Source organism: Neolamprologus brichardi, chromosome 7 (assembly GCF_056152115.1).
Source record: "Neolamprologus brichardi isolate AB-2024 chromosome 7, ASM5615211v1, whole genome shotgun sequence".
Lineage (NCBI taxonomy): Eukaryota > Metazoa > Chordata > Actinopteri > Cichliformes > Cichlidae > Neolamprologus > Neolamprologus brichardi.
The window spans coordinates 16642356-16753537 of NC_142110.1; the positions used below are offsets into that span (position 1 = coordinate 16642356).

Sequence of the window (111182 nt, forward strand, 5' to 3'; positions counted from 1 at the left end):
GGGCGGCTCTTGTCACATTTGGTTTGATCCATTACTAAACTGATGACAATAATTACAGATGTCCAATGAAACTGATTTGATTGTGTAGGAGTCATTTGTGGGTAATAGTGGGCAAATGGTAAATGGTAAATCGTGCAGATTTACCATGTGGGAAGGTGGATAGGTGGCAAAAAACATGTTTTGGCGTGTTAAAGTCTGGGCAGTCGGGCATATTTTAAAGATAGAAGTAGCCACCATGACATTAGACATTTGTGTCTGGACTCACGTTTTGAAGACTGGCCTTTAGCATAATGGAGCCAAAGGAGACATATTTGAACAAGAGGATTAAGTGCTAACCTATCAGCTAAGCGTAGCAATTAGGTAGGTATCTTAAAATTGAATTCTTTCTGGCCTGCTGGCTCACTGGTGATGAGACTTCTGGTTTTATCCCTCGTTTCTTTGTATTTTGCTTCAGATGAGCCATTTTTAAAAAGTACTCTTGAGCAAAGTTCTTTTTGGGCATTGGCTTGTTTTACAGGTATTTTCAGTGTGTACTCATAATCACTTTACTCGACCATTTTCAGAAGAATTGTTGTTTGTTTGTTAAGCCACATAATACTTCAAAAAGCATCTAATTCTACCTCGATGAACTAGTGTTGTGCCCACACAAAACAGATAACCAAGCAACGAACTGATTTAAATTTTAGTTTTAGACTCTTTGTTATTAAAAAAAAAACCCCATAATTTGTTCCCATTTCTTTACATGAATCCATGAAATATGTCAAAAGAGCACATTTTGACACGCATAAAATTGTTTTTATGTGATAGAGATGATTCCAAAAGTGCTAACTTGGCTTATCTTGGCACATTGTTCAGCATTTCCTTAAAGAAATTTGAGTAAATGGGACAAGTGGAGGACAAATGGAAGTCTCAGTCCTAAAAATCCACCTAGAGCAGATTGGCAATGTCTGAAAAACATGTCCTCAAGAAACAGAAAAAGAATCCAGCAAGTACTTCACCCAAGACCTGACCTGAGAGATGTGTCTGGCCCTTCAGCTGATCCATATACTGTTCACTGGATACTCACCTGAAATGGTCTCAGTGGAAGGTTGAGTGTAAAGAAATATTCTCAAGGAAGGTAAACAGGGAGAGAAGGCTGAAGTATGCTTAATTAAACTGGACTTTAAATCATTGGCAGGAAATCCTACGTAGTGATGAATCCAAATTTGACGTCGTTATTATGTATAGAAGAGGTCAGTACAGGGGTACAACAGTGTAAAACATGGTCGAGGCTCTGTTATGGTTTGGGGTTGCATATAAGCCAGTCATGTTGGTGGGTCAAAATTGATGTAATTATGAATGCAGAAAAATACCATCAGATCTAGATCCACTGTGCAGTACCATCTGGAAAGCATCTGATTAGCAACAACTTTCTTTTTCAGCTTGGCAGTGATCCCAAACACATTGTGAATACAATACAAGCATACCTGGATAGAAAGAAACACACAATGCAACACTATCAGTTATGGATTGGCCTCCCCAGAGCCTGGATCTCAACATTATTGTTGCAGTGTGGGATCATCTTTACAGAGAACACAAAGACAGCCAACAGAATAACTTTGAATGTCCTTCAAGAAGCCTCTAGAACTATTCCTGAAGACTGCTTAAAAAAATGACAACAAAGCTGGCTTAAAGAGCTCAGTTACCAAATATTGACTGTCAAGCTGGTTAGAGTGATACAAACTTTTTGCCTCACATACTGTTTTTCCAGATATTGTTTTCATATGTTTCATTAAATCAGTGCACCTATTTCCCATTTTCTGTGCAAAACATGGAAAAATGAGGGGTCACTCAAGACACCTTTGCTTTGTTACTCAGATCCCCCCTTTCATTTGCCACATTTGGTTTCAAAGTCAAGGTCCATTTTGAGGTTTCAGGGCTTCATATTGGGACCTTGCTATCTAAAGTCCATCTGTACATGTCATAAGTATGACATCTACCTTTGTGATTCAAAATGGCCACGTCCATTTTAATACATAACCCTACAGCCTTAATACGATGTGAATGCGTACAGATATAAAGCTACAGAAAGACTTTAACAGTGAGTTACATTTTCCCCCTGCTTAAATGTGTTTGAGAAATACTATCCATCCATCCATCCTCTGCCGCTTATCCTGGAGCCTATCCCAGCTGTCTTGGGGCGAGAGGCAGGGTACGACTCTGGATACTGTAGCTCCTGTGAAAACTAAGGTCTCAAATCAGAAGTACCTGACTCCGTGGTATAATCTCAAACACGTAGCCTAAAGCAGATGACTCGTAAGCCAGAGAGGAAATGGCGTGTCACAAATTTAGAGGATCATCATTTAGCCTGGAGAAATAGTTTGCTGCTTTATAAGAAAGCCCTCCACAAAGCCAGAACATCTTACTATTCGTCACTGATTGAAGAAAATAAGAACAACCCCAGGTTTCTCTTCAGCACTGTAGCCAGGCTGACAAAAAGTCAGAGCTCTTTTGAGCCACAGATGTAATATTGGGACTACAGCTACTCTTAGTAAAATTGATATTAAGTTTTTCTCCAATTGATCCTTCTGAGTTAACTTCAATAATTACTTCCCCCAAACCATCAACGTGTCTTTTAGACCCCATTCCTACAAAACTGCTCAAAGAAGTCCTGCCATTAATTAATTCTTTGATCTTAAATATGATCAACCTATCTCTAATAATCGGCTACGTACCACAGGCCTTCAAGCTGGCTGTAGTTAAACCTTTACTCCAAAAGCCATCTCTAGAACCAGCAGTCTTAGCTAATTATAGGCCAATCTCCAACCTTCCTTTCATATCAAAAATCCTTGAAAGAGTAGTTGTCAAACAGCTAACAGATCATCTGCAGAGGAATGGTTTATTTGAAGAGATTCAGTCAGGTTTCAGAGCTCATCACAGCACAGAAACAGCTTTAGTGAAGGTTACAAATGATCTTCTTATGGCCTCTGACAGTGGACTCATCTCTGTGCTTGTCCTGCTAGACCTTAGTGCAGCGTTCGATACTGTTGACCATAATATCCTATTAGAGCGATTAGAACATGCTGTAGGTATTACAGGTACTGCACTGCAGTGGTTTGTATCATATCTATCTAATAGACTCCAATTTGTACATGTACATGGAGAGTCCTCTTCACACACTGAGGTTAATTATGGAGTTCCACAGGGTTCAGTGCTAGGACCAATTCTGTTTACATTATACATGCTTCCCCTAGGCAGCATCATTAGAAGACATAGCATAAATTTTCACTGCTATGCAGATGACACCCAGCTCTCTAACTATGAAGCCAGATAACACACACCAATTAGTTAAACTGCAGGAATGTCTTAGAGACATAAAAACCTGGATGGCCGCTAACTTTCTGCTTCTTAATTCAGATAAAACTGAGGTTATTTTACTCGGCCCTGAAAATCTTAGACATATAGTATCTAACCAGATTCTTACTCTGGATGGCATTACCTTGGCCTCCAGTAACACTGTGAGGAACCTTGGAGTCATTTTTGACCAAGATATGTCTTTCAACGCACATATTAAACAAATATGTAAGACTGCTTTCTTCCATTTGTGCAACATCTCTAAAGTTAGAAATATCCTGTCTCAGAGTGATGCTGAAAAACTAGTTCATGCATTTATTACTTCCAGGCTGGACTACTGTAATTAATTATTATCAGGATGTCCTAAAAACTCGCTGAAAGGCCTTCAGTTAATCCAAAATGCTGCAGCAAGAGTACTGACAGGGACTAGAAAGAGAGAGCATATTTCTCCTGTTTTGGCTTCCCTTCATTGGCTTCCTGTTAAATCCAGAATTGAATTCAAAATCCTGCTCCTCACATACAAGATCTTAAATAATCAGGCCCCATCTTATCTTAATGACCTTGTAGTACCATATCACCCTATTAGAGCACTTCGCTCTCGCACTGCAGAACTACTTGTTGTTCCTAGAGTATTTAAAAGTAGAATGGGAGGCAGAGCCGTCAGTTTTCAGGCCCCTCTTCTGTGGAACCAGCTTCTGAGTTTTTACTTTCCAGTCACCTTTCTCACTCACTATGTGTTAATAGACCTCTCTGCATCGAATCATGTCTGTTATTAATCTCTGTCTCTCTTCCACAGTATGTCTTTTATCCTGTCTTCCTTCTCTCACCCCAACCAGTCGCAGCAGATGGCCCTGCCCCTCCCTGAGCCTGGTTCTGCCGGAGGTTTCTTCCTGTTAAAAGGGAGTTTTTCCTTCCCACTGTCGCCAAAGTGCTTGCTCATCGGGGGTCATATGATTGTTGGGTTTTTCTCTGTATCTATGAAGCACCTTGAGGCGACTTTTGTTGTGATTTGGCGCTATATAAATAAAATTGAATTGAATTGAATACACCCTGGACAGATTGTGCCAGTCTGTCGCAGGGCCGGAGAAATGCAAAAGATCTTTGCAGAGAAAGGATGCTCGCTGATTCCTCGGTTGCTCGTGCTAGAAGGCCCGTGCTCTACAGGCGCTCGTGCAACTGTGTGTACACACCAGGGCAAATAAAAGACTGTGTCAGGGGGTGCGTGCACGTGCATGACTGTGTATATGATGGCGGTGGCATTTGTGTCTGTGTGTGTTTGTGTGTAGCGATGGGTGCCCACAGCGCCACAGTGGAAACTTGGCCACGAGCCAGCTTTTGCCCATGAGGGCTGGTAAACACACCGTGATGGATCTCGTTCTCTGCACTCAAGTGCCAAACACAATGTAAACTTGCTTCCATCACGCCACTCAGCCACTCTTCTCCTTCTGTTCTTTAGTAGTTCAACACTACATTAGAATGCATTCGATGTGTAACGTCAAGAAACAGCTTTTTGCATCTCTTTTTAACATTTTTTGACAAAATCAAACAGACATCTGCAATTTGTGTATACTTGAAAGCTATTTACAACACAAATTGCCTGAAGTGAAACCCAAGCGTAGTATATGGCATCAGATCATGTTCATATTGGATTCATGAAGCGCAAAGAGGCTTCTGGGTCAAGTGGTTTACTGGTAAATAAGCCAGCCTTTGGATAGTCACACTTCCAGAGTACACATCTTCCTGCAGCAGTCCCACAGGCCGGCGTTGGTCTGAGAGGGGTCACTTCTAAAGACTGCACCCCCATGCAACATCAAAACCAGATGTCTGATGAATTGCTCCTCATAAAAGATTCCTCTTTTACAATGGAGCGTGGCATTGCCAAATACGGTAAGACAGTTAGGTGAGCATTCCCCAGTTGTTAAAATTCCTTTGGGTAATTCAGAATAGTAGCGTTTTGGAGAGACAGTCACAGGAACGTTTCACAATGAGCTTGCTGTAAGATTCTAGATGTAGTGCGGGATATGCTCCAGGTTTGGAGTGATTTACTTTTATCTGCTACAAACAGTCTGAAACAGGATGTGATGCTTTTCATTGAAGAATCTTCCTGACCGTTGACGGGTTTGTGCGAAACGAGGGCAGCTGTTAGCTTTAAATTTTGATAACACAGGTGGTGTCCAAAGCATCCCAACCTGGCGTGCTTTGGTTTACACAACCTATTTTTGCAACCTATCACATAATAAAATCATGTTGCATTTCATTACCACACACAGCGATTTAACGAATGCGCGTATATCCTGTATTCTGGCTGACTTCAGCTCTGCCCTCTTTTGTCTTCCTCTTATCTTCCGTGTTTGAAGAGGGAATGTTTCTGTTCCTATCACCTATGAAATAAACCATTCTGATAAGGCAACATTGTTTCAGCTCTCCCTGAGAAAACTTACGTATGGGTTCTGATAAGCTGAGAAAAAAAAGTCTCAAAAAATGTGGAGCCAGCAGCTGCCTGGTGACACGCTGCTCTGAAAGGACTGTCTGGCTCTCTGCGAGCGTGTGCTGAGAGGTGATGGACAAGACCCGGCCTCCTCCCTGCTCCTATCACTCCCTGTTAGCGCGTCTTCTCCTCCCCTGCTTCTAACTAATCACAGCTGACAAGGCATACACAGGGCCCTGTAATACGCCATTGGGTGGAAGGAGTTGTGCTGACCTGTCTTAATCAGGGGAGAAGGAGCAGGAGAAGGACGTTGGGCTATAAAAGCACGACCTCGGCTTAACAGAGACAGCCCGTCAAAAAGACAATGCTCTGTCTTCATGAGAAGACCAGATGTTAAATGTTAAACAGCTTCAGGGTTAAAAGTGTGTGCTTAAGTGTGTGTGTGAATGTGTAAGAGAGAGAGAGGGAGAGGAGGGGGGGTGGGTCAGGGTTGAGAAAGAAAAAAAAAAATACTAGTCCAACGTGAGGCAACTTCTTTGCACAGCATCAAATATGAGATTACCTGTGCTTGCTTTGGTGGATCTCTGTTTGCATATGGTGCATCCAATTCACGTGATAAGGGTGTAATCCCACGAGATTATAGCAGGCCATGTGAGGAAACACACATATGCACCTCATGAACTGTGAACACCGTGCATTTATACACCCACAGGCTCTCTTGTGCTGAAACATTGATGCAGACCTTTCACTGTGACGTAATACTGTATATCATCACTGACACTTACAGTGGGATGATGGGATAAATATTTCAGTGGCAGGGGGGTCGAGCTGGAGGACAACCACAGCACTGTTCCGGGAATTTCGCCGAACTCGCATGCGGAGCGCCCCGTTTCTCTCGTCAGCATCTGCGCACAGCCTCAATTAAAAATGAATTCATCTCGAGGCAATTTGAAGCTCTGAAGTTTGCTTGGTTCTTCTGAAAAAATAAAATAAAAACACAGTATGTTTTGACAAAAACCTACTGTAAGAAAATGATAAATTAAAATAAACTCTTTGTGATGTAACATGCTTTGAATTTTTGTTCCTAAATACCCCGTAATTACTCCAAACAGAGAGAAACTCCAGGGAAATATAGGTCATTAACATTTTTTTTCATTTTTATTTTCCATCTTAAAAAAAACGTATACAAATACTCATATGCATGTATATGTTACATGGTGATGTATTAAAAAATGTTTAAAAAAATATATGTGAGGACAACGCCTGCTGGGCTGGCTGAGGAGGATTTGGGGGTTTCACTGCCGCTGCAATATCTTGCTCCCTGTGTGAAGTAGGAACTCGGGGGTGTGAATGAGCTGAGACTCACGGCTGGTTAAAGAGCTGGTGACAAACACGCGAAACGCTGAGCGACAACCTGGCGGACACTCACTCGAGCGGCTTAAATTCCTCAGCGGCTTTTATCCTCGAAAGTAACCGGAGACTCTTACCGTTTGGGGAGAAACCGAAAAGTGTCGAAACAAATGGTTTAAGGCTGAATGTTCGCAGAACGGGACGGATGTTTTGCAAAGACTGCTACTGCTGCTGCTGGTGCTGCTGCACGGGCCGTGGATGTACAAAAGAACGAGAATGACAGCAGACAAAGTCAAAGAGACGGCGCGCCACAAAGGAGGGCAACGCGGGACATGTGTGTGCAAAGAAGCGGTGCCCTAGATCTGTAACACATCTAAGTAATTCTGGCGTCCATGCTTCTTTTATGTTGTTTTGGGGCAGCAGTTCCTCATCCCGCACCTGGAAAAACAAAAGAGAGTGCATTCCCTGGCAGTACATCTCCATGCGTAAATGGAGAGACGTGTGTGCGTATTCGCCGTGCTCTTTTCCTTTGTGCTTACAATAAATTAAGCTTGTTTTGTCACTTGTGTCCTGTCCCATGACCGCACTATCATAGATGCATTATAGACTTCCTCATACTTCATAACTGCCATGAGTGATGGCGATGCCTTCAGAAGCTTGCAGTAACGGTGCGCAGAGTAGCACTTACGAAAGAAGCTTCGGCGCACCGGATCGCAATGGTTATGTGAAAACATGTGTCATTCCACTGTGGCGAGACCGACACTATGAGTCGTGGGTGAGACTGATGTTTACAAAAATATGGAGTTCGCAAAGACTCCGGAGTGCGGTGTGTGTGGGCTCGCTTTCGTTTTTTCTCGCTCTGCTGGTCAAATGTGCAGACTGGAAAGCTGATGCCAGCAGCAGCGCTGACAGCAGACTCTCGCATTCATCGTCTCCCCTTCACTTCGTTTCAGGCTGCGCAGCAGAGCTGTTGCAAACTTGCTGGAGTGTGGTTTCGCCATTGTTCACCCTTGTATGTGCCTTCTTTTGGGTCGGTGTGTACTTAATCCGCTGCGGGGTTCTAATCCAGACCGCCATCTCCCTCCTAACCTTGTGCCACCTGGGCGAAGTAGCGGCGTGGTCTCTTCTGGATGGGACAGATGAGCAGCTGTTTTCATTCACGACAGCGGCCGTTGTTGTGCTCCTCTGCGTGGCCACCGGCGCACTCATGGTAGTACGGTTGAATCAGGGCATATCGGTGATCGTTTTCATCAGCGTAGTCAGGACTATCTCACTCTTCTCTCTGCACAAAGTGCGGGCCACTTGGAGACCATACGTAGCGTACCTGGTTGGAGTGCTGGGCATCCTGCTGGCGAGGTATGCTGACAAGCTCCTTCCCAACCAAGGGAGACACAAGGAGGGTTGCACCCCTGTGACTGAGGCCAGGGAAGAGATCCCTGTATTTAAAAGGCGCAGGAGGTCCAGTTCTGTGATAGCCTCAGACATGGCACACAGTCAGTCCAACAGCAAGTCACATCGCCGGACCTCTCTGCCATGCATCCAAAGAGACCAGGTAAGAAGTTCTTGTCCCCTTGAACTTTTCTCTTTCTGCTTTGTGTCCTATGAATTTTTTTGTTTGTTTTTGTTTTTTTGAGTGGAGTGGAGGAAAGATGGGAACAGTCTGCGCAGTGGCATCAAAACATGGACCACTGGCCCTTTATGGATCTGATCACAAATTTCAATGTTATTTTATTATTATTAGCAGGGATTTTAACAAAGCCAGACAGTGTGCAGGATCCTAATTTGAAAAGGAAAGTCAGGCATGTCACAACACAATAACATAACAACAGAAAGTCTAATAATATGATAATACAATTATTATTATAATTATTGTTAAGTAATGTGCTGTTTTTTGTATTTTTCTTTTAACCTTGCAGTGTGGAGATTACAGTTTACTTGGGTGTGCTTTGATCTTTGATCAGATCAAATCATTTTTGACAGATATCTTGTCATATTTTGTGGAGCTAATTGCAGCCACTCAGGCACAAATTCAATACTAACAAAGGATTTATAATTTCCTATTTACATCCACACTTAAACTGTTTAGACAAGTTATCATTACAAATACCTTTTTAAAAATCTAAACTGATAATACATCTTAAAAAACATATGAATTAATGCAGATTTTCCTAATTTTTCAAGAAAACGATGCACATTTCAAACCAGTGTAATGCTTTTGGAGTAGAAAAAAAACTTGGGCCTATGGTTTAATGTCAAGCTCGCTTTTGTCATTTCAAAAATAAAGTACCAAATGTGAAGTGTTTTTGCTAAATGGAATGCTAGTTTTGAGTCCGTGCCTTTGAGTACTGATGAAAAAGGGAAGCTGATCCCTGTCATCCCTAATTTTTTTTTTTTTTATCAAATGTTTTCCCCAGATAATGTCTGAGCCACTGCTTTTCTGTCTTGGACTTTAATGTCACTTGTTTCTCACCACTTTACTTGCTTGCTGTACTTAAACCTCTGGAATGTGGTTGCACTGACTTTCAAATCTTTACTGATACTGTTACACATGCATTCCTGCGAAGACAGCTTAGCTTCACTTAAATGAACTCATATCAACTCCTAAAACCTTTCAAATGCAAAATCAATGAATGGGAAACTGACTTTTAGAGCCATCAAAGCTATCGTTGTGACCTATGAGTGTGGTTAGTGTGGCAGATGAGAGGCTGCACTGTCGGCCACTTGAAAGATGCCTTCAGGGCTAGTTAGTGTTGCAGTGTGCTAGTTTGTTTTTCTTTGTGGTCACACACATGCACACATATGGTGCACAATTTGGATATGAAAAGACTCTTAGATATTTTACACTTTGCACTTTTTTTTGATTTAGGAATGATTTTGCAACTGAAGCTTATTTTTGTGTATTTATTTTTTAAATTTTTTTACTTGAAGTAGGATGTTAAAGAGTTGTCCCACAAATAAAATAAATTATTTCATATTATATTTATTTACACATGAAGAAAGCAGTTCAATTTCTACATGTAGTTTTTGATATCTTCTCAATTCTGCATGAAATATTCTCTAAATTTGCTCTTGTTTTCAGTGTACGCGACGATGCTTTTAAAACAATTCAGAAATTGAGTAAAGGTAAAAGTTCAGTAAAGTATATTTTTAATTTCTCCATGCCTCACCAAAGCAGTGAGACTACGCGGATACATTTGACGGCTAAACTGCAATAAGTCACAGCAATGCACCTTTACAAAGCTTGCAGATGTCAAAACACATAAAAAAGGGTGGACACCAGGCTTTACATTTGGATTCAGGCTCCACTGAATTCAAAACAGTTGCTTAGAGCACAGTAAAAACAGACAAGTTTTATGACAAGACAAGATTTATGATGTTTTGTGTTTTCAGTCCCCATACCTCATTCAAAAGCAGGATGGAACCGGCTGACAACGTAGGCAATATTATGAAAGAGTGCAGACATTTACAACATTTGTGACTCTCCTACATTGTCACCTCAGCCAGGCTGGAGCCCTCTGCTGAAAGACCGTCTCAATTACAGGTGTTTGTAGTGGGACATAAAGACGGCACCGCAGACACCCACAGCGCAACATGAAGAAGCTCACGACATATTAAAGCTTCTACAACAAAGGCCAAGTGATGCACCCTTCCCTTTCATCTCTGATGGTTCTGCTTAGCAGTTGACCAGTCACGGCCTGCATGTAATTGAGCCACACATGGCGTGCATATGCTGTCTTGTCTGTGTGGTCTGTAATGTGTAAACAAGCTTGCGCTGATCCACACTAGTCATCACCTTATTCCCACTGGGCTCTGGCATCCCTGTGGGTTGGTGGGGGTGAAGGGGATCAGTCACACTTTTCGGGGCCCGCGTAGCAACCGCCACATGGTGATGGGAACAGGAGAGATGCCAGACAGCAAATATATACATCTATATATTTTTTAAAAATTCCTCTGGCAGATGAAAATATATGTATTTAGTGTTTAACAGCAACGAGGCTGTAATTTTCTAGGAGTGTCTTTGTTGTAAAGAGGCTGGTTGATGTTTTAACAGTTTGCCCTTTTGCTGTTTTCAAGAGAGTTATGATGTTTTAAAGAAGCAGCATAACAAGGAGTACATCTGCGCTGTGTTGACCCGATGATGTTTACACTAGTGCTATGTGACTGAAGTGTTTGAAGAACAGTGTAATCCTGGATGGAGCATTACATGTGATACTTAACTTTATTTTTCTCAGGAAGCTTCTCTCAAAGACCTTTGAGTCTTATTAAAAAACCCCAAAAAAAGAAACAAAGCTCTTCAGATTCATAGTCACGATGTAAAAACTGTTTATTCAGAAAATAAATAAAGCAAAGAGAAATCTGTTTCTTTGCTTCATCACAAATCTCAAAGCTACTCTACCCCCCATTCTCATCACCATCCTTCCAAAGTCACGCTTTGAGGCACTGCTCAAATTCGCACAACAGTAGATTTGATAAACAGTAATTTTCCCTTTTTTTTAAACACAAATTGGCTGCCGACATCTATCAGCTCACTAAATAGATGCATTTTGCAATGCTGGGGTTGCCCCCACCTCCCACCCCCATCTTTGGCTTAATAAAAGAAAGTCATTATCAGCTGATCTGATAGCAGTTAGCGGGGGCCTCTGTGGGATAGTTCTTCGTCTTGGTTTAATACGAAATGACAAGCCGGTCTTCTGTATTTCAGTTGGGGATATTGAACTGGAGAAAAAGGTGTGGACTCGTGTGGATCACTTTTCACAGCATGTGAGGAAATTTGAGTCCAAGGCTGTCCTGCTGCAGACATAAGCGCCACCATAGAACTTTCTGTGCGCAGGAGCAGAGGAAAGCAGTCTGCCCTGTTTTGACCTCTCCTACCTGAGCTGCAAAGTTTGAGCAGAGCTGATCAGGCCGGTAATGGGGAGTAAAGTACTACACCCTTTGCAAGATCTTTGAAGCCACTCCCTTTTCTCTCACTAACCCCGCCCCTTTCCATAGCTATTTCTCCACTCTCTGTACTCTCTCTGATACCAGCACAAATATTATCCCAGCCAAAGGAGGAAATTCTTTCTTAACTCGGATGATGAAGATATTCTTGAAATCTATGATAATGACTTCCTGCGGAATGGGTTCCAAACACAATTACTGTTGCTCTTGTAAAGGTTTCCTCTTACTCTATTTTTACCGCACTGTCCGTAATTGAATTGTGTTTGGGATGGAGGAGGTTGTTGATAGCCTGTAGGGCAGTGATTTACCACTGCACACTCTCATCCTGAGCAGCTTGTTTGTATTCTAAACTCGTAGCCTCATGGGACATGATGCGTTTTAACTTTTTTTTTTTTTTTCGTAAATATTTTTCAAAAACTTGAATGGCCTCTGGGTTAGGAATGGTCTCATTGAAAGCCTCCTTTTGCACTTGGAAAGGAAGCTGATATCAGCATGGGGTTCCGTGTCTTGTGATTGGGCGTTCCACTTCACACTTTCAATCCTCATTCAGTCCCCGTGTATTAGCTGCGCTGTGCATGTGTGAAGAGGAGGAGGCGAGGGGTGGAGGAATCGGGGTAGGAATGAAAGTAGGTCATTTGAGGTTTTGTTTAGTAGCCAGGCAAAACACCAGGCTTACTCTTACCCCCCCTGAATGGTGGAAGAGTCTTGCGTTTTACTGATGCAGAGTAGCAACTTTTAACATGCTTATGCTCCAGATTTGTATGTGTTACCTCTGCCATGTTGGCTAACCAGCATGAAGCCACATCACTCCGGGTTTTGGTCTTGAAGTTGCCCGTCCAAGCCTCCAAAGGTTCTCTTGGAATTATGAGAACTGGGTGCTGTTTCCGTAGTTTTGTCAATCACTTAGTAGTATCAGATAAATGGCTTTGACACTATGTGACCAAACCAAACAGGTTATCTATACCAGTGGCTTTTGTTTTTTTACAAAATTTATTTTAAATAATGTATCCAGCTGATCAAAAAATAGTTTTAAACAATGCCTTTACCAAAAGCTAAGACTTTGTCCAGTGTTTTTTTCCAAGATTTTTTGTCATTTTCTGTCAAGTTTTCAAACTGTTCCAACGTCTTCTTCTGTACATCTGTATGTCTCTCAGCTTCCATACTGGAATAGCATTCAAATGGCGGTAAAAAAACCCACTACAATTGTACACTTGTGTCTTCAACCAAACTACAGTTGCCATGGCGCAACGTGCCAGGTTACAAAATCAAGAGCTGCACGACTGACTGAAGTGCTACAGAGATTGTTGTGCGTGCCACAGGCTTACAGGATGTGATGTCAAATTTGCCGCGTGACACAGTGCTATATTTTGACAATGAGCTAATTTTCTTGTTCATAATCACTTGTTAGTGATATCACCTTGATCCTAGAGCTTAGCATTTAACTGAGTGAGAACAAAGTTATCAGTATTGATCGCAAAACAACACAAATAACGCCCAGGCTTTGATTAACCAGAATTATTCTTTAAACTCCACTCTCCTGAATCACACATCTGTGTCCACTTCTTTCATTTCAATCATTTACAGCAATAAGATCTAGCTCATTCCCTGTATCTCTGATCATTTAAGCCAACCAAACTAGAGGTCCGGGACTGAATTGAATATCCTTCCCTCTCTTCCCTAACCCTGGCACAACCACGCTCTGGTTCTCTACTGATTACCATGGAAATTGCAGACGTCTGTGTGAGCATGTGTGCGCATGTGTGTGTGTGTGTGTGTGTGTGTGTGGTGCCAGCAGCTTGATGGCTGCCAGCTGCTGTAGGCTGAGAGGTTGAATCCGCTCTGAGAAACATGGAGGGCCTCTAACCACAGATGCAACCCAACGCAGCTGGAATGGCTAGACAGATGCAGGCCTCCAGCTCTAACACACATCACACATATTAACACCTCAGGTTCCCAGTAACTGGCTCACACTGGACTACAGCAGAATCTGAAGTGAAGTACAGATTTTTTAAACTTTGTTTTGCGTGAATTGAATAGTAGATTATGAACTGTACTCATTTCTCCTGTGTTCTTGACTAAGGCAACTATGTCACTCAAGTTTTCTGTGTTACCATAAGAGATGGACTATTTCTGTAATGGAGGTGAACAGAATGTTCCTGGCACAAAAGTGTTTATGAGTAGAGTATGTGGGCGTCCGTGCTTGTGCATGAGTGTGTGTCTGTGTATGTGAGACAAAGATAGAGAGAAAGTGTGCGCACGTGGTGGTGAAGAAGTGGATATCCGTGCATACCAATAGGGCTGGATAGTGTTTGTAATACTACGTAGCCAATACTCGCGTCAGCATGTCATTACCATAACAATGTTCTTGTTGATTTTTTATTCCGAGAATTATAGACATGTTTTTATTTTTCTAGAGAAAGGTTTTTTTTACTTGTTATAGCTCATTAGTGTCATTTTATCTTACTGCTAGAACAACTGAATTTGTAATGATTGTATAAATATATATTTTTTTGGTCTATTTAAGACTGCACTTTTAAGAACTGGCCGGGAACAACTTTAAAAAATGAGCCTATATGGGGAAATCTGGCTTATCCGTAAGCACTATCCCTGCTAGATAGATCTAAATGCTTGAAGAAATATTAGATAGCCCACTTTGTAAATGTGGTAAACTGCCCTTAAAGAAAAAAATAATAAGAAAGAAACTGCAGAAGTAAAGAATATTCAGCTTTATTTGTCATTACCATAACATCGTTTATAAAAACATGCAGCCTAAAGTGATTTTAGAGCACAGACGGTGGTAAAAACATAAATAGAGATTTTATAAGATCTTAAAGTCCTCAGATCAACTAGGAGATCAGTATCTTCTTATTGATCTATTTGATACATGTATTGATTCTTTTAAAAAGCCACAACATCGCTCTGACCCTTGAAATATGAACATAGGTCCTTTTTGGGGTGTCCTGTGATGCCTGTGGTACCAGGAGGGTTGCAGCGGTGCCCTGAGGGATCAAACTTAGTGTGGCACATCCTGCAGATGCTCAGACTGCAAACAATGTTTTGGTGGGTAGGCTTGTCAAAGTTACCCAGACATAAATGACAGAACCCGAGAATTTTATTCAGTTCACCTAGTCAGAGGTTTTAGTGTTGTGGCTGATCACTGTAGGTCAAATGCATGCCTGAGAGATGGTGCCAGACTACAGGGGCAATACAGGAAATATCTAGTAAAGGATTGTTCCAGGAAAAAGTCCTGCTGGTTCCAGATTCCAATAACGGTTGTGGAATTTTTATGGTGGATCTTTTTTCATAATTAGGCATTGTGGTGCTTAGGCCATGGCTGCTTTCTGGTTAACATTTCTAGCATCACTGTCAGGCCTTTACAATGCATATGAAACAAGGGTATATGTTGAAAATTTACTTACAAACTTATATTAGCAAGCAAACATCTAACATCTAAAAGAGTCATAAGGTAGCTTTTCCTAAATTCTGAAGTCTGAAACCGAAAAAAAATTGAATAACTTCAGTATTTTCTTGAATCCAAACATTTGTGTCTGTAACCCTGAAGCCAAGCCATTTTGCTCTCTAAGGGACGGGCAGTACATTCGTTTGGCAATGCCTCAGGCTTTCATGTCTATTTATCATCCTAGGGGCCTTTCAATCACAAGAGGAGCCCACCTTTAAGACAGTAATCCCTTACATGAGGAGACATTCCAGCCGTTGCCCCGCTGCTATATGAATTGGAATGTGCAGGTTGAAGGGCCTGAAGGACAGGCCCACGGGCCCATTTACTCAGCCCTTTCTCTTTCTCTCCCTGCACACCGTGACCTGAGCCAACACCACCATCCTGGACTGTCACCAGGTGTACAGCTGGCCTCTGCCGAATGAATAGATACTCTCACATTTCCCCAGGAGGTGTGTACTCAAGTGAGCATGTGTGCGTATTCAGGAGAGGGAGGTGGAAATGTAGTTCTAGACTGAAATAGCGACAGCCAGTAGAATGTGTGAAACACAGAATAAATAACTGTTCGTTTCCACTCTCTCTTTTCTTCCTTTTATATTTTGGAAAATACCTCCCCAGAAAAAAAAAAGTATCTCAGGACTCTTTCATCTGAGCTCAGATTGAGTAGGGGAAGTTCAGCTAATCCCCCTGTTCCAGTATCATTGTGTCTGCATTAGAAACAGAGCAGGCCACAGTTGCTGCTGTCGCTGCTGCTGCTGCTGCTGCCATGACTCATTTAGCAAGGGGGAACATTTTGAGCCCCTATGACTGAGCCTGCCCAATAAATCCAAACATAGTCAGCTATTAATTGATTATACATTTCAAGAGCATGACAAGAGAAGTGGTTTTCAGTGATGAATGACTGCATTTAGTAATCCACTGCCTGGTTTGTTTCTCAGGGTTTCAACTGTTCAGACTGTTGAGACTTTTTTGTTAAATTTAAATTCAAATCAATCAAAATCAATCAAAATTTATTTATATAGCACATTTAAAAACAACAGTTTTGATCAAAGTGCTTCACAAATTTAAAGACGAGACAAACATAGAAACCAACCAAATGATAATCAAACTATCTTACATCAAAGCCAGAGTAAAAAGATGGGTCTTTAAACGAGATTTAAAAGACTGAACAGTTTCAGAAGAGCGAATGGCAATAGGGAGGTTGTTCCACAATCTAGGAGCTGCAATAGCAAAGGCACGGTCACCTCTGGTTTTCAACCTAGACTTAGGTTGCATTAAGAGCATCTGGTTAGAAGATCTTAGTGCTTTTACAGGGTTATACAAATGAAGAAGATCTGTTAAATAGCTAGGGGCAGTGTTATTTAAGAAATTGAACATGTAGTGTGAGTTGTCCCTTAAACATTGTACTGTTTCCAAAATGCCAGTGTTTATAGAGGTATTCAGATCCTTATGTTAACTTGATAACAGCTTGCATGAACACAGGAGTGGTGGAGATTCAAACTATTCAAATTCTGTCTTATAAATCCAAATAACTTGTTCTTTGAGTGTTTTGATTTCATGCCCCTTTAAGCTTCTATTGTGCATAAATTCAAACATATTTTGTGACACATTTACTTTGAGTATTGAGATTAGACAAAAAGATGACAACTTTCTAAATTGTAATTAAAAAAGTAAAAGTTCTTCTTATAGTTTTATGTTTTATTAATGAGAATCAAGTAAGTGCAACACTTAGCATTAAAGGAAGAGTGTATTTTCACACACACACACACACACACACACACACACACACACACACACACACACACACACACACACACACACACATATGTGAGAGCTCACACCAGTATAAGATAAATAGAATTATTTATCATAATCAATAATCATCACAATCATAATAATAATAATCATCAATTGAGGTCAAACTTAGAAGATGTACATATATATTACATATATTATAAAATCCTTAATGTAATTAATGTAATGTCATTTGCCTAGTGGTACACTAATTTTAACATACAGTTGAAAAAGACCACTTGTTCAGAATTATCAATGCTTTTTCTTTACAAACTGTACATCCTCACAGTAATAAAATTGACCTTCAGTTTAAATAGACTGCTCAGTCCACGATTTATGTTTGTGCTTAAATATATGTACTATAAATATATGTAGATGTAGGTACTTTGATGTCACTGCCTCAACAATGCTCTATATAGGAGTTAAATATGCATTATATCATGGAATTACTATTACTTGTTCCTCAATATATAAAAATTACTTTAGGGATATATCTTGCTGAGTTTAGGGTCAATCTTTTACGTAGGTTAACTTTTTTCATCTGCACATTTTTATGCAAACGGTTGATCACAAATTATAGCTGTAAACCTAATAGAATGAAATGTAGAATTTATGTGTCTGGTATACAGTGTAGAGTGTAAGTATAAAGTACTGGAAAATTGAGATTTCAAGTAGATTAAAAGTTTGAGTGCAGCACAGTAAGTGGAGTAGACTGACTCAGCTACATTGTGCTAAAACAGTTTCAGCATCATATCGTTAATAACAGAGTTCCCTGGTTAATAAAGTACATATCGTATCTCACTTTATTTCATTTGGTCAAGCTCTGACTGTGGAATATAATCTTTTAGACCCGAATGTAAAGCCGATTTAGTCAGCAGGCTTTATGTCTCTCCCGCTCAGTGGCGTGGTGCAAGGAACTGTGTTATTGTAACCTCTGCCTGGGGAGCCCTCCCTTTCAGTCCGGCCCACTGCCTCACTGGCTCACCATGAGCCCGTCTGTCCCTGCAGCCAACAAGGCTTCTGCTGTTCCCTGCTCAATGCTATGTTTTACTCTCTAAATATGTTAGAGAAAAAAAAAATCTGTCTGTACATCTGTCTGTCAGTCAGGCTATTTCACCACTTGCAGTGGCAAGAGTCTTCGGGTTTGGGTTAGGGGTTGTTTTTTCACAGTCACTTTCAATTAACCAGATATTAAAAGTGCAATGTATAACTGTAGGTACATGCTGAACTGGCATGAAGATTAATGGTGTTGATATGATTTGTTTGTTTTTTTTTAAAAAATAACATTTTTGGGAGCATTTTATGCCTCTTTTTAATAATACTATTAGAGATAGACAGGTAATGCAAGGAAACAGAGTAGGGGAATAACAAGCAAACTGGTGATTCATTACCCATGTGGCATGCGCTCTAACCTCTCATCTATTGGGTCACCCCATAATTTAGATTTTTATGGACGTGCTGTGGATGAGGTAATACCAAAGTAGGTTACATTTAATTTAACAGTGCAGAGCCTCTTTTGAACAACTTTGGTTACATTTTTAATCCACTATGCAAAAACAAATAGCTAATTTTTCAGAAATGAGTTAGTTTTACACCCATCCATCCGTCTTCTTCTGATTATCCAATTCATTGCCAGTCTATCCAAAGACATGCATGGTGACTGCTGATTCTGAAATAATAATAATATAAATTCTGAAATTTAATAAATAAATTTTGACTGTATTTCTCTGTTAATTTCATGGAGAGTTTATATGTTATGTTTTAATGATGGGAACACTAAAGTTTAGAGGAACTGTTTTCTTTTTGTTCAGTGTGTGTAAGATAAATATTTAAATCTTTATTTTAAGTGAGTATTGTGCACTTGACATTTACTTGTTTCAAGGTGCAAAGAAAGCAACCAAATGGCCCACAGACAGACTCACACTTGCACGACTTAACTGCTCACTCAGTGCTCACGTATTAAGTTCGAAGTGTGGGTCTGTGTCCAGTTGTTAGACAACAGTGAGACGAAGGCAGCGCCACTGTCCTACGTCTATCATCAAATGCTTGTGCTTTTTAAGTATAATGAAGAGCATGATGAAGTACCACTGTGTATATTTTCTGGACAATGTAACTGCCTTCCAATATACAAACGCACAAACAGATTGCAAGGTCTCATTGATTTGTTATGGCACTGCTTGGAGACACTAAGCAATGCAAAGGGCAACTTGCTTTTATGTAGATGACATCCATTTATATGCTGCCTGAGTTTATTGCGATGAACAGCAGGCTCTTCCATGTATGCATGTTTTGCCACACAATCCTGTGTAAATATTGGACTGTTGATTCCAGGAACCCCTTCCTTCCCAAGTTAGCCAATACCAACTGTTAGCTGCTTGAAGTAGCACAAGCCAAACCTATAAATGATAATGTACAATCATATGTTTAGTGCGTGTCTATAGTCTGTGTGTTGTGAAGAGAAACGCTGAAAGCTCATACAATAGCAATGGGACTCAGATTAGAACAGGAGTACCAGGCTTTTTGAATGGTTATTTGCCAAGGGCCACCTTAGACTTCTCTCTCCACATTCCCTCTCTCTCTCCATAATATTTTCCATTAGCTGCTGTTCCATTCATACTCTCTCTGGTTCCTGCATCGTCTCCTCCGGGGCCTGACAGCTTGAATGAAATCTCCATATCTATGATTATCCTTCTCTTTTCTTCTCTTCTGTTCAGATTGGAAAAAGGTTTGCCAACATAATGTGTCTGTGATGTTGCACCCCCACCCCCCCCCACCCCCACCCTCCCATGTGGTCAATCACACTTCAGTATTGCCATTCTAAAATTCTGATAGGTTTGGCTGATGATTCTTTAGGGTTAGCGTTTCCATTGTAAGGATGAAGAAAGGCATGTGGTGGTTTTGGCAAAACTCCACAAACTGGAGAGGCAGAAGGACCTTTGACGTCATCAGGAAACGTGACCCACTTCTCAAGAGGCAAGGAGCCTTGGGCTGGTTGAGCAGATGTTGCACAGATGAGCCTGCATGCGCACGTGCATATACACACACACACTAACACCTAGTTTTTATGCGCACATTGTACTCTGTCTTTATTTTCCGTTAAAATGCCCACAGAAAGCGAATAAATGACACAAGACATTTAGGTGGGTCTCATTTGCGTTTATGGCTGTGCGCAGGCGTGAACCAATGCGGTCGTCTGCTTGTGAGATATTAGTCTAAGAGTTAAAGCATCACAGAAGTGAGTTAGTGAGTCACTGAGGTCATATCTGGTGGTTTTTCTCTAACAGGTGTCCGAGGGACAGGAAAAAAGGAGCCTGAAGCTGATTCTACAGTACGTCTTTTAGTTACGCCACTTTGGTTATGTAAGGTGGATGTTCAGCTCTCCAGCAGCTCCATCAATCGTCTCCTTTTCCCATCTGCCGTGATTTCAGATGTTACATAAAGCCTTTCTTTCTGGTCTGTCAGTTAGATATGTAGGCTCTCTTTATCTCGCAGCTATTTGCACCTTTTCCTGAAAATGCAACTGTGCCTGTCACGTTTTTTTGTTCCAGCAAAGTGACTGCACAGTTCAAGCTGACATGCATTCCCACTGGAGAACCAAACCTGTACAGCTTTGTTACAGGTGTGACATCTGCAATCAATATTATTAGGCTGAAGCTGGGTCACATGACTTGTTGTAGCTGCACTCATAGCTTAGTCACCATTATTGCCAGAATCTGCCGTTCCAGCTCCTTTGAGCGCTTCACTATGTTTTAAATCAATTGTTTTGGTTTTCTAAAGAACGTTCTGTTTCATGCAGAAATCCCAGTAGGAGAAGGGTTGATTGATTCTGACATCTATTGGTTCTATAACCTGAAATCACTGAACAAGGGCACACTATTGACCAGGTGTTTGGGGGTCTTTCTTTTTTTTAAAAAAAAAAATCTCTTGTTCTTGTTTTTTTATGGCAAGTGACCCAAACCAGGGAAGGTTAAATCAGATTTTAATGAAAAACAATTCTTAAAACATTTCTGAGAGTAAAAGAAAAAAATAAACATAGAAGCCCTGCTGGAGGTTTTCCTAAACTACATTACAGACCGCTGTTGTGGTCTCACATGTATCTGATCAGTCTGTAATTAGAAGGTATTGAGTATATCTGTATATTCAATCATTTCATTGCCGTTTTAATGTCAGAATTCAACCCAGAAACACAATTATTATGGGTTTGTTTTTATTTATTACTTTCAATTTTTGTTTCTCTTTTAGCCTTTTCATGTGACATCATTTGAATCTGGACTCATTCTCCCGTGGGAGTTTCGTCTAATCAGATTTCACCCCCTAAACCTGATACGCAAATCTGCGGCGTAGCTGATCTTCTACATAGTTTGTGCTAATTTAAACAAATTTGATTACATCAAATAATGGAAACAGCATGTTTATTCATACAAGAGTTAGATGTGTAGTCTCTCTCATTCTTCCTTTGTTCATTCTTCGGCAAAGAAAAGGTGCAAGCAATTCTTTGCTGGCAGAACAGTCGGTGATTTTTATATGAACAAGTCCGTCTTATTGTCTTTGCAAACACCTCATTTCCAGGGATTTATCCCAGAATCTTTGCAAATATTTGGATTTTTAGACAAATATTTTGGATATCTATGTTGCATATACGTCACAATAATATGTTCAGCCTTTCTCCCTTGCTTCACTTTCTGGCATGCCACAGCTGGCAGTCAGTTTCCAATTTCTGAGAAAAAATTTGCTTATCCTAGATCTTAAGAAAGGCAAACATCAGTGGCTGTTGATCTCAATTAGTAGCTTGGCTGCGCATTCGTGATAATGTTAGGTTTTTAATCCAGATTACTTTTTAGCAGCTGTGTCCTCTTTGTTAGTTATGGGTGAAGCATCAGAGGCCTCATATTATTCCGGGCAGATGTTTGATCAGGCCTCTTCACGAACAAAATGGTTGGACCTTTAGAGGCTCCTCATATTGTTTCTGACGAGCTGATTATTTCGGAAATGTCAGGGATAACGAAGATTGGTCACCTTCAAGAAGTGACCCAGTTTCTCAGATTTTTGCATTCCTCACCAGCCCCTCTGGTCGCTGACGGACAGTGGGCTGAGACCTGAGCCAACGACATTACATGTTTATGAAGATAATTATCTGCTTCATTTTACACAAAGTGCACATGCACGCATAACACGCGCGCCCACCTGCAATAAAGGGGGCCAGAGTGCAGTGTTGCCACAGATGTAATAAGCACCCATTTATTTCCACATTGGCACAATGTTAACTCTGATTCAGGGACCGGTGGATGAAAAGGTCAGTGGGCTTGTTTTGAGTCTAAGATTTCCATCATCACATCGCACGCTCTAGCAGATCCAGTCCAAACTACACAAACAGTGTCTCTGCAGCACTTGACAGCCTTGATTCTGCCATTAAGTCAATAATCTACCCTCACCCACTCCCTCTCCTCCTCCCTTCACAACTGACCTGCTGTTAGCTTACGTACTTCCCTTTTTACTTACCCTCAACAACTCTTATCCAAACAGCAGTATAATTTTCCCCCTTATGTGTTTCCCTTTCTCCCACCGTGTCATTTTCCACAATTCTTCCTTTGCATTTTTTTTCTTCTCCCCACACTTCTCACCCAGCATCTTTTCATTGTTTCCAGACAGCGGTGAAACATATTGAAGAGAATGTGTGGAACGTCAGAGTCTGTTTTCACAGAGAAAGGCAGGGATACGGACACACAAACACACACACACACACACACACACACACACACACACACACACACACACACACACACACACACACACGGGGAGAGATGTTCCAGGAAAGTGGCATCTGTGCAGCCCATTAGGGAGGGATTCAGTGGACCTGTGTGGGCCTTTTACATATGGTGATCAGCTGCTGGAAAGGAACTGGAACCAAGGGTCACATCTGAGAGGAAACATTAGGGGAGATGAGACATGTTGGACAGATGCATTCCCTTCAAGGTCCTTTAGCGCTCTATATCAATGCCGTGGTAGCAGCAGACTGGCCAGGTTTTTCAGATCGGCAGGACTGTGCTGCAGGTTGCAGCAGCCAGCAATTCCATTGGCTGCAATCGAACCCTCCCACTAACTCAAACATGTGGATAAAATTCTAACACTCCTTGAATCATAATCCCTAACAAAAAGTTGCTCATTTGTTCTCAGGAAGTCTGAGGATCAAGAGTAAATGGTGCGGGAGAAACTGAACTCCGATCAGCAGTAGCACTGTTATTACCGCCGGTCCGCCCTAAAGTAACGGATGCTGAAATGGCTCTCTTGAGTGCAGGTGTACCCTCTTGCCCTTAGTAACAAGAGAAGTGAGTGAGGAAGAAAGCGTGGCAGAGGTTTTTGTTTTTTTTGGGAGGTGAAGTAAGGAGGTGGCCTTCTCTTCAGACCCCGCAGCTGCAGTTCATCAGTATATTTGTGTTGCTAAGTCTGAAATGACTGGACTAGATCCCGACTGGATCCCGTCCATGTCGGGGCAAGATACTTCCTTCTTTGCCCACCCCTGTCTTTAGTAATTCAGTTTAATGCTAACTTGTAATGAAAATATTGTTTTCAATCCCCAAAATATCAGAATTCATTTTAAATATGAAATGTAACTCCTTCTATTACAAGTTGCATTAGTTCTCGGTGCTGTGTAGCTTCATCGTATGTAAAGTGTCATGCGGTGTAGTAGGACTCAGGCGCAGAGCAGAGTTCAGGAGAAAGCAACGTTTATTTACACAACCACCAGGTGCAGATATATACAGTGAGGGGAACGGGGGTCCTAGGTCCGAAAGGGAGGTCCGGGATTGGAGTCACAAACACGCTGGCTCTTCTTCTTTACAGCAGTAGAAACAACAGGTTAGTCACGGGTCCGGGGAAAAGTGTCTAGCATAATCATCCAGCGGTGAGGCTGTCTGCATCCCGGCCTTAAGAGTCCAACCCGTAATCAGAGCCTGACGAGATGCAGGTGTGTGCCAAGGGCGGGAGCCTGCAGTGAGCTCCGCCCTGGCAGGGGAGAATGTACACAAAACACATGTGGCCTTGTGGAGCTGGCCGGGCAGACACGGGGACCATGACATAAAGGGGGTTTGGGGTTTTTTTTGTTTTTATTTTGGAGAAGAAAATACTTTTTAGCCAACAACACTAAGCAAATGTTCCTGACTCTAGCTTTACACAGTGTGTTTTAGTGTGTAATTCCATCTTCTAACAAACTGATGTATTCTCAGAATCATAGAAGCTGCCATGTTGCCTGCCCATCTCGAATACATTGGCCAAGACGAATATTGCTGCTTGGCCCAGTACTTTTTATTTATGTGGCTAGAGACCGGGCACATTTGTAGTAGTAGAAAAGAAGTCGTAGGCATTTGCGACAACGTGACCGTCATTTGGATAAAATGTCATCCTCTTATGGTCCTCATCCTCAAACCTCACCTCCTGAACTATTTGGAGCTCTAACACAAAAATGTGCATAAAAATGCTCATTTATTCCAGATCTTGTAAGAATTACTTGTTGTTGAAAAGCTGACAAAAACTGGCTAAACATCCACCTTTAGCTAGGATTAACCTCTTGAATTGAGAGGTGTTGACTGCAATATACTGACATCTAGTGGTGAGACTTTAAACTCTGTAATTTTAAAATAAGAACAATAACAAACACCAATGATGTTGAGAGTTGAATAGGAAAATGGAACAAGATTATATGCAAAATGATTACAAAGTAACTGACATTTCCCCGCTTTAGGCAATGTTTGTGACAGCCTTGCACCTTTTCAAAAGTTAGTTATAGTTAGCTAGCAAGATTTTAGATTTTAAAGTAAAACAGTTTCTTCTTAGCTGGTCACGGTGATATTGCTAGAGGAACCGTCCTCTGGGAGGCTCCTGCTCACGTTGTTTGAAGATGTGTTGTGTCAGAGCACCTGGTCATCAGAGCCTCAGGCGGTGGATGTGGCTGTGCATGCTGCATGAACGTGAGACTCATTAAGCCCACTGGCGTGCCAGGTGGACTGCAGCTTGTGCTTGTTTCAACACACACACACACACACACGTGCGCGCGCACGTCTCCATAAGCTTATTCTGTGATGCATCAACACATATATGTGTGCTTACTAATAGGAGCACAAATAAGACACATTCACACAATTTGCAGTGACACACAGAGGTAGGGAGAGCTACTGGCCTTGTAAGCCTCTAATTAGATCATCTCAGATATGGTATCATTGTAACCAAATTAGTGATGATGCAGAGTATAGTATATCAGGTTTTGGCCAGAGCTCAGTCACATTTGTGGCAGAGAAATGACATGGAGTACTTGTCCCAAATGCAATAACTGAACTTGCGTCATGGAAATTAAGGACAGTTAAAAATACAGATACTTCAGAGGAAGGTAGATTGATGCCTGATAAAGCTCACATGTAACATCATGTTCGAGCATAAAGAGGAAAAAGAGAACATTCATCTGGCTGGATGAATACTCCTCTTGAAATCACTCAGCAGTAGTTACAATCTGTCTTTTGATCGATCAGTGCTAACCTGTGTCACTTTTTCAAGAAAAAACTCCTTTGAAATGTCAATACAAAGAAACACATTTGTTGTTAAATTGTATTTTTTTTTAATCATTATAACTAAACTAAACTAAACTTGACTACTATTGCCAGCTGTCTCAAGATATTTGTTTATAATTATTGATATTTTTCTCACATGACATCATGGGGACATTTCTCAAGAGTTGTACACTATACTTGGTGTGATAAAACCACCAGTTTCTCGGGAAAAATTGTGTATTCCCTGACTGCTTGGCAGTGGTTCCTGGAACTTTCTCTGTCTCTGAGTGAAATCAGTTTTAAAGTAAGGGTTGAACCAAAAAAAAAAGCAACCCCTGGTGATTGATTTGGTTGCTAGAAGATTCCCACAGTTGTCTGTGGGTTTTCATGTTGGAAAAAAATGAAAAGAACAAGGTTCACCGTCAAAAGTAAAAGTTGGGCCTTTTTCAAAATGTACAGCTTTTACTTGGAAGGTAAACCTTTTCCATTTCCAATTTGCATCACACGTTTCATAGTTTCGCTGCAGCTCGATTGATAGCTGGACAGTGTTTGTAGACAAGTCCATCACTTCCATTCAAACCATGACTGCAGCATTATGCTAGCAACCAAAAACAATCACAAGGAAGTTTTTGCCAACCATTTAATGATTACATGTTTTTCTCCGGTGAAGGTGGTTGCCTGGAGTCACTGACTGGTCTGTAGACTTGTATGACTTCATTTTCCCAGCGACTGCCACCGACTTCAAGCAACTCTTACAACCATTTCTCCCTTCATGACTGGTGGTTGCGTGACGGTCATTTCTAAGTCTGTGTGACTGCGTCTTAATCACTTGATCCTACCTCACCTACATGATTGTTACACACTCAAAGTGGTGGGCAAGGTTGTTTTTCTAACCTGTCATGTCAAGCAGCTTTAGCAAGCAAAATCATGATCTGCATCCACTGTTTCGTCTAAAACATTTGCTTTGTAGACAAGTTAGCGTCATAGTGGTCACACATCTGAAAAAACCCTCAATATCTATTATGATTTTACATTACAATAAAACAAATGGGAATAGGTGAAATACCAGATTTACCCCTTTGATGCGAAAAATCTGCTAAATAATGCTAAAATAATAACAATGAGCTTTAACATATTGTTTAACACAAGCACCTTTTTATGAACAATCACTCTTATTTAAAAGTTACGTCTCACTAATGTAGTTTTACCACATTTATTTTTATGACAGTCTATACTGTGTGTAGCCACATTATTGGTAAGACCATTAAACAGCATCTTGCTCATATGATTAAGAGAATTATAATATTGCAACCCAGTATTACATATAATAGACACACTGGTCCACTGTGTCGATTTCACACTTTGCCTCTCCAAAGCGTGAAAAGGACATGCATCCAGAAGTTGCAGTACTAGTTGCAGTAACAGCAGAGAAAGATATTTTATTTTATTTCAAGCCAACATGAAAAAAAATCACGGGATGCAACTTCTGCATGCGTGTCCAACTTTTTCCCAATCTGGTAGCATATAAACATGCATCCTCACCGCAGTGTGCCATATTTGATATATCGCTCACTACTGTGTGAAGTGTAATTGGTACATTTTTAATAATGTTTTAATACTACTCAAACCTTATAGTGAACAGGATAGTTCAACTAGCAACTTAATTAACTATTAGCATATTATAATGGAGTCAGTTTTTTAGGACCACTTCAGGCTGGTGTATTAAGTTGTACTTTTGTGTTCTTCTCAGTCCAGAAAATAGTAGGATGTCTCCTAAATTTTTGAGCAGCCCATCTTTCATCTCATTTTTCCTGCATTCTGACATTTTAATATCTCAAGCTCCTTAAGGTTACTGTTCGATTCAATTTATTCGATTTTAGCAACATACATTCCCACTGTTTCCATAACCCATGAATCTTTGTTTCTGTGGGCTAACTAACATTACTGCAGCTATCAGAAAACATAAGCTGGCTAACATCCAGCTAGCAGCATTTTGAGCAAATATGCATTGTTGAATACACATTTAGCAGTTTCTGGAGGACAGCTTGCGGTCTGCTGTGTCTGAATCAACTCTGGTGAGTTAAGAAGTTTAATTATTTCAGTGCAATTCAAACATTAAGGTGCAAAATTCATAAGCATTGATTGGTATTTGCAACAACACGTGCCACTTCTTTTGTGTTTATGCTAGCTGGCAGTAAAAAATAAGAAAAATGACCTCATTGGCTTTCCATACTCTTGCCGTCCGTCTGCACTCACCTAATGGTCTTTGTGTCGGGAATGTGTAAGGCCTTTATAATAGAGTCTGCATTACATGTTTGTCTCAACATGCTCTCCTCTGATAGGCCCATTTTTCTTAATTACCAGAGTGACTGTTTATCCACTCTGTTTGCCTGGATCCTTATCAGCCCTAACAGTGTTTTAACTCCCAGTGGAGAATGTGTGGGAGAAGGCGAGAGGAAGTGTGCATGCAAGTGTGTGTGTTGTGACGCACAATAGTGTACATGTAACCGTCTGTGTTTGATGTGCTTTGTCAGACACGGGTCAGAGTGTGTGGAATGCCGAACATGCAGATTCTGTCAGTGATATCCGGGTTGTGGTTGTTCTGCTGAGGTAGTGTTTTGTGTTCCTCCTTGGTTGCGATGGAGAGGTGGATTCTCTGTCTGCTGTCACCGAGTGGACACTTGTGTTGACATTTTAGAGCAAAGCGATGAGTGTTCAGGTTATTGCCTCATTCCTCAGCACTGACATTATCAAGCATACAAGGAATTTGCATGTTTTCCATGCCAAATCGGGAGCATTTGTAAAAACTGGCATTATTTTAGCAAGCCTGATTGTAAAAATGTTCTTCTAGACCGTCGTCTGCAGTCTTTTTCTAATTTAAAATGGAGCCGTTTGAATAAGTTGGCCATGTGTATATGTATATGCTTTTGTTTGTGCTTTTAGTGTGCGTGTGTGTGCGAGTGCACACTGAAGTATGTGTGTAACCTGAGCTCTGGCCATCTCCCTGTGTGTGAGTAATGGTCCCTGTTTTATTGGCCCACTCCTCAACAGAGTCTATGAGTAATCACATAATGCATGCTCTGACGTCAGCACTGTTTCCATGGTAACACAGTGCTCCCCACTCTGGGGAGGTGCGTTCATTTTTTTTCTTTCCCCCACATCTCGTCCTAGAGCCTTCAAAGCTCCGGCTCAGGATGGAGACATTACTCCTAAAGCTAGAATCACCTCCCCCCCAATCTATAGTTTCACAATGTGCTTGTATGATTAGCACCAAGGACTTTGCTCTCTTTTACCTGCCGCTTCTCCTTTTTTAGTTCTTTTCATCCTCATGTCTCTGTGTTTCACTCTAAACCTTGTAGTCTTTCATTTGATTTGTCCCCATTTTAGTCCTCCTCTGTTTCCTTTTGCCTCCCAGCTCTCTTTCATGATTAACCCTCATTTTAATCTCTGCCCTCTCTCTTCCCTTCTTTCTTCTGCTCTCAAAAACTCCGTAATGGTGAACAAACCACCTCTTATATTTTCACGCCAGATGTACTCATTTTTCCCCCGTTTTCACGCACTGCTGAATTCCACTGAACGGACGACCCCTCTCATTTCTAAAGGCTTTCCTTTTTTTGTATGATATTTTGCCTTTTCCCTTTTCCTTCCTTGTTCTGTTCAGAGGACCAGCTGTGTGTATCTGTTCCTACCAAAGATTAATATAATTCCAACCACCCGAGGGTTGCGACATTTCACTAAAGCAAGTTCAGGTACAGTTCATAACTAGATTGTGAATGGAGTATGTCTTATCTACACAGGTACTCTCTTAAATTCATTTAGCGTTAGATTTCTATCAAATAGATGCATTAAAAAACAAAATACTGCATCGCATAGTTTTTCCTGCAAAACTAAAACCCTAACTCTTACCCACTGCAAAGGTTTTCTAACTCCACTATGCCAAATCTATCAAAGTTCCACAAAGTCTAACTTTTTTCCAAGCCTGAAAACCATCAAAATGTCAATAATCAAGCCAGCCTCGATCTCTAGCTAGCAGCAGACTGTCTGTCTGGCTAGCCAAACACACAGTGAAGCCATTAATGGCTCTCTGTTATGTCTGTTGTTAATGCACAGAGAGGCAGAGACTGAAAGCATTACGTTGCCCATTTTAACCATCTCCTTTTCCTACTGAAAGTGGAGTGTTGCTGTTGAGAAAAGGGGCATTGGGGTCGCCTAAACCTAGCAGTGATTTGCCACTGCCTTTCTGTCATTTAGATGCTCGACTCTGCTGCTCACTGTCAGGTGCGTAACTGGAGGCTAAGAGTGAAGACTGACTGGTTGTCTGGGTGACAAGGGAGCAGGACCGCTGTAATAGACTTTGTGTCTCTTGTTAATCAACAGGGCTCTGCTCACACAGGCGTCCATCTTCATTTTCCAATCAATTAGATCCAGTGCACACCACACACACACACACACACACACACGCACGCACGCACGCACACAGGTCCATGTGACTGAAGTTACTCTGTGGATGTGTGGAAAAGAGGCAAAAGAGTCAGATGGAGGAACCCCGAGGGGTTGTTATAAACATGTGTGATTCTGTGCAGTTTGCCAGTAAGGCAGTCATAAAAAAAAATGCTTTACTGGTCAGCCTTGAGTCATGGCTGGGTTTCTGGATGACTTCGCTTTGACTTTGAGAGGCCCAGGGACACACAGAGCCACAGCCATTCGTGTATTTGTGTATTGTTGCATGTGAGTTGAGTTTTGACCAAAGACCCTGAGAGTGCAACCGAACCATAAACCAGTAAGCCCCAGTTGAGGGCTTAACCGCCGGAGGCAAGGCCTGTTCTGCCAATGCAGGTGCCTTGGTTGCTGACAGTTTAACACAGCACTGCCAGCACTGCAAAAAGATCAAGTGCAATGAAGGACAAGGAAAAGGTGAACATTAGAGTCAGAGTATGGACTAAATATGAATGTAAAAAAATATATCTAAAAATTGGGAAATTTTATGAAATACAGGTATCTAAACTTGTAAATATGACACTACATTCAAGAGATGGTTAGCTAAATGTAGCATATGGAACAAAGGGATGCTGCTGCTCTCTTAATGTCTGTCATTTTCTTCCAAGCTCATAAACTCTGTGATTTCTAAGCCAGGTTTGTTTTTTCTAATTTTGCTTCACCTGCTCTCAGTGTGTAAAAATTCTTGGCGCTACAATGCACAACCAAGTTATATCAATTGTTGTTTTTATGTCATTTTTTTTCCAGGAATAGCTTTGCGATCTGAATAAGAGATTTTTGGCTTTTCTGAGGTTTTAGGATGAGTCTTGGCAATCAGGAAAGAAAAACTATAGTTACTCACTCTATTTCACCTGAAAAATCATTTCATTCTTTTTCTGGTAATTGTATATCTGGTTAATCAGTGCTTTAGAAGAATTGCATCGTCCATGCAGTTCCCAGTCTTTGAGCTAAGCTTAACAAAACTGTAGCTTTACTCTTGAGGGACAGATACAAGAGTGTTAAACCACATCTTCCATCATTTTATGTAGTCGATCATTGCAAATCTACTAATTGCTATTCAAATGTATAAATGATTGAAATGAATTTTGACACATGGCAAATGCAGTTCTATTAAAACAATAGCCTTTCAAACCGGCAGGCACCATTTAGCCACTGACTCCCAACTCGCAACAGCTCATTATTGTTGCTGTGATTAGTCATGTAATGTTGTAATCACCAGCAGCGACTGTTTTGGATGTGAGCGCAGGCTGGACGAGGTCTGCCCGTCTTGCTTCTTCTCTTTAGGGATTTACAATGTGACGGTGTTAGAGGTGGCCAGATCTGAATTTTGCATTCACATCCGTGCCCCTCTTTTGCAGCCTTTCGGCACCAGATCCACTTGGCTCAGGCCCGGCGCATGTGTACTACTCAGGTTATAAGCGGAGCGGTGATTTACTTGGGGTCTGTTTTCAATTAATGTAGTACGCACATGCAAATGATAAACATGCAGATTTTTTTAATATAAAAATTTCCATGGTTTTTAACTCCAGGGTGGCCATTTTGTGTTTACAAGTCCTACACAGTACAGCCTTATCCACTGTGCAGTTGTAGTTGTTAATGGCTTGGTTTTATGATACCTATCTTCTAGTCTACCTTTCCAATTAATTGAACTACTTCCCATTATAGCGGATTATCCTTCCCAATTGGGCATTTTTTGAGCCAGGATTGTTTTTACAATGTTCGTCATTTATTCAGAGTTGCAGCAGACTTTATTTCTTTCTGCTTTTACATGGTCTATGGAAAATACAATTAAAGCAATTACAGATGAAAATTAACACTAGCTTCGGGCTACAGACCTGCTTTGTTGGACTTATACGGGATGTGAACCTCTGCTGAACACGATCTTAAGGCTAAGGCTAATCTTTCTTTTCATTGTTTGATTAATTATCCTGCCAACATTACTGATTGACCAATTAAGAGAATAACAAATGAGCTTTTGGACCATGTAATGACTGAGCGAGGTTAAACACAGCCTCCATCAAAATTCTCCATAACATTTTTCCTGCTTTTTTTGCAGACAGTAGCAAGATGAGCCTGCTGTTCTGTGGTGTCTTTAGAGCACGGCGTGGGGAGCAGAATGTTAAAGGCAAAGGTCTCAACAAATTGTTTCCTCAGCTGTGCTGCAAAGGGAACTGCAAAGGATAGCCTAAGAATTCAGCCCTGTTAGAGATTTGTTGTCTTAAACTTTCTCTGTTGTGAGAGTTTTTCTTGGTTTCAGCAACAGAATGCAAAATCACGTCCTGTTGTCAAGAAGAGCGTGAGGGAGTTTTTCCCAGCTCACAGTACGTTCATGTTTGTGATAAAATTGACTCTGCATGTAATTGTTAACATTAGATTCACTGATATTAATATTCACCCTCTGTAAAAAATTAAAAAAAAATCAAACATGTCACATATATTTTTTCCACACATATTTCACATTTCAGAGCTCTTTTCCCTCTTAACAAATTAAATCGTCTAATATTGAATTGGTTTGATGATCTGAAATATGAAAGTGTGACATAAGTGCAAAAATGAAGAAACTAAGAGATCACAAAGAGAGCAAGTATTTTTCACAGCACGTGTAAATAAACAAAACCAGCCTTTTAACCAAAAAGAGATCTTGGCAGATAAATTACAGCATAAAAAAATCATTGGTATCGACACTGATTAGTGGACAAATTGGAACCTAAACACAGTGTTGGTGCAGAATTTAGTAACTGCTGAATCTGTAAATGTGACAAGGTTTCTACCCATTAATGTTTAAAGTACGAGCTTTTATTTGAGTTAGTGTTCAACTCATTGTTTTTTATTTTTAGTAAATACAGGGCATTATCTCTCTCTCTCTCTCTTGCTGCTTCCAGCTGCTTTATTCACAAGGGGTGGCCACAGCAGGTATTGCCACATGTTTGATTTGTCAGATGTTTTTACGCTGGTTGGCCTTCCTCACACAATCCCAAAGGGATTTGTGTCTCCTCCTGAGACTGGACCTGGGATTTTTGCTTGTTAGGCAAATGTGTAAATGACTACACAACGGAGCCACTCAACATATCTCATAAACAAGTGAAATAGCCTGGCAAGGAAAATGTTAGTCATAGTCTACTTATCACCGTGTTTCTCTTAAAATATATTTGCTGTTGAACAGAAGCATCATTTAGGTAAACAGCATACTTCAAGTCGTGCAGAGTTTGCACATTACCACTGTTCTAGTAGTATATGCCCATTGTATATACACTCTAGAGTTACCTAATTCTGTAGTCCAAAAGAAGCAGAATGCTTTTCCTGTTATGTAATCGTTGTAGTGTGGTAAGTGGTGAGTACAAGTTCCATTCTATTTACGCGATGACGTCCGGTACCCCAAGCTTTTGCTGGGTTGAGTGAGGAAGTCACGTTTCCAACATGATGCAGTGCTTTTTGCTTTTTTAAATCACGTTTGGCCTGAATGCTGTGAAGCTTTTCAGACCCCACTTTAACCCTGTGAAGCATGTTAATTAAATGTTTAAGCTTAGTTTAAAAAAAAAAAAGTTATGTAGAGTGCAGCTCATGTTTAGTACGCCAGGTGCTCTCTGCTAATTTGGCATTGTGCATGCTGACTGAGGCTCAACATATACTTTAAAAGAAAAACAAATGTAGCCATCATCCTCATCTCAGAAATGGTAATTGTGATACTGAACTAGTCCAACTCCACAAAAAACAACTGTTTGTTGTTCATTCTTTTTTAACATCTTTGCCTACATCTAAATTTGTAGCCGTGCTAGTTATCTATTTACATTGGTGAACAAATTGAAAAAAAGCCAATGGAATAAGGAAAAAAAACTGCAAAACCTCACAAAAACACAATAACATGACAAGCTAATATTATATGCTAATTGCAAATCTGTATCTACAGTATTATATGAATTGTGATTAAAACACACATTACTTTGAATCCTCTGTTTCTTTTCAGCAAGTCTCAGTGCTTCCTTCACGTCCTAGTTTTTGTCACTTTAACTGTCTGGTTATATTATCGACTCCCAAAAAACACTTCTGTTTTTGTTTTATTCAACTTCTGTTGTGTTTTGTGTGCTTTTGCAGTGTTTTGTTAAGTTGAAGTGCATTTGACCTCTCAGGGCCATCGTAAAACAATGACGCAATCAAGAACAACGGGACTTTCCCATATTTTTGATATCCCAATTTCACTGTCTGCAAACTCTCTGAAACCTATGTCAGAAAAATGTGATTTATTGGTCTGTTTCTGATCCCAAAAAACAAATACACAAAACACTATTTTGCCCCTGGTTCTCATCCAGCAAAGCTCTCTGGTGTGAGGGTAAACTCACAATTATCACAGCCTCGTGTGCCTGGGTGCACAGTCAGCCAATAAAATTTGTTCCCTTAGTGATGCTGCCAACTTTTCCTTATTTGACCTGCAGTGATAATGCTGTGTGGATTGTGATCAATCAGCAGTTTCTTGTAAACCTATGACAATTTTTAATCAGAAGTTTAATCATTTGCAACTGTGCTACAAAGGACTATTTATTTATTGGAATTATTAATAAACCACAATAATTTAAAGAATGGACTCAGTTTGTAATCTTAGTTAGAAATCCATAAAAATAAGCAAAGACATAAAACCTTTTTTGTCCTTTCCCAGAAGGGAGGACGTTTGTAATTGATTCCATTTGTTTGTCTGTCTGTTTGTTAGGAGTCTAGCGTCTACCGTTTTGCAGGATATCATTTTCAAATTTTGTGTGATAGTAGGTACCAATAACAGCTTGAGCTTGATCAAGGTCACGGCAAATGAGTAAGAACTTTATATTACGCACAGTTTTTTATGCATTGTCTTTATAATGCACAACAATATACTAGGCCTTGGGGGACATGATTACCTAGGTTGACTAAGAATTTGACTGTAACCTTTAATGTTAGCCTAGCGCTATGGAAAACAAATTAAGTCAAGAAACCATATTGAGTAACTTTCTACATGAAAGGGCGTGGTTTTTGTTTTTTCAATATGAAAAAAATACTTTTTGTTTTTTCAATATGATGCTCTATGACTATAGCCCTTGCCCTTCTGGGCGCTGTATAACATGAAACATAAGAAAGTCAAAGGCGCTTTTTGTAGGAAACATAAAAAAGGGGGGGAAAGGACTTTAGCCTGCTGTTTGCATGCTATGTCACATATAGCTAGCAACCTTATTTGAAAAAGCAGCAATTCCTTTTTTTCTATGGATGCCTGGATGCTATGGATGTGCTTTAGTGGATTTTTTTTACAGCATAAGTTAATTTAGTCAAGCAGTAACTTAATGCCATAACAGGAGTACCAAGAGTATTGATTGTAATGATTCAGGGATATGGACCTTTTGTACATTATCATACATACATTATTGTAGGATCCTCATTCTTCCTGTTTGATTCTTTATCACATAAGCTAGAAAAATAATAGGCTGCCCACCCAACACCCAAAAGAAAAACTAAAACTGAAGTATTCCTGTATATTTATGGGGTGAGTTATTTCTTCCGTGCATCCATCTCTTGACAGCAGTTTTGCAATTATTTATGGACTTGATGTTTTAAGTGGAATAGGATTGGGCAATCCCTGTCCGTGAGCTAATGAAAACAGATGGCAAACATGACGCAGTGCTTATTAATTTAACAGGATGATAATATATATATATATATATATATATATATATATATATATATATATATAGCAAACACAGGCACAGTGAATGACTGCTGCTTTTATAATGTATGATCTTTGCTACTTCTGTTCCACAGCATCTGAGACCGTATCAGTGAGAACTGAGGCTCATGAATGTGTGGAATGTAAGCTGACGTCAGTGGCCCTACCGTAGCTCCAGTCACATGGCTAGGTAAACACGAGTAGCCATTTGGCCTGCTGTGCGTGGGTTGCATGAGAAGCTCTAATCAAGAGGATCCAAGAACTAAATTCCAAGTTTTTGCTCTCTGTTGTTGAGTGCGAAGAAAACCCAAATCCTCAGTGTATTTTTACTGGGATTCTTTTCATGTTTAAACAGCAGACTAACAAAGTTTTTTTTTACTACTGTTTTCCTAGCATGTGGCAAGCCTTAGTACTATTCCAAGTCCTGAACAAACTTGCACACTGTTACAGATATATGCTGTATATGCAATTTCAGACACAACACAGGTATAGAGATACAATGCATGTTTATTGTAACGCACTGACAAACTAACAGACAACAGTCATGTAAACACATAAATGACCTAAGGCCAGACATGAAGGATGTTCAGATATCATCCATTTAAGCTTAATCATGTGCTTGCACCAGTTGTGCTATATAACAAATACAAGTACATTTACTTCTTTATTTCCAATAATGCTGATTCATTTAATTGTTTTTCCTCCATCAGACTTTTGGAGGGAACTATTGCACTTTCTACTGATATATCGAACAGTTAGCCGCAAAGAAGACACAGCTGTAACAAAAAGCAAGTACCTACCATTACACCAAGCTTAAAATCCTAATAAAGTCTTAGAACTAAAGTTGTTTTTACACATGCAGTGCACTCCTTAACTTCCCTGAGCTAACAAGTTTACAGCTAGTGAGAAGGCATCATGTGTCCTGGCTCCTGCACACTCTAGTCAGGCTGCACCTCGGACTAAACCACAGAATATCTCCAATATTGAGAGAGCAGATGACACAAAGTATCGTTTGTTGTCTACATGTGATAAAAGACAACTTCAGACTGTTTCCCCGACCTGATTTTCCTCAAATTTAAAGTTTGTAATATGTCCATGCCATGTCTGCTCAACCCTTTAGCAAAAACAAAGAAAAAGTAAAATCCTTCTTTCACTAATGATTTAATGCATAGCGTCTGAACACCTTTAAAGCATTTGTTCTCTCAAAAAACTCTCAAAAAACAAAACAAACACCTTTGCTCCTGTAAAGACTGGTGTTGGCTCTCTCTGTGGTAGAGTATCACTTCCTGTTTCTGTTACAACATGCAGTGGTGTTTTTGTGTATTTTATCTGCATAGTCAATTTAATTAAAAATTTAAAGATAACGTCTTATTACGAAGGGTAATCTTAACATGCTTTATCCAAAGCACACTCTCTGTTCATTCATTCCCCCGCTAATTATATTCACAGTATTCGCTCACTGTGTCTTTAGGGATTCGCTAGCTTAACTTAGCTTGTAGCCAACTAGGGTTGCCAACTTTTTAACTATCAAATCAGGGATACTTTGATGTGCCAGAACCACAATACACAGCCAGCTGAGCATAGTGTAAATATGCACTTTATGTTCATATTATTTAAAAAAACAGTTCAATTTGTTGTTATACATCATCCACCTGGGTCTTACTCAAGAGTTTTTGTTTGGATTCTCAGACTTTTTATCTGATTCAGTGCTCAGCTCAGATAAAATAATTATTATGGGTGATTTTAACATCCATGCAGATACTAAAAATTACAGCCTCAACATGGCATTCATTCTATTATTAGACTCAGTTGGCTTCATTCAAAATGTAAAAGGACCCACTCAACACTTTAATCGTACTCTAGATCATGTTCTGACATATGGCATAGAAACGGAATATTTAACAGTATTTCCTGAAACCCTCTCTTGTCCGATATTTTCCTAATAACAATTTACAGCCATGGATTACACAGCAGTAGGGAATTGATTTCATCATAGTAGACATCTTTCTGAAAGTGCTGTAACTAAGTTTATGGATATAACTCATCCACTGTTATCTTCTTCAATGCCCTATGCTAACACAGTGCAGAGCAGCTACCTGAACCGCTATCTTGTTAATATTTTTACTACTCTGGATACTGTAGCTTATCTGAAAAAGAAAGCCTCAAATCAGAAGTGCTTGACTCCCTGGTATAGAATTCAGAATAGAATAGAGTAGAATTCAACTTTATTGTCATTGCACATGTCACAAGTACAAGGCAACGAAATGCAGTTTGCATCCATCCAGAAGTGCTTTAGCCATAATATAGATATATTACAAAATATATATTAGCAATAATATAGATATATAGATATATTACAGAAATCAGTCTATTATAGATATGAGGGTACAAAATATGGGTCTGTTATGGGTATGTATAACTCTCAAACACACACCTTAAAGCAGATAAAGCTGGAGAGGAAGTGCCATCTCACTAATTTAGAAGATCATCATTTTATCTGGAAAGCCAGTTTGCTGCTCTATAGAAAAGCCCCCCAAAAAGCTGGAGCACCTTACTCTTCATTACTGATTGAAGGATATAAGAGCACTGTAACCATGCTGACAAAACGTCAGAGCTCTGTTAAGCCAAACACTGCTTTAACATTAACTATTAATTTCTTTCTAAGTCTTTCTAAGTTTCTTCTTAGTTGAAAACCCTTTGCTGGCAATGACACCCTGAAGTCTTGAACTTCACTCGTGGACATCACCAGATGCTGGGTTTCCCCTTTTTTTAATGCTCTGCCAGGTCTTTACTTCAGCGGCTTTCAGTTGCTGTTTGTTTGTGGGCCTTTCTTTCCAAAATTTAGTCTTCAACAAGTGAAATGCATGCTCATTTGGGTTAATATCAGGTGACTGACTTGGCCTTTCAAGCATATTCCACTTCTCTTGGGTTTGTTTGGCTGTATGTTTTCTGTCCATCTGTATTATGAAACACCGCCCAATCAATTTGACTGCATTTAGCTGGATTTGAGCAGACAGTATGTCTATGAAAATCTCCAAAAGTTGATTCTGTTCATCTGGACGAGAAATGTTTTCAGTGGGAGAAATGTTTTGTCACTCAGCCAAGTGACTTCTTCAGTCTCAGCTGACTCCAGGTTTCCCCAACTTTATAAACAGTACATTTGCATAATGACTGAAACCAGCACCACTGAAGGAACAATGGGCTGGGAGGTCAGTTTCTTCATCATAATTATACAAATTTTCATGGCCATTGATCAACAAAGGCCACTGATCAATGGCCATGAGTACCATTCACAGAGAGTTGGGGAATGGCTGTTTATGAAAACCTCAGAATTCATCCAGCTGCTTCTGTCCATCAAAAAACACTAGTGTTTCAGTGCCACCGGCAACCATGCACGCCCAAGCCATCACACTGCCTCTGCCGTGTTTACAGATGATCTGGTATGCTATGGATCATGAACTGTTCCATGCCTTCTCCATACTTTCGAGAATGTTTTTCCCTCTGCTGGCTTTTTTAAACTTTTTTTTTTTTTTCAAATATTTTTTCTTTTAGCAATGTCCAATCTAGCCTTTCTCTTCTTCAGGCTTATGAGTGGCTTGCCCTTTGCAGTGAACCCTCTGTCTTTACTTTCATGCAGTCATCTCTTTATGGTAGACTTGGATATCAATACGCCTACCTTCTGGAGAGTGTTGTTCACTTTGTTGGCTATTTTGAAGTGGTTTCTCATCACCATGGAAATAATTCTGGGATCGTCCACCACTGTTGTCTTCTGTGGACATCCAGATCTTTTTGTGTTGCTGAATTCACCAATGCTTTCTTTCTTTCTCAGGATTTACCTGAGACCTCAGTACAGTGTTTGATACTGTAGACCATAATATTTTATCACAGTGATTAGAGCATGCTGTAGATATTAAAGGTACAGTGCAGTGGTTTCGATCATATCTATCTAATAGACACCAATTTGTTCATGTAAATTGAGCATCTTCTTCACACTTAATTATGGAGTTCCACAGGGTTCAGTGCTAGGACCAATTCTGTTCACATTATACATGCTTCCCTTAGGCAGTATCATTAGAAGACATAGGATACATTTTCTCTGCTATGCAGATGACACCCAATTTTATCTGTCCACAAAGCCAGATAACGCACACCAATTAGTTAAACTACAGAAATGTCTTGAAGACATAAAGACCTTGATGGACTCAAGCTTTCACCTTCTAAATTCAGGTAAACGTGAGGTTACAGAAATGTGGTTTCTAGCCAGATTCTTACTCTGTGTTAATATAGTTCATATATTTTAGTATTTATATTTCGCTGTTGTTAAACTTGTTTGTGCAATTAATAATTTAAGAAGTAAATGCATGTTTATGGTGGAACTAAAAATATTTTATTGCTGTGTTGGCTTGGTTACGTAGTACCGTGAATACATGTGTCTTAAAGGCTTGTGTTTATAGTTAAATCCGGGCGTCACGGATGTATGCAAATGAGCGCATGCAGTGCGGGAGGGGAAAGACAGAGAAAAAAAGTTAATACGCGGCAGTTGGGGAGAACAGAGCCACACGGTTTTCCTACCGTAGTAGTTTTTTTTTGTTGAGGATAAGTTAAACCTAACCGCTCCTGTAAGATGACCAGCAAACTGTGGAATAAATTTTTTGCTACATCTTTTCACATCGGAGTCCCGTGGAGTTCTTTTTCCTCTTCAAACTAACGTACACGAGTGAAGCACGGGAAAACTGGTCCCACGGCTATACACTCTGGATGACATTGCCCTGGACTTCTGGGAACACTGAGGAATCTTAGAGTCGTTTTTGAATTTAGCAGAATTGAATTTAAAATCCTGCTCCTCACATACAAGGTCTTGAATAATCATGCCTCATCTTAACTTAATGACCTAGTACTGTATCACCCCAGTTGAACTCCCAGAGTATTTAAAAGTAGAATGGAAGGCAGTTTCTTCTGCTTTCAATCCCCTCTTCCAGTTCGGATTTAGGAGACAGACACCATCTCTACTTTTAAGATTAGACTTAAAACTTTCATTTTTGATAAAGCATATAGTTAGGGCTAAATCAGATGACCCCTGAATCCTCCCTTAGTTACGCTGCCTAGGGCGGCCTAGGTTGCTACAGGGATTCCTCTATACATGGAGTGTTTCTTCTTCAGTCACCTTTTTCACTCTCTGTGTGTTTATAAACCTCTCTGCATTTAATTATTATTTTTTGTTATTTAATCTCTTCCACAGCAAGTCTTTTGTCCTGTCTTCATCGACTCACCCCCAACCAGTCGCAGCAGATGGCTGCACCTCCCTAAGCCTGGTTTTGCTGCAGGTTTCTTCCTGTTAAAAAGGAGTTTTTCCTTCCCACTGTTGCCAGTGTGCTTCCTTATTGGGGGTCCTATGATTGTTGGGGTTTTTTTTCTATGTTTTCTTTCTATTATTGTAGGGTCTTTAGCTTACAATATAAAGCACCTTGAGAAAACTGTCATTGTTATTTGGCACTATATAAATAAAACTCAAGTGAATTGAATTGAATTGAAGAATCACTCTGGGTGGTCAAGTCATAGAACTACTGTCACTTTTCACCTGAGCTCTATTATCACCATGCTTTATGTGGTAGCTTTGCCAAAGGCAAAACTGCTACACAGCAGAGTGACAGCATATCATTACTTCAATATGTGTCTTTTTTTAACACATCATATATCACATTGGCAAACAAGACAGGGAGCTTTAAGGTAGTATGTATTGTTTATTGCTTGCTAAGCCTCGGTGAGCTCCAGTGAGGGTGTGATTGAAGAAGATGGCTTTCTGTCACTCAAAGAGCCTGCAGCTTATTTCCCCAGAGGACAGCCGGCATCTCCCCTGACTTATGCCACTGTTTGCTTTCCACTAAGCCAGGTTTCCAGGATAGGCATTAGCATGATGGGTCATTCTTAATGGCCGCATGTTTTGTCTCAAAAAAAGGCTCAACAGAGACCTGTACCATCATTGTCTCCTCAGAACCTCTAGTTCACGCTATACATGGAACTAGAGCCCAGTACCCCATGGGAATTTCATTGACAAAGCAACTATTTTACAAGCTAATTGTGAAAAACCTGCCAGTGGGGTTGACGTGAGCCTTTTCTACCTGAGCGGGCTACCTGCAAAAAAGAGGAAGCAAAGATTTATTTCCCCATGCAGACATACACACTGTTTATCTGAGCTTGGCATTTACACACTTTCATGCACACACACACACACGTTTAGTTAGTACATAGGGGCTGTCCCGACTGCACGTTTATGTTTGAACACTGGTGATTTATAAAGGATGTAGGGATGTGATTTAAAGGCATTTAAAGGATTTAAAATGCTTCAGCGGACAATTGCTGTCTGTTTGTTTACTGAAGTCCTGTGGGAATCTTGATGGGACTGGAAATTAGGGATGGGTATCGTTTAGGTTTTATCCAATACCAGTACCAAACCGGTACTTTTGAAACGGTGCCGGTGCTTAAACGGTGCTCGAACCGGTGCTCGAACCAGTGCTCGAACCAGTGCTTAAAGAATGGAGAACACAAAATTGGTCCAAAAACCTGTTCAGCTGTTTTTTTGTAAAAAGATAACAATGTCAGCCTTTTCTGCAGCTATAGGGCATATATGGTATCACTCTTGGCTGGAAGCAGTGCTTAATCAATGGAAAAAACACAAACTTTGTCCAAAAACCTCTCATGTTTAGCTGTTTTCCACTTTTTCTTTGGTCATTTTAGCCTTTTTGGCCAGGGTGAAGGGAGTATCTGCCATCAAACAAGAAGACAGCCGCATGTAACTACGACGGTGTTTGCTAGTTCACCTTACATGCATTAATGTAATAACGTAGTTAGCTTACTCAACGTAAATTACACACGAACAACATTAAGCTACTCACGCAGAGAAGAACGGCTGCTGCTGCCATCATCATCCGTCATCATTTCTGCTACACTGGCAGGGCTAGGGGCCAGGACTCTCCTCTTCGGGTTTTTGGGGGATGTTGCAAACTCCGGGTCCGATAACAGGCAACCCACACGCAGTAGATGTGCTCGGTGTGAGGTCTCGCAGCAAGCTATCAAATACGGCGCATTTCTCGGCTTTTAACAAAATGCTATACGTCGCCAGGTGTTTCATCAGATTCGAGGTGTTACCTCCTTTGACAGTATCATCTTAAAGCACTTGTTGCAGGCTGCTGAGTTTGTATCTTTTGCTGTGAAGTACAGCCAGACTTTGACCGCTTCGCCTTGGGCATTTTTAATCTGTAGCTCTAAAAGAACGTACGTACCTGGGCCCGCCTACTACGCTTGCAAAGGTAAAATGATTGGCTGGAGTCCAAAGTGTATGACATCTCAGGAAAAAAAAGCAACGAAATAAAGCACCGAAATGTGCGCTGCTTTTCGGTCTGGATACTACCGTTTATGCCGTAATGACACCGGATACCGGTACCCATCCCTACTGGAAATGCTGAAACTGTTTGTGTGCCTGTGTATGTGTGTCTCTCTGTGTGTGTGTGTTTGTCTGTGTGTTTCAGTGGTCCCCCTCTCTGATGAGTAAAGACAGAACACAGAATCCAGGCCTTGCTGAGTCAGACCTGTGAATAAAAGATGAAATAATGTATGCTCTGGAGACAGAATGCATGCATGCATGCAAAAAAAATTCCCTTAGTGTTTTCATAACATGCATTTCCCCAATCTGAAATTATCTTGCAGCAAAGCTTAATTTGTATTCTCGAGCCAGATAAGAGTCATTTCAAAGAGTACAGTTCCACGCATCGCTATTTAGCCAAAAATAACCCAGTTAAGAAATTCTGTGGGGTTTTCTTTGGTTTTCATGTAAAGGTCAGGTCGGAATAGGTTTGTTATTCATCTGTTCATTAACTTTGAAAATCCTGCTTGACATACTTTGCGTCTTCCAAAAGAAATATTGCCTCTTGTCCCAGTCAGACTTATGGCTTCATAAAAAGGTTTTACAGTGGAACACTGTAACACCCACTCCTGCTGTTGTCTGAGACCATTTTTCATGGCTTAAAAAACACCACTGAGCAACAAAATAGAGCAAGCTGGATTAACTCTTCTCATTTGCTGACATTCTTTGTCATCTGGACTTTCATACACAAATGTGTAATTCACATATGCTTCATTATATATGCAAATTATTTAGCAAGACAAAGTAGAAATGTACAGTTTCTATTCTCTAATGAAAGTTCAGATCATGTAAGAAGCACGTAAGAGAGAATATCTTTCTGGTTAGCTGTTCAATACGCAGGTGTAGTCACCTTTGGGGAAAATACCCCACAGCCATGGCTTTATTTATCTGTATGGTAAATGAAAGTATTTCAATGAATTTTAATGTCGTAACTGATTTTGTTTGACATAAGCCTTCAAAACAAGTGTGCTGTTTCCTGAGCACAGCTACCGTTGTTGACGTACTGTACACTGTTCAAATCAGTTGGGAATTAAACCGCACAAAGCCCACTGGCACCTTGCAAACCGAACAGAGTAAAGGCTTGTAAAACAAACAAACAAGTGGGGCTGCGCTCCCTTCTAAGCTCTCCAGGACCCAGCAGCAATCCTGACTGTACTATTATACACTAATGGCTTTGGCATGCTGTTTTTGGTATAGGCTGCCAGGTCTGCCCAGCCAGATCCCCTCTTTTTCACCCCGTTGCCTGTGTGGAGCTGGGAGCTCATGAGCAAGGAAAAACAGTGTAATGTTAGCAAAAATAAATAAATAGGTGTCAATTTTACTCATGAAACACGTCTGTAAAGTCAGTATCAGTAATGTAGGCCTTCACAAACAGATTTTCACTGTCTGTCTTACATATTTCATATCATTGTCTTTGAAACCTTTTAGGTCAGAATATAGGGTACCCGCACTGAGGTTTTCTCTGGGTCATGGCATCCTTGTCGTGTGTGCGTTCACCCTCAGAGACTGACAGATCTATCTCTGGCAAAGATTCATACAGTGGGTTTCTTCTAGGATCAGCCAAAGTCTCTCCCAGGAAACATAAAGAGGATAAATCCCATTAGTCACACGTTTGAAATTATAAGTGTCTGAGTAAGAACATGTCACAGGCAAGAGAGGGGAGAGGGAAAAGCCAGTGTGCACATGCAGGACTAATGTGAGAAATATGTCATGGGATCATGCTTGAGCTTGTAAGCTTTTTTTAAAATAGGTTTTTTTTTGTGATTTTCTTCATTAATTGAGTGCTTTGCAGGAAAATGAATGTGTGCGAGAGAGTGTGTGCACACATTTAGGTGTACATGTGCTAATAAAGTTCCTCATTCCCCACACACAGCCCCCTCCCCTGCCCTTGGCAGCCCACCTCAATAGTTCCCTTCCCTCTAGCGATGACGCAAATGACCCACGATGACTGACCCCCACGGTAAAACCTGTAAATCATTAGCCAGCATGAATAGGAATGACTCTCCATGCGCTCAACTCAGCCTTCAGGCAGAGAAGGATTTATAAGAGTCCTCCCCAACTGCTACACTTGGGACGGATGTGGCAGAGGAGAAGGTGGGGTGAGGTTTTTGCAGTCACCTGGACAAGGAGCCACACAGTTTGGATCGCAATGTTTTTGTGTGTCTGCCTAAACAGGCTGTAGTTTCTCATTAAACTTTAGCATACACATACCGATTAAACTATCACCCTTTAATTTTGGTTTTTATCCTTTTGAAAGTACCTTGTGTCAAGACACATTCATTAAAGTTTACAAAGACATGTTTAAATCATATGATAGCTTGCTTAAAGAAAAAGACAGTAGAGATTACAATACAGGGTAAAAAGAAAACCTTAATGATCACACTTGTGCACCATTATGATTACTTTTATCACTAACATGGGTCCAATTCTCCGAGCTAAATGGACTTTATCTGTCTAGATTTCAGGGCGAGGAAATTATAACAAGCCCCTGGTAGACCAAGCAGATTGATCATGTGTCCAGAGTGTAGCTGGTAGATAATTAAGATAATAAAGTTTATCCTGAGAAAACCCCTATATGATTTGGTCTAAATTCTGCGTTATATTCCAAATGCTACCATTATTAAATCCTGATATTATTGCATATTTGTTATCACAATATACTTATTTTCTAAAATGTCTCTAAAACTCATAAAACAAGCAAACAAAACTTTTCAAAGGGCGTCCCAGGAGAAACCGTGCTCGTGACACTAATCATGAGAATACCTCCACCTGCAGGTGTAAAACAAGACTACACCTCGTTGTCAAAGGTAGGGCGAGCAAAGTAGAGTTTTACTGTGGTTCTAACACCCATGAAAGGGAGAATAAAGTTCTTTGATTGTTGCCTTGATGGTGTCCTTAGGGCTAAGCCGCTATAATTTCTGAAGCTTTCACATAGAAAGACTTAGTAGAATCTGACCTACTTTCTTTATGTCAGCTAGAGTGAAAGCGAGTGCAGGGATGTCTGAGTCAAACACTACAGAGATCAGAATATCTTTGACACAGTGCACAGATAAAAGAACAAAGGAAAATAAAGAAAGGAAATACTCAGAGACCTTGAGGCGGTGGGTGTGTGCTCATGTATGAACGAGTGCGCGTGCGTGTGTAGCGGACATTTGTGTGAATTCATGACTTTGCAGACCTAACTGTAAGTGAGAGTTTAATTGGACACAGAGGTGCTTCATTAAACCTTTGGGTCAAGCTCACTGGAAATCCTGCAGACTGATCTTTTGGCCTCACAACAGCACCTTAATTAACCCGACCATACTGAAAGATCTGGACACAGCTCTTTTTCTCCCTCCCTCTTCTCTAACAGGGTGATCGGCTGGCACTGACTTCTCATCCCAGCTTCTAACAGCCCGAGCAGCCACAGACAAATGTATATATATGAGTTATATACATATATATATATATATACATATACAGGATATTACGTAATACACTATTATATAAATATGCAGAACATAATGAAAAAAAGAAAGGAAATAACCCATATTGTTGTTCAAAATCACCTTTTTTAACTTGATAACAGTGGGAAGTGTTTACTGTGAGGCTTCTGGTTGGTCACAGTAAAAGTGGTGCTATCGGTGCTGCTGCTGCAGCTCCCACCACTTCACAGCCACAGAGATGTGGTTTTCAGCTGGATATTGGCGGGAGCAAGTGAAACAACAAGCATATTCCAGTAGTTTGTTTGTGCTTTGACACCACGGTGTTTGCCCAGCACCTCAGAGGCACGGCAGCGTGCCATGGTGGTAGAAAGGGCATTTTCTGTATACTGGAATCCACACAGCTGCCCTCTTAACACTCTATGCTTGAGGACGGTTGGGAGTTTACTTGGCTGGTACTGTTTGAGCCATGAGATCACAGCTTGGTTGGGATATTGTGCCTGGCTTATCCCCATTACAGTGTAAGAGCATCCTTATTCATTCTTGTAATGCGTTATGATGCAAATCCTGCTGCGCTGCATTTTACAGTCAAATGTGATCAGTTATTTACGCGAGATAATTAGAAATAAAACTAAAATAGCTGAGATGCGAGCATATGAATTGGTTAGTGTGGTTTTATTTATCCGTGCTGTGTACTTTAAATAACACTCACACCATTTCTCTCTGGCTGCAGATTTTACCTTTGTGTTCATGCCATGCTGCTCTGCACCATGCAAACCGATGTCCTTAAAGAGCTTCTTTACGCTTTATTTCCACCTATTGTTGGCGTGCTTCACTGTGATTGGTGCACTTCCTTCAGAGCGATGAGACCAGAGATGTGACTGGCTAAGAGTCACTTTACTGACCACCTCACCCTTTTGGTTTAAATTCACCTTCAGCCAGTCCTTTGGACTTTATGTGCAGCTGCAAATAAAGGAACCAAAATAGCAGGTCCTGTGGGTCAGGCAGATAGACAGTGTCAGCTTTTTGTCACAACTGAAAATATTGCCTTCCCACTCCAATTGGCAAGTAGTATAAATGCAAGAAGGACTGAATGTATAGTGTAATGTGGTTACTTGTTCCTGTTACTTATTTCCAGCTTATTTTGCGGAAGGAGCCTCAGTCTGGCTGCATCTTATAAAGTGAAGTAATCTGCTATTACTATTACTGAGGAGTACCACTCATTCAGATTATAACAACAGTCTCATAAAAATGCCTCGGAGCTTATTGAGTGCGTCATGTTATTCAGGTAACTACAGCAGAAAGACTGAAAGAGACGACTCTACTTTCAAATCACCACCATTAGACCTGGCTTATTCTGACTTATGGACCGGAATAATGAATCAGAGGGTGAAACAAAGGGCACAACTTCTACAAAGTTGTTATTTTTCCCAGTAGGTGTACTGGAGCTTTAGAACAAAAACAAGTCCATTCGAAAGTTTTACTGCTTCAGCTGTGTTAAGCTGTCTGGACAGTGTCCACGAAAACCAGGAGATATCTAAGAAATCATTCATGTGTGGTTTTACCTCTTCAGAAAGGATACTGGCAGTGACCTTTCGTGTGTTTTAAGTATTTTCTTTGACCACTCTCCTCGATCCCTTCGAAGCAAAGCAAACATAAAGCAAAACCAAGACTTACTTTCTTTCTTCTAGTTGCTGTAGATTGTATACACTGATGTTTAATCCTCTAGTTCTTTTTCTTATAGACTCATATTGTTGCTTTTTGCCTGTTTAAAACAGATGATGTGTGTGCATTTGTTTGCTCATTGTTTATTCTAGCACTGGCAGCTTGTATTTAAGCGTAAGTGATTTTCCATCTGTGGTTAAACGCACACACACATACTGGCATCCAACTGCACCCACCGTTTGAGAAGTGCAGCTACTGTACATGCACATGTATTAACATTTTTTTTGAGTACTCTCAGAAAAAATAAACTTCTGTGGCCGGGGAAGTCACTCTGCGCAAGAGGCTATCGGCACGACTCAAATGTTGTGCTCAGCTTAGGTATTGTGTGTGGGTTTTTTTTTTTTTTGGCACATCAAAGGCAGCGTGTAGACTTCTGTATAGTCTATGTCTGTCTCTCAGAGCAAGGAGATGAAAGGTTGGGTTATATAAGATCGTCAAACAGAAAGGCTGTTTACTCGTGTGCGCCTGGAGAGACTCACTGATACTAGGACTTTCTAATGGAGTTGGACTCTAGCGCAACTGTAGAGTAGCCTACTGCCAACTCCATACTGTAAGAAAAGCTGTCATTAGAGCTGTAAAGAATAAGACAAATAGCACTGACTGGCTAATACTATTATCTACAGTGATTTACATCCAGTGCATGAACATACGCCTTTTACAAGTTTGATTGTTGACTTCCTTTTGTAATCTATAGAGTACAGCTCTGTTAATGCATGAGACAGTATGTTCAAGCTCGAAGGAGTTTAAAGCAACTCACAGATGTCATCGTGCATACAGTCATTGCCAAAGCACAAGAGTATGTTTTGGGTAAACCCTTCATATTATGTTTTATTTAACATCCTAACTGTAAAACTGTGGCCCGTCAGCTGCACCTAAAGAGCAATTTACATTATATAGCAGTGACCTTGTTTGCTCTCTGTCACGGTCACCACATTTTGTGCTGCAGTACCCATTGTTGTGAAAACCTTGACTAAAAGGATGAGCGATACAATAACTGTCCCACAAACTTAACAGCAGATTGCACTTTACATTTTGCCACAAAATATGTCGAAGCTGTTGCTTATTAAAGCAATTTAAAGCTGCTGTGACTCCTAAATTCAAGACCTTAAAAACCGTTTCCCCTCACTGCTAAACAACCTACTACTTCTGAGTATGAGCGATGGATCCTGTGCGACTTTCTCCCAAATTTGGAGCTGCTTCTGTTTTCTCACATGAGAAGTTTCTGTCTTTGCTTCTTCTTCTTTTTTCTTTTTTTTTTTACAAGTAGAAGTAGGTAGAGCTCAGATGGAAAAAAGGATTTGCTGGATTTTAGCAATGCTTGACTTCAAGTGTGGTGACAGCTGGAGGGTTGTTTGCTTATTTTGGCCACTGTCAATCACGTGTGATTAAACCGTGCCCACGCAGTGCAGATGAAGTGTGAAACTGTTCATAGATAATACCCAGAAGCTTTATTACCAAAACTTTATTTTTGATTGCTGCTTATTGAGTATGAATTATTTAACGTTAAAGACACATACTTTAGATTTGAAGTACTCAGTAACAAAAACAATAACCTGCTTGATTTTTTTCAGTGATTTTGTACACCCGGCCGTAAACCAAGGCATTTTTTCCCAATTGTAAAAAATGACACTTAAAATTAATAAATTTTTTTGAATAAAAATTTAAATGCTGTGAATAAAAAAAGCACATTTTCTGTTGGCCTCCAAAGTGTAGTGGGGGTAAAATCCCAGTTTATTAAGAAGGTACAATCCCAGTTCATTAATAGGTACAAGAAGGCAAGAAAATATATACAACTAAATTACCCTAATTGGGCAGCAGTAACAATAACTCTAAAATTGCATTTGTTTAAAACAAAGCAGCACTGTGGGGGAAAAAAAGCTAAACAACAGCGCTGCCCACACAAGCCCACAGCACCGGCAAATGAAAACTCACTGTTTTCCTAATGTTTTTACTCACAGCATGACACAACTCAATGACCTACACTGACACAGTAAATTACACCTGAATTATCAAATTGGCTCTCATGCTGGAGCCTCTTGCCTCAGTGTGTGCAGCAGCAATTTGTCAAAGCAGCCTGCTGGGGTTCTCAGGACTTCTCACTTATGGGGCAGAAAGCCCTAACAGAGCCAGTTGGGCAGAGGGTTGGCTAACGTTGACTTGGCTCTGCAGTGTGCCCACCAACCATCAGCGACAGTTGCTGCACTCCTGCATTTAGTTACTCCCAAGAAAGTGGAAAACGGGTTTACAAGGCCTGTGGGAGGACACAGTGGCTGGTAATTAAACAGCGTAAAAATCCTCAGCCTTCAACAGCCCCTTAGGCGGTGAATAAGAGCTAAAGTAAACCAAACCTGACTGTGAAATTGCATTAGACGTCTGTGCTTAATGGAAAGTGAAAAAAATAGACAAAACCCATTTTTGCTTTTATGAGCGTTTCCATTTCCCCCACACTTCTTCCACTTCTTTGCTTCTTTTTCCTTTCTATTCTGCTTGAGCAGAGTTTATCTGCATTATGGTGGCGCTGCTGCTGTTGTAGGAAGCGAACAGAAACAGGATGTGCAGGACTGTAGTTTGAACATGTTTCTGTTTTTGTTTCCCACAGATGCTCCCCCGTTCGGATTGGGACCACAAGAGAGGCTCCCGAGGATCACAGGTTAGCAGTGTCCACAAGAAAAAGAAAAAGAGAGACAGAGAGAAGGGAGAACAGGATCTACATCCCCGATCTCTAGCACTCGCCTACATGCACCTTATAAATGACGCAAACAACATAAACCCTACCGCTAACTGGCCTGTTCACACCCACTTATTTTAGTAGTGCTTAAGCAGCATTTCTCTTCCCACCAGTGTCCTTGTTGCACTGTTAGTTTAAATGACGCGTGCATGTGAGTTGGCTCTGAGGAGCTGCGAAAGCCACCAAAGATCAAGGGAATAGTTCAGTGTAGGGGACGCAGCTTGTAGAGGGCAGGCACAGCCACATCCTCGACAGTACTGTACCTTCTCCATCTTTGTGTGCGCATGTGTATGTTTAAATTTATGTATTGAGTTGCTACAGTGCCACAGGGCAGGACTCTGGAGGACACGGATAACAAACAATGCCCTTGGCACTGGCGTGGCCGTATACACTATGCGTGTGTCCTGTACTGCATGGTCTCCTATCAGGAGGATATCCTTTGGAAATAAATAGACACTGTGTCTTTGCTGACGATGTATGCTTGAGTAGCAACAGATGTTGCAAAAGCTGTAGTTCCGGGTAAGACAGAGTGGGGGGATAGTTTCAAAAACTGTACAGAGCAGGATTAGACTTGAAAATTACAGCATATAATTTAACAAGAGATACAGCTAATGCAGTTTTGCTAAAAATCAGCCTTACAGTAAAATCCCGCTCCCCTCACGGAGAAGAAATTTTCAATCGCATGCTACCCTCTTAAAATATTGTCCGAGGCAAGCGAGCACATATTTTTTGATTGATGCATTCCCTTAGCTGCCATTTAAATTCAGTGGTCAGTTCTGTCTTTTTTATTTGGACTAGTGCAGTACATTCGTCAGTGGAATCCTGTAATAGTCCAAGGACTGACAAGACATGTAAGAAGTCGGGGCTTATGTTGGCATCTCTCTCCATCTTGTGGCTATTTTCCCTTGGCTCCGCTGTCTTGGACCACGTTGTCGGTCAGAGAGGCCGGTTGCACTTCACTATAGCACCTCATAGCGTGTGTAAATCACACAGAGAGAACCGGAGCGCTTGATTGATCTCCACTGCGTCGCATTCGCCAACATGCACACATTAGCAGGCTCATTTTCCAAACCACATCTTCTTCTTCTTCTTCTTTTTTTTTTTCTTTTCCCCCGTGCAAAGCTTGCGGTGGATGTTTTAGCTTAGGAATTGACAGTGAAGTTATGTATGGAAAAGAGCTTTTTAAATATTTGTATTCAACTTGGAGATACATCGGTTTTGGAATATTACCCAAGGAGATTATCGGAGAAAAGAGTACTTGTAGGCCCAGATTTTGTGGATGTTATTCTAAATTACAGCAAGGCTGGAAGAGTGGTCTGTGAGGCAGAGGAGCTATGACATCGCAGTCATGTAGAAGATTTTTCAGAAATCGCTGTGAGCGCTTCAAACACCGATCAACATTTCTGAAACTGCAAGTTTGGAAGTTGGAAAATTTCTCTGACGTCTTTCTGGTTGGTCCCATAATAAGAATCTAGTAGATTATTTTCTCATTACGTGGTGTCCTGTGGCAAGAGTGAGTTTAAGGGTGATATAGAATGAAAACACTGAACTACTTGTGCTTTTGACTATCCAATGCCTGAAAAAAATAAATAAAAAATGGAATAATATAGATGAATTGCCACTTTTAAGACTTTGTTTTTTCGAATTACTTTTAATTTTAGTATATCTGCTCATATTCTCTAAACACATGAGTGTGTGCACTGATGTGCTCATGATGAATACATTAACCTCTGGTTTTACACACACACACACTCACATATATATATATATATATATATATATATATACATATACATATATGTGTGTGTGTGTATGTGTGTGTGTGTGTGTGTGTATATATATATATATATATTCTTTTTTAGCTTCTGCCTCTACCACTCTGTCTCACAGCTTCTGTTTTTTGCATATTAGCTATATTAGTGGGCTCCTTTACTGCAATTATACACAATGAAATATGTGGAAGAAAAATGTGAAGGGTCAGTGGGCTTGACCTTTCCCAGTAAATCATAAATGAGGCAGTTATGCTTTTTTGTTTTGTTTTGATACCTCGTACAACCTCCCCGTCGAGCCACGTTTTAATAAAATATATAATAGCGTGTAATTGTACCCTGGCTGCAGAGCCGGGATCTGGCGCAGTCAGTCGGAAGGTTTGTGAGGAGAGTTGGGTCGCAGTGGGGCCGAGCGTTGGTCTGAAAGTGAGAAGGGTAGTGCTGCTTCACAAGCTTTGGCTGGGAGTTCGGAGCGTCTCAGTGGAGTTTTGTGTTACCCTTATGCTGTGATTCATACTGTATCACTCCTCTGTTATTCTAGAGAACATCGTCGTCTCCCTAGCTTCTGTTCGCCTAATCCAACCCGACAGATGCAATCAAGGCCATTACGTTAGCTGCGCTACCGCTGAAACAGAAAACTGCATGGTAATGATTATTTCAAAGGTGGTCAAAGTTTTGGGTAAATAAAGTCAAAGTAAGGAACACACTAAAGTATTTTCAGATATATTCCCCAGCTTCCTGCTCAGCACATTCTTGCTCTTCCCATTTTTCTTTTTTTTTCTTTATTTTTTTTGCGTGGGGTTAATTGCAAAATAAGCTCTGCAGTATATGTACCTTATGAAAAAGCAGAGTTGCTTACATTATTGCCAGACCTTTAGCTTCCCTCTGGGACACATTATATTCTCACCATTGCACAATTTTCAGAGGCCCACATATCACTGTTACTTTACTGGAGGCTCAGATGACTGTATGTTTAGATGAGTGAGCGGAGAGGTTAAAGGTGCATCAAGTGGACTCCCTCAAAAATTACAAATATGTGACCTTCCTGTCTGTGTATTCCATTAATAATCATCATTAGACAGAAGGATTAGGGTTTTGTTTGTTGCACCGAGTATATTTCATATGTCCTCCTCAAAGTTTTTGGCAAAAGACTTGGGGATACAGCAGGAACACCAGTAATCATATTTCCACTGTTCTGGGTGGTTGCACTGGTCAGCAATGTTGTTTGTAACACCGAATCCTCCAAAATGTACAGTTTGTGCATATATTTAAAATTAATTAAACATAGTGTCACAGGCCTTTAAATGAACTGTTTATCGTGAGGTCAGATACAACCTTCAGGTTAACCCCTACTAAGAAGCATTTGCTAATAACACATTGTATTTTGCGGTACATTTCTAGAACTAAACCTACCTACACAATTGAGTATAGGCCATATATTAGTACAGAGAAAAAGAAAAAAGACTCTCACTCTTCAGGAGTGATTGCTGGTTTGTTTTGAATGGCCCTCAGTTTAGTTTATATGAACTGCTGCTCGGGTGCTAATCTATGGCATGGCTATTGATGTACAGTTCTAAAGTGTGTTCACATAAACAATTAAGACCATTGATCATGTGCACTGCTGTTATTCATTGTACAATGTCATAACAGACTGTTCATGCATGGTTTAGTATATGACTTAGCTTTTTGAGCAGTCATAAATTCTGTTTATTGATGATGGTAGTCAGGTTTACCTAATGTAGCATGTCAACCCCCTAACAGTTCGGAGTGTGTGACTAATAGGGCACACATTTCTGGTAATTTTGTGATCAAACTAAGAGGATAAATTGGTGGTTAAGATCAGCAAGCTTTTTGTAAAAGGTTAATGCAAAACATGCTTTATAGCTACAAGCAGGAGTGTAGCCACGTTTGTCAAGCCTTGAGGCAACTGTTGTTGTGATTAAATTGAACTGTTTTGTTTATTTTTAAACAACTATCAAGTCAGCAAAATTAACTTAGTTAACATAGACTGTAAATAAAAGATGAGCTTAACCAGCCCAAGGCCTCCCACTGGTTTTTGGACTTTTAAATAATTATGGCTGACAGGATCTTTTGAGAGCTGGGAGTAGCCATATTTAGATGAGAGTGGAGTGCAAAGTAATTGGCTAACTTCAGCAAACTTCGTTAGCAAGCTGCATTTACAGTCATGGTTAAAAAAATATTACACCTTCTTTAATTTCTATGGTTTTGCATATCAGGACATAATTTTAAAAAATCTGCAAAAAAGAAAGTCTTTAGCAGGTCTTAAAATGAGATAAATACAGCCTCAAATCAACTCCAAAACACACCATACTACATCGTCTCATTATTTATTTAACAAAAATCAACTGAATTAGTTAACACAATGCCATAAGTGGACATCCTAGCAAAGGCGTGAACGTCCCAGCAAATCCATCCCAAGAGCAGACCCTGCAACGCTTGGAGAAACTGTATGTTAGTAAATACAAAATCGTTATTATTCTTAGTAAGGATTCTATTTGACATATTAAAAGATTTGTGTTCAAATTACTAAGGCAGCCAGGCTGTGATATGTATGCTCAATGATCCCAAGCAGAGCAGTAAATCTACAACAGAATGGCAGAAAAAGAGAAGAATCGAGGTGTTGCAACGATCCAGTCAAAGTCCAGACCTCAACCTGATTGAAATGCTGACCTTAAGAGAGCTATGTGTAAACAAATGCCCGTAAACCTCACTAAACTGAAACAACGCTGTAAAAAATAATGGGCCAAAATTCCTCCACAACCGTGAGAGACTGATAAAGTCATATAGAAAATGATTACTTTAAGTTATTGCAGCTTGTAAAAGCGGTTAGACAAACTACTGAATCATGGGGCGCACTTATTTTTTCACACAGTGCTTCTGCTTTTTGGCTCAGTTGTTGTTAAATAATTAATGACACCATGTACCTTCTTGTTGAACTCTTAGCAAGTGCGCAAACTTTTCTAAATTTCAAACTTTTAATAATTGTGAAGGACAATAGCAAAAGTTCTTTTTTAAAGGAATAACCTTATGTACGATATACTATTCCTAAATGTTAAAACCTATTGTTTGAATATATTTTATCATTATTTAGTTTACAAACACGCATGTGTCTAAGTGAAGAAATGCTTCATCATAACATCTTTGGAGATTCGTTTTTTGTTTGCTTGTTCTTCTGTACACAAAGTGCTTTTTTCCCAGGCAAGGTCTATTTTGTAGCGGTCACATCTGTCTCCAAGTGAAGCCTGCTGTTGCAGCTATGGCAATGGCCTATGAATTAGACCAAACATCTAACCTTTACACAAAGTGCTTATATAATTTTTGGATATTACATAACTCACTTACAATGTCATCTATTCCAGGACATCCATTGATGATTCTCAAGTGTTATGTTGCAGACTGTTGAAACATTGGGAACATCGGGAGGTATTTTCTGGGCAAGACGCACCTTTTGAGGCATAAGTAAAAGCTGAAAGGCAGGGATAGTTGGGATTTCACATTCTTTATGTTTCCTACAATGAGCTTTTAATAGCTCAAAGTTTAAACTCCTCATGTCTAAAGCATTTTATATAGGTCTCACAGAGCAAGGGAATGGCTTAAGTGTTGTAGGAGACAGGCTTCACTAGCTTTTTGAGTAATCTGGTCGTAAAATGATGACGTGACGAATCCTACTTCCGGGCCTAAAGTAGTCTGCATTTAATATGGCTTTTGTGTTGTTAACATGTTTAATGTTTTGTATTTTCTTCTATTTAATCTCAAAAAGCTCCTAAAACAGTCAGTGATCACTGTTGACCTCCCTCGGCTTTTATTACCGCTAATCATTTATTTAAGCTCAGTTTTTAAAACCTTAGGATGTAACTACAGCCCAGCCCATGCAGCAGTATATGAATGACTAACCTCGTATTGTGGATGGATTATCTCAATTGTTCTCCTGGCTGAAGTTTGGTCCTTTTACAGCATCCTGCCATGCGATTGCATTTGCTCCTGACCACCGAGAACACTCACGTTAACTTTTATCGAGTGGAAAAAAAGTTAGCTTGTTTATATTATGCTAACATAGCTGCACGTAGCACATCATTATATACCAGCTAGCCAAACTTCAGTAACCCTACAAACGTCACTGCTGTTTAGTTTTCTGTCTTCATTTATGTTGGAAGTGATAACAGAGCTGTACGTTTTAATTTGTTTCCAAAACCCCGCAATCAGGACATGCTATATTGTATTTAGATAGAAGCTAGCGAGCTAACTTCCTGCTAACTTCTAACTCCGCTAAATGTCATAGATTCCGTTTTCATGGATGCCTGGATGTTAAACTCAATTGTTACACCTGGTAGAGCAGAAAGCTGATCATTTTATTAAAGATGAAAGACTTTAGACAGTTTTTCAACTCTCAGTAATGCCATAGTGATCGTTTGATATATGGACCTGCAGCGGAGTTTAGGCCCAGACACGGCTAGTGACGTCAGACTTAACGACCGGATAGAAATACTATGAATTCCACTGTGTCCAAAAACTCACACCTCAAACGCTAACCCAGCACCTGGAGTCTTTCACTGCACTTGAATGTTCATGTCCTACTCTTAGCTTTAAGTTGCTTACGTTCAGTTTCAGACCCAGTGCTTTCATCATTAACATCTTCCTATGGCTACTTAGTCATGCAGTGTTCATATTCCTTACAGAGTGTTCATCTGTCCTTGCATTGCATGCTTACAATGATGCCCTCTCTGTATTCACTTATCAGACTTTAGTGCCTTCTTTATGTTTTCACTTCGCTTCGGAGTCGCGGCTGTCGTGTGAAAACAAAAGACGGAGTTTGCAGAAGTAGCAGATGAGTTTGCGTGTGTACGTGCATGTGCGTTTGGAGCCACTGAGACCCCCTAAGGATCACTGTTGTTTTTGTCCAGCCAGATGTTTTTCAGCCACCATACTTTTGTTTAACCCCCTATTTAGCGAACTCTTAAATCAGGCAATAAATGAGCTGAAAGACAGGTGTTTACATCTTATGCTCGCAGTGTAAAGTGAAAGAGTATAGGAAATGTGAGCGGGACAACAGGGGGCAGCGGGGATAAACGATGATCTGTCCAGAAGTGTTCCATTTGCCTTTTAGAGGATGTCTGCGTGTCATCATGCGTGGGTCACCCTATGTGGAGGACTTTGCTTAAACTCAGAGAACACATGCCTTTTGTATTCTTGCAGACCAACAGGAAAACGTGTATAAATACACCAACTTATCTGATAGGATACTAGGAAAACAAAATGCGAGACCTTCTCTGTTCCCACAAGAGGAGACGAATGAAAGGTATACACACATGTGTTGTTAACGTCAACCGCTTGCTACTTAGCCAGTGTAAATAAAATAAATCTGGGTGCCCGGCAGCTGGTGTCAAAGTGAATGGGACACTGGGGGGAGAAAAAAATCTGATAACATTCTTTGGGGGGAAAAGGGAACTCGTGGGCTTATTAGATAAATTAGCTGGCAGCCAGGACTGACCTGTGTTTAGCTGTGGTTGTTCAACTGCTCAAGGCACAGCAATTAAGAGTGGGTTGTGAACTTTTCGCTTTACCCTGTGAAAACAAGGCCGACTCGCGCAGTGCCGATGCCTTGAAAGCTGTGCAGCAGACGGTCAGAAACAGACGATGGCTGTTGGCCATCTGAGAGGTCAGGAGTGAGGAGGCCAAAGGTCAGATTCTATTTGAGACACTGCTAATGAGTCCATTCAACAAGGATCAAGTAATCCACATCTGTGCTGAACGTGTTTCAAACTTATGTTGTTATGCGGATAGTTAACAGGCTGCTAGAATATCGAGGTCTACTACTGTGAAGTACATCGCTGTACTCCTCCTTCTCATGTTTTAAAAAGAGCCATATAAGGCAAAAATAAAGCCTTTGATCTATGAGTGGATGTAAGTTTGCGTGTTTGTATGTGTGCCTGTGTAACACCACAGCTATAAAACAAACCCCGGCAAAGTCTAACACTACTACTGAATATTTCCTATACTTAATAGTGGCACAAAAAGGACGATTTCTTGTTTTTATATCTTTATGTATTGGGTTTGGATCTTGTTTATTTATGCAATTGGCTACTTAGCATTTGTATAATTTGTTTTCTGATGTTGTTGTTGTTTTTTCCTGAACTAAATGCACATTTCAAGGGATTTCGCAGCGTCACTCTACATAAAAGATGTGCTGTAAAAGTTGAACAAAGCAATTGATGACTTTGAACTTTTTAATTATTGTTTTTAATGATTATATGCACAGACACCACTGGAAAGCAGGAAAATCAAGATCTGACCTCGTGTTAAGTATATTTTTAATGCTTAAAATTTTATTCATAGATTTTTGTCTCATTTAATTTTTCAGTCATGTTTTAATGCCCCGTAGAAAGACAGCATTAAATTAAAATGCATAATCCTGAATATATACTTGATCCCAAATTTCTATTTAGTCACTTCTGAAACACACACACAAGCCACCAACACTGCACTTACATATACCATACAGTAACATCATGACATCAATTCAATTCATATCAAATCAATTCAACTCGGTTTTATTTATGTAGCGCCAAATCAACCATTGCCTCAAGGCGCTTTATGTTTTAATGTAAAGACCCTACAACAACACAGAGAAAACCCCAACAATTACATGACCGCCTATGAGCAAATGCCTTGGTGACAGTGGGAAGGAAAAACTCCCTTTTAACAGGAAGAAACCCGCAGAAGAACTAGGCTCAGGGAGGGTGGCTATCTGCAGAGGAGAGGATGACAAGACAAAGACACAATGGAAGAGAGCCAAAGATTAATGTTGTCTAATGACTACATGCAGAGTGCTGTATAAAGACGTGCCATTCATATATTCCAAACTGTTTATTTAAAAGTTCAAATTCTTAAGGATGCACTGGAATTCAAAACTGAAAATCAACATTTTCTGGCAGATACCACAGAATAAATTGCTAGAATAACAACTTATACAACGATCCATATTGTTCCACTTTGTGCCAGAGAATACAGAATTTCATTCATTCATTATGAAAAGTAATTAACAAGTTTTAAGGTCTTCATCTTTGAATCTTTATCCACATAAAGTGACACATAGATAAATATTAGCCACTGACATTGGCAGGCCAAATAACATCCAGTGATTATTTGGCATGTCAATGGATTCCCTTTAATTCTAGGACTTACAGGTCTTATAGTTTTTAAAGGTTTTATAACCCCAATTCCGGAAAAAGTTTTAGGGCACTGTGTAAAATGCCGTAATTTGCAAATCTTAGAAACTCACATTTTATTCACAATGGAACATAGAAAATGTTTATATGTAATGTTTATGTTTAAACTGAGACAATTTACCATTTTAAGAAAAAATGTTAGATTTTTCATGAAATGTCTTCACTTGGTGAAAGATTTATGTGTGCTTTAGTATTGTCTTGCTGAAATATGAAAGGCCTTTATTAAAAAGACTGCTCCGTTTCCAGATGAGCTAGCTGAATAGGCACTAATACACCCCCATGCCACCAGACATGAAGGCTTTTGAAGTGTGTTTTGGCCAGAAAAACTGTGTTTCTGAATCATGTTCACATATGGCTTCATCTTTGTGACTTGTGTTCACAGACAATGATTTTTGGAAGTGTTTTTTCTCAGTCCATGAATTCCGTGACAGAATGTTCCAGTTTATCCTAAAAGTAGTCACTAAGAAAGAAATTGTCTTAATGTAAAAACACCATCTAACCTTCAGCATAGTTTGACTACCAGCTCTTTAGCATAAACAACAAAATAAATTCAAGTGTCACAGTTAACCACATTATATACTCAGAAAGGAGCTGCTGACATAGTTTACACACCCGCTCTTCATGCCTGCCATCGAGAAGCGGAACACGGCCGCTATCAGACTCAGCCGTTAATTAGCATCAGCTCACATCAGCTACTGTTGCAGTGATGATTAACTCTTCTTTGTCTCCTTGTCATCCTACAGTCATCAGGCACAACTGTCATGGTGGACATAGCAGTGATGGGAGAAGCCCATGGACTGATTACAGACCTGCTGGCTGACCCCTCTCTCCCACCCAACACCTGCACGTCGCTGCGGGCCGTCAGCAACATGCTTACCACCCAGCTCACTTTCCAGCCCCTGCACCGGCCACGCCCTGCCCCCCTGCATAACCCCAGCGATGTCTACACCTGCTCTGACTCAGAGGAGGTACCTGAGAAAGGAGAGAAGACATCCATCCACAAGGTAACAAAATGAGTTAACACAAAGAAATGTAGCCCTTGGAACCGAAGATGAAAAAAGGGATATTTTTCATCCTTAAAAGAAACGTCAAACGTGTTAATCAGAAGTAGTCAAGAGGCTGAAACAAAATAATTTTATTTGGAAACAGTGAAATATTCCTTGGATGGAAATGTGGTCCACCTTATTAAGGCCAAATGATTTATATACCACACAGCACTCCCCACACATGTTAATCTTTTAGCCCATGTTTCAGCTAATGAGTGCTTCCTGCTCTCAGAACTTTTAGCATCAAATGAAGGAGTATTTTTGTAGAGTTGAGTGAAGAAAAATAGAGCGCTTGGAGCACTGTTCTTCCCTTCATAGCCGCAGCTGTGTCAACATGACAGATGTGTAGAGCCGTACAGAGTGTGTGCGCATGAATGTGAGGAGCAGAGTAGAAGAGGAGAGGCGACATGGAGGTGAATGTATTCCTCTAAAGGCTGCAAAGACCGACAAGCGTGTAAGCAAACCTGGACCTCCTCCATGACCGTCCAGCTATGCGATACCTGTTCTGGCCGTTGTGGAAACTGTTGTCACGTCGCTGGTCTGACAGGTGCACGTTTACATCATCTGAACTGTGGAAAAGTAGTCAAGATGAACTGCACCTGTGGAGTAGCCTGCGAAACTGTGCTCATTAAGACTTTCCTCCCCCAAGGGACAATGTGCCCAGTTCTGCCTGCCCAGGAGGAGAATAACAGGAGTGAAGTTTTTCCAAGCTCATTTTCTGTCCAACACAGACATGTTCTCTGTCTCCATTGCAAAATGGCAACTCCATTGAAAGGGCTACAAAAAAACCCATGAATGACAAAACAAATAACTACTTGTTAAATGTTGAAACTCACTCTGCCCTCTTAAACGGCTATACAAATGATGAAATGTCGACACTGCTGTGTGTGTTTCTGTGCCATGTATTTCTGCTTTTGGTTTTAACCTGATAGGGCTTTCTTTATGGTAATTTAAAATTACAGCCTTGCACAATTTTACCATTGGAAAAGCATACATTTTTGATGATACAAAAAATGGTAAAAATGTTTGTATTCATAGCAGAAACAAGATTTTCTTTTAAATTTGTGTGAATGGAATTTTGCATGTACCTTGGACTGATGGCAGAACTAAGGTTACATCAAAGCTCTAAAGGTAATGTAAGTGAGTAACATGCCTCCTAATGCTGTACATGAGTTTGTGTGTCCTAGCACTCAGTATATGAAGCCTTGTTGTGAATGGGCTCATTCAGGATTCTAAGGCAATCTTTAGTAGGTCACTCTGCAGAGGACGGAGAAAGAGAGTCTGCCATGTTTAGAGCTGCTGTGCCAAATGACTGCATGGCACAGAGCAGATGGAGGCATTTCACGGGCACAGACCGCTGGGAATCCCAGGGAAGGGAGAATAGAGAGAATAGACATAGAAAGCCTGTGACTGACAGAACAAGACAAAAGAGACTTACAGAGAGAATAAGAAGCAGAGAGGCTAGAGCCTATATGATGAAAGGCATCTGCACAGTGCTATATAGAGCCACAGCTGCCTGCTAATGTCCGATGCGGGGTTTATTCTCCTTGGATCCAGCGAGGCAGATTGTGAAAAATGTTCCAGGTTATCACCAGCGTCATTTGTTTCAGATTGGCCAAGTGCAGAAAAAACAACAATCTCATCCAGATGATTTATTTGCCTGGAGACAAAGCAAACAAGCATTAACTTTATCTTACAGGTGGGAGTATTTTTAAAGCTTTTATCTATTTAATACAAAAGCAAATAATGATGTTTTCTGACTCCTGCGGCCACTCACTGATTTTGATTTTTATTAAACACCAAGTGATAAGATAGGTTTCCGGGGTTGTTAACTGTGTATCTGTACTGTGCATTTTGTGCAGCGTCTGAGGCGGAGCCTCCACCCCGGCCTTCTGAGGAGGATCTCTTCCACGTGGACCACCACCACCTCTGCCACAGGACTTCCCACAATTGAGCCGGGACCCGTGCGAAGGGACCGCAGTGCCAGCATCAAACCCTATCATGAAGCACTCACGTGCAGGTACCTGAGCCACAGCTGTTTCACATGAACCTCCTGTATTTTTAGACCGCAGGTTTTAGTCACATTGGTTACTTTGTTCAAGATTTGGCAGATGTAGTTCCACTTACACCTTATGGCTTGCTTTTTCAAGTCCCCGTTGGGAATTTTGTTAGATTTTTAAATAATGGAATAGGAATAGAATAAGTCCTATTGTACTATAGATATACACGACTGAGGCACAAACACACTAAGGAGGGCTCCTACAATGCGAATCACTCTGAAGGATATTGGGTTTTTTGAGTGTTATGGCTGTAGTCATACCAAAGCCATCAGTGTCAGTGAAAAGCAGTGGCACAGTTCAGAAAAGGATGTGTGTGCAGTGGGAGCCAGAATGGAAATATGCCCCACAGGCGAACGCATTAACCTGAATAACTAAGACGCACATCAACCCTGAGCACATTAGTGCTGAAGATAGCACAAGGCTCACGCTACACAGAAGTATCATGGCTCCAAAGTAGATCTGTGAGCCTGTCATAGAATAGACAGTGTGTGGTTTTATGGAGGCGTTTTCAAGCTTTTTGTACTTTTTAGGAGAAATATGGTGCAGGATGGAGAAAGTTAGAGGTTACGTAAGTCCTGATAAGCATTTGTTTGCATACAGTACTAAAGCAGATGCAGTGAATGTGATGAGAAGTGCTAGGTTTTTCTGTTTTTTTCCTCTTGGTTTTTTTCCCCCACTAAATCACATTGTTGCATTAAATCTTGAATAAACACAGGATCCTCGTGTATTAAAGCTGTTGTGGTTACTAAGTGAATTGTTTAAGCACAATTTACTGTGATCAGTGCAGAGATAGCACTCCTTACAATTACTTTGTGATTACTGTAACATTATGTTTGGATTATCTTAGAGCAGCGCAGGGGAAATTATGCTTTTTTTTATGAATTTCAAAGGAGTTTCAGCTTGACATTTTTCAGCTGTGCATGCTCGCATGAGTTTTCATGCATACAGTATTTCTGTGACGCAAAAGCAGCACTAGACAGCACATACGCTCTGATTTTGAAATATTAAATATGCCTCAACAAGAAAGAGTCTATTAGTGTTTCATCCACTTTATTCAGTCTCTTCCCCATCCAGTTTGTGGCGTTTGTCTGCAAGTACCAAAGCTTCCGGGTGTCCCTGGATTTCAAAGCAGTGTCTCAGTTTCCTGTAGTGTACCAACCAACGGGGAAAGTAGGGTTTGTGTATATGCAATTCTCAAATGCCGCATAAGAACATTTGTCTGATCTAATATCTGAAATATTAATATGTGGGAGAATTTACGACAGCTACGTCTGATGATTCTAAGATTCACTGAAAACTGCCAGCATAGATTCAGAGAATGCAACTTCAGCTCAGGATAACCTTTGCATTGTTCATTAGCATTCATTAGCCCATGTTAAAAATAAAGAGCAGCGGTAAATGTATCTCTATGTATTTATGGCTCGTATTCTAACAAAACCCCAAATTAATACATGAAGATTTTTTTTCCAAAATTACAGCTTCCAAGTGCAGAGATTTGAATCAGCTCACTTACATACTTACAGTCAGCAAAGCTTCAGGTAAAAGCGACCTCGCTACTTCTGCGAACTCCCTCAAAACCTATTTTAACAATTGTTTGGACTAAATGTTGCAGATGTAAAATGAGGCATGACTCTGCAACTGCATGGCCTATTTCACTCGCAGATGAATTTAGAAACTCATTTTGTGTGGATGGTTAAAAAAATATCCTTTCAGAAGAGCTGCAATGCTCTATATATATATATATATATGTATATATATATATATTTTAGAGTAGCATGAAACAATAGCAATCACAGGGCATCGATGTTCAATCAGGTGTACAAGTCGTGGCTAATGAGGGCGGGTACCCTGGCTCAAGTGATTTCATCCATGTTGTCGTTAGTAAGTGATGCCAGCCAGACTTGTTAAGTTTTTTGCTTTAAGATTTGTTGCGTGAAGCTATCTAATGATAATGGTCGTACTGTAAAAGTAAGCGTTTTCCATAAAAACCACATGTGTGCTGTTTCCAAGGTAGTTTTTTACATTTTTTTATACCTTGGAGAAAAAGTCTAGTCGGCAATGCTGTGTCTTCACCTCGTGGTAAACAAGCCCACAGTATTTATTTTAGTTTGTGGTCGTTAAACTCGTGTTCCATGACCAAACTGGATTTCTTTACTTACTTAATTAATTAATTCCAACAGAGATCCCATTAGAAATTCTTTGCCAGTATTCCCGAAATTATATTCAGGACTATGTCTAAAAATTACTGTAATACCTTAAAGGTGAATTTTTGTTAAACTCCTTGAATTAAAGCGGAAACTCTGCACTTCAATCACACCTTAAAATCTACTGTGATGGTGTAAAGAGGGAAAATACAGTTAAAATTGTGTCGTTGTCCAAATATTTATGGACCTAACTGTTGGTGTTTGAATCCCTGTATCCCAACAACGTGCCAGCTTTGTTCATGTGGCGTGGTTCCCAAGTTCCATTTTCTTATGGAAAGACTTTGCAAAGGAGTCCTGGCTGATATGGTGTCAGAGTGATGCTCATAGTATTTAGGGTTAGATGTTGTATTGTATATATTTTTCTACAAAAATGGACCTTTGCGCCTCTTTTTAAAAGCTCTAACAAAAGTCTGAGTAGAGGCTTATTGTAATAATCAATCTATATTAGAAAGCCTTAAGTTCTTTTTTTTACTGCATTAAACTCTTTGCACTGCTTTCTTTTGTGCCTTCAGCCCTCCAAAGACCTGCGTAGCCTGCGCCTGTCAGCGTCGTGTTTGGTCCTGTTTGCACAGTGACAGTGTGATACTTGAACATAAAGCTTATGTACACAAAGCCTGGTCTTATATCTTAGCGCAGCCCAGCAGCATAAGGCCACTTACTGAGTGTAAACAAACACCTGGTTCTCTCCCCAGTCACGAGAACACCACAATTAACTCACACACTCGCACTCTTAGATACAGCTGCTTCTTCTGGCTCACACGGTCCGGAAACAATTGGAAAACACAGAGATTTTCCAGGTTTCGTTTACAGCAGTGGAGAGGGCTCTTTTCGGAGCAGCACTTCAGTTAAATGCGTTGTAGGCATCTAGCTCTTATCCAGATGCCTGAAATAATCAAATAGGGCTGGTAAGGCTTCGGTGTTTAGCTGAAAGACACTTAACCAGAGCCCATGCCGACTGAAAACAACTTGCTGTGTTTGGGATCCGACCTTTGATGGTCTCTTAGCAAGCAGCAACCTGCCAACACGTCATTTCTCAAGTAGGCTTTGACACCTAAATCACGCATGTTAGGGAGTAATAAGGAGTGTTTTTGGTAATTTATGTACTCTAAACTGTATTTGTTAGAGTGTCTGGCCAAGACCAGAAGCCTATGAATTTCCTTTCACATCACTGACACACCACCACTAATCATTCCTGATACATCCTCACACAGAGTGTTGGGAAAGAGGGAAGGAGAGAGAGAGCGAACACATGGAAGGGAGGTTGGGCGAAAATGAACACATGGCTTCAATTGCCTCTCTCTACTCCATCATCAAATCTGCACAATCTTAATTAGGGCATTAGGCTTCTTTTTTTTCCCCTCCCTCGTTTTTCCATCATGTCAGCCTTCAATGACGTACACTGTTAAGAAGGAATAACACCAACTTCAAAGCTACATTATCACCTTTTTTTTTTTTTTTTATCAGATAGACCCTGTTTAAAGGGCCCAATTGAATGCCTTCCATTTCCCTCAGCCCCAGCCACTGTGTTGTTATCTTCTTCACGTCATCTGGCTCGAGAGTAGGTAGATTACTGGAAGCAGAAATAATAGCTGCGGTGTTTATCGTGGCTTTGGCACTGTCCGTCGTGGCTCTGAACCAAAGGTAATCTGTCAACCTGCTGCAAGTGGCTGAGTAAAAAATCTGCAGCGGAAAGGTTAGCAGACAGAGGCCAGCCGGAGCTTACGGCACGGCTCAGGCCATACAAGAAGAAGTCCTCAAAAATGAGCAAAGCAGGCAGGGCTGCAATTTAAACTGAATTACATTTGCTTGATTAAGCGTCATAGTTACAGAGTGAGTGCCAAGTGCCTTTTGGTTTAGAGATGAAGAGCAATTTATTTTTATTTTTTTTATGACTTTGAAAATGATGTATGTTATAAGGCAAGAAACCAACTTTGACCTTGATGATAAGACAAAACCGAGCCTGATCCATAAAACTGATTTTAAAGCACAATGACATAATAAAAAAGGACACGAGCAGTTGTACTAAGAAGAACCAAAAGAAGTTGTGTGGTTAGTTGATTGAAATATAGCGCGTGTCATCTTTTAAGCTAAAATTCACTGTATGATGCATGTTCAATTTCCTGTTTTTTGAAAACAGGGGAGATATTTTGGAAAAAAATTTATTTCTTTTTTGTTCTGACCAACAATGAGCTTGTGTAGAATAATCATTTACACACTACCACATATTGAAACTGATTTGAAGCCCTCAGTGCGTTTATTTTTCTGTAAGACTCATCGCTCTACACAGAAATATTTTTCAGTCTTTACGTGGTTAAGGTTACAGAATTGCAGATAGCGACATCGTTGTATTAGAGAAACCGCAACCTTAAAACCTTTGGCTAAATTTCACTAAATTCCACTTTGAATTCCTCAATAAAACCACACTATAGGATGGTGTCTGTTGACTCCACACAGCAAATGTGTTTACAGCTGACAGTTGCGTTCTCCCAAAAGGCAAAGTAAATTCTTACTACTGGTATATAAATGTTATTTCTAGCATAGAACATGATAGCAAATTGAAAGTGGAGTGTGTATCATGTGTAGTTAGTTTCTGCATGAGTGAGAGAGCGAGAGATAAAAGCAGAGCCACTTGATATATGATTGGCAGATTCCTCGACTGAAAATGACCGGCCTCCTTATTTACATTTTGTGCTCAAGGCTCAATGTCAGTAGCCGAGGTTATTCTGCTGCATTAGCAGAATAGGAAAAGTGTCTGCCAGTTCTTCAACTTTCATTAAAAGTAAACCTTTTAAGCCAAGTGCTGCTGCCTGCCCAGACCCCCCTGACAATAATGTACTAACTGTTCAACCGCCAAACTATCAAACTATTTTATATTCCACACCTGCTAGGCATTAGACACAGTGGTCCAACCTGGCCGTACAAACACAACAGAACTCCCTTTGTTGAGGCCTCAGGAGCATTATGCTGGGTGGGTACAGCTCAAAAGTGTTCCAGAAACACTTTATCAGGAGGAGATAGACACACTACAGGCCTTTGTGCTCCCTGTGACACCATGCTCTAACGGCAGGCATTTCCTGCTCCGAGTAGGCAGGTTTTACAACATTTAGGGAGAGGTATTTTAATTGGAACCACCTATAGCCTGACAGTGGCCTCAGTGGAGAAACACGGAAAATCTGTTGGGAAAAGTCTGGGAGGCTCCCCGTGGTGTCACACAGCTAACTGACCAGTAAAGGCCAGTTCTTTCCACAGAAGATAACATTTGCTGTTTGATTTATAAAGCCCGTCATCAGATGGGAATGTTTTCATCGGAGACTGAGAAAGTGAGTTGTTGTTGAGGCCGACACTGGTCTGTCATAAATCTCAAAGAGGGTGGGCTCAGTTTCTAATGAATCATTCATAACAATGCCAGCGTTTGGAGTTTGCTTTGTTGTTTATTCCAGTTGCATTGTGTTAATGTGCGCATCCATTAGATTCATTACTACGTATTTTCTTGAAGCAAGTGTGCAACGGCTGTTTTCGTGTGGGGGCTGCACAGTAGGAACCCCATTAAGTTCTTTTTTTTTCTTGACAACTTCTTCTGACTGTTTACACATCGAAGACAGATGTGGCGAACAGCGATATTCACATTTCTTTAGCAGAGCCGCAGATAGACTAATACATATATTCTGTATTTATCTTCCATGTGTTTTGCCTGTTAACTTTGAACTGCTGTGAATGGTGTGGAATTATTTGCCTTCTGATAATAATCAAATAATTAAATCAAAGGAATAAACATTTTATGTTATCGTCATCTGCTCAAAAAGGTACAGGTCACTAGAGTGTGATTGTAACTCGAGTATATCCACATGCAGTAGTTAGGAATGCACATCTGAGATAAATAGAAACTCTTTTATTTAACTAACAGTGAACCCCCTCTTTTCTACAGTTGTGGGAGACCATACATCAGACTGAACCACGGTGAGGGCTCTTTAGACAAGGGAGACAGGATACCACGTTCAGGTATGCCCCCAGTCTTTCTAGCATTCCTGCAAAGCAGCATGGGAAGAGTGTTTGTGTTACGTTCGCTGGCATAAACACTGAATCGCTTTTGTTTCTCTCTCTTTGAGACTGTTTGTTTCCATTGCACTCAGCTGATATGGGAGATTGATATATATATATAGTAAACACTCACAGAAAACCCCAAACAAATGACTCGAGTAATGAGTTTGTGTTGATGATAAAGGAACACTACCTCTGCAGTATCTCATACAGTTAGGACCATAATTTGTTGGACAAAGACAATTTTTTTGTGTGTGTAGTTTTGCCTCTCTACACCATCACAGTGGTTTTGAATTCAAACAGTCACAATGTGATAGAAGTGCAAACTTCAGCATTAATTCAAGGGGTTTAACAACCACTTTTCATCAACTGTTTAATAATTACAGCTATTTTCACACACAGTCTGCATTTTAAGAGGCTCAAAAGTAACTGGACAAATTAACATAATTTTATACATTAATGGATGTATAAAGTCTAAAACACATGGTCATCGCCAAATTCTTGCTTCCCTCATTGAGAACACCTGGTGCTTCTTATTTGTGGATCTTCCTGCATTAAGTTTTGTATTTGACAACTGAAAAGCATGCTTTGTTGGGCTCAGATCAGGTGACTGACTTGGCCAATGACTGACTTGGGTTTTTTTTTTTTTGCCTTTAGAAACTCTTGGGTTGCTTTTGCACAGTGAAGAGCTGTCCAATCAGTTTGGCTGAATCTATATAGCTCCCTACACATCAGAATTCCTCCTGCTGCTCGTATCAGCAGTCACATCATCAACAACGATGAGTGACCCGGTTCCACTGGCAGCTATAAATGCCCAAGCCATAACACTGCCTCCACCATGTTTGACAAATAGCTTGGTATGCTTCAAATCACGAACTGTTTCTCTCGACCATATTTTTATCCGCCCATCATTAATCTTGGGTTCATCTGAAATTCTTGCTCTTGAGCATAACCAGTGGTTTTTACTTTGTTGTAAATCCTCTGTATTTATGAAGGCGTCTCTTGGTTGTAGACCTTGATTGTAGACGATGATACGCCTACCTCATTGAGAGTGCTCCCAACTCAGTTAAAGGCTGTGAAATAGTTTTTTCTAACTATGGAAATAATTCTGTCATCGTGCATTTTTTGTCTTCTGTGGTCTTTCGGCTCTTTTGTTGTTGCTGAGCTGGGCAGAGCGTTCATTCTTGTTAAAAATGTACTACAATGTTGTTTATTCTACTGCTCCTAAAGTTTGTGAGCAGCACTCAACATGAGCACATATAAGTTTCTGTAGAAAGAACTAAGTGTGCTGCTTTATAAAGTAGCACCTCCAAGCAGACTCACTATTAAAACTTGCTTTCAGTCACATGAGAGACAGCAATCAGGGATCTTTGAGTGTTAATGAAGGCAGCAGTGACTTTCTATGGGACCTGCAGAAAATAACCTATTACAACAAGCCAGGATTAAAGGAAGTGGATATGGAGAAGAAGTAAATCCACATACTCCAAGAAACCTAGTGATATGCATCAGTTTAAGAAGATTAACAGTGGATTTTCTCCCGAGGCCGCAGTGTGACATCTCTTTGTTTTTCTTACACCAGCAGAGGACCAAGTGGTTGTGTCATCAGACTATGACAGCACCCACGAAGCCAACCACAGTGACAGCAGTGATGTAGCACATACAGAGGACGATGCAGAAGAAGGAAAAAACTCCCAGAATGTCATCCTCCATGCACTAATACCTCCGGAGGTAAGGCGGGCCAAAGCAGCTGTCTCAGTCACATTAGTACTGCTAATAAAACAGGAACATGTACTCCTTACGTAATATTTTCCTTATTGTTTTCACGTCTTTTGACCATTTGTTACTCACGCAGGACAAACCAATCTTGGCACCAGAGCCTTTAATAATGGAGGGCCTGGAACCTCTGATGAGTCAGCTGAACAATTGGAACTTCCCCATCTTCACCTTGATAGAGAAGACCAATGGGAAATGTGGACGAATCCTCAGTCAGGTCCGCCAGAGTGTCAAAGTGACAAATTATTTTATATTACAAAACAGTAGCATACTTTACTATTTATAACACTGTCTTTTAATTTTTTTCATTACATTTTTCAGTTTTACACATTTATTGAACACTTTTGTTATATTTAATATATCTGGATCTGGTGATGTCCATGGGGTCTGATATATATATATTTTTTTATCTTTCAGGTATCTTATAGGCTCTTTGAGGACACTGGCCTGTTTCAGACTTTTAAGATCCCCGTAAAAGAATTCATGAACTACTTCCATGCCCTTGAGAATGGTTACAGAGACATACCATGTAAGCTCGAGCATCTTCCTGCTTTTGTTTTTCACTTTACTTCAGATTACGTTGCAAGGACAAAAGCAGCCACTAGATGGAAATGTTGAGCAATCTATGCAGCATTAGTACTCTGCACTGCCTTGAAGTTTAATTGAACAGACATTAGCAGCCCAACACTGCACCCTGGTGGAGACGATCACACACACACTGAGCAGACTTGTTATCTTCTCTAATCCAGATCACAACAGGGTCCATGCCACAGATGTGCTTCATGCAGTCTGGTACCTCACCACGCAGCCTGTGCCTGGCCTGCCCAGCCTCATGACTGACCACGGCTCTGCCAGTGACTCAGGTATGTCCATCAGTGCATGCATGCTGACAGCTGATGTCCTGCAGGTGTGTATGTGTATCCATCAGTCCATAAAAGTATGCAAAACTTGTTGTCAAGTTTTTAAATAAGAACAATATTTGCTCTACTGTACTTTTTTGCGCTTAAGATTTTCTATATGTAGGTCAGTTTTTTTTTTATCCTGAATTTTTTCACATCCCCTGCAGCCATCTCATTAATGTCAAAGTATCAAACCTGCAGGAGTGTGTGTTCTTATCCCACTCAAAGTTGGTCTTATCTTACTCAGGCTTTTGGCACTTGCATACCAAACACTATTTGAAGTCTAGAACAGCATGAAATTGCAGGCAGATTAGAGTTCCCTCTTACCCATATTTCCATAACCTCATTTGTATGCCTTACTAGGGCCATCCCTTTGATCCACATATAAGTGGATTTGAACGTTAAAGTGTGTGTGTGTGTGTTTCTGTGTGTTGTGCTCCAGAGCACGTGCGTGCGCGTGTTTAGGTGTGTGCAGATGAAGGTACTGTACAGTTGTGTGTGTCTTGTGTAAATTCTGCCACCTTTCTCTTCAGCCTCCTCACTTTGTCTTCTCCCCTGTGGCTAGACTCCGACAGTGGAATAACACACAGTCACATGGGCTTCCTGGTTTCAAAGACCTACACTGTGTCAGAAGATGGTTATGGCTGCCTGTCAGGCCTCATACCTGCTCTGGAGCTCATGGCTCTTTACGTGGCTGCCGCCATGCACGATTATGATCACCCAGGGCGGACAAACGCTTTCCTCGTGGCCACCAGCGCCCCACAGGTGCTCATGCTATTCAGCCTACAGCATGGTCAACAGTATGTGATTAAATAAAAGTTTGTTTACTTGATTTACTGTCACACCTTTTTTTTTCTTTTTCACCTGAATAATGATTTGATAGATTATTTGTCTATTTCACTGTCAGCCTGCTTTGAAAAAACAAACAAATCAACAGTTAGAATAACTGTTTACAGGTCTACAGGTTACAAGGTAGAAATGTTACTGTTCTACATTGTGTTATCAATAAAAAGAAATCATAGAAATTATTGTATTAAGTAAATTACCCAATTTTGAGCAATGATGACATAATGACACTGAAAGAGTAGCTTGCCGATCAGAGAGCAATAATGTAGGCTTGAATTTTCCTGTCAGTAGTGTCTAACAATTATGGTTTGTTTTGTTTGACAGGCGGTGCTCTACAACGACCGCTCAGTTTTGGAAAACCACCACGCTGCCGCAGCCTGGAACCTCTTCCTGTCACAGCCAGAGTACAACTTCCTGGTCAATCTGGACCATGTGGAGTTCAAACGCTTCCGTTTCCTGGTCATTGAGGCCATACTGGCCACTGATCTGAAGAAGCATTTTGACTTCCTAGCTGAGTTCAATGCCAAGGTATTCTAAAGACATCCCTGTTCAATGTTTCACATTCATTTGACAAATTATAGAACTCTTCAGAGGGAGTTTAGCCTTTTAAGCCAGTGTAAACATTGAGTTGAGCATATCTGTCTTCAAATATAACATGAAAAGCTTACAATTTATTTTTCTTTGTTTATTGTTAAAATTAAATAGCCAAGTAATAAATTGCTTGGAAAAGTTGGGGTCAAACATATTCTGTAGACATGCTTTCCTAACAGATCAGTTCTTTTAAAAACTGGGACAACGCTTCAGGAAAAGAAAGCTGTCAAGTGGTCTTCGAGGAGCAGATCTGTTTGTGCAATACATTGCATTGCTCTCATTGTAAGTCAACAACACAAAGTACCCCATAGCCTTCAAGAACTCACTGGAGTGCAGACACAGTGTTGGCTTTCGATTTGAGGGTCCGCATTCCTCTCATTGTGAGTTCTACTTCAGCTTTGCTGCTCGATGGCCAAGGCCTGTCAGCTAACATTGAGGTTGCTGGTTTGGCAGCAAAAGTAACAGTAAGGTCTCTCAGAGTCCCTGCTCTGCTCTTCCTGGAAGCGAATTAGCTTTGGGTGAAGTAGCCGTCAAGCTTTCCTCTGTTTCCTGAGCCTCTTTAGATCCGAAGCTCATTAAGCTTAACTAGAAATAATCGATTCATTCAAAAAGTGCTGAGATCAACTTTATCAACATGTCTGTCTGTCAATCCCTCAGGTAGGTGATGATCCATCTACAGGTATCGACTGGTCTAACGAGAATGACAGGTTGCTAGTCTGCCAGATGTGCATCAAACTCGCTGATATAAATGGGCCTCTGAAGTGCAAGGAGCTACATCTGCAATGGACAGAGGGCATTGTCAATGAGTTCTATGAACAGGTGTGTGAGCCATCTTTTATGGGACCTAAGACCTCAGCTAAGCTAAAGGTCAGGGTTCACCTGCACACCAACATGACACCACACAGTACAGTATAGTACTGTCGCATAACACTAATCATACCAGTGCCAGTGTAACTTTTGAGCCATGACCTTTTTAGTAATATTCGAGTGGTTTATGCATTAATATGTATTATTTGTATAATAATAATAATGTGTAAATAACTGATTATGATTTCATAGACTGAAATAACATTGCTGAAGCAATGATAGCAACAATTTAGCTTTTATTTATATGTAATTGACAGGATATACTTCAGAATCGGATTCAGAATTAGACTACCTCTAATGTCATGACATGCAACACATACAATAAGATTTGTTGTCTTTAACAAAAGAAAGTTGCATTTTACACATGCCCAATAAAGCTGTAAAAACAAAACAAAATAAAAATGTAATAAAAAATGCAATACTATAGAAATCCAATCTATAAAGCAATGTACTTAAAAGATAAAAATAAAATTAAAAAAAAAGTACTATTTCTGTGCAACTAGTGACTTAGAGCTATTGGAAAGATACTGGGAGGGGAAAACTGAGTTAATTTTTGGCTGTTGGATAGAAACGATTCCCAAATCGGGAAATGCAAACAGAGGAGAAACAGAGAAACAGTAACAGAGGACATATTTTAAGCAAGAACTGAACTCTAACTAATCTTGAATTGAAATGAATGGCTTGAATTCTGCAACAGCAAAGGTAGAGGGACGATGTGATGAGAAGGATTTTAAATTTGATTCTGGAACCATTGATAATAATATGTTTCTAGTCCCTGTCAGTATTCTTACTGCAGCATTTTGGATCAAGTGAAGGGAGTTTTTAGGACAGCCTGATAAGAACGAATTACAGTCTACAAGTAATAGTTGCATGAACTAGTTTTTCAGCTTCACTCTGAGAAAGGATGTTTCTAATTTTAGAGATATTGAAGAACATACAACGACTTCAAGATTGCTCACAGTGTTATTGGAGGCCAAGGTAATGGAGGATGGAGGCTCACTGGCTCACAGAAGGCAGGCAGAAAGATGATTGGACTACAGCAGTGATGTCAGCAATGAGTCTGACAACATGGGAAAGTGGAAATTATGCAAAAAATAAACCAGCAGTCAAACAGCCAGGAAAGCCGGCTGGGTTAGCATACAGTAACATACTCTTTCTTCAAAAAGATTCCTTCTGATTTACAATTAAATAGCAATCTATTTCCAGGATAGCCCTTTATCAAAGAACCATGAAAGAAAACACAACCCTGTTAGACAGAAAATAAATAAATACATGTAATATTTGTAAAAATTGGCCATGAGAGTCAAATTACAAAGGCCCTAAGAAAAGCACAGCATGTATGTTGTGTGTGACGTCTTCCCGGATATGAATGAATAACAGCTATAGCAAGGATTCCTAGTTGCCTTGGTAACCAACCCCAAGTGTCATACTGAACACTATAGACTAGAAAGCCTCTGTTCCCACAGAGCAGAAAGATTGTAACGCAAAACCAAATGAGTTTTATAAAACGACTGGATCTCGGACAGATCTTCAATTTGATGGAATTTATTAACAGTTGGACTCACATAAAAGAGGATACAACGAGGGGAGGAGGAGCTCTGAGATCCGGTTTTCCCTGTCATTACAGTATCCTAAACAGAAGCGTTATATAATGACAGTGAGCAGATGCTGTCTAAATTAATACAAACTCATAGCCGGGAGAAAATTTCATTAACTGCCTCCTCATGTAGGCGCCTGAATTTTCATTTATCCCAACTTCCCTTTGATGACACTATTGTGCTCTGTTTAGTTTGTAAAAGTTGAGGCGTTCCCCATGCAGTGGCACAGTATTTATAATACTGTAGATTTATATCTGTACATTGTGTAGAAGTCGTTCTTTGCTGTTCTTTGTTTCACATCTAGGGCCTTTGGTCCATCTCCTTTATGGACTTCAGTCTTACCTGGGGCATACACACCAATCTATTATATTGCCAGATGCTCTCCAAGAAGTCAGCTTTTGTTGTTAGTTTTGGCAAGCATCCATCCATCCATTTTCTTTTGCTTATCTAACGTGGCTGTCCCAGGGGCCTGGAGCCTGTCCCAGCCGTCATGGGGGAGAGGCAGGGTACATCCTGGACAGGTCCCCAGTCTATTGCAAGATTGTTACATAAAGACAGACAACCATTTACTCTCACATTTACACCTACAGGGGGGTTAGAAAGCACACACTAAAAGATACATATAAAGGTAGGCAAAGCTGACAGGAAACCATGAGTATTTACCTGTGGCCTCTGCCAACTCCCTGAATACTTGTGACAACGTGTAATACTTCACCAGCGGATTGAGTAGACTGATAAAGAGCCATAACAGACAAGACTGGGGGCCTATAAGAAAAGAAAAAGTAAAAGAAAATGAAGTTGGGGAAAAAGTTAATGGAAGGAGCAGAAGGGAGAGAAAAATAGAGTAGAAGAACAGGGCCCAAGCCCCGCAACCGCCAGGAGCGAGCCAGTAATACAGCCCCAGACACCGAGAACCAGCAATTCACTGGTGGGGGCACCAGCCACTGGCAGGGAGTGTGTCGCGGGTAAATAGGCCCCAAACCTGAGCTTGAGCTTTTCTCAGAGAGAGGGGGGAGTTTATGACTGACCTGACAAATAGACATAGACAAACAGGCACACACTGACACACATCCTGCTTCAAAAACACTTGAGTGTTTGAGCCCGTTTGAGCCTGGTGGTTGACTCTGTTGGCTCACAGCAAGAAAGTCCTGGGTTTGAATCTACCCTCTGGGCCTTTCTGTGTGGAGTTTTGCATGTTCAGGATCTCTCCAGGTACTCCAGCTTCCTTCCACAGTGCAAAGACATGTAGTTAGTGGGGTCAGGTTAATTAGTGATTCTAAATTGGCTGTAGATGTGATTGTAATGGTTTTCTTTCTCTCTGTGTGTTAGCTGTGCAACAGCTTAGCAACTATGTCCAGGGTGTAACCCTCTACCTCTTGCTCTGTGACAACTGGGAAGTATTGAGATGTATTGTTTTGCTGGTTATTTTCTTTTCTTTCTTTTCTTTTATGGAGTTGAAATTTCAGGTGAAACCAAAAACTCTGATTGGACGTGAATTTCAGCTGTGCTAGCATCACCGCATACAAAACAACTAAAAGGACAGTGCTGCTAGATGTGGTGATGAACGCAAATATCCTGTAGAGCTTTTGCTCTCTGTGCCTCTCCTCCCAAAAAATTCAGAGGCACATAATGCGCAGGGTGTGTCGTCACCTAGTAACCGTAGTCAAGATAAGGGCTTGAGCATATTCTTCTTGACCCAGAAGCAATTAGCTGAGGTGGGTTTAGACTAAAGGCAAAAACAGATTCTGTTTGGTACTGCAGGACCAAAAAAAAAATAGGCCATGATTACATATGATATTATTACAATGACAACGAAGCCAAGCATACATAAGGCCTACAGCATATATGAATCATTAGTTGTTGTTTTTTAAACAAAGCTACAAGATACCCCAGCTGTCTCCACTGTTCTTCTCTTATATGTAGTTACAATGTAAAATTAAAATGTACAATATGTGACTGAAAAGATACAATAGTCCTGTCATGGAGTTATGACAGCTCCTTACACAATAGCAGCTCTCAGAAGGAGCACTTCCATTACTTTCTCAATATGTCAGAGGGATTAAATGAAGGAGGAATTAAGGGGAGCAAAAAATCAATCATGCCTGAAATCCAGAAGTCTACGTACAGGAAAAAAATACAGAAGAGGGCGACTGTGTTTCAGTATTAGTACTTGCTCTTCTTTGATTGGCATATGACCTGGACAAAAACAAATGATATGAATCTTAAGCAGCCGGCCTTCGCAGTCATTAACAGATGACTAAAAACATCTCTTACTGCAAAACAAAAAAATCTATGGCAGCGGTTTTCAAGTTTTGTCTTGCATATCAGAAGCTGAAGTGGGATAAATATATTAATTATGGCTGCATTCCATTTAGGAGAGGTCCTGCTCTTGTGTGTGACAGGTCACTGTTATGGTGTACTGGAAAATTTGACCTCTGCCATCAGTTATTCCACCTGGTTTCCCTTCAGTGAAACCCAATCTCAGTGACCTAAATTATCATGTAGACTCAGAATCAGTAGAATCAGTTATGCTTATGCTAACCACAATTACTCATTTCCTGTAAAATAATATGAAATTAACTGGCGATAATTTTATATCTAAATGGCTTATACTTTGTGTAGGGTGATGAGGAGTCCAGCCTTGGCCTTCCTGTCAGCCCTTTCATGGATCGAGCAGCCCCACAACTGGCCAAACTCCAGGAATCCTTCATCACCCACATCGTTGGACCCCTGTGTAACTCCTATGACTCGGCCAGCCTCATGCCTGGACGATGGGTGGAACCCAACCCGGAGGAGGAGGGGCCAGAGGTTGGAGAGAATGAGGAGGAGGATGAGGAGGATACTGCAGAGGAAGACACGTCCACCTGCTCGGAAGCGTCCCGTAAGTATTCAAATGTAAATCTGCAATAATGATAACAGTATTTATATTTGAATGTCTATCTAAAAAGAGAAATTTATTTGTTTAGAATAATTTGTTTGTGCATTTATGGGCAGCATTTTTTGATTAACAAAAAGAAAAGAAGGACAACTTAGATTCCTGTAAAAGATAAGACGTTTGGGGAGGCATTTGCTCCCACTCGTAAGTTTTTACCCCTGCCAAAGATGTCTGATCACAGGGAACGACGGACGTATTAATTCACGGAGGTGTTTGTTTTCTCCAGAGAAAGCAACTCCCATGAAGAGGAGGAAAGTCTTCTGCCAGATCACGCAGCACCTGCTGGAGAACCACGAGATGTGGAAAAAGGTGATTGCAGAAGAGAACCAAAAACAGGCACAAGGAGCAGAGCCTGTCCATTTAAACAATGTAGCTGAACCTATTCTGGCTATTCATGAAGAGGAAGAGGAGTCAGGTAGCAGAGAGGAGCTGATAGAAGGAGAGGATCCAGAGGAGGAACCAGAATGGCCTGTAGCTCTGAGGGAAGACTCTAAACCTCAAGAGCAACTAGAGGAGGGGGACCCACAATGAAACAACACAGGGGAAATATGGCATCATTCAGGACAAGGACATGAAGAAGTGTTACTTTGTTTTCTATTAACTGACTCCTGTTTTTGCCAGCACATCACTTAGACACAACACTGTAGATGTTTGGGAAATGTGTGCCTATAAAGAAAAAAAAACAGGGTGGCAAAATATGTGCTTTACACATGTTATCTGAATATTTGATTTCACCAAACATATAAAGCTTTCCATATTGCAATACGGGACTATTCATATACTTTGGGATAAAAACTCTTTTGCTACTGTCAAAAGAAGAAGAAGAAGCCTGGTGGCACAAGCTTCAACCCTTTGTGGTAACGCGGGACTCCAGATATTTGCTGCCAGTTTATATATAATTACTTCCTGAGTGCATATATATATAAATATATATATGAACTTGTGTTTCAATTTTAGCATTTTTGAGCTCTCCCACTGACTGTATGTTATTTTCTTTGTTTTTGTTTTCTATACATGGATTTTACAGGGGGTCAAAGAAATGAGGAACATTGGTGTTTGCCAAAATAAATGACTCACTCTTGGGAATTAGCATACAATATCAACTATTTACACATTTTATGTTTTCCATTTGTTGCCAAATGAAGTACTTTATGTACCATTTGAGTTTCACACAGAGACCCGAGGCTCGTCACGCTATGCATGTGTGTCCATTTGTGCGTGCCTGCGTGTTTAAATGAATGCGCTCATGTGCACAATTCCTCTGTAGATGACGTAGATGAATTCAGCAGGTTTCTTGTTATTTGTAATACATTACTGTCCCAGATATTGTATTCAAAGGACCTGCACTGGCAGCAATCATGCACTCAAACAGAACCAGAAAACAGATCCTTTTACCACTTAAGAAAACTTAACGCCATCTCAGAAAAGGTGACATTTAATTCAAATTCATTTGTGTCCCCTCAAGTGTTGTTTAAAAATCACCTTTTGACAGGAAGTCCTTTTTTCTTCTTGTCATCATCATTTTAATACTCATGCAGCTGGACTCAGTGTGTCGTGCAATCTATAATTACTGTTGCTTAAAATCTGTAAACGATGCTGACCTTGAACCCTCAGGAAACCCCCCCAGCTGTTGAAATTCAACATGAACATCACATAACAAGACATTACGTGAAAAACACACCAGAAATCTAAACTTTAAGTCTGTTCATAAAATAAGGCTTAGTTTATGTCACAGCTGCTGACTTTGATTTTTTCATGGTGACTCTCTCTGAATCCCATCCTGGCACCTCAGGGAGTTAATTCTTCTCGTCAAGTTCAGTGCAGGCAGAGTGCATCAGCTGGTGGATGAAGTTTCGCAAAGAATATTGATTACATCAGTTTGCATGATAATACACAAAGGGAATGTTTCCCCTGTCATTTCAAATTTAGATGATCATAATCTGTCTTTTTTTTAACATCACGTGACTTTTTCTCACGTCAGTCTTCTCACACTGGTGGTGCAGCAGCATTGGAGCCAAAGCAATTCTCTCTGTTTATGTAACAATTGCAGCTGTTTGGAGTTTGCGCTTTATTTAATGAAACCAATGTTCAGCAGATAAATGCTGGGAACCGTTTTTATGATTTCACCCGGGTCAAGATAACAGCACTGCAGCGTGTAATCTTTTATCAATTTCACCTTTCGTCACATCAGAATCTTTCCATGTGATTTTTGTCCCGACTGTCTCCCGTTTCTTTGTGATGGTGGGAAGTATTTATGAGTAACATTGTAAAAACTGTGAAATTTCACAGGAATTATTTTAGCAGCCAGACATTCACCAACAATTCTGACAGTTAAATGTTAAGTCACATTTTTCAACTGAAACAAAGCCATAAGTGTAAATAACCAAGTACATACAGAAGCTTGAATAAGATACAAAATCTAGTGAATATTCAACTTAATTTGAATCACTGACATTTACGCACAAACTAAAAAAAAAATGAATGCATTGAATTGAATAAGTGCTCTATTTAGAATCAGCAGTTCAAATTTCTGTTACGGATGCAGTCAGCAAGCATCTCATGCTGCACCACTGCTCTCTGTCATAATCTGATTTCTTTAAACTGATCTTTGGAAAGGTGAACGGCAGATATACGAGTCTGTACACATGACACGAGAGGTGAAATTACACTGTAACACATGGCTGTGGAACGTCAACGCATTGTACTCTAGCATATCCTGCGTTGACGTAGCGTCACACAATATGTCCGGCTGTGCTGAATAGAGCGCTGCATCCACAATGGGCCGTTCTGCTTTTTCTGCCTCTCCTCTGCAGTTTGTCTTACACAGGGAGGAGCGCACGCACAAGCTCAATAATTGGTTGACCTACTGATTAGTAGGTCATCTCAGATTTACGAAACCCTTTATCAGGCCAGAATTGTTACAAGCCATTGAATCGGGACAATGTTACTTCTTTGGGCCTCAAATGACCATGGGTTGCTGGGTGCATTGTGTCTTGTAAATGCATGCTCTTTTCTGTATGCTGATGCATTTCATGCCCAATGAGCTATAATCATCATTACCTGCACAATGGACACATTTTATTTAGCTTTGGAAAAGCCCCGTGAATTATCATCAATGTTATGTAGGAAAGCTGTTCAGTAAGCTTAAGTGGTCCAGAATTGGAAAAACATACATTCTGTCTATGACTCATTGGGATAATGTAACTTCCACTTCCAGGCTGTACAATTACACAATTGCATCACCTCAAACACTCTAGAAATCCTTCCTTTTTGAATGTATATATACATTATTTAGTGTATCTGCGAGAGCAAAACAGTGTGTGTTTGCTTCTATGTCTATTCTTCCATTGACCCCTCTAATGTGACTCCGTCCTGTATTTAATTATCTTGTACTGTTGGGGAGAAGGGGATAGAGATTGTGAAGTAATGAAGGGCAAAGCGATGCTGTGAGTAGTTCTTCAATTCTTCACGGATACTCAGATGAAATTATTATTCACAGAAAGTCCTATAGGATATTTCTCCTCGCGCTTCCTCTTTGATCTGCGTACTCTTAGCCTCACAGACATAAGCAGTAGAGCATTCATCACGCAACATCTTTAAAGGCCAGCGGACTGTGTCCACTGTGTTTATTTCCTGGTGATTGCAAGTGTAACGCGTACGCATTTTTCCCCACAGTCACATCAAGTCAATACTTGCATTTGAGTGGATACCACCGTATATCAGTTTTAATCGTGTATATTTTGTGTCGTCATTTGTTTTAGTTGATTGCCATGCTTATTCACACATGTAGAATAATTGTAACCAAGAGAACCAAACAAGTTTTACAAATACGTAAACAAAAGGAGATGATGTATTTTTATATAGTTGACACATAATTAACGAATTAATTGCTTTCTTCTCACAAGTACCTTGCACTTACCACATGTACTAAAGAAGAATATGTCCAAATACATAGTATTTGTGAAAGTAAAATAATTGATTTCCTTGCAGGTCGATGCTCCATTTTGTACAAAATACATACATGCTGTACAGTGAAGAAATTTTAAAACTACAAAAACTCTTTTAGATATACATTATTTATTTTTACCATTTTGTAATTTAGACACTATACTGTAGCTTCAATATTGCCAGACTTACTGGAAGTGCCTATATTGGTATTATGTATTATACAGTGAATATATTTGAAGATCAGTAGACGTCACAAACTGAACCATGTGGATGTTGTAATGTGAATACATTGAATTACAAGATTACAGTTTCTGTGGTATGCTTGTGTCGATGTGTCGCATCTTCTTTGTATTTAATTCTATAAACGCATACATGATAACACAATTTCCTGATCACTTCAAAGTGCCATGTTTCATTAAACCATCTTTGAGCTCTGATTGCATTTAGAGTTTAACCATTTCTGTAAGTATGGGTACGTTTCTTTAAAAAGGCAACTCTAATCAAATATATACTATGCTACTGTATATACTTGAGTTGATATATTTGAGCCTGTGTATATAATTTCGGGATTTAGCTGTGATTATAGCTAATATACTGTCAAGTCTTAAAACAAATCTTAAGAATTAAAGTAATGTGGCATGTAGCTGCTGCTCATACTTGCTGATATTAAAAGGGACGTTTATGTTCATGCAGGTAAACCATGCTTAGGTCACAGCTTCTATTTGTTCAAGATCCAAGAAGAAGAAGCAAGTGCATGAAGTGCAAATTCACTGTGTTTGAACAAAATGCATCAATATGTGACAAATACTGAGTACTGTAATAAAACAAAGGCACAAAAGGAAGCTGGGGAAGATGGCATATGAAGATATTACTACTGAATGCTGCCATATGTAGACAAAAATGCTTCTAATTTACAGGTATCAGCTTTTCATTAAATATTTTATTATTAGCTGGGATAGGCTCGAGCCCCTCCCGCACCCCTAAATTTAATGGATGGATGAATGGATGTACCTTGATAAGGTACAAACCATGAATTCTGTTCTACCATGTTTTCCGTAAAATCCTTTTTACTTCTTAAAAAAGAAACAACAGCAGGAAAAATGGTTTTACAGTATATCTCAGCGTAGAACATCATGTTCTAATAAAAATCAAAAGATTATGGCTTAGGTTATGGTTATGGCTACTTACTGTCTATGTATGTAACTAATAGGTTCTATTAAACTAAATCCATATTCTAATTTATTTTAGGACAGTAGGGGATCTTCGGCCATGGTCAGTCTCCTGTCTGTTAATTTTTTTATTATCATTTCATGAAATTTGGTTAGGTAATATAATCTTGCTGACAGACTGACAAGAATTTGATACATATGTGAAGAACAGTATTGCATAATGGGCACAGAGAATAAGCACAGCATTCCCACCTGACAGCAGCTTTAAGAACTGGAAGCACATTAGATTCGATTACAGGCAGAATTATAGAATATTTTTAAACCTTCGCTACATAATTTTCATGTTATACTAACAATGAAGCTATATGGGGCGTTTTTGACATATTCAGTAAAAGCTACATAGGCCAGGTGTCCCCATGGCAACAGAGGAATTTAAGGCACAGTGAGGAAATCATGACTTTATTGATTTTTAATTATTTTTTATCAAGGGGACAAACACTGAAAGCACATTTGAACCTTTGTTGTTTGTGCAGACTTTTACTTTTGTCTAAATTAGTTTGCCTGTTTGTTACAGAGCATGCATTTTTTTTCCTGAGGCCAGTAGGAAAAGTAGTCTGAAGTTGAACTGACATTTTATCCTACATCTTATCCTATTCACGTGACACATTTCTAGGGTCAAGGCAAGTTCACTGAAATGTCCAATTAGTCTTCAAGCAAAGAACTGAATCTCGATCGAAAACTTGATTGAATATTCAATGTTGCTGGCCTACTTTTAACAGAGCTGACTTTTCCAGGATTCGCTAAGTTTCACTGGATAGAAAAGTATACAAGATTTGTCCAGTGCTACCATGAACACCAGACCTTAAATAGCCAGACTCACTATAACTGAGTAACACGGTCATGGTTTGATCAACAAATGCTCAGTGAAAACTGCTGCATTATTTAGTATCTGCTGTAATTACAAGTAAGAACTACGCCATCAGACTATTATCAACTTAATGACAGTATTATGCACTTCATTTGCATTTGTCTGTGAACGTCGAATTGTTCACCTTTAGTGTCTTCACCCCTTGAAAGCTGTAAACACTGCATACTGTTCAGCGACTGGAAGCCACTGGCAAACAATCCATGCACTCTTTGAGCGGAATTATGTGAAAAGCAGAGCGGCTGTTGCATTTTTTGCGGCAAATTTGCGTCACAACAGGTCTAACCTATTAGATATTCAACGCAGAAATTCACGACTTAGTGATATGGGTTGCTTTACCTACCTGCACTCATGCACCCATATGTAACGTTTGACAGCCTGCAGATTACCAGGGCTCAATGAAACGCAGGCTGGGCATAGTTTTGCTCCCCCCCCCCCCCCCCCCCCCTCCCCGGCTCTGTTCAGGGTATATGCGTGCTCCACCGAAGATCGTGGTCAGTGTCTACCGTGTCCGTTCTCCACGCTGTTCTCCCTTCATAGCCTAAGAGCGCACCGTGTGAGTGTAGGCGACTTAATGAGGAGAGACTGAAGATTTTCTTTTAAACCACTGGATGTCATTTCATCTCCTCTTTGTGTGCTGAATAAGAAGTAGCCTCAAATACGTCGTTGGGAGAGAAAGCTTTGAAGCCCCCACAGTTGGGTAAGTATCATGATGTTCTTTCGAGTTATTATCCCCAGTCATTCATGAGAATGGGAATATTCATTTCTTGACGTATGTGTGTATTTAGTGGATAATGAGCGGCATAATAATAGCTGTAGATTTAAGTGACAAGAAAAAAAAAGCCCCAACAGAAAACAGCTTCAACTGTGCATCATCAAACACTTAAATGGTGCAGTGCACACAGCTGTCTGCGAGAACAGCAGGTGATTTGGAGAATTCGGTGAAAGCTTACTGAGTACACAGTGATTAATCAACCTGCACGCACTGCCACCGATGGATAATTAAACAGGGGTCACGTGCTTACCATCATTTGAAGTTTCTCGGCGTTTTGAGCTCAGCTTGATTAAAAGTGTTTGCTTTTCGCTCGGTGATCATTTGTCTTGTGCGACTGAAAGCGCAAAAGATCCTGGTGTGTTTTTCCACAGTGAAACTGTAACAGAGCAAAGACTTTAAGAAGAGCCTTACACATTCATATCACTGATATTTGTAGCATCAGAAATGCAATTTATGTAGGTGTGTAACCATTAATCACTGAGATTCAATAAAGGACCTGCCAACACATGGCACTTGGATTCACCAGGACCTTTAGAGAGAAGGCGGTATGATCGTACAAAAGGAATGCTTCCTATCAACATCTCTATCGGAGGAAACTTAAACAGGCTTCAAGCCAAATATATGAAATGTTTTGGGGATTTTGTGGATGTTTATGCACACTAATGATTGAGAAACCTTTCATTACACACAGGGGGACCTTTGATGTGTGTGCAACCTTAATTGGTCGAGGTTTTATAAAGAAAATGTAGCTTTGCCAGTGCAAAACACGAGTGTGGGCATTTGTATAGTTTCCAGACTAGCTGTGTCAAAAGAAACTGCTGCTCCACTGAATGTCTGTCCTTGTTGAGTGAGTGTTTAAGCCTTTACATCTTCAGCCCTCTCAGCTTTTTTTTCTGTAAGACAGAAAGGCGGAGTAGTTCAAAGCCATGCTATGGTTCAGTGCACTCAGTGAGAAGTTCACATCACTGAACAAGCATCCTGGCCTTGCTGTCTCTCATTCTGTATCATTTGTAACACTAGACCACATGCCACACACAAGGTTTTTAAGGTTTTTTCTTTATATTTTTATATCACCAAGTAGTAGTTGCTTCTTCGTCTCCCCAGGATGAAATAGCCAATTTGGTGTATTTACTGAGCTGCCCTTCATCCATAAATCAGCTGCTTGTATTTTCCATTAGCTTCATGAATGAGCTGTTGTTCCTGCTGATGTGAATGCAGTTATATACTGTCATATAGTGCTCGCATTATGAAAACACTGCTTTTTTTGCTTCATGAAATCATTAACATAATGTCACCAGTGTTTAAGAACGAGTGCTGCTCTTCTGCTTGACTTACTTTAAATATTATTTGCAGTCTGTTTTGAAGACTGTCAGATGAATTCGCTATGCTTACCTAACGGAGACATTTGGAGAGTGGCTCACACATTCATTGTCTTTATCCGCTTTTTAAAAAAAACAAGGGTATGGGGATTTTTTTCCCCTTTGAAATACCATTCAAGGAATTGCACTAGTCATTCTTGTAATTCAAAAAGCTAACAATCATGAATAAGAACAATTAACTGAAAGAAGATTTGATTGAAATTTGGTATACAAATTTGACAAAAATTGATTGACTAGATCTAACTAATAGTCACATTTATACCACACACATATTAATTTATCTGTTCTGGAGATTTTGTAGGTCTTGTAAGTCTCGTGTTGATCAAGGAAGAATTTAAGCATAAAAATGTGGAAACTTAGAAGTGGTTTTGTTTTACAAATTCTTAATTTGATGCCAGCATCAAGTCTCAAAAAAGGGCATATAGGGCTGTCCCCTACATTTTTCATAGCAGGCTTGTACAAGTCATTTTATGAGTATTTCTTTAAGTTACTTAAAAAGCTACTTTCATCTGCTTCCTTATTCATAAGATGTCACCCCAGCAGGTTGTCCCACATGATGTAAGCCCGAAGGGATTTGTGTCTCCTTCCAGGATTGAACCAGGGACTCTGCAAATGCTGTTATCCACTTATTTCTTTAAGCTATAATAACCCTTAACAATAAATATTCCTGGACAGGGCATATATTACTAATATAACTGCTAAAATAGGAAATGGTATTTCTATAGTTAAATGCCATGCAAGGTCTTTGACACCAAAATCCATGCAAAATCCAGTAGTATGGTCGGGTGGTACAATGGAACGGATTAAGAAATTGCAAATGTTACAAAATAAGGCAGCAAAAATGATTTGAGTGGTTGTGGGCGTAGAACAAATATTGTAAGAATGCATAAATGTCTTAATTCAGTTAATTGTAAAATTTAGATTTCTTTATTCTTTACTTGTATTTATTAGAAATATTATTGTTACAAAGGTAGTAATTCATTTGTATAAAAACTGTATTTCAGTATAGACAGAATATGCTACTAGTTAGGTTAGTTCGATTTTTGTTACCCAAACCAAGAACCAGTTCAATCAAAAGAACAGTTTTGTATAAGGCTATGGAAGAACTGAATTTGTTACCAATGCAGATAATACAAGAAACCAGTAAAACTGGATTAAATAATTGGAACTGGATTTGGTCTGACTTTTGACCAGTGTTAAAAATGGCAACATGAATTTGAAATATTGTCTGTGCACTGTAGTAATGATGGTAAATCAGTCTTATCTGTGCAAAGGTTAGGTTATCAATGCTTACCCTGATATGAGACCTTTGCATTGTCAAAATGTAAAGCTGCGTTGCAGCAGCTGATGGGGATCTTAATAAACTAAACTAGACTAAACTGATTGTTGTTGCACAATACTGGCTTGGTATGTAATCTCTAAATCTGACTTCATTCCAATAGGCCCAAGTGAGAACAGCTACAGTAAGTCATCAAAAAAGAAACCACAGTAGGAGGCTGCTATGAAGAAAATGGACCACACAGCCACAGACAGCTGGATTGTGGACAACAACCCTGACTCCTCCACAGTGAAAAACTCCTGTCACCCAAATCTGAAGGTAGTCTACTTTCTCCCTCTTACCGAAAACAATCTTAAGTGAGTCAATATTCACAAAAAATTGGCATCGTGTATTTTTAATTTCTAAATACTAAAAAAAAATTATAATTCTTTTGTTCTCATTCTTAAAAAGTCCAAACATCAAACTGGGAGGACATTCCTTTCTACATTTCTTTTATAAAGCCTGTAATTACACATGAGACCAGCCAACGGAGACGGTTTTGTTTACCAGAGAAAAGTCATATGAACACGTAGAAATCATTTCAGCCAAAAAGGACAAAGGCCCCACATGTTTGTCATTTTCCCAAGTCATCTGACTGGCCTAGAGGGTGCACACAAATCTCTCTCTCTTTCTATCAAGTGGGATCACGTGCGTCTAAAAGACACAGAGTAGATTCATTAGTTGGCGGCATTCATTTATGTGCTTTCACGTGTAAGTAAATGCTAGTACTCGAGATAACTCTTCAGCCAGTTTGTGTAAAAACACGTTATCACACTTTTTTCTCTGTATTGACGAATCTATCAAACACCCACTTAAAATATGAGTTAAGTGTAGGGCATGTAAGCCTTGTTAATGACCATGCGAGGTTTAGTGCAACAGCTCACGGTGCCCTTTGGACTTGGTATTAAGTCGCTGTGAAAAATTTCTTAGACAAAGTTTGTGCTTTTGTAAAAGAGGTCTGAAAGGAGGTTTTGTGCCTCTTTATTGGATTATGAGGCACACTGAGCAATAATTAAAAAGCTGCTTAGTGAACTGCTTAGGTAACTACAAGAAACAGTTACATGGAATTCCAGTAATGCTGCTTTTTCCCTCTGTGTGTGCTTTCCATTTCTGCATAGTAAAGCTATAACAAACCTCTCAGCTGGTTCTACCGATACAAGCGTTCTGCATACTTTTGATCTGAGCAGTCTCCATGCTTGTTAATCTCAGATTAGGCTTGTCCTACGTGCATGTGTTCCTTGTCACTTGCAGACACTCTGAATATTCCAGTTGCCGTTGCTACGACATGAAACTCTCGTTTAAATTCTTGTTGAAATGTGTTTCATTTGTCTAGCGATGATTTACAGAGACAGGCCACCAGAGATTTGGCTTTAGTTTTGTGGAGAAATTTCAGTGCTTATCCGAATTTCAGGTTTTTTTTTTTTAAATTGGTGTTAAGATTTTTTTATGTGAAACGTTACCTTTCCTTCAATGTACAAAACATTTCTGTAAGTTTCTGTAAGCATATTATCTGTTTTTAATAGAGGTTTCAATAAATGTTAAATGGTAAAATTTAATGTGTTATTAAAAAATATAGGTTAAAAAAATTTTTTTAAGAAATTAATACAGAAAATTCCTTAATTTTTAAAATGTACATTGTACCATATTTATACTGTGTTGGTATATATAAGCTCCCGGCTGATGGTCAGTTTCTATAGAAAAGTGTTAATGGTGAAAATTGATTCGTTTGAATCAATTCGTTTTCTTTTGCTAAAAAGGAAAAGTCCAGAGTACATTATTTTTCACAGTGTGCAATACAAAGGGAAGCATATGAAATGGAAGTAAGAGAGTAAAGTAAAGTAAGTGTGGATGGAGTGCTGCTGCTCAAATGTGGATATAGTGACAAAGCAATACGATGTCCTCAATGCCTTCAGTAGAGGAACGAGAGTCTGCTAATTATTAGGGCCGAGGTCATTGTAAAAGAAAAAGAAACAAGTACGCTCGCAGGGCCCTTGGATGTGGATGGTTTCCTTAAGGATCTAGCTTGGGTTTGCAGAGACTTGTGGAGGTTTTTTACTGAATGATACACGTCTGTAACAGGGGTACTAAAGAAGAGAGTTTATACAATAGTTGACCTTTGGAGGAACAATGCAGTTTTCACTGTGGCCATGGATCACTGGGCTGGCACTGTCTCGGGGATATTCGAACGTGTATGGGAGTTTGTCCAGCTAGTATGAATGTGTTTTGCACATTTATTGTGATGTCCTGTATGGGGTGTGAATAATGATCCTATTTATGATAATTTTGTCTGTTATGCAATCATTATGTTTTAAAATATAACTTTAAATTGTATGAAAAACAAAGTGAAAAGAATTTGATATTTCTGGACAAGTAGAAAATAGGTTATATTGACATATTTATTATAATGCATTTATAATGCATTGCAGTTTGTTGTTTGGATGCAGTCTTTTCTGCTTTCACTATTTTTAATCCCTTACAGTGCAGGCTATGGTTACCGCTCACCTGTTTCCAATTATGTGTCCAAGGATGTGTCTGTGTCCTTGTGGGATTGGCTTCTCTAATCCTCCCTTTGTGACTGACTGTCAGTGTCCACAGGCGGCTGAGCAGAAGAAGGGGGGTGCTCAATACACTCTCTGGCCCAGCGCATATTGCCAGCTGCCCTTTTATAAAGATGTATCTGAACTGCAAATTCATGTCATACATACACACATGTATCCCCAAAGAAATGCATTCACGTGCGCTGCTGTAGCTCACTGGGTTCAGCATGCAACCCATATCCCATATGCCCATATAAGGCTATTGCAGAGGCTCAGGTTTAAATCCACCCCCAGCTGTTTACTGTGTCTTCCCTCACTCTTTCTTCTAGCTTTTCTCTCCACTGCTCTGTCATAATAAAGCCTTAAAACACCCGTATAAAAGAAATACATTCACTAAGTCTTGTGATAGGTTTAAGGTTAATTAGTGCAGGCTTGTGTTTTTGCTTGTTAGTCAAACTTCATCCGGAAATTCATTTTTATTTTGTAGTTGTATTTGAATCTGCGCCTGAAAAATGAAAGTATGAAATTATGAGATGTTTGGACTGCAGTCAAACTCAAAAACAATCACATATCCATATCAGAGCCAGTCTGTCTGACATCGTATTGTTTTTTTCTTTTTGTGTCTCTGCAGATGTTCCTTGCAGCCTTGTCCTTTGCTTACTTTGCTAAGGCTTTATCTGGCAGCTACATGAAGAGCACAATTACACAGCTAGAAAGGCGATTTGATATCCCCAGCTATCTGATTGGCATCATAGACGGCAGCTTTGAAATAGGTGAGTTTCTCAGGCTCTTTCTGTACATTTCTGCATTTATTGGCTGTATTTGTTTATTCTCTATTTATTGTATTTTTATGATACTAATGCTACAGCGAGAGTGCTTAAAGGAGGCTTAAAAGTAGAGATGGGTGAAAAAGCTTATAGTTAGAACTGGATCAGGTGACTCGAAACCATTCCTTAGTTATGCTGTGGAATACTGTGAGGTCTTGAGCCAGTAATATTATGACGGCATGTTAATATTCCCAATACCATTGCATACAACCATCTCATTTAAGCTTTGAATAGTTGCCTTGTTGCATACCTAACTGACTATTGAAGAGTGAAAAATAGTTTTAAGCCACAGTATGCAGACTTGGAGTAATGGTTTATGTCGTTACAGACTTGTAGATCAGAATCAGGGCTTATCAAAGATAACACATCATGTGTATGATGTAGTTAGTGAGACTTTTCATGATTTATGATTCTGAGCAGTACATCTCATGTTTGATGCCTCTGACTCCTCTCCGTCTTCTTTTCTGATCATCTTAACCCTGTAGGGAATTTGCTGGTAATTGCGTTTGTGAGTTATTTTTGTGCCAAGCTCCATCGACCCAAGATCATAGCAATCGGGTGTATTTTGATGTCTTTTGGAACCTTCCTGATTGCCATGCCTCATTTCATCATTGGCCGGTAGGCAAAGCGCAGTGTCTGAATGCATGCATCGCTGTTCACAAATTCCATTCACATATTACTTTGATCTCTGTAGTCTCTGATGTATTTGTGCTTCACATTGTGAATATCTAATAATACCTGGTGCTTTCTCCCTTCCCTTGTTTAACAGTCACATTGGTATTTTATACGCAGCTATAAGATCGAAACATCAATTAGATCTTCAGTGAATTCGACCAATAACCTCTCTCCATGTCCGGCAAGCTCACCTGAGTCCCTGAGGGCAGGTGACAGACCCTTTATACTGCCTTCTAGAGGTAAGGCAAAAAACATTTATGTTGTTTATGACAATTGCTTTAACATGTGATTAAGGTTGAACTTTGTTTTTGCAGATACTGTTTGTGCTAGCATCATTGCTAGGTCAGCATATGCATGTTTATGTTTTAAGTCATTTTTGATTATGAATTGTGATAACTTGCACATATCCATGCTATAGTACTAAATGAGTAGGCTATTCATTCTGTTGGCTGTGAAATAAAAATGATACAGTACTTTTTATAAGGTGCTATAGGTACATAAATGCAAAAAGGTCATTTTAGTCCATTATAGGGAAGTTTCTAGGAAATGTGATGGTGTTATATCATATAAAGGCCAGCTTTTTTGAATATATATGCAGATATGAGAAGTTATCGGCATGAAATTAAAATGACTGGATACTTACGTAAAGCTTTGTAGGTGCATGAGGGCCAAAAATAGGTCCTTTTAGCCTGTTGCTTGGTAGTTTCTAAATGTTGATGTCAAAATATCTAATGCTGATAAGAACCTTCAGGGGTCTAAGATTAACCAAGTGTGTGTCCAACTTCTGATAGTGCAGGCAAAGTTGGGGGACAAAGAAACAAACATACAGACAAACAGAGAGATATTGCGGGGATTATAGTAAGATATGTTGACTTATTGTGATAATAGAATATTTTTCATCAATGTTTTGTTAGTGTAAATCATAATGTATAGTTTCGGCCCATCTGGCAGATGGCGAGGCCGTTCATAAATCACACAAGTCTTCCTATTGTATTGTTCAGAATTCAACCAATCTTACACATAACAGTCACCACGTGTGTCATAATCCAAACTGTTCTCAAGGTCAAGCTCAAGGTCACAGTTGTTGTTTTATGGCCAGTAACCTGCAAAATTGAGATGGATCATGAGCTGCATAAGGCTCTATGTCATTGACATTCTGACTGCTGTTTTTAAACTGCAGGCTGTGAAAAAGAGTCCAGTGTTTCCATGTGGATCTATGTCCTGGTGGGAAATATCCTGCGTGGGATTGGAGAGACTCCAGTGCAGCCTTTGGGAATCTCCTATATTGATGACTACGCACAGTCCGATAATGCTGCTCTCTATATTGGTAATCCACCTTCGTTGCAGCTGAGAGCTTTGATAGGAATTTTTTTTATTAGAAATTTTTTGGAAGGTTATTTTGAAACTAGAAAATTAGGTACTACTAAAGATGAGTTAACCTTCTATAGATTTCTGTAATAGGAATATTCTTGTTTCACTGTGCTTTCATGTTAGGGAAATATTGGATGTCTTTAAAAGAAATAAAAAAAACCCCAAAGTGCTGTCAACAGGCTGAAAAAAAAACAGTTTTGTAATGTTGTTTAAGTTGAACTTAAACAATAATATACTGCAGAGACTGCACAGGTAGGCGAACATCTGCTTATTAGAGATGAGAACAGGTTCACCCTGAGCTCATGTGACAGATGAAAAGTGGTTCTGGAGAAGCTGTGGAGAACATGATACTGCCTGTAACACTGTTCAGCATGAGTTTGGTGGTGGGTCGGTGATGATCTGGGGAGGTATATCCATGGAGGGATGCACAGACCTCTACAGGCTACGCAAAATAACCATGACTGCCATTAGTCATAAGGATGAAATCCTTGGCCCTACTATCAGACTCTAGTGCAGTCAGTCCTGGGTTCCTCCTGGTGCACAACAGTACCCGGCCTCATGTGGTGAGTGTGCAGGCGGTTCCTGGAGGATGAAGGACTTGACACCACTGACTGCCCCCTTCACACACCTGAGCTAAATCCAATAAAAAAAATCTAGGAGCTATTATGCTTCGGTTCATCCAATGTTGCCAATTTGCACCTGGCCGTCTCATTAGGAGCATGCACTAGTATTGTCCTGCAAGCACGTGGCGGCCATACAAACTACTGAGCACCATTATGAGCTGAAATTTTGGCAAAATGGGCGATTGTGGCTCAAGAGTTGGCAGTTCGTCTTGTAATCGGAAGATTGCCGGTTTGAGCCCCGGCTCTGACAGTCTCAGTCGTTGTGTCCTTGGGCAAGACACTTCTCCCGTTGCCTACTGGTGGTGGTCAGAGGGCCCGGTGGCGCCAGTGTCCGGCAGCCTCGCCTCTGTCAGTGCGTCCCAGGGCGGCTGTGGCTACAATGTAGCTTGCCATCACCAGTGTGTGAATGGGTGGATGACTGAATGTGTAAAGCGCTTTGGGGTCCTTAGGGACTAGTAAAGCGCTATACAAATACAGGCCATTTACTAAAATGGACGAGCCTCCTGCATCATTTGGTCACTCTGAAAATAACTCTTTTCCATGAAGCAATTTGGCATATTTCTTTTTTGTTAACCTATTACCTGGTCCATATCAGTATAGAGATCCAGATTATTTTCCCCCCAATGAGATCTGACATGTTTTCAAAGTGTCCCTTTAATTTTTTGAGCAGGGTATTTGAGCCATTCCTATTGTAGGAATAAAATTGGAACGTTTGTTGTATGTAAGCACAACCAAAGCAAAGATGTCAAGTTCAGAGTATGAGGGGAAAGAAAGCTCATTTTGAGAAAAAAAAACTTAATGCATCTTTATTAGAAAACACTAAATATCATCATACAGCTGCTCCATCATATAACTAACGGTGCCTGACTACAGTTACACTGTTTTTGCCTGTAGTGGCTCTCTTCATTTTCAGTTTTCAGAAGTTTTAAGAAGATTTACTAAACTATCCAGTACAGTTTGATTTCTTTTTGTTCATAGGACATAATGTAATCCATTATGATTAGATGGATCTTGCCACCTGGCTTTTCTTTAAAAATTAGAGTTCTGATATAAGTTGACTGTACTGTATAATATAATGAACAATATTTTTTTTTAATGATACAGAGATGAACCCAACATATATTAGGCTATAAGTAGGTGTTTTTTGTGTGTCTCAGGTTGTGTCCAGACAATATCAATAATTGGTCCTGTCTTTGGGTACCTGCTGGGGTCCCTGTGTGCCAAAATCTATGTCGACATTGGATATGTGGACATGGGTGAGTAACATGTCATCTAACAATCAACTACATCTGTAAGAATTTGAAAAAGTAATCAGTAAAAGTAAAAAGTAATCATTTTTGCTTCAACTCAAGTGCTTAAGGAGCATGTGACTTTAGTAAATACATAATTGTGGTTAATTACAATCATAAAAGAATGAACAGCGCCAACAATGTGCTTCTGTCTTTACAGAAACTATCACTATTACTCCTGGCGATGCCCGCTGGGTTGGCGCATGGTGGCTGGGCTATCTCATTGCTGGTGCCATCACCCTGATGTCTGCCGTTCCTTTCTGGTTCCTGCCAAAATCACTGCCAGTGCCTGTGGAAAAGCATGACACCAACTGCACACCAGAGCAAACCAGATTTATTAAAGATTCCCCAGGCTTGAAGCACATGTTCAGACCCGAGGAGCCAGCTAATTTACATCTGATGGCCAGTGGTAGGATAGTGATCACAGTGTGCTTTATGAAAGAATGTTGATTTTCCATTTTAACCGTATTATTAAACTGACTGCGTGCAATTAATGGAATCTTAACGGCTCTAAGATCTGTTTTACTGCTATAGTATATATAATACTGTCATTTCTGTCGACAGTAAACACAAATAGAAGTTTATTCCTTCTTGTCAATGTGAGAAAATCAAAATAGTTTTAATGATGCATCAAAATAAAAGGCTGAGGTTACTTCAAGAAGTGAAAATCACTCATTTAAACATCCTTTCACAGAATTCGTCCCCACATTGAAGAGTCTCCTTGGAAATCCTGTGTACACCATCTACTTATGTGTGACCATTGTTCAGTTCAACTCTCTCATTGGTATGGTCACCTACAAACCCAAATACATTGAGCAACACTACGGCCAGTCAGCTTCAAAAGCCAATTTTCTCATGGGTGAGCAAGATATTATACTAATTTATAATGTTTACCTCGTTTGGATTATTTTGTTCTTTTATCTTTGTAAGTGAGATCTTTGTAGAGCTAAAAGCTTGTTTAGAACCACTGCTGTTTAGCTGAAAAGTACCTATTTAAGGATGCAAAGTGATGTGAGCTGGATGGTCATCATAAGAGTTTCATGAGCTGGCTTTTGATCAATTTTTTATACCCCGACTCCCACTTCCCTCTTAAGTAAATGCTGCAAATTCAAGATGACAACCTGGTTTACCTCAGTCCTTGGGCATTTGACAGACAAATGACAGGCATTGATTTAAAAGCACTTAAGGCAATCAGACCAATTAACATGTCTCCCTGATGTGAATGGAAACTGCTCTTTTTGTCCCCTGTAACCGAGTAGGTTAAGAGTACATCGGCTGATGAGAAATACGTCCCAGATCCTCTGAACCACCATAACTTTTTTTCATCTTTCGCAACATGACTTAAGTAAAATATAAATGAGAGTGCTTTGATATACATGAATGTTCTGCCTTTGATCCCTTCTGGCGAGGGATGTTGCTGCCTGATATCGCCTGTTTAAGTTCTTTCTCGATTCTCCATCCATTTAAGGATACGCTGTATTCTGCGGTTTTTCATAGGCATGATCAACATACCTGCAGTGGCCCTTGGGATGTTCTCTGGAGGGGTTGTGATGAAAAAGTACAAGCTGACTATCATGGGAGCCGCTAAATTTGCCTTTGGGACCTCTCTACTGGGCTACTTTCTGTCACTCCTATTCTTTGCCATGGGCTGTGAGAACGCTAAGGTCGCAGGCATCACAGTTTCATATAGTGGGTATGTAATACCTTTGTATATTTTCCTTAGTGGACTTGAATGTCATCAAACCAGGAAGTAGATTCAGAGAAAAAGGGATTGGGGTTTTATTTATTTAATCTGTCACTGTTCTTAATTCCATGCACGGTAATGGCTCGTTTTTCTTGTCTGATCGATGTTTTAAAAGGGCTGACAATCACATGCCTTTTTTTTGTGTCACATGCAGACTGGGGGGCTTATCTTATCAGGAGCAGTCTCTCATCTCTGACTGTAATTCGGATTGTTCGTGCACAAGCAGAGAGTGGGATCCAGTGTGTGGAGAGAATGGGATCACCTACGTGTCCCCGTGTTTGGCTGGATGCAGCTCCTCCACTGGCTCTGGCAAGAACACGGTCAGACACACACCACTGCCCTCATGAAACGTGCATGTTTTTCAGTAAACGCAGCATGATATTCAGGCTTGATTCTCAATTTTCATTCATATCGTACCGCAGAGTAGCATGTGACATTTCCGTGATACAGACAGAACAAGTGTTTCCTTCTGTGCCGCAGCTCATTTATCACTGAATTACACCTTGTTTTCTTTTCTGTCAGGTGTTCAACAATTGCAAGTGTCTCACGGCGGCTAATACCCAACCAGGCAACTTGACAGCCACACTGGGTCAGTGTCCACACAGGGACAGCTGTGAGAAAGTCTTTCCGTACTTCCTGGCTATGTCTGTCCTCAGTTCCTTCATCATCTCTCTTGGGGGTACACCCGGCTTCATGCTGCTTGTCAGGTCTGTCATATTCTGCTTTTGTGCCTTAAAGCCACTTTTTGCTGTAATGTTGTTTGTATTGTTCTGAAACGTCTCCCTCTAAGAAATACAAATGTCATTCTTTTATTGTCATTCTTTAAGTGTTGCCAGGTTAAAAGTTAAGTCCTGTCTAATACCACAGTGTTGTTTCTAAAGGTGCATTAAACCTGAGCTGAAGTCTCTCGCTCTTGGAATCCACACCTTGGCCACACGTACCCTTGGTGAGAACCACCTTTGCTGTTCTTGGCATACATCACTGTCTACTTCATTTAAATTTCAGGCTCACAGACATTTCCCTCAAGCTGACATTCAGCATGATATATACAGTGGGGCAAAAAAGTATTTAGTCAGCCACCGATTGTGCAAGTTCCCCCACTTAAAATGATGACAGAGGTCAGTAATTTGCACCAGAGGTACACTTCAACTGTGAGAGACAGAATGTGAAAAAAAAATCCATGAATTCACATGGTAGGATTTGTAAAGAATTGATTCGTAAATCAGGGTGGAAAATAAGTATTTGGTCAATAACAAAAATACAACTCAATACTTTGTAACATAACCTTTGTTGGCAATAACAGAGGTCAAACGTTTACTATAGGTCTTTACCAGGTTTGCACACACAGTAGCTGGTATTTTGGCCCATTCCTCCATGCAGATCTTCTCAAGAGCAGTGATGTTTTGGGGCTGTCGCCGAGCAACACGGACTTTCAACTCCCGCCACAGATTTTCTATGGGGTTGAGGTCTGGAGACTGGCTAGGCCACTCCAGGACTTTCAAATGCTTCTTACGGAGCCACTCCTTTGTTGCCCGGGCGGTGTGTTTTGGATCATTGTCATGTTGGAAGACCCAGCCTCGTTTCATCTTCAAAGTTCTCACTGATGGAAGGAGGTTTTGGCTCAAAATCTCACGATACTTGGCCCCATTCATTCTGTCCTCAACACGGATCAGTCGTCCTGTCCCCTTGGCAGAAAAACAGCCCCATAGCATGATGTTTCCACCCCCATGCTTCACAGTAGGTATGGTGTTCTTGGGATGCAACTCAGTATTCTTCTTCTTCCTCCAAACACGACAAGTTGAGTTTATACCAAAAAGTTCTACTTTGGTTTCATCTGACCACATGACATTCTCCCAATCCTCTGCTGTATCATCCATGTGCTCTCTGGCAAACTTCAGACGGGCCTGGACATGCACTGGCTTCAGCAGCGGAACACGTCTGGCACTGCGGGATTTGATTCCCTGCCGTTGTAGTGTGTTACTGATGGTGACCTTTGTTACTTTGGTCCCAGCTCTCTGCAGGTCATTCACCAGGTCCCCCCGTGTGGTTCTGGGATCTTTGCTCACCGTTCTCATGATCATTTTGACCCCACGGGATGAGATCTTGCGTGGAGCCCCAGATCGAGGGAGATTATCAGTGGTCTTGTATGTCTTCCATTTTCTGATGATTGCTCCCACAGTTGATTTTTTCACACCAAGCTGCTTGCCTATTGTAGATTCACTCTTCCCAGTCTGGTGCAGGTCTACAATTCTTTTCCTGGTGTCCTTCGAAAGCTCTTTGGTCTTGGCCATGGCGGAGTTTGGAGTCTGACTGGTTGAGGCTGTGGACAGGTGTCTTTTATACAGATGATGAGGTCAAACAGGTGCCATTCATACAGGTAACGAGTGGGGGACAGAAAAGCTTCTTACAGAAGAGTTACAGGTCTGTGAGAGCCAGGGATTTTCCTTGTTTGAGGTGACCAAATACTTATTTTCCACCCTGATTTACGAATCAATTCTTTACAAATCCTACCATGTGAATTCATGGATTTTTTTTTCACATTCTGTCTCTCACAGTTGAAGTGTACCTCTGGTGCAAATTACTGACCTCTGTCATCATTTTAAGTGGGGGAACTTGCACAATCGGTGGCTGACTAAATACTTTTTTGCCCCACTGTATAGTGAGCACAGTTATTGGAATACTGTTTGTTTATAAGGATACACATTTGGAGATCACCAGTAAAAATAGCTTTTTATGTTAAATTAACCCACAGTATTTAGCTTAGTATGGCTAATTATCAGTTTAGCAGTATAATTATTAATATTCGAAGTTATTGTAAGGAAGTCTGACTTGTTTCGATTGTAACCTGTGTTCAGGCGAACCGTGATTTGACTTGAAAATCTGACATAAGTTACTTTATATGTTGTAACACAGCTGGAATACCTGCCCCTATATACTTTGGAGCCATAATTGATACGACCTGCCTCAAATGGGGATACAAGATGTGTGGAGGAAGAGGAGCTTGCAGAATATATGACACTTCAGCTTACAGGTACTTGCAAGATGGCTTTATTTTAACTTTGCATGCAGTTTCTATGGGATTGGCTATCCTTCAAACTCTTGATTTAGTGACCCTGTAATCAATTTATGTGCAAGTTATTACGCACAGCCATGAGTTATGGTTGATTTATTTAAAATGCTGAACCCATAGCAGATCTTAAATGTACAGCTGGAGGAACAGTGCATTCAAAATAAAAAGTGAGGAACAATTGTTAACAACTGTCAGACCAGTGATTTTAAACACTTTCTGGCATTGATTTCTTTTTCTTTGTCTCAGCTTCAGACACCAAAACAAGCACATGTTCATTTTTATCACTAATGATAAAAAGGGATTCAAGTTCAATTCTACCTAAGTAAGGATTAGCATCAGAATTCTATCAGATATTTTCATTACAAAATAATATTGATTCATTCTCCACCCCCCACTACACCAAACTACTGTTGGGGCTCTGCCCATAATCTGAAAACCACTGAACCGCACGCTGTCAGCAGTGAACTGGTGATGTTAGGCACACTAGGGAAACCATTGGTTAGAGACTGCTGCACAACAAAATGATAGCAACCATGTTTAATGACCTCCTTGCACTTGAAATGGTTGCTTCAAAGATGGAAACAAGGTCCAAGACCACTTCAGTCAGTTTTCATCTTCAGACCGACTTTGGTGAGTCAAGACCATGAAAAAAGGGCAACAGGATGGATTCAGTCAAGTATCAGTTTGCTGCTGAATGGAGTCAAGTTGGCAATGACAAACAATTTGCTTGTTTACTGTGAAAAATCATTGAAAATGACAAACCTGGTTCTGTCTGCGTCTACATGTTTTCGTATTACTTTTACACTTAACTCTTAATGTTTTTTTCAGGGTGGAGTGATTGTACAGGATAGATTTTTAATACATTTAAATAAGAAAACTTGGGTGCACTCGTTTAAATTTAGTTAAATCATTCACTTAAATCTTTTAATAAATGGCTCTACAAAACCTTTTAACTTGACGAGGCCAAGTCCTGTTAATTTCTTGTTAATGATCAAGATTGGCTACAACTGGTAGTTTCTTTTTGAACTTCTAACCACAAGTGTGCATTGAGAGTCTGCCCAGAACCTCACAGAATTAAAACAGAAATTCCTCCACAAATAGTGATGTAGTTGCTGAGGAACAGCAATTTAACCACAAAGTGGCACAGACGCTCAGCAACCCTGCTTTTATATTTCTGTCTCTCTTCCACAGCATGTCTTTTAGCCTGTCTTCCTTCTCTCTCCCCAACCGATCGCGGCAGCTGGCCGCCCCTCTCTGCCGAAGGTTTCTTCCTGTTAAAAGGGAGTTTTTCATTCCCACTGTTGCCAAACTGCTCATAGGGGGTCGTTGATGGTTGGGTTGTTCTCTGTATGTATTATTGTAGGGTCTACCTTACAATACAAAACGCCTCGAGGCGCCTGTTGGTGCTGTATAAATAAAATTGAATTGAATTGAATATAGGAACTAGAGTATAATCACTTGGCAGGCAGTTGAGTCAAGCCCCCTGTTGGAAAGAAATGCATCGCAGACAAGTATTTTTCACTTGTGATCACAACATGTTGGAAGTGTGTCTGCGTTCATGAATTAGGCAGCAGCTCTTTGGAAACCTTCACTCATCTTTCTGAGACTGATTGCAGTCGGTCCAAATTGAACTGCAATTCTTTGACAGGTTTCTTCCCACCAGGTGACCGGTGCAATCGCTTTGTGACAGAAGGTGGTCATCCTAGACGTTGAGGGTGTTGCCCACTCTCTGGGCAACCAGCTACAGTAGTTACTGCAACTACGTGCAAAATGCAAAAAAAGTTCAGTAACATCTCTGGGCTATTACAGATTTGACCTTGTCACAGTCAGGTTAGCGGCTGTGTTTTAACATTAGTGCCTGAGAGATTGCAGTTTTGGACCAAAGTATTTTGACTGTAATAAATAAAAAGAGCAGTAATTTTACCTTTTCTTAATTTCAAGTCCTGTCTTTAGTAGAGAGCTAAGATTGTGGAATTACAACATCTTCCAAAAGGACTAGAAGAAAATGCTATTTATACAACTTTGAATGGGAAAAAGTCCAGTAGTTACTAACCTTTAGGGATTTGTAGCTTCACTTAGAGCTGGCCTAAACCGTGATGGAGCAATTTGTACTCTTAACTGTATTGCTTTTTTTTTTGTACAGGATAGTCTACCTGGGTCTGACTTTGGGCTTGAGAACAGTCTCCTTCTTCCTTTGTATTTTGGGATTTGTTCTAATCAAAAGACATATTAGGAAAGAAGAAAAACATGTGCTGACCAATGGGAGTGCAGAGTTGGAAACACTGAGGAAAGAGGAGAACAGCTCTATACATTGTGAGCAGTTTATACTGGCCTTGGACTGCAATCCCGACAGAGAAACTCGCTTGTGAGCCTCGGCGCATCTTCTTTTCTTCTGACTCAGCCCGACCAGCACCTCACCTCACATGTACTGAGGAAGACACACTGTGGACATTTTTCATAGCACACAGAGTATATATATTTGTAAAGGATTTGCGTAGATGTACGGTATCTGAAATTAGTCATTTTATAAACAGTCTGATATTTCTGGAATGTGTATGTGTTTGTGTTTTTCATGAATGGAAGACTTTCATAGAAAAAAAAAAGATTGTAATTGTGTTGTATTTTCTGTTCTTCATTTTTATGATTAAACTTGATAAAATCAAATTTTGCATTTTAACATTTAAGATGCCTGAATATGATGGTTTAACACACCTGTTTGTGCTGTGCTCATGGCTTTGCTTTTAGTTCATGCATACACAGGTCGGTCTAGTGTCTCTCACACCTGGATCGCGTTTCTACTTCTGAATGAAACAATTGATCAAGGGGTAGATCAAAGCTTGAGCGCGGGAGTAGCTCATTGAAAGGGTATCTCCTTTCCATACAGGGCAAAACCACCTTTTCTAGGTGATTATACAATCATTTACTACAAATATCCAACACTGGGCCTCTTGATCACACTGATCATAGCAACAAGTTCAGGAAATATTATTAATTATCATGATAGTTTATTATTCATACTCATATTTATACCATCAAACTGTCACCAAAGTACGATACAGTATGTCAAGATTAGGTTTGCCCTCTTAAAGTCAGTTCAGTTAGAGCCACTAGCTTAAAAGAAGATTATTTCCATCTTCCATATTTTATACTTGAAGATATGAGTCTTACAACCCAAGACTTCCCCAGAGGCAGACGAGGCAGGCAGAGAACGAGTAGAGCTCCTCATACAGATTAAAGTGGAGGTGCTTTTCAAATGGCTTCCAATTTCGCAGTAAATAGCATAGATTATATGAGATTTGTTGATAATCGGCCATCAGCTGATGGCTCACAGACATCTGGTGAAATGGAATTTGTGAGCAGCTTATATATATGTGTATGTATATGTTTTTACAGGAATCTGTGCAGGTTTCTGGAAAACTGAGTAGTGCTTTCATAGGAATTACTATAAGAGGGTAAGTAGCAGTCAGGAGCTGCTAATCAAATGCACATGATTAACTGATCAGCCAGCTTGACTAGCTTTATAAGCAGTTCTGTCAGTTTGCTGGTCTGGAGCATTCAGGTGTATGTTAAAATAATGCAACAGGCTGTGAATCCCCCACAAATTAACCTCAAAGTGACACCTTGTAATGTTCACAGAAATAGGAAAAATCTAAGAGCAGCATCTCAAATTACACAGCTCTCAATTAACATGTGAAATGTTCAAGTTCATGACAGCACATCCCATTATAGTGTATAGTTTATAGTGTACATCCCATTGATGTACAATATAAAAGTCATTACAGTAACACTAACACGTTGTGTTTATAACACAGCTTAGCAGTCAGTAAAAAAAGAAACAATGCATATTCATAATGAAGAGTTACTGTAAGTTAATAGCAAGATTTGTCTATTGCACTCAGTTCAAACTTTAAACAACAATGAAGATTCAAAGACAATAAAAACAGGTCGGGTAGCAAACTAGATACAGCACACAATCGAGAGGTATAAGAAAAAAATATCCATGGAAGGAAGTAAGAGCTGATACTGTGTTCTAGTGTTCACCGATCCTTTTTGTCTTCAGCGCTCTGAAGATTCTGTAAATTAAAAACAGGATCAATGTGGGATTAGCAGTGTGAATATACAGGAGATATTCTGTGATGTGTGTTTATCATGTATTACCTGGAGTTGATGGTGTTCTCTGAGCAGTCTGTCATACTCCTGAGCCAGACCTTTGGCTTGCCTCCTCATTGCCTCAATATCAGCATCAGACTTACGAACAGCTACACACACATATACGCACTTAATGATTACAAATGTGGACTACATATCATAAATGCTTTTCAAAATGTATCTATTGTACAACCATATGACCAAGGGACCTCTTTGTCTACATGCTCTGCAAACATAGGTGCAGCTTCCCATTAACGTATTTAAATTAGGTCGCTCACCCTCCTCGGCAGTCTTCAGCTGACCTGCCAGCTTTTCCACCTCCAGCTTCAGCTGTTGCTTTGCTGCTGACATGGATTTTTCCTTTTCCAGGAAAGACTAAGCACAAAGGATTCTCCTTAGTTACTGATCTTAAGCTGATTATTTAAACAGCAGATGACAGAGCACATGTTAAGTAGAAAGCATAGGAAAATGCTCTGTTGAAATCACAGCATGGTGTGTGCCTACAGTATGCTAATGCGTGGGCATGACCCAGAAACAAACAAACAAAAAAAAAGCAAAGTAATTTTTATTATGTTACTTGACAAAAAAAAAAAAGAAAGAAAAAAAAGAAAAAAATTAACTCTGTTTCTCACTTGCTTGAGGGTCAGTTTGTCCTCCTGGTGCTGCTTAGCTGCTCTCACAGCATTGTCTATTTGTGGCTGAAGACCTGCGCTGTCCTCCATGATGACAGCAACCTGGTTTAGCAAAGTGGCAACCCGACGCATCATACTGTGTTGAAGTCACGAGACAGAAAAAACACAACAAAATAAGACAGTACTTCAACACGCGTGAAAGGTGTGCAGATGGGAAAAGTAAGTGACAAAATTCCACTAACAGCCAGAGAAAGAGAGAGAAGCCAGATATGTAGAGGTTCCTCTGGGCTCTGAAAAGCTTCATGTGGACGTGGTCGTACACATTTGGGTTCACTTTAGCATCTTGCATGGGCTCAGGACCGGAATACTTCTGCACCTCGCGTAAAGCGTCTGGAAAGGCGGACAGAAACATGACCAAGTGGGATTTGAATACACTTGCTATTATTTTTTAATATCTGTCACACAAAGGAGATTATGTCCGACTCACAAAAGCTCGCTTACCCAGGAAAAGAACAATAAGGACCATTATTATTGTAAAAAAGCATTTATTCCAGTAAGGAGATAACCAGCTCCATATTCGCCAGCTGAAAATCAAACGCCACCTGCAATGTAAAGGTATAGAAGGTCTGCTGGGGAAGGATTTGAATGCACTCTACTGGTTATTTGTGTGAACTGCCCGTTTGGGATGATATATCTTTTTAATTATTTCAGAAATTGTGCTCCTTACAGCAAGTATCTAAATAAGCTTTTGATGACTTATGATATGCTTTTAAAATTGCCTTACCGCTGTGCTGATATTAAAGGCACACACAAAATAAGGTTGACTGTGATCTCTGCATACAGGAAGAAAGCCACCACCGTCCACTGGAGAGTCATTGCCACTGTGATTCTCTGCAGAGATAAGCACATTGATCTATGGGTAGTGTTTTATACTTGTGGAAATCTGTTTTGCCTCCATTGACGAGAGCATTTGTCTGATAGATACCAGCTTTTGGATTAAATTACTCTATTAAACAAGTGGAAGTGGGTGTGAAAGTGGCCAAGTATTCCTCTATTTTGATCTAAATTTTGTCTAGGAAACCATACACCACGCACGAGTTTCTGAGCATGCATATAAATGTGTCTACAGGCCTACAAAGCAGGCCAACAGTAGCAGCTATTCGGCTGTTTTCTCTATATGGGACATTTATATCAACATTTATACCAAGTCATTCATCACCGGCTGTTCTGAATGCTGAGCTGGAGCCTACAGCGAAATATAAATCTATACAAAGCAAAAATATAAAGTTGTTGGCTTACCGGACAAAGTTGTATGGTGCAAAGTAGGCTACTGGAAAGTCCAGACGAGCACACATGCGCGCACACATTCACGACAGCTGCTGGGGAGCCTCAGAGCACCCACAGCCCTAAATAAAACTCTGCCGGATGGCCTCATTAGGGAGTCCCCTTTGGATTGCATCCAAACCCTTAAAGTGATCAAAAGATTAGTTTTCAGTGACAGAATGATTTCAAGAAGTTGTTTTTGTTTGCCTTCATAATGTCACTGTACAAAGAAACTACCCAGTGATCATTATATGATTATAGCAAATCATTAAAGCAAATATAACTGATATTTTTCCCAGATATTATAATGAAAATAAACGGACTTTATATTTGCACTTCGGGTATAAATATGTATGCTTTTCTAAATGATTTTTCTTTTCATTGAAGAGTAGAAGGCCGTCCAGAAGGGGGCGATATTGATTAAAGTTAGCTGTTGCAGAGGCGCCTGGAGGAGGACGACTTGGATATCTTTTGCAATTACTGCATTAAACTCAATCCAACACAATTCCTCATGTGATAATCAAATATAAGCACATTGAAAAGTGTGGATAAACGGTTCTATTTACAAACCAACATAATGTAAGTGTCAGTAAAATAAGGAAATACGAGCTCATTACAAAAGCTAATTGATTTCTTAGTTGATAGAATTGCTCTTATTGTGTAACCTTTAAAAAGGCTTCAGATTTTTTGGACATTTCTTCCTCTCAAATGTACTCAGCTTGCAAAGTGTATTCACATGGGCTTCCTCTGTGAAAGAGACTGGGCTGCTATCCTTTTTGACTGCATTTCTCAGGAGGGCTGAGGAGCAAAATCTTTACAGCTGCACCCTGTGATAGCTTTTGGAGAGCGGGTAAATGAGTATGGCAGAACTGAATGTGCTTTGATTGCTCTCCTCTCCACATCATGTTAGAGGCTACACCCACTGTAACTGTTTGTACTCATAATACATCTACAGGGAGGCATCCATAAACATGAAATTATGTACACACACCAAACATTTGATTAGAAACACCTGTACACCTACCTATTCATATAGTTATCCCATCAGTCAATAATGCGGCAGCAGTGCAGAGCATAAAGTTGTTCAACTACAGATCAGGAGCAAATCATCCATGTGGACAAAAAGAAACAAAAACACGATGGAAATAAAAACAAGCAATTACAGACATGATTGTGCAGGTTGGGCAAGTTTAAATGTTTCAGGAACTCGAAATAGAAAATACTCAGAATAATTGAAAAGAAAAATGGGCGTGAATGGCAGTTCAGTGGATGGAAATGCTTCGTTCAAGAGAGAGGTCAGCCGAGAACAAACAGACCGGTTTTAGCTGACAGAAAGGTGGTATTGGTTCAGATAACCACTCAGGAAAAGAGCATTTCAGTGTGCACAATCCACCTCGAGGTACAAATAAGTAGGGTGATTTGTAACACGATTGTACAGTTTACAAATACATAAGCTGAGAGTAAAAGGGGAAAAAAACTCATTTGTAAATTGACAGTTTGGGCTCAAGTGGTTTATTCACGCTAATGGTCCCACTTCAGCATTTCCATACAGATGAATGTCAACGCTTCACATTTCTCTTGCTAGAAATATGATTAAGCAGTCTTTATTAACAGGCTATGTACCACAGGCTTTTAAGGTGGCAGTAGCTAAACCCTTACTTAAAAAGCCCTTAACTGATCCACCTGTCTTAGTTAATTATTGACCGATTTCTAAATGTCCTTATTATATTCTTTTAGTAGTCTTCACAGAGTTAACTTATTATTTGCTAAGAACTGGTTTATTTGAAGAGCTTCAGTCAGGATTTAGTGCAACAAAGTACAGAAACAGCATTAGTGATAGGTACTGATAAATCTTCTTACAGTATCTGACAGTGGACTCATCTCTGAGCCTGTCAGACCTCAGTGCAACATTCAACACCAGTGACACCAATATTTTACTACAGATATTAGAAAACATAGTTGGTATTAAACTTCACACTGTGATTTGTAATATATATATCTGATAGATGTAAATGGTCCTTCCCTTATATATTAATCATGGAGTTCCACAGGGTACTGTGTGGGGACCAGTTCTATTTACATTACACATGCTTCCAATAGGCAAAATTATTAGATAAATTCTGTATGCATTTTCATTGCTATATTTATGACAGCCAGCTTTATCTATCTAAGAAGCAAGATGATACAAATCTATTACTTAAACTGTAAGCATGTCTTTAAGCTATAAAGGCCCAGATGACCTGTAATGCTAAATTAAGACAAAACTGAGGTTATTGTCCCGATCCTAAAAATCTAAGAAACATGACACTTAACTTTTATCTTATATAGCAGTACCTTAGCCTCCAGTACGACTGCAAGGAATCCTGGAGCCATTTCTTGATCAAGAAATGCACATTAAACAAATCAGTAGGACTGCCTTGATCCATTTGTGAAATATCTCTAAAATTAGAAACTTCCTGTCACATTAAAAGTGATGCTGAAAAACTAGTTCACGCATTTATCATTTCTAGGCTGAACTACTTTACTTCATTATTATCAGACTGCTCTAAAAGTAGTAGAAGAAAAGGCTTCAGTTGATACAGCATGCTGCAGCAAGAACACTGACAGATAGAAAGAAAGAGACCATATTTCTCCCATATTAGCTTGCGTTTACTGGCTCCTTGATAAATTCAGACTTCAATTTAAAATGATTTTCCTCACAAACAAAAGCTTTAATTTGAAGCTTCAACTGAATTGAACTGCAGAGTTTATGAATAGCATCAAAATATGCACCTTTTACCTTCTTTCTGACATTTTCATGTGACAAACATACGCAATATATCTTGTTTCTCTGACATTTCAAATCAAAGATAACTACAAACAGCTAACTTGCTAAGCTTCCAGTCCCCGGCTATGCACAGCATGGTGAATGTCAGGGAAGGCTGCCTGACAGATGAGGCCCTCATAAATTTCCAAACTGATATATTTGAAAAACAGAATTTTTATTAAGCTGTAATAAAGAAACAAATATGTCTATAGTTTTACTTTCAGTTGCAGGTAGACTTACCCATATTGTAAATGGTTATGGAAGGTCACAAATGTGTTTGTATTCACTGCCGTTCACTGACTTTGGTGACTTCTTGGCAAAATTGTTCTGTGGTTGGTTACAGATGTTATCAAGCTGATGATTTCAGCTCTCTCTGAGATTGCTTTGTTAAATGGGACATGTTGAGAGTCATTGATGCAATATTGAAGAGCCACGCCAGCCTCACAAAATCCAGGGTATTGTCTCCCCCAGCTCTGTGTCCTTACACAAGGACGTGTCATTTGGGCTTTAGATTTCCTTAAAAGTGTAGTTTCCTGCCTCAATTTTCTGTCATCCCAAGCCAAAGTCAGCATTTCCTTACCTTTGCTGAAAAACAATTCTGAGGCACATTTCACACAGCTCCTGAGAGCTTTTGCTTTGGGAACTACAAAGATTTTTATTTTTCCCCGGTACACTGCTTTCTAGACTAACAGCCACAGTTAGTGTGATGTTCATATTTCTGTTCTCAGGTGTAGTAAGCACACGGGTTTTCAGTACATTACAACCATAATAATTTCTTAGCTACACTCAAAAAAATAACTCTTTGAATGAACATAAAAAAAATCATGGAAAGAATTTCCACGTAATTAAATTGCTTTATTTTAGCATTATGCAATTCTGTTATTCCAACTTAATGTACTTGAGTTGGACTAACTTGATTAATTAATGATGAATCAACTGTTTTACTACAGTAGGGTAGTAAAGGAGTTTTACTACAGTAGGGTAGTATATTGTTATTTACTACAATATATATATTAATATATAAGGGAAGGACCATTAATATATAAGGGAAGTAATTAAAATTACTTATTTTAATTTATTTGATCCAACCCATGCAAATTATGTTAGTGCAACAAAACATGCTTATTCGTAATAGAAATCCATTTATTAATCCATTTATTTTAAGTTAATTTAAAGAGTTATTTTTTTGGAGTGTTCAACAAAGTCTAGAGTCTGGTTAACATAAAATGTTAATGGATTTATAATAACTTGCACTCCATCCATCCTCTTATCTTTACCAGGGTTGCAGTGAGGCTGGGGCCTATCCCAGATGTGATAGGGTGGGAGTCAGAATACTGAATAGGTCACCAGTCTATCACAGAGAGACAGACAACCATTTGCCCTCATGTTCACAGATATTTTAGAAACACCAATTAACCTAACCCTAATTACTGC

General features: G+C 40.0%; 3 protein-coding genes across 6 annotated transcripts; 2 read left to right on the top strand and 1 right to left on the bottom strand.

Annotated features, from left to right (window-relative positions):
- The first annotated feature begins 7058 nt into the window (after positions 1-7058).
- pde3a (phosphodiesterase 3A, cGMP-inhibited) lies at positions 7059-83660 on the top strand. 2 transcript variants are annotated; one of them, XM_035915487.2, is made up of 14 exons: positions 7059-8663; positions 51187-51237; positions 61075-61335; positions 63240-63397; positions 69567-69640; positions 71262-71407; positions 71532-71669; positions 71870-71981; positions 72202-72315; positions 72917-73116; positions 73522-73725; positions 74446-74607; positions 78876-79134; positions 79415-83660. In XM_035915487.2, exons 1-14 carry the CDS (start codon positions 7749-7751, stop codon positions 79717-79719), a joined length of 3099 nt encoding a protein of 1032 aa, XP_035771380.1. In that variant the 5' UTR covers positions 7059-7748; the 3' UTR covers positions 79720-83660. The 2 variants fall into 2 exon arrangements, with proteins under 2 accessions (XP_035771380.1, XP_006782659.1); XM_006782596.3 differs by having other exon boundaries at positions 7060-8663; positions 71259-71407.
- A 2069-nt stretch (positions 83661-85729) lies between these two features.
- Positions 85730-103383, top strand: slco1c1 (solute carrier organic anion transporter family, member 1C1). Its single transcript, XM_006782595.3, has 15 exons — positions 85730-85930; positions 88827-88981; positions 91871-92012; positions 92552-92684; positions 92859-92980; positions 93922-94068; positions 95893-95991; positions 96185-96433; positions 96719-96883; positions 97522-97717; positions 97923-98088; positions 98291-98475; positions 98650-98714; positions 100682-100799; positions 102982-103383. The coding sequence occupies exons 2-15, from the start codon at positions 88886-88888 to the stop codon at positions 103205-103207; spliced, it is 2109 nt and encodes a 702-aa protein (XP_006782658.2). The 5' UTR covers positions 85730-85930; positions 88827-88885; the 3' UTR covers positions 103208-103383.
- A 440-nt stretch (positions 103384-103823) lies between these two features.
- Positions 103824-107123, bottom strand: LOC102790333 (B cell receptor associated protein 29). 3 transcript variants are annotated; one of them, XM_006782594.3, is made up of 8 exons: positions 106919-107123; positions 106404-106510; positions 106121-106221; positions 105862-106009; positions 105620-105755; positions 105266-105362; positions 104997-105097; positions 103824-104911 (listed from the first exon to the last, which is right to left on the bottom strand). In XM_006782594.3, the coding sequence occupies exons 2-8, from the start codon at positions 106493-106495 to the stop codon at positions 104876-104878; spliced, it is 711 nt and encodes a 236-aa protein (XP_006782657.2). In that variant the 5' UTR covers positions 106496-106510; positions 106919-107123; the 3' UTR covers positions 103824-104875. The 3 variants fall into 3 exon arrangements, with proteins under 3 accessions (XP_006782657.2, XP_087700503.1, XP_087700502.1); XM_087844377.1 differs by lacking the exon at positions 106919-107123 and having other exon boundaries at positions 106404-106875; XM_087844376.1 differs by lacking the exons at positions 103824-104911; positions 106919-107123 and having other exon boundaries at positions 104931-105097; positions 106404-106876.
- Between the last annotated feature and the right edge of the window lie 4059 nt (positions 107124-111182).

Coding starts and splice junctions, on each gene's coding strand:
- LOC102790333 (XM_087844376.1), bottom strand. CDS start 106,528: ATGTGCTTATCTCTGCAGAGAATCACAGTGGCAATGACTCTCCAGTGG. Junction 106,222..106,403: donor CCTTTAATATCAGCACAGCG/GTAAGGCAATTT, acceptor TTTACATTGCAG/GTGGCGTTTGATTTTCAGCT. Junction 105,756..105,861: donor TTCTCTCTCTTTCTCTGGCT/GTTAGTGGAATT, acceptor ACTTCAACACAG/TATGATGCGTCGGGTTGCCA.
- slco1c1 (XM_006782595.3), top strand. CDS start 88,886: ATGAAGAAAATGGACCACACAGCCACAGACAGCTGGATTGTGGACAAC. Junction 97,718..97,922: donor ATCACAGTTTCATATAGTGG/GTATGTAATACC, acceptor TGTCACATGCAG/ACTGGGGGGCTTATCTTATC. Junction 98,476..98,649: donor GGCTTCATGCTGCTTGTCAG/GTCTGTCATATT, acceptor TTGTTTCTAAAG/GTGCATTAAACCTGAGCTGA.
- pde3a (XM_006782596.3), top strand. CDS start 7,749: ATGGCGATGCCTTCAGAAGCTTGCAGTAACGGTGCGCAGAGTAGCACT. Junction 8,664..51,186: donor CATGCATCCAAAGAGACCAG/GTAAGAAGTTCT, acceptor TGTTTCCCACAG/ATGCTCCCCCGTTCGGATTG. Junction 71,982..72,201: donor TGGTTACAGAGACATACCAT/GTAAGCTCGAGC, acceptor TCTCTAATCCAG/ATCACAACAGGGTCCATGCC.